The sequence below is a fragment of the Sapajus apella genome, unplaced genomic scaffold, assembly GCF_009761245.1.
Source record: "Sapajus apella isolate SASKATOON/1434 unplaced genomic scaffold, GSC_monkey_1.0 scaffold91, whole genome shotgun sequence".
NCBI lineage: Eukaryota > Metazoa > Chordata > Mammalia > Primates > Cebidae > Sapajus > Sapajus apella.
This window is the reverse complement of record NW_022437031.1, coordinates 3,164,985-3,309,163: the sequence shown is the minus strand read 5'-3', so window position 1 is coordinate 3,309,163 and position 144,179 is coordinate 3,164,985. Positions and strand designations below refer to the sequence as shown.

The following is a 144,179-nucleotide window of genomic DNA, read 5'->3' as shown; positions in this document are numbered from 1 at the left end:
TAATATTGTCTTGGCCTATGTAGGTATATACTAATATCTCCTTAGTCTATATTAATGGAAAAGAGTGTTGCTATCATCAGTGGTGATAGCTCCTCTCTACTCTGCACCTCGCTGTGTTTTGAGTTCAGTTCTGGACCACAGATAAACAAGAGATTAAGAGGAGAGTAAATATGGGTGCTCAGGGCAATCCAACTATGTTCTGGAGAATTTCAGCTTGGATGTGGTGGTGTGGGGAGAGAAGAAACATGGATTTTTTTTTAAATGTCAGATGAACTATTTATGAAAAGTGCTTCAAATAATTCCTACAGTCTTAAATGAGCAAATAGAAACAGGATTAAAAATAGAAGACTTATTGAGGGTCTAGTCTTTTAACAAATGTTCGTACATTTGTTAAATGTACTGTACATTTAACAAATGTACAGTACCTGAAGTAGTGAAGGCTTGAGAGAGATTTGTTTAGTATATAAGCAGATAATATATTCATGTCTATCACAATGGAAACCTTTCCAACAACTGAAAGAATGCCAACAATTGAGTGATGAATATATGAACTCATACATTCACCACTACCATAGGTATGTGAGGCAAGGCTCTTTGTATAATTGCCACAATGTTGCAGGGCAGATGCAAATGTTGGGGGGGAGTTGGACTAGAGAATATTTAAGGCTCCTTTAAATTGAGAAATTCAACAAGTGTGTGAATGTCTATGTAATGGTGAGCTGTAACAGGCACTTTCAAGGTTATTCGGTTCAGGAGGTTCTTACTCATGTCCCCTAAAATCTCTGGGTAGGTATCCAAAGTTTCTGCCTGTAAGTTGGATTTAGTTTATGATTTTTGCCTTTTTACTAAATGGACATCTTGGGTCCTTGAGACTGATCTACATTTTCCCTCCTCTAAGATTGTGTTTACCTGTCTCTCTCTTTGCCTTGAAAATAACCTCAGTACTTCCTCATAGACTTCTACAATATCTCAGCAACTAAAGATCCTTAGGGGGAATTTACTCCAACATTTTTTTTTTTTTTTTTGCTCAGATATACACTGGTGGTGCTCAGAAAGATCTCTTGACTACAAACACACTGCTATTGCAGTTCTGCTGTATTATATTATGGGGTTAAAAATCTTACCCAATGATTTATAAGAAAAGAAAGCCAAATAAGAATACAAAGAGATGCTCTACCTGATGCATTATAATTTGCACTTAAAACTGCATTACTTTTTACAAATCTTATTGGCAAGTGCTAAAATAAATGAGAACCCTCTACATGTACTGAAGTGGCGCAATCTCCAAGCTATACTAAATGGAAAAAAGGTTATAGAATAATATCTTGTATAGTGAGCATACTGTCATTTATATTAATAAAAACAGTCACGAGGCATAAAAATATAAATACGTATACATGTATAAATGTTTGCTTATACATCTGAGGTAGAAGATAAGCAAGACTTGTTTTCATGACCCTGCTGATCAAAACAGATTGTAGCAAATACATTGGCTAAAACCTGCTAGGATTAGGAATTATAATACATTTTCATAAGACACTCCCACTGGCACCATGATAGTTTCAAATGCCATGGCAACAACCCCAAATTTACCTTATATGGTTCCAGAAAATTTGTAAATAGCCTGCCCCTTATTTAGTGTATAATTAGGAGCAGGTATAAATGTAGCTAACTGGCACTCCACAAGTGCTACGCTGCCTATGGCATAGCCCTGCTCTGTGTATGGAGCAGCCATCTTGCTGTACACTGTTGCTCTAATAAACTTGCTTTCTTTCACTGTCAGCTCACTCTTGAATTATTTCCTGAGTGAAGCCAATAACCCTCTTTGTTTGAGCCCCAATTTTAAGGTTTGTTTGCATCATATTTATATTATAAACTTGGAAAGACTCTTAGAAAACTAGTAATATTGGTTGCCACTACAGAGGGGAACCACATGGTTGGGAAATAGAAGTAAAAGAAAGAATTTTCACTTTTTATTTTTAAAAATTTTAGAATGTAGTACAGGTAAAACCCAACTACTACATTACTATTGTAGGACAATTTTACGTTTCTGTCCACATATTTTCATGGTGGCTTTCAGTGGAGGCAAAAGTACCACTTGAATACGTAAAGGAATTGATTTTTGTCTACTTTGGATAAAGCAGCTGATTTCTTAAGTAAAAGCAATACTGTAAAATATCATTTTGTTTGGAATGTTAAGTGAGCAAATAGAAAATATGTTGTGAAACAAAAAGATTGATGCGGAGAGAAAGAGGAGGTAGGTGGAGTTGGTTGAAATTGGGAGCATTCTGCTCCCATCATCTAATCTTGAACTGAACTGCAAAGTCAAGATTACCATACCACTCAGAATTGTTGTTACTTGGTGTGGTAAGCTTCAAAGTTACACACATTGTTATAAAGCTGAAAGAAAGTGACCACGTATATCAATATAAAACAAACTTTCCTCTCTCTTAATCAGTTATTTTCCCTCTAAGGTAGAAAAAATCTCAATGGAATAGCCATGAGCTTGCTCTCTGGTTGTGAAGGTCAATGAAACTCTGAGCAGCAGATTTGCTAGACATGGCTGGTTGCTACAATGTTACCAGAAAGTATAAATGTATTTCTACTTCTACCTCCAGATCTTTTTTTTTTAATGTCATTTCCCCATTTCTACCAATGGAGAGCCTTCCCTTCTACTCCTATCTTATCTGAATTTTCATAATCCTTTAAGGCTGAACTGAAAGCTTCCTCATTCCTGGAAGCTTTTAATACCCACCTCATGATTTTGTCCAACTCTAACCACCTCCAGTTCTTACTGTCTGCATTAAGCACTTGATTCTTCTTTCCAGGGGACATTGTCAGCATCTTAGATTTGGAGAGATACTGTATTCCCAAGAAATAAGATAAAGCCACTTGTTAGGGACCATATGTTCCTCCTTGTGGTGAATAAGAGGAGTAGAGCCTGTCTGTGCCCTTTTCCTAGCCTGGGTATGGAGTGCAGAAGAATTAAATTAATTCTCAAATAATTATAACAGAAGTTCAAGAACAACAGGAACCATAACAGACACAGCACATTGAAGCTTCTGAGGATACTCTTGTCTCAGTAGGTCTAAACACTACAAAATGCCATTTTGCAAAATATTCAGAACCTTTTACTGGAGTTATGATCATTATAATGGAAGTCATGTAACAAATGGAGGTGGAGCTTGAGAACAGTTAATTAATTCAACAGATATTTATTAAGCCCATAACATGTGCCAGGCACAATTCTAAGCACTGGCGATATATCAATGACCAAAAAGAAAAGACATGGACCCTGTGCTAACAGAACTTACATTCTAGTGGAGGGAAACAAACAATAAACAAGTAAACAAATATAGTAGCAAGAGTATATTGGAAGTGATGCAAAATACTATAAATAATATGACTTAAGGTAAATGTGATAAGGAGTAGGCTGGTGGTCGAAGAGGTACTTTGGATGGTGCTATGGACTGAATGTTTTTGTCCCCAATAAAGTTAAGTGTTTCAGCTCTAACCCCTCAATTTGACGGTATGTGAAAATAGGACATTTGGGAGGTAAATGAGATTAGATGAAGAATCAGAGAGAAATCTTAGTACAATGGAGAAAATGTCCTTGTAAGAACAGACACAAGAGAATTTGCTCTTGTTCTTTCTTTGTGTGAACTCAGAGGAAAGATGATGTAAGCACATGACAAGAAAGCATCCATTTATAAGCCAGTATAGGACCTTCAGCAAAAACCAACCATCCTGGCACCTTGATCTTCTGCCTTCCAGCCTCCAGATCTGTGAGAAATAAACGTATGTTCTTTATATCACCCAGTCTGTGGTATTTTCTTATTTTCAGCACCAGCAGACTACTAAAGAGAGAACGGTCAAATAAGGTTTCTATGTGAAGGTAACTTTTGAGCTAATATCTGAAGTGTTCAGAAAAAGCCATGGGGATATTTAGTGAAGAGCATTCCAGAAAAAAAAGGAGCAAATATTGTAAGCCAAAGGATGTAATGATCTAGGTATGTTAGAGGAATAAAAAAGCCAATGAGAATGAAGAAGAGTGAGGGGAGGAGAGGTAGGAGATAAAGTTGGGGAGATTGACATATATCAGGTCATACAGGGCTACACAGGCCATGAGAATAAATTCAGTGGAAAGTCACTGGAGCATCATAAGCAGCAAGATAATATAACTTTATAAAAAGTTTAAGATGACTTTTTGCTGCTGTGAAATGATGACAAAAACAGAAACAAAAGGCAAGGTAGATGTACAGCAGCAGTTCAAATGAGAAATAATTGCAGCAGTGGCGGAGATTGAGAGAAGTGTCTGAATATAGGTATGCTTCAGAAATGGCCAACTTTAAGTAAGAATGGCAGATTGATTGCCCAAATGGCCTCTAGGTTTCTGGTCTAAGCAACTAAATGCATGATGGAGACTCCATTGAGATGGGTAATAGTGATAGAAGAACACATGTTCTGGTCCTGTTGAGTTTGATATATCTATTAGATCTTTAAATAAAGATATTGAGTAGAAAGTTGCGTATTGAAATCTTAGAGGTCATTAGAAAAAACATGTTCTATCCTCTACTATAGATTCTGCTGCTCACTGTGTAACCTACACCTCCTCTAGTTTCTCCACAGTAAAGCAAAAATAAAAACCTAGGGCAAGCATGGTGGCTCACACCTGTAATTCCAGCATTTTGGGGGACAAAGGTTGTTAGATCGCTTGAGTTCAGGAGTTCGAGAACAGCCTAGGAGACATGGACAAAAACCGTTGTTAGCCAGGCATGATGGTGCACAACTGTAGTCCCAGCTACTCGGGAGGCTAAAGTGATAGAATGACCCGAGTCCAAAAATTTGAGGCTGCAGTGAGCTGTGATTGTGCCACTGAACTCAAGTTTGGGTAACAGAGTGAGAACCTGTCTCAAAAATAAATACATAAATAAATAAATAAAAAGAAAAATAAATACTGTCTAGTCATCAGCTGGTTCCCAGAATTTGATACTGGCCTAAGTCTCAAGACTAGGACCGAAGCGCAGTGGCCTTCCAAAAAAAAAAAAAAATGGTAAAGCTGGCTTGCTAGTAATAACAGTAAGTGCGTGAAAGTATTTAGAACACTGCATACATAATACACTTAGCAGTAGGAAAGCCTTTGGCCTGTCATTAGTCGGGTGGGGGCAGGGAGGTGATAAAACTTGAGTACACTCTGAGAATTCCAGTCAATTAGATGTTACAATGTGCATGTAACAAGTAGATCCTTAGGTCAGTTATCAGTATGAATATGAATAATAAAGCATGGGTGAGGTATCTCCTCTGGAATCAGTTTCAGCTTAGGAAAGGTAACGTCAGCTTCTTTATGTACCTGTGAAAGATAGAGATATAGGGAAATATATGTAGAGAGTTGGAATGGGAAAAATTCAACTATGATTAACACAAAGGTGAATACATACTCATTCTTCACTTTTTCTCACTATATAGAGGCTAAAAGACAATATCTGCTTTCTAAGTCTCCCTTGCTGCTAGAAGCGCTACATGATATAGGTCTGGCAAAAGAGATGTAAGGGAAAGGGTGCTGGGAATTCTAGGAAAGCTCATATATTTGCTTATTTTAAAAAGACAAATGAGCAGCAAGATGGTGGAATACAAGGCTCCATCAATCGTCCCTCCCACAAAGACACCAATTTAACAGCTGTCTACACAGAAAAAAAAATTGTGTTTGTAAGAACCAAAAATCAGGTGAGCATGCATGATACTTGGTTTTAACTTTATATCGCTGAAAGGGGCGTTGAAAAGATAGAAAAAACAGATCTGAATCACTGACGCCATCCCTTCTCCATTCCTGGCAGTAGTAGCCTCGTGCAGAGAGATTCTCTGGGTACTGGGGGAGGGAGAACACAGAAATTGTGAGGCACTGAATTCAATGTGTTGTCCTGCTAGAGCAGAAAGGAAAACCAGACCAAACTCAGCTGATGCCTAACCACGGAGGGCATTCAAACAATCCCTAGCCAAAGGGGAATCTCCAATCTCAGTGGTCTAAACACAATTTCTTGTAAACCTCACCACTGAGGGCTACAATATTCTGTGTCTCCAAGTACATATACAAAGCAGCCTAGGCCATAAGGGCAGTAACTCTTAGGTGAGTCCTAGTACAGAACTAGTTCCAGAGAAAGTGGACTGAACAGGTATGCAACATACTGAGACACCAGTTGGGGCAGCCAAGGGAGCGCTGGCATTACCCCTCCCTTAACTCTAGGTTGCACAGCTCATGGCTCCAAAAGAAACCTCTTTCTTCTGCTTGAGTAAAGGAGAGGTAAAAATGCAGAGATCTTTGTCTTACATTTTGGATACCAGCTCAGCCACAGCAAGATAAGGCACTGGTCAGAGTCATGAGGCCTCTGTTCCAGCCCTTAGTTCCTGGACAACATTAATAGATATATCCTGGGCCAGAAAAAAAAATAATAAAATAATAAAAAAATAAAACGAAAACAAACACTGCCTTAAAGAGAAGGACTGGTTCTGGCAGTACATATAATCTGCTAATTGAAGAACATTTGCCCACTGAATAAACAGCAGTCATACTCAGGTACTACGTCAGGGGCTTTGGGTGAACCTTGGAGACTTGCTGGCTTCAAGTGAGACTCAGCACATTACCAGCTGTGGTGGCTGTAGGGCAAAATTTCTACTTGGGAAAAGCAGAGGGAAACGTAAAGGGGGCTTTGTCTTACACCTTAGGTACCGGAACAGACACAGATTGGTAGAAAAGCAAGTGGGCTCTTAGGATCCCTGATTCTAGGACTTGACTCCCGGATGGTATTTCTAGACCTGCCCTTGGCCAGACGGGAGCCCACTGCCCTAAATGGTGAGTATCAGGCAAAGCAGCATTCACCACAAACTGACTTAAGAGCCCTTGGGCTTTAGGGAACATCTGAGCTAATCTGGCAGTACTTCTCTTGGCCTGCGATGGCAGTGGCTACAAGGTGAGGCTCCTCTGTCTTTGGAAAGAGGAGGGAAAACTGGAAAGAACTGCATCTTGTGGTTTTAGTGCCAACTAAGTCACAGTAAATCACCAGGTATACTTCTAAGGTTTTTGATTCAAGTCCCTCACTCATGGATGGCACATATTGACCTACTCAGGGCCTGAGGAAACTTACCATCCTGAAGGGAAGAACACAGGCCAGGTTGGCTTTGCCATTGCTGATTGTGGAGACCCAGGGGCTAGAGTGAACATAGACAGTTGCCAGTGAATGATTACAGCGGGCCTTGGGCAAGACCCAGGGTTGTGCCGGCTTCAGGTCTCAGTTCTGAATTTACAAAGAGAATTCCAAACAGCTGTGATGTGGAAACTCTAAGAAATTCAAGAAAACACACAGAAGAAATTCAGAATTATATCAGATACATTTAACAAAGAGATTGCAATAATAAAAAAGAACCAAGCAGAAATTCTGGAGATAAAAAATGCAATTGACATACAGAAGAATGTGTCAGAGTTCTTTAATAGCAGAATTGATAAAAAGGAAGAAAGAATTAGCTTGACAAAAGGCTTTTTGACAGTACACATTCAGGAGAGACAAAAATAAAGAATAAAAAACAATGATGCACCCCTACAGGATCTAGCAAATAGCTTCTAAGGGGCAAATCTAAGAGTTATCAGACATAAAAATGATGTCGAGAAACATATAGAGACAGAAAGTTTATTCAAAAGGATAATAGGAGAGAAATTTCCTAACCTAAATAAAAATATCAGTATACAAGTACAAGAAGGTTACAGAACACCAAGCAGATTTAATACAATGAAGACTACTTCAAGGCATTTGGTAATCAAAATCTCAAAGGTTAAGAACAAAATTTTAAAAGCAGCAAGAGGAAAGAAACAACAAACAGTGGAGCTCTTACACATTGAACAGCAGTGGAAAACTTACAAGCTAGGAGATATTTAAAATGCTGAAGAAAAAACTTTTACCTTAGAATAGTAGATCTAGCAAAAAATATCCTTCAAATGTGCAGGACAAATAAAGCATTTCCCAGACAAACAAAAGCTCAGGGATTTCATCAATACCAGACCTGACTTATAAGAAACACTCAAAAGAGTACTTTAATCAGAAAGAAAGAGTCATTAATGAGCAATAAGTAAGCACCTAATAGTATAAAACTTGCTGCTAATAGTAAGTACACAGAAAAACACAAAACATTATAACACTGTAACTTTGGTGTGTAAACTACTCTTAAGTAGAAATATTAAATAATGAATGAATAAAAAACAACAACAAAAACTTTTCAGGACACAGTACAGCAAGATATAAGCAGAACCAACAAAAAATATTAAAATGTGGGGGGGGCAAAGTTAAGGCATAGAGTCTTTATTTGTTTCCTTTTTGCTTGTTTGTATATGCAAACATTGTTAAAATATCGACTTAAAATAATGGGTTATAAGGTAGGATTTTCAAGCCTCCTGGTAACCTCAAGCTAAAAAGCTTACAACTCATACACAAAAAAATAAAAAAGAAATAAACTAAATCATGTCATGACAGAAAAATCACCAATAAAGGAGTGCAGGAAGGAAAGAAAGAAGGAGAGAAAAGAAGACCGCAAACAACTAGAAAACAAATAATGAAATGAAATAACCAAGTCCTTACTTATCAATAACGTTGAATATAAATAGATTAAGCTTCCCAATCAAAAGACACATAATGATTGAATGGATAAAAAGACAACACCCACTGATCTGTTGATCTGTTGCCTACAAAAAATACAAATCAGCTAGAAAAACACACATAGATTGAAAGTAAGGGCATTGAAAAAATATGATATGCCAAGGGAAAGCAAAAAAAGAGCAGGAATAGCTATACTTAGAAAAAAATGGATTTCAAGATAAAGATTATAAGAAGAGAAAAAGAAGGTCACTATATAATGAAAAAGTGGCCAATTCAGCAAGAGGATATCACAATTTTAGATATCTATGCACCCAACACTAGAGCACCCAGATATATAAACCAAATATTAGAACTAAAGACAGACACAGAAACAGGCCCCAATACAATAATAGCTGGAGACTTGAACACCCTACATTCAGCGTTAGGCAGATGTTCCAAACAGAAAATCAACAAAGAAACATTGAATTTAATCTGCACTATAGACTAAATGGATCTAATAAACAATTACAAAACATTTCATCCAGTGGCTTCAGAATACACATTCTTTTTCTCAGCATAGAGATTATTCTCAAAAAGAGACCATATGTAAGGTCACAAAACAAGTCTTAAAACATACAAAAACAACTGAAATAACATCAAGCGGCTTCTCTGGCCACAATGGAATAAAACTAGAAAACAATAGGAGGACGAATTTTTTAAATAAAAGACCTGTTTGTCTGTATGTATGTGTTTAGTTGAGTGTTATTAATAGTAAAGCACTTGTTTATGCTGGCCCAAATCATTTGATAATAGTATAATTCATCCTACTTAAAATATCAGTGTTATGCTTAACTGAGTTCATACTAAGAAACATTTACGGATTGCTTTTTCTTTTTCCTTTTTGAGATAGTGTCTCACTCTGTTGCCCAGGCTGGAATACAGTGGTGCAGTCATAGTTCACTGCAGCCTCAAACTTCTAGGTTTACGTGATCCTCCTGCCTCAAACTCCCAAATACCTGGGACTCCAGGTATGCACTCCCACTCCTCAGTAATACTTTTTATTTTTTATAAAAAAGACTGGGTTTCTCACTATGTTTCCCAGATTGGTCTTGAACTCTTGGCGTCAAGCCATACTTCCGGCCTCCCAAACTGCTAGGACTACAGGTATGAGCCTTCTTGAGTGTCAAGAAACATTTGTATGTGGTCTTCACTTAAATTCATCCTTCACAAAGAAAGAAATTTTAAGCATTTAAATTTTGTTTTATTTTTTAAAATTATTATTATACTTTAAGTTCCGGGCTACATATGCAGAATGTGCAAGATTGTTGGGGAAAAAATTTTTGCAATCTACCCATCTGACAAAAGGCTAATGTCCAGAATCTGCAAAGAACTTAAACAAATGTACAAGAAAAAAAAAACCCATCAAGTGGGTGAAGGATACAAACACACACTTCTCAAAAGAAGACATTTATGCAGCTTTTTTTTTTTTATGAAAAAAAGCTCATCATCACTCATCATTAGAAAAATGCAGATCAAAACCACATTGAGTTACCATCTCATGCTGGTTAGAATGGCGATCATTTAAAAATCAAAAGACGACAGATGCTGGAGAGGATGTGGAGAAATAGGAATGTTTTTACACTGTTGGTGGGAGTGTAAATTAGTTCAACCATTGTGGAAGACAGTGTGGCAAATCCTCAAGGATCTAGAACTGGGAATACCATTTGGCCCAGCAATCCCATTACAGGTACTGGGTATATACCCAGAGGATTATAAATCATTCTATTATATAGACACATGCAGATGTATGTTCATAATGGCACTGTTTACAATAGCAAAGACCTGGAACCAACTCAAATGTCCATTGACGATAGACTGGACAAGGAAAATGTGGCACATATACACCATGGAATACTATGTAACCATAAAAAAGGATAAGTTCATGTCCTTTGCAGGGACATGGATGAAGCTGGAAACCACCATTCTCAGCAACCTGACACAAGAACAGAAAACCAAACACCACATGTTCTCACTCGTAAGTGGGTGTTGAATAATGAGAACACATGGACACAGGGAGGGGAACATTACATACCAGAGCCTGTCAGGGGATGGGGGGCTAGGCGAGGGATAGCAGGGGGTGAGGGGATAGGGAAGGGATAGCCTTAGAGAAATATACCTAATATAGATGACGGGGTGATGGATGTAAAATTTTGGAAACTATACAAATACATGGAAATTAAACCATGTGCTCTTGAACGACCAGAGGGTCAATGAAGAAATTAAAAATAAAAGAGAACAATTTATTGGCAGAAATGATAATGGAAACACGACATATCAAAACCCATGAGATACAGCAAAAGCAGTTCTCAGAGGGAAGTTTATAGCTATAAGCCTACATCAAAGAAGAAGAAAAACGTTAAGTAAACAATATAATGATGCATCGTAACAGAAAACCAATAAACCAAAACCCAAATTAGTTTTAAAAAAGGAAATAATAAACATCAGAGCAGTAATAGATAAGATTCAAATTTTAAAAATTCACAGGACCATTTAAAAAAAATGGTTTGTTTAAAAAGTTAAACAAAACTGGCAAACTTTTAGCCAGACTAAGAAAACACAGAAGATCCAAATAAATAAAATCAGAAATGAAAATGATACATTACAACTGATATGGCACAAATTCAAAGGAACATTCGTACCTACTATGAGTAACTAAATGCCAATAACTTGGTAAATCTAGAAGAAACTGACAAATTCCTAGATAGATACAACCTACCAAGATGGAACCAAAAAGAAATTTAAAACCTGAACAGACCAATAACAAGTAACGAGATCAAAGGCATAATAAAGGAGAGCCTGGGAGCCGAAGACTTCATTCCTGAATTCTCTCCAGCATATGAAAATAATTAATCCCAATTCTACTCAAACGTTTACAAAAAATGGAGGAGAGAGGACTTCCAAACTCATTCTAAGAGGCTAGTATTATTTTGATACCAAAATGAAACCAAGAAACATTAAAAAAAAAAAAAAGAAAAAAGAAAACTACATAACAATATCTGGTGAATATTGATGTAAACATTCTCAGCAAAATATTATCCAACCAAATTAAACAATATATAAAAAAGATCATTCATCATGTTAAATGGGATTTATCCCTGAGATGCAAGTATGGTTCAAAATACACCAATTAGTCAATGTGATGCATCATACAAACAGAATGAGTAATTAAATAACATGGTTATTTCAACTGATACTGAAAAAAGCATTTGATAATATTCAACATCTCTTCATGATAAAAACCCTCAAAAACCTGATTATAAAAGGAACATTCCTCAATATAATAAAATCTATATATGGCAGTTCCATAGTTGTATCATAATGAATAGGGAAAAACTGAAAGCCTTTCTATAAAGGAGAGCCTTGGAGACAAAGGCTTCACTCCTGAATCCTATCAAGCATATCAAAATAATTAATCACAGTTCTACTCAAACTTTTACAAAAAATAAAGGAGGAGAGAGGACTTCCAAGCTCATTCTAAGAGGCTAGTATTACTCTGATACAAAAACGAAACCAAGACACAAGAACAAAAAAGAAAACTATATACCAATATCTGGTGAATATTGAGGTAAACATTCTCAACAACATACTAGCCAACCAAATTCAACAGTACATAAAAAAGATCATTCATTGTGACCAAATGGGATTTATCCCTGAGATACAAGTATGGTTCAAAATATGCCAGTTAGTCAATATGATGCATCATATCAACAGAATGAGAGATTAAATAACATAGTTATTTCAATTGATACTGAAAAAAGCATTTGATAAAATTCAATATCCCTTCATGATAAAAATCCTCAAAAACCTGGTTATAGAAGGAAAATACGTCAACATAATAAAATCCATATACGGTAGTTCATATATGGATTTTATCATACTGAAAGAGGAAGAGCTGAAAGCCTTTCCCCAAATATTGGGCACACGACAAGGATGCCCACTTTCACTCCTGCTATTTAACATAGTACTTGAAATCCTAGCTAGAGAAATCAGACAAGAGAAAGAAATAAAAGGCATCCAAATTGAAAATAAAGTCGAATTATCCTAATTTGCAGATAATCAAATTTTATATTTGGAAAACCCTAAATATTCCACAAAAAAACTATTAGAACTGACCACCAAATTCAGTAAAGTTTCAGAATAAAAAAATCAACATACAAAAACATATCTATATGCCTATAGTGATTAATATGAAAAAGAAATTTTTCAGGTTACTTACCATAGCCACAAATAAAATTATATACCTAGGAATTAACCAAAGAAGTAAAAGATCTTTACAATAAAAACTATAAAATGCTGATGAAAGAAATTCAAGAGGATATCAAAAATGGAAAACTATTCCATGTTCATAAATTGAAAAAAAAAATTGTTAAAATTTTCATACTACTCAAAGCAATCTACAGATTCAATGTAATCTCTATTAAAATACCAGTGACATTCTAGACAGATACAGGAAAAAAAAATTCTAAAGTTATGTGAAACTGCAGAAGACCTAGAACAACCAAAGCTCTCCTAAACAAAAAGAACAAAACTGAAGGAATCACATTAATTGACTTCAAATTATACTACGGAACTATGGTAAACAAAACAAAACAAAACAAAAAAGGTACTTGGAAAAAGAAAAAGACACAGAAATGGAACAGAATAGAGAACCCATAAACAAATCCACATACCTACAGTGAACTCATTTTTGACAAATATCCCGAGAACCTACACTGGGGAAAAGACAGTCTCTTCAATCAGTGGTGCTGGGAATACTAAATATTTCTTATGCAGAAGAATAAAACAAATTCCCTATCTCTCGCTGTATATAAAAATCAAATTAAAATGGATTAAAAACTTAAATCCAAGACCTCAAACTACAAAAGCACTACAAGAGAACACTGGAGAGAATCTCCACCGCAAAATTTTTCGAGCAATACCCCAAAAGCACAGGCAGTAAAAGCCAAAATTGACAAATGGGATCACATGAAGTTAACAAGCTTCTGTAAAACAAAGGAAACAATCAACAAAGTGAAATATATTCCACAAAGTTTAAGAAAATATTTGCAAACTACCCATTTGACAAGGGATTAATAATCAGAATACATAGGAGTTCAAACAACTTTACGGAAAGATATCTAATAATTTAATCAAAAAAGGAGAAAAAATCTAAATAGACATTTTACAAAAGAAGTAATACAGATAACAAACAGGCATATAAAAATATGCTGAACATCATCAATCATCAGAGAAACGTTAAGTCAAAAAGAAAATGGAATATCATCTCACTCCAGCTAAAATAGCTTATATCCAAAAGGCAGGCAATAACACATGCTGGAAAGGATGTAGAGAAAAAGGAGCACCTGTATATTGTTGGTAGGAATGTAAATTAGCATAACCACTATGGAAAACAGTTTGGAGGTTCCTCAAAAAACCAAAATAAAAACCTACCACACAAGCCAGCAATCCCACTTCTAGGTATACACCCAAAAGAAAGGAAATCAATATATTGAAGAGGTATCTGCCCTTCTTTGTTTGTTGCAACACTGTTTACAGTAGCTAGTATTTTGAAGCAATCTAAGTGTCCATTAACAGATTAATGGGTGGAAGAAAACGTAGTACATATACACAATGGAGTACTATTCAGCCATTTAAAAGAGTGAGATTCCCTTATTTTCAACAACATGGGTGAAACCAAAGATCATTATGTTAAGTGAAATAAGCCAGGCACAAGACAAACATAGCATGTTCTCACTTATTTCTGTGATCTGAAATCAAAATAATTTTATTTATTTTATTTTTTTATTTTTTATTTTTTTATTGCATTTTAGGTTTGGGGGTACATGTGAAGAACATGCAAGATTATTGCATAGGTACACACGTGGCAGTGTGATTTGCTGCCTTCCTCCCCATCACCTATATCTGGCATTTCTCCCCATGCTATTTCTCCTCAACTCCTCACCCCCTGCTGTCCCTCCCCTATTTCCCCCCAACAGACTCCAGTGTGTAGTGCTCCCCACCCTGTGTCCATGTGTTCTCATTGTTCAACATCCACCTATGAGTGAGAATATGCGGTGCTTGATTTTCTGCTCTTGTGTCAGTTTGCTGAGAATGATGGTTTCCAGGTTCATCCATTTCCCTACAAAGGACACGAATTCATCATTTTTGATGGCTGCATAATATTCCATGGTGTATATATGCCACATAAAATCAAAATAATTTAACTCATGGACATAGAAAGGAGAAGGTTGGTTACTAGAGGCAAGAAATGGTAGTGGGAAGCTGAGTAGGGTGATGGGAATGGTTAATGGATACAAAAAATAGTGAGAAAGAATAAGCAAGACCTACTGTTTGATAGCACAACAGCGTAAATATAGTCAATAATAACTTAATTGTACATTTTAAAACAACGTAAAGGGTGTAATTGCGTTGTTTGTAATTCAATGGATAAATGCTCCAGGGGATGGATATGCCGTTTTTTACAATGTGTTTATTTCATATTGCATGCCAGTATTATAACATCTCATGTATTCCATAAAAATATACACCTACTATGTAGTCACACAAAAAATTAAAATAAATAAAACAATATGTGAGCACTACCTCTTCCTCCTTCTTCCTGCCTTAAATACAGTTATGATGGCTGCAGCAGTAATTATTTTGTGTTTTTAAGAAAAATTCCAAAGGTATCTCAGTTACCTGAGCCCTGAAATGACTGAGTTACTGAACCAAAGCAACCACTTTATGTTTCTTGATATGTGAGAAAAACTTCTATTTGTTTAATCCACTATAATTGGGTTATGCATACTTACAGCCAAATGCAACCCCAACTTAAACTACTAGTTAGTGTGGGGTAGAAATTTATTAGGTCTGCCTGAGTATAAGTCTCATATTCTTGACTGATATCCTATGCCATCTGCCCCACTGGGCACAATTTGTAAACAGCTCACCATACTATAGACAAAGCGATATGTAATATGGTACAGGTTCTTTGTGGTACGGAAGTGTGGAAGCTCAGATAATATATCAGTGAAGGCTGGTGTAATTAGGAAGGGTTTCTTCCAGGGATGGAGAGCAGCTGGAGAGATGGAAGGATGAAAAGAGGGCATTCTCAGATTAATAAAAAAGAAAAGAGAGAATAACCAAATTGATGCAATAAAAAATGATAAAGGGGATATCACCACAGATTCCACAGAAATTCAAACCATCATCAGAGATTATTACAAACAATTCTATGCACATAAACTAGTAAACCTGGAAGAAATGGATAAATTCCTGGACACTTGCCTCCTTCCAAGCCTAAACCAGGAAGAAGCCGAAACCCTGAACAGACCCATAACAAGGTCTGAAGTTGAGGCAGCAATTAAGAACTTCTTAATTGCTGCCTCAACTTCAGACCTTACCACCCAAAAAAGCCCAGGTCCAGACGGGTTCACAGCTGAATTCTACCAGACATACAAAGAGGAGTTGGTACCATTCCTTCTGAAACTATTCCAAACAATACACAAAGAGGGAATTCTTCCCAAATTATTTTATGATACCAATATCATCTTGATACCAAAACCTGGCAGAGACTCAACAAGAAAAGAAAACTTCAGGCCAATATCCATGATGAACATAGACGCAAAAATATTCAATAAAATACTGGCAAGCCGATTGCAACAGCACATCAGAAAGCTTATCCACCATGATCAAGTAGGCTTCATCCTGGGGATGCAAGGCTGATTCAACATACACAAGTCTATAAACGTAATTCACCACATAAACAGAACCAAAGACAAAAAACCACATGATTATCTCAATTGATGCAGAGAAGGGCTTTGACAAAATTCAACAGCCCTTTATGCTAAAAACCCTCAATAAGCTAGATATTGACGGAACGCATCTCAAAATAATAAAAGCTATTTATGACAAACCAACAGCCAATATCATACTGAATGGGCAAAAACTGGAAGCATTCCCTTTGAAATCTGGCACTAGACAAGGATGCCCTCTCTCACCACTCCTATTCAATATAGTACTGGAAGTTCTAGCCAGAGTAATCAGGCAAGAAAAAGAAATAAAGGGTATTCAAACAGGAAAGGAGGAAGTCAAATTGTCTCTATTAGCAGACAACATGATCGTATATCTAGAAGACCCCGTCGTCTCAGCCCCAAATCTGATACTGATAAGCAACTTCAGCAAAGTCTCAGGACACAAAATCAATGTACAAAAATCACACGCATTCCTACACACCAATAACAGACTTAAATCGCCAAATCAAGAACAAACTTCCATTCACAATTGCCACAAAGAGAATAAAATACCTAGGAATACAACTAACAAGGGACGTAAAGGACCTCTTCAAGGAGAACTACAAGCCACTGCTCAACGAAATAAGAAAGGACACAAACAGATGGAGAAACATTCCATGTTCATGGTTAGGAAGAATCAATATCGTGAAAATGGCCATACTGCCCAAATTAATTTACAGATTCAATGCTATCCCCATCAAGCTACCAGTGTCCTTCTTCACAGAACTGGAAAAAAAACGCCTTAAAGTACATATGGAACCAAAAGAGAGCCGACATAGCCAAATCAATTCTAAGCAAAAAGAACAAAGTGGGAGGCATCACACTAGTGGACTTCAAACTATACTACAAGGCTACAGTAATCAAAACAGCATGGTACTGGTACCAAAACAGAGATATAGACCAATGAAACACAACAGAGGTCTCAGAGGCAACACAACATATCTACAACCATCTGATCTTTGACAAACCAGACAAAAACATGCAATGGGGAAAGGATTTCCTGTTTAATAAATGGTGTTGGGAAAACTGGCTAGCCATGTGCAGAAAGCAGAAACTGCACCCCTTCCTGACACCTTACACTAAAATTAACTCCAGATGGATTAAAGACTTAAACATAAGACCTAATACCATAAAAACCCTAGAGGAAAATCTAGGCAAAACCGTTCAGGACATAGGCGTAGGCAAGGACTTCATGACCAAAACACCAAAAGCAATGACAACAAAAGCCAAAATAGAGAAATGGGACCTAATCAATCTCCACAGCTTCTGCACAGCAAAAGAAACAATCATTAGAGTGAATCGGCAACCAACAGAATGGGAAAAACTTTTTGCAGTTTACCCATCTGACAAAGGGCTGATATCCAGAATTTACAAAGAACTAAAACAGATTTACAAGAAAAAAACTAACAAGCCCATTCAAAAGTGGGCAAAGGGTATGAACAGATACTTTACAAAAGAAGACATACATGAGGCCAACAAACATATGAAAAATGCTCATCATCACTGGTCATCAGAGAAATGCAAATCAAAACTACATTGAGATACCATCTCATGGCAGTTAGAATGGCGATCATTAAAAAATTTAGAGACAGCAGATTCTGTAGAGGATGTGGAGAAATGGAACACTTTTACACTGTTGGTGGGAGTGTAAATTAGTTCAACCATTGTGGAAGACAATGTGGCAATTGCTCAAGGACCTAGAAATAGAAATTCCATTTGACCCAGCAATCACATTACTGGGTATATATCCAAAGGATTACAAATCGTTCTACTATAAGGACAAGTGCACACAAATGTTCATTGCAGCACTGTTTACAATAGCAAAGACCTGGAACCAACCCAAATGCCCATCGATGATAAACTGGACAGGGAAAATGTGGCACATATACACCATGGAATATTATGCAGCCATCAAAAACGATGAGTTTGTGTCCTTTGTAGGGACATGGATGAACCTGGAAACCATCATTCTGAGCAAACTGACAGACGAGCAGAAGATCAAAAACCGCATGTTCTCACTCATAGGTGGGTGTTGAACAATGAGAACACATGGACACAGGGAGGGAGCACTACACACTGGGGTCAGTTGGGGGAAATAGGGGAGGGATGGTGGGGGGTAGGGAGTTGGGGAGAGATAGCAAGGGGAGAGATGTCAGATGTAGGTGATGGGGAGGAAGGCAGCAAATCACACTGCCACATGTGTACCTATGCAACAATCTTGAATGTTCTTCACCTGTGCCCCAAAACCTAAAATGCAATAAAATAAATAAATGGAAAAAAAAAAGAGAAAATAGGGCATTCTATCTGGGAAAACATGTATTTAAAAAAACGGGCATTGCTTTTCCTCCTGTTCCCTGGTAACCATCCTTCTGTTCTCTATGTCCATGAGTTAAATTATTTTGATTTTTAGATCACAGAAATAAGTGAGAACATATTATGTTTGCCTTTCTGTTCCTGGCTTACTTAAGACAAGAGCAATGTCTGACTTCTGTCCTCAGACCAAGATTTCTTCCTAGGTTCCATTGGTTTCCCAAAAGAGTCATCATCCCTTAACTCCATAAAACCAGGAATCTGACTTTTACCTCAGAACTGTTTATAAATAACACCCCATTCAATGTTAAAGTAACATGAGGGGTAGGCCTGTTATATTCCCTGGGGCAGAGGGCTCTGGACATGTGGTAGCCCCATTAGCGCTGTTAAGATTCCTCAATGCTTCACTACGGGGCTTGTGTTTGATCCCTTACCTTAGATTTGAATCCTTCTGAGGTCTTTATTCCTGATCTCAGCCTTCCTCCCCCTGCTTGTTTTTTGTCCAGGGGAAGGGTTTGTTATGCAGCATTTAATGTATAGTTGGGCCTCATTCTATAAGCATTCCTGCTTCCTATGAATTAGGAATTCTAGCATTCCTGCAACTCCCTGTATAATTGATTTAACCCAGAACTGCCCTAAAAGGTCCCTAGCCACTCTCTCAGGCATATTGTGGCTACTCCTTAGCTGGGGCTGATTGACTCTTGGGTGAGCTGTGTTTTGCCAGAATAAAGTTACTTATTCTTTGCCAGTAAAAGACCTCTCATACTCTCTCACTGGCCAAGGTGAAGTTTAAGGTGTGTTGTTCTGAGGGTTAAAGTCTTGAATGATCTCCAGTTTATACATTCAATTTGGTTGGTACTAACTTGTCCTAAATGGAAGCTGGGCCCTGAGTCCTTAGAGTTTGCAGTCCCCTGGAGTGACTGTGATCTCTGTCTGTCTTTGCTTTGGTTACACCATGGGGTTCATATTGAAAGATGTGGCATAAAGGGGGAGTGGGCCACCAAGACTGATGATCAATTGGCATGTACAGACACAAACTTACCAATTAAATATGAAAATACATCCAATCAGATTGGTAAACTAGCACTGCCATTGGTTTACCCAAGTGTCCTCTCCAGGCTTCCTCATTATCAGGAGCTATAGGATATATCCCTGGCTTGGCAGCCATTCTCCAGGATGGTGCAGAGCCTCTAGCCAGGGCCTTGTTAAGTATTTTCAACACTGTGTTCAACATACTATTGCCTTTGTTCCTTTGTCAAACATCAGTTGACTATACTTATATGGACCTGTTTATGTCCTCTCTAGTCAACTGAATTGATTTATTTGTCTATTCTTTCACCAAGATCACACTGTCTTGATTACTACAATTTTATAATGTCTTGAAGTCAAATAGTGTCAGTCTTCTAACTTTGTTCTTTTCTTTTAATATTCTGTTAGCTATTTTGTCCTTTGTCTTTCCATATAAACTTTAAAATAAATGTGTTGATATCCACAAAATAACTTGATGGGATTTTGACTGGAATTGCATTGAGTCTATATATCAGGTTGGAAAAAGTAACATCTTGACAATATTGAGTCTTCCTATCCAACTCTTCATTATTTAGTACTTAGATTTCTTTCATCAGTTCTGTAGTTTTCCTAATATAGATCTTGTACTTATTTTTTAGATTTATACCTAAGCATTTTCTTCTAGGGGATGTGCCTGCTCCATTATGATTGTACTTTTCCTAAGGTCTCCCCAGCCATGTGGAACTGTAAGTGATATGATTTGGCTCTTTTTCCTCACCCAAATCTCATTTTGAATCGTACTCCCATAATTCACACATGTGGGAGGCACCTGATGAAAGATAATTGAATCATGGTGGCAGTTTCCCCCATACTGTTCTAGTGGTTGTGAATAAGTCTCACAATATCTGATGGTTTTATTATGGGTTTCTGCTTTTGCATCGTCCTCATTCTTTCTTTCCTGCCACCATCCACATAAGATGTGGCTTGCTCCCCCTTGCCTTCCACCATGATTCTGAGGCCTCCCCAGCCACATGGAACTGGAATCCATTAAACCTCTTTCATTTGTAAATTGCCCAGTCTTGGGCATGTCTTCATTAGCAGTGTGGAAATGGACTAACACAGTGAGTCAACTAAAGCTTTTTTCTTTATTAATTACCCAGTCTTGCAGAGTTCTTTATAGCAGTGTGAAAACAGGCTAACACATTATTTGTTTCAGGAGCATTTATAATTACTCATGGAAACATTTTTGCTTTAAAATACTTCTTGAGTAATTCCCACACCTGATTTATATAAGCATTTGTGTCTATTGATTGACTTTTCTCAGTCAAGTCACAATTTTCCTGTTCTTCACATGATAAAATTCTGAGCTATATACAAATTCTCTATTGCAGCAGCCAGTCACTCTGTTTAGGTTTAGCAAACAGGTCATCGCATAATTTTGTGTACTAATAACAACATAAGTTTTAGAGATTTCAATGTGCCGTTTTATTTTGCTTGGTTCCTTTGGTGTCACGAGGGCTTTTACTGATCTTTGGCAGAGCCAAAGTCTCTGGATAGTGAGAGGCATTCTCCAGCTTGGAGGAACAAAGAGTGCTTCCTGGATTGGGCACCTTGCTAGGTTATGATAACCCCTTGCAAGTGCCACCTTGTGTCTAGTTGAGGGAGGGAAGTCTCTGGCTAGTGGAGAGGAAGAGTAGTTCCCTGACCACGTAGCAAACTTCTTGGTCTCTCTTGCCACTGCTGCTAGGCCCACCTGAAGTTGTCAGTAAGACTCTCCTCCCATCTCAGGCTGCCTTTTGTTACACTGGGAGATGCTGGGCCTGTGTCAACTTCTATTTATGGGTTGAGGCTTATAAGATGTCTAGTTTCTGTATTGCTCTTCCAAGTCTTCTTACATAGCCACTCTGCCTTTCTCCTTTTACTTTTTGAATACTTTTATTGTTGTCTCTCTCATGATTTCCAGTGTCTGTTCATCTTAAAGGAGAGACAAGTCTATGACATTTTATTCAAAATAGAAGCCTAATTTATATGCAAAATATTACTTTTCTATGTGAAGAATAAATTGGACAAAGCTAGTGAGAATGTTAGAAAATTAAGCAGGAGGCTACTATGATAGTTCAGGTAACATGTGGGAATTTTTATTTTTAATTTTTAACTTTCATGGGTACATAGTAAGTGTATGTATTTATGGGGTACATGAGTGGTTTTGATACATGCATTTCCTGTGTAATAATCACATCATAGAGAATGGGGTGTCCATCTATTCGAGAATGTATCCTTTGTGTTGCAAACAATCCACTTATGCTCTTTCAGTTATTTTTAAATATAAAATTATATTATTAATGATGTAGTCACCCTGTTTTGCTATTAAATCATAGGTTTATGCATTTTTAAATTATTTTTTGTGCCCATTAACTATATCTACCTCCCTGTTCACTACCCTTCTTAGCCTCTTGTAACCATCCCTCTACTCTCTATGTTCAAGAGTTGAATTGTTTTGCTTTGTAGATCCTAAAAATAATGAGAACATGTGATTTTTGTCTTTCTGTGTCTGGCTGGCTTATTTTGCTTAACATAATGACCTCCAGTTCCAACCACATTATTGCAAATGACAGGATCTCATTCTTTTGTGGCTGAAAATGCGTATATGTACCACATTTCTTTTTTCATTCATCTGCTGATGAACACTTAGAGTGCTTCCAAATCTTGGCTATTGTTAACAGTACTGCAACAAACATAGAAGTGCAGATAGTTCTTCAATATATTAATTTCTGTTTTTCTTCGGTATATACCCAGAAGTTTGATTACTGGATGCTACAGTACGCCAAGTTTTAGGTTTTTTTCTTTTTCTTTTAGGCTTGGGGGGATACATTGAAGGTTTGTTACATAGGCAAACACATGTCACCAGAATTTTTTGTATATATTGTTTTATCACCCAAGTATTAAGCCCAGTACCCAATATTTACCTTTTCTGCTCCTCTTCTCTTGCTCTCCCCCATTAAATAGACCTATGTCTGTTGTTTCCTTCTTTGTTTTCTTAAGTTCTTATCATTTAGCTCCCACTTATAAGTGAGAACACATGGTATTCGGTTTTCTGTTCCTGCCTTGGTTTGCTAAATATAATAGCCTATAGCTCCATCCATGTTCCCACAAAAGACATGATCTTGTTCTTATTTATGGCTGCATAGCATTCGGTGGTATATGCGTACCACATTTTCTTTATCCAATCTGTCATTGATGGGCATTTATGTTGACTCTAGGTCTTTGCTAATGTGAACAGTGCTGCAATAAACCTTCACAAGCATGTGTCTTTATGGTAGAATGATTGATATTCCACTGGGTATATACCAGTAATGGGATTTCTGGGTTGAATCGTAGTTCTGTTTTAAGCTTTTTGAGGAATCACCATATGGTGATTCACTGTACACTGTTGGTGGGAGTGTAACTATACTGCTTTCTACTATGGTTGAACTAATTTGCACTCTCATCAACAGTGTATAAGTGTTCCCTTTTCTCTGTCACCACACCACCATCTGTTCTTTTCTGACTTTTTAGTAATAGCCATCCTAACTGTTGTGAGATGGTATCTCATTGTGGTTTTGATTTAAATTTCTCTAATGATCAGCGATACTAAAAATTTTTATATGCTTCTTGGTCACATGTATGTCTTCTTTGGGAAAGTGTCTGTTCAAGACACTTTTACCTTCTTTTTAATGATGTTTTCTTTCTCTTGTGAATTTGTTTAAGTTCTTATAGAGGCTGAATATTAGACCTTTGTCAGATGCAGAATTTGCAAATAATTTCTCCCATTCTGTAGGCTGTCTGTTTACTCTGTTGATGGTTTCTTTTGCTATGAAGAAGCTTCTTAGTTTAAATATCCCATTTGCCAATGTTTGCTCTTGTTATGATTGCTTTTAGTTTCTTTGTTGTAAAATCTTTGCCCATTCCTATGTTCAGAATAGTATTGCTGAGGTTGTCTTTCAAGGTTTTTATAGTTTTGGGTATACATTTAAGTCTTCAATATATCTTTATTTGGTTTTGTGCATGGTATATGGAACAGGATCAGCTTCAGTCTTCTGCATATGGCTAGCCAGTTATCACATCACCATTTATTGAATAGAGAATCGTTTCCCCATTGCTTGTTTTTGTAAGCTTTGTTAAAGACTAGATGTTTATAGGTGTGTGGCCTTATTTCTGGCCTCATTATTCTGTTATATTGCTCACTGTTCCTGTTTGTGTACCAGTACCATGCTGTTTTGGTTACTGTAGCCTTGTAATATACTTTGAAGTAGGGTAACCTGAGGCCTCCAGCTTTGTTCTTTTTGCTTAGAATTGCCATGGCTATTTGGGCTCTTTTTTGGTTCCATATGAATATTAGAACGGTTTTTTTCTAGTTCTGTAAAGAATGTTCTTGGTAGTTTAATAGAAACAGCATTGAATCTATAAATTGCTTTGGGCACTATGACCATTTTAATAATATTTATTCTTCCTATGTATTATCATGGGATATTTTTCCATTTATTTCTGTCTTCTCTTATTTCCTTGAGCAATGCTTTGTAATTCTCATCGAAGAGGTCTTTCACCTCCATGGTTAGTTGTATTTCTAGGTATTTTATTCTTTCGTGGCAACTGTGAATGGGATTGCTTTTATGATTTGGCTCTTGGTTTGGCTGTTGTTGGTGTATAAAAATGCTAGCAGTTTTTGTACATTAATTTTGTATTCTGAAACTTTGCTAAAGTTGTTTATCATCTGGAGGAGCTTTTGGGCTGAGACTATGAGATTTTTCTAGATATAGAATCATGTAATCTGCAAACAGATATACTTTGACTTTCTCTCTTCTTATATGGATGCACTTTATTTTATTCCCTTGCCTGAATTCTCTGGCTTGGACTTCCAATAATAGAAGTGGTGAGAGAGGGCATCCTTATTTTATGCAGGTTTTCAGGGGAAATATTTCCAGCTTTTGCCTATTCAGTATAATGTTGGCTGTGCATTTTGTCATAGATGGCTTTTATTTTGATATATATTCCTTCAATACCTAATTTATTGAGAGTTTTAGTATAAAAGTGTGTTGAAATTTATCAAAAGCCTTTGCAGCCTCTATTGAGATAATCACTTGGTTTTTGTCTTCAATTCTGTTTATGCGATGACTCACATTTATTGATTTGTGTATATTGAACCAACATTGCATCCTGGGGATGAAGTCTACTTGATCATGTGAATTGGCTTTGCGATGTGCTGCTGGATTTAGTTTGCAAGTATTTTGTTTGACAATATTTGTATTGATGTTCATCAAGAACATTGGCATGAAATTTCATTTCTTTGTTTTTTCTCTGCCAGGTTTTGTTATTAAAATGATACTGGCCTCATAGAATCAGTTCAGGAAGGGCCCCTCCTTCTCAATATTTTGAAATAGATTTTGTAGAAATACCACCTCTTCTTTGTACATTTGGTAGAACTTGGCTGTGAATCCATCAGGTTTCAGGCTTTTTTTTGGTTGGTAGACTATTCATTGCTGATTAAATTTTGGAGCTCATTATTAGTCTGTTCAAGTAATCAATTTCTTCCTGGCTCAGCCTTCGAAGGATGTAAGTATCCAAGAATTTATCCATCTCTTCTAGGTTTTCTAGTTTTGTGTGCATAGATGTGTTTGTAGTAGTTTTTGAGAGTCCTTTTTATTTCTGTGCAGTTAATAGAAACATTTCCTTTACCATTTCTAATTGTGTTTACTTAGATCTTCTATGTTTTATTCTCTATTATTCTAGCTAGTGTCCTGTTTTATTTTTTTCAAAAAACTAACTCCTGAATTCATTGATCTTTTGGATGGCTTTTCATTCAGTTCAGCTTTAATTCTGTTGTTGTTGTTGTCATTTCTCATCTTCTGCTAGCCTTGTGGTTGATTTGTTCTTGCTTCTTCAGTTTTTAAGTTAGATTGTTGAGATCTAACTTTTTGGTGTGGTTATTTAATGCTATGAATTTCCCTTTTAACACTGCCTTAGCTGTGTCTCAGCGATTACGGTATGTTTTATCTTTGTTCTCATTATTTTAAAAGATCTTCCTCATTTCTGCCTTACTTTCATTATGTACCCCAAAATTGTTCGGGAGCATGTTGTTTAATTTCCATGCAATTTCATGGTTTTGAGATATTTTCGTAGTGTTGACTTCTATTGTTATTGTGTTGTGGCTTGAGAGCATGATTGGTATGATTTTAGTTTTACGTTTGCTGAAGATTTTTTTATGTCTAATTATGTGGTTGATTTTAGAGTATGTGCCATGTGGTGATGAGAGGAATGTATATTCTCCTACTTGGTGTGGAGGGATCTGTAAAGGTCTATCAGAACTATTTGGTCCAATGTTAAGTTTAGATCCTGAATATATTTGTTTATTTTTTGCCTCAGTGATCTGTCTAACGCTGTTAGTGGAGTGCTGGAGTCTCCCAGTATTATTGTATGGAAATCTGTGTCTCTTTGAAGGTCTCTAAGAACTTTATAAGTTTGGATGCTCATGTGTTGAATGCATATATATTTAGAATAGGTAGGTCTTCTTGTTGAATTGAAACCTTTACTATTATGTAATACACTTCTTTGCCTTTTTTGATTTTTGTTGGTTTGAAATCTCCTTTGTCTGAATTAAGGATTGCAATGCTTGCATTTTTGTTTTCCATTTGCTTGGTATATTTTCTTCCATCTGTTTATTTTGAGCCTATGAGTGTCCTCACGTGTGAGATGGATCTCTTGAGTACAGCATACCATTGAGTCTTGCTTCTTTATCCAGCTGCCACTCTGCGCCTTTTAAGTGGGGCATTTTGCCCATTTACATGAAAGATTAGCATTGATATGTGTGGATTTGATCCTGCCGTTGTATTTCTGGCTTTCATTATGTTGGCTTGTTTGTGCAGTTGCTATACACTAACACTGCTCTGTGTGTTTGAGTGTGTTTTTTTATTAACTGGTAGCAGTCTTTCATTTCTGTTTTTAGTGCTCATTTCAAGATCTCTTGTAAGGCAGGTCAGGTAGTTATAAATTCCCTCAACATTTGCTTGCCTGAAAAGGATCTTATATCTCCTTCACTTAGGGAGTTTTGTTTGGCTGGATGTGAAAATTCTTGTTTGAAGATTTTTTTTTTTCTTTAAGAATGTAGAATATAGGCCCCAAATGACTTCAGGCTTGTAAGGTTTCAGCTAGCAGGTTCTCTGTTAGCCTGATGGGGTTTCCTTTGTAGGTGACCTGCCCTTTTCTGCTAACTGACTTTAACATTCTTTCTTTCATTTCAACCTTAGAATTTCTGACAATTATGTGTCCTGGAAATAATCTTCTTGTGTAGAATCTTGCAGGAATTCTCTGTATTTTCTGAATTTGACTTTTGGCTTCTCTAACAAGGTTAGAAATGTTTTCATGGATGATATTCTGAAATATGTTTTCCAACTTGTTTGCTAACTCCCCCTCCCTTTTAGAGATAACAATGATTTGTAGATTTGGTCTTTTCACATAATCCCATATTTCTTGGAAAGATGCAAGTCAGCAATCACTCAGTGCAATCATCCCAGGATGAGGGGCTTGTGCTGTGTGCCCAAACTAGGGGTTCTCTGGTAATGAGCAGTAGCAGTGTGGGAGTCATGGGGGACAGACTTGCCTCTTCTCCTTGGGTCCACAGCAGCTTGTTGGAGGTGTGGATAAAGCACTTAGGGTCTTTGCTCCTTCATTAGTCTGAAAGTGGCAAGAGCAATTCTACTGCAGAGGCAGTGGCAGAAAGGCTTTCAGTTGCTCCTGGAGGCTCTGTCCAGGGAGTTGCTGAGTTGTTACTGGATCAATAGCTCTGGCAGGGGATGGCTGGAAGCCCAGGTCTGAAGGACCTGCCTGGTGAGGAGAAATGGGAACAAGGCAGTTATGTGACAGTCTGGCCACTTTTTCTTAGGGCTCCTGCAGTATGCTTGGAATCTGCTCCAGCCCCTAGTCACCTCAGATTTTCCAGTTTCTGGAAGTTTCACCAGTGAAGGCTATGAAACAGTAAAGATGGCAGCCTGTTCTTCCCTCTGGGAGCTCTCCATCAGGGAGATATGGGCCTGTTGTTGGACCAAACACACCTGTAGGAGGTAGCTCAAGACCTCAGTTGGGAGGTCCCATCCAGTGAGTAGAAACAGGTTCGAGGATTCACTTTAAAAAGCAGTCTGGCCATATATTGGTAGAGCAGCTGTGCTGTGCTGGGAGTCTGCTTCAGCATCCCAGTTGCCTCAGACACTCTGAAGCATGAAGGCTGGAATGGACATGCCACTAAGACAGCAAAGATATTGGACCACCTTTCCCTCTGGGAGCTCACAAATGTCTGTCTGCTTCACAACACCAACAGCAATGGTTGGAGGCCCCAAATGGAAGTTCTCACCCAGTGAGGAGAAATGAGATCAGGCACTTGATTAAAGCAGCAGTCTGGCCATGTTTTGGTAGAGCAGCTGTACTTTGTTGAGGGATTCCTTCTGCCCATGGTCAGCTTGGACTCTACAAAGCCAGAAGGCTGGAATAGCTAAGGCACCCAAACAACAAAGATAGTGGTCCACCCCTCCCCACAGGACCTCATTCTTAGGAAGGTGCAATATGGTTACTGAAGGCTGGCTGAAATTCCAAGCCAGTAGGTCTTATCTTGTGAGGTGCCATGTGCCAAAGAAGTTGGGACTGCTGGCAGTCGCTGCTCAGCCCTCTGAATTTAGCCTTTTTTTTACGGGTATGTATGGGGGTCTAACCTTCCACTTGGCCAAAGTTGCAGCTATTTTTGCTAAAAACCTCCAGTAGCTAAAGCGCTAGGATCTCCATGCATGCCTGAGCAGATGCCTTGACAAGATTCCATGTAACTCTTCCTGTCAGACTGAAGGCTGCAGTGGAGTGGTTTCACCAGGTGATCTCCTGACCTGAGGGCTGTAAAGATCCTTGGGAAAACCATGGTGTCTCAGGGGCAAATATTCACTTACCACTTCCCTAGTTGGGGGAGGTTCCCCGGCTCTATGTTGCCCCCAGGTGAGCCATTGTTCTGTCTTGCTTTTCTTCATTCTCTGTAGGTCAAGTTGTTTCCTTGATTAGTACCAAGGTGAATACCTGGATATTTCAGTTTAAAGTGCTCTATTTACTCACCCCTTTCATTCCTCTCCATGAGAGATAGAATCATGCACACTAGCTGCTTCTGGTCAGCTATCTTGGCCACTCTGTATTGTTTAGGTTCCTTTCTTTTCTTTTTTTTTTCCAGAAACTTCCAAACTGTTCCCTATAGTGGTTATACTAATTTATGTTCCTACCAACAATTTGTGAGGGTTCCCTCTTCTCCACATCCTTATCAGCATGTTATTGCTTATCTTTTGGATAAAAGACATTTTAACTGGGATGAGATGATATTTCATTGTAGTTTTGATTTGCATTTCTCTGATGATTGATGATGTTGAGCACTTTTTTTGTATGACTCTTTGCCATTTGTATGTCTTCTTTTGAGGCACGTCTATTAAAATATTCTTCCCATTTTTTATTAGATTACTAGAATGTTTCCGATATATTTGTTTGAGCTCCTTAGATATTTTGGTTATTAATCCCTTGTCAGAAGGGTAGTTTGCAAATATTTCCTTCCATTCTGTTTGGTGTCTTTTCACTTTGTTGATTGTTTGCTTTGCAGAAGCTTTTTTGTGCTATAGCTGGCCCAGAGCCAGAACCTGAGCAACACTATTTTATAAGACAAAGCTGTGTTTCCAAAAAGTAAGTTGTAATGGCTGCCCCATTCTCCTAGCAATAACTGCTTCTGTAAATAAAACTGTTAGTTTGCTCTGAAAAATGCCCACTATGTAAAGCTGCTTACCTTTTCTTATCAGTAACTGCCAGAATTGCTGGCCTTTGCTTATCAGCAATTGCCAGAATAAGCAGCCCAAACAAATGCCATCTTGGCCCCTGCAACTTGTAATAAGTAACTAAGATCTGTGACTTCCACCACTACCCAGACAATGTGTAAACTAACATTTATCTTGACTTCTGTAAACCACTTAAGTAACAATCAGAATGACAAAAGTCCCCTAGATACTGCCGTGGGATGGGCCATCTTACCCAATCTCAAATTTATGACTTGTCTGTGCTCCCTGACCAATGTTTTACAGAGGCTCAAATTTAGATGTAACAAAGGAATATTGCTGTAAAATACCAGAAAGAATGACTCCGTCCTATAAGGAAGCCCCCAAAGTTGCAACTAGACCTCTCATACCACCACTGCCAAAAAGGCCCCACAAGATGTGGTCCCACTTCCCGTGGTCCAGGGGATAGGTTTGAGTCTGATCTTAGACTTCTATTTCCCTCTGGAAAATTTTATTGGCACTCAGAAAATTTTTGTCATTTATGTGATAGCTCCTTTTCTAGGGTAGTACCCAGCACTCTTTGATCTTCTTCTGTAACAGCTTCCTTGTCTCTACAACACAAACTTGTAGGCTCTACAAAGGCTAGACAAACCCATAATATACTCACTCACCTCTTAAGTTTTTCTGTTTCAATCATGGTCACAGAAACCACAGAGACTATCAAAAACCATCAAATTCAGTCTTTCAGTGTTCTAACAAGTACTTTAATGAATAGGGTTTGTTGTCTAAAACATGGAGAGATCACTCAACATTCCTTTCAGTGTCACTGTGTAGGAACTTGGAGGACTGGCTTTCTTGAGGAGCTTCTGGCTTCAGAGGTTGTAGGTGCTCATGGCAGCAACAACCCATTCACCACTTCTCCAAAGTAGTTCACTGCCAAGGTGAATCAAAATTCAATTTGGATTTCCAATTCCCAGCCTACCTTCAGTTTCCCATCAAACCTATGTTCTTAGTCCTTGGTTTAAATGTGGGTTATCTTAACAGCTCACTTGGCCTCAGTTCAAAGTGAACTTTCCTGAGTCCTTGAAAGCAGTAGAAACCCAATCAATGAGTTTTTCTCTTGGTATCTACTTTGTGAGAAGGATTCATTTCTAGAAATTTCAAGACCTCCAAGTGTCAGAAGGCAATATAATGTAGCCATTGAAATTTGTGATGTAGGGTACTAAGGTACTCCCTCAGTCCCAGGTGCCCATGTGGAGCAAAGAAACTAAAGAAAAAGTAAAATCATATCATTTCCATGTAAAATAAATAAAGGAAGAAATACCCAGATAAGCTTGATTCCCTCTTCTGCTTCTCCACCACCCATAACCTTTTGACAGTGGAGTTAGCTACTAGTCCATGGCCTGCTGGGAATGCATGAGAGATGTGCTTTCTGAGGATATACCCAGGCTCCAGATATTACTGCTTGAGAGACAGAAGCTTGAAGCTGTCATCCAGGATGGATCTCCTATTGCGTCGTAGCTTTCTCTGTCGATGTTGGTACCAAACCACACCACCAAGAGCCACAGCAGTGAGCAGGAAGGTGACACAAATGGCAACCAAAACAGAGGCCAGCATCTCAACATTCTTTATGGGGATCGGCATGCCCAGCATATTCACATTGCCTTCTTCAATGTTTCTAGGGGTCACTGCTGAAATGGAGAAAGAAGAAAACAAACATCCTGGGATGGGCAGTACTCTAAAAGGTAACTTTGTATAGTCATCTCCTGAAAAAACAAGTCAATCCAAATAGGGCAGGAGACGCATCCTTATCCTTCACAAAACCAGCTTATGAAGACAGATTTAGAGGTTAAAGCACATAATCAAGGAAACATGATGTTACAGCTAAAAGAGTCCCTGAGAATCATTGAGACCCCAGTCCAGTCATGGAAAGAGCTAAGACTCAGATTAGGAAGGCCCTTGATACATTTTTTAAATTTCTAAAGGCCTGTGATATAAAAAAGGATGAATCTGATTTGCTCCGTATGGTTTCAGAGGATAGAATTGGAAGCAATAAGGGAAACTTCAGAAAGAAGTTTAACTCAATCTTCCAGCTTATCAATAGCAATTTTGACTATTAAACCATGACAAGAACCTGCTTCTAGGCTGTCCAGTCTTACCTCTTTGGGTCATATTAACACTGATGTAACATAGATCTTTCCAAGTGAAATATCTGATTGTTAGTTCTTGGCATAAAAACTTTTGATGATTCCCAATTAACCTACAGAGAGAAGCTCAGACTCTTAAACCAGACATTCCAACTCTCACTATCAGGCTCTAATCTACCCTTCTAGTCCTATCTACTACTTTTCAACCATAGCCACTCATTCTTTCCCCCTTATAATAAGTGAGCCCCTTTCAGGCTTCTAGAGATTTTGCTCATGCTAATCCCCTCGTCTGAACACACTTTCCTTCTTCTCATCTTTCTGCTCCTATCTTAAATATTACATGTCTCTTCAAAGTTTTCTTTGATTTCGTTAGACAATTAATTGTTCTTTCCTCTATGTTTTCCAAGTGCCTGTAACTTGTACTCCCGTAATTTATGTATTGTGTGACCTTGGGCCAAGTGACCTAATCCCTCACTTCCCATCTAAACTTCAGTTTCCTTTTTTATAAAATTAGAATAATAACCATATCTAACCCAGGGGCATATTGTAAGATTAAAGCGAATTAATACTTATAAAATAGCATAGCACCTAGCAGATAGTAAGTGCCCAATAAATTTTAGCTGTTATTATTGTTTGCCCTTTTTATACAACACACAGCATCCAGCAATGCAATTATTGTTTCTGTGCCTCATTCCATTTTTAGACACTGGAAAATGGTGACCATGTCTTACTTGTTTTGATATCCCTGGTACTTGACACCTGTATGATGACTGTATAACTGGATGAATTAATGTACTAACACAACCGAGAGACTATATAATATAATGAGTTCAAACAGAAGCTGAAACACTTCCTGGTTCTGAGTTTACATTCTACCACATATTCGTTTTGTGACCTTGAACAAATCACTTTCCATTCCTCAGCTTCTCGTGTAGAAAATTATTGGGTTTTATGAGACCAACAGTTTTGAAGGCTTTTTTCCCCATTGTGGAAACATTTTAACAAATGAGAGCTCATGAGGAATGTATAAATGTACATAAAATATGTATGTACAAATGTGCATACAAAGTATGTGTGAAGACAAATATATAGATAGATAGATAATTTTTAAATATATATAAAATAATTGAGCTGCTCAGGTTAAAAGAGACACGTTCTGAAGCCCCATCCACAAAATCTCACCTTACCTCTTCCCACCCCCTCCAGGACATATCCTTGTCCCCTGGTTAGCAGTTCATGACATACTTAGGCAGATCGTTAAGACTTCTCCAAAACAGCTGTGAAACCTCTAACTAAACTGATTATCTCTAATGTTCCTTTAAGCTCTCATAACTTTCTGGAGCTTTCCTCGTCCAGAGACAAATGAGTTGGAGAATAACAACACTATTTGGACTTGGCCTGCACAGAAAAATAATCTCTATAGTATTCAAGGTCAGAAATGGCTGGTTCCAAAGGTTTAACTCTTTGGTATTTTATAGATGAAAGGGAAAGAGGCAAGAAAAAAAATAGCTGTTGAAGAACATGTGGTGTTTGTTCTAGTTGCACACTGTCCCTATGGGGGATTCATGTTTGTGCAACAACTTTTCCATGACCAACCTAGCAGGACCTAGATTTATATATATATATATATATATATATATATATATATATATATATGTGTGTGTGTGTGTGTGTGTGTGTGTGTGTGTGTGTGTGTGTATGTGTGTATCAACAAATATATATATGTGTGTGTGTGTGTGTGTGTGTATATATATATATTTCAACAGCTTTAGGAGTACAAGTGGTTTTTGGTTACATGGATAAATTGTATAGTGGTAAAATCTGGGATTTCAGTGTACCCATCATGCAAGTATTGTGCATTGTACCTAACAAGCAGTTTTTTATTCCTCATTCCCCTTCTACCCTCCTTGCTTCTGAGTCTCCAGTGTTCATTATGCCATTCTGTATACCTTTGCATACTCATAGCTTAACTCCCACTTATAAGTGAGAAAATGCAGTATTTGGTTTTTGACTAGCATCTAGAATTTTCTGTCCCCCTCTCACATTAGATGGGAGGCTAATATAGCAGCCTTTAAATGGGGAGGAGGCTGTTTTCCCCAACTCAGGGGGTTTGGGGTAGAAGCCAGAGAGAATAAACTTGCTGAGGGAAGCTAAACCTTGGTTCTCTGGCTTCTGAAGTCTTACAGAAGTCTCAGGATACTTTCTGCTGATGTATTCTAATTTTCAGTCACCTAAGTCCCATCCCCTGAAGGTACCTCCCCCCACCCCACACAAACACACTGCATATAACTACCCAGTCTGCGCGTCATTTTACGTACCTTTTTCAGTCTCTTTGGTGATGGTGGTGATAGTGCTTAAGTGTTCTGGTTGGGGGGAAGAAAGACAAGAGGTTAGCCCTGTTGTTCTTCCTACCAATCCATAGGACCCCTGTGAGAGGTCAACATTGGTTGCAGAAATTTCTCTGTGATAGAGTAAGCAAAATAAAGATAGAATTTACTACTTTGTAGTCAAAGTAAATATTGGTAATTGATTTGATTTTTAACAGTGACATGAAATATGGGCAAGAGAACAGGCTTGGAGCCCAAAATGTAAATCACCCCTCTGCTATTATTTACATGTTTCTTGGCACTTCCTCTATTCCCACTGTTGCTCTATTTTCCATCATCTGCCACACTTCCTTCAAGAAATCCCTGCTCCTTGTCAAACATACTTTCCTACACATTCAAGGTCTTCTCAGAACACTTCTTCCTCTCCTTCATTTAATAAAGCTGAGTTCTTCTCTGAGGACCATACTTCATTTATGTCCTCTCAATACTTCTTTGAAGTCATTGTTCCTCCTGTTTTTGTAAAGGCAGATCTCTTTTGAGGCTCCTATTATTTGGCTAAAAGAACTACAATCATTTCTTGTTGTTGTTAGTTAGCAGTTCTCTTCATTTATGAAAGTCTCTAATACCTGGCTCAGTCTTCCTCTTCCTCAATTCCAACCATTGGTGTCGACCCATCAAATACTCAAGCCTTACAGTTTCTGGAGTGACTTTGTAACTCCAGTGACTTTGATGTCTACTTTAATTCTACCAACCAATCCCATGGTCACATTAACCTTGTTATCCAGAATTGTTACATCTCAGAAATCTAAAATCTAATAACAACCTCCCATCCTTTCAGTGCTCTAATACACGTTATTTCAAAAACCTGTTATCCTCCCCTGCCATGAAACCTCTAGCTTTCGAACTCTTCCATTTTTTTTCTCAACCTAGGAGCTTCATGGTGTCTTTTCTTCCGTTCCTGACCAAGTGAGACTCCAAGGTCTATCACTTCAACTACTAATCTACAAAGAGGGTTGCAAAAATCTACCAAAACTCCAGTAAACGTAATTTCCCTGTGTTTGGTCTGATATGCTGAATCCTGCCATAGAAAAATCACACAATTGTAAAGATTAATATTCTTTGTGTCCAATTTCAACTAAGTCCTCAATGCTGCTTAGTGAAATAATTAATTTATTTTCCATCCCCCAAAGTGGCTATTTCAAACTTTTGTCCACTTCCCTCAAGCCCTGTACCCTACCACCTGTCCTTCATTCTCAGCAGATGACACTATTTGTTCCATCAGAGAGGAAAGAAAGACCGTAGGCTGAAATTCTGTCAGTCTGTCAAGCCCCCTGGTCAAACCTACACATTGATCCTTATATTTTCTGTCTTCTTTCTTCTTACAGTAGAAAGATAACTTTCTTCCACTCTTGCACTAATCTTGCATGTTAGCTCTGATTCTCATTCCCTGCTTCCTTAGCAGAAACCTTGTTCCAACAATTAGTCTTTCCTCCCTATCTTTTCAACTCTTCCTTCCTGTTGACCTATTAACACATATGGAGTTGAAACAACATGAAAAAAGACCGTAGTGGGGTATAAAAAACAAAAAGGCAAATAGAAAAGATTTATGGGTTGACTCATTGCCACAGAGAGATATGAGCTATCCTTCCTCATGGAAGTACCCTGAAAATATGTATTAAAATGTTCTCATATATTGGATGGCCCATATTTGGGATAACCCATTACTACATATAGAGAAAACCTGTTGTCTTGGATCTATATCATCCTGATGACATATCAATTGATCACTTGAGTTTCATTCTATGTACTGACAACACAACAAAGAAGCTTGTGTAACTCTGGGTTCTAGGGAATAGCATTTGAGTAGTTAAGTGGAAGCCGCATTCTAGCAGTATGGGTTGACAGAGAATAAACCTCTTAAATGATATAGGATGTCATAATGTACAATCAGTCATCTCCCTCCCTGAGGGTAAACAGAAGAGTTGTATTCTCTACCCTGGTTTGCTAAGTCTGTTTAAATATTCAAAGACATTTTCCCACTTACTATTGCTCTCAATAGAGTGCCAATGGCTGACAACCCTGGAATACCATTTTTGTTTAAATGGTGGCTATATATTCTTTAAAAGCACAGAAAAAAAAAACAACAACAACAACAACCTTGATTTCTGTGGGCCCCAGGAGGCTCTGTAGGGCTTCTTGGAAGGCAAATAATGTTGGGGGCTGGACTCGGGTCAAGAAGCTTAAAAAGTAAGACATTTGACTCTTTAATTATCCAAAGAGACAAAAGCCATCACAGCTGCCCATCTACATTTTTTGGTGAAGAACAAAGAGTGACTGGTAAAGAAATTGCCCCAGCTACTCCCTCTCCATATAGAATATAAAGAAAAAGTTTTTTTTTCCACTCTTGTTAGTAACTTTGAGATAAGCTATAATTGAAGGTCAATATCTATTTCTATCCTTAGAAGTTATTGAAAAACCAAAAATAACTGTCTTGCTAGATATGTTGGCTCATTCCTGTAATCCCAGTGACTTGGGAGGCTTAGGTGGAAGGATTCTTTGAGCACAGATATTTGAAACCAGCCTAGGCAAAACCCTGTGTCTAAAAAATAAAAACTAGGCTAGGTGCAGTGGCTTATGCCTGCAATCCCAGCACTTTGGGAGACCAAGGTGGGAGGATAGCTGCTGCAGGAGGTGGCCAAGAGTTTGGGACCATTCTGCCTAACATAGGAAGATCTTCTTCTCTACAAAAATTATAAGAGTGTAAAAATTAGCCTTGTGTGGTAGCACATTCCTGAAGTCCCAGCTACTTGGGAGACTGATGTGGGAAGATCGCTTGAGCCTAGGAGTTTGAGGCTCCAAGGAGCCATGACTGCACCACTGCATTTCAGCCTGGGTGACAGACCAAGACCCTGACTCTAAGGAAAATAAACAATAAGGAAAGAATTGCCTTTCACAATCCCACAAAACAATTCAATTTAATGAGTGACTGTTAGATATATTCTCTTTTTAAAAAGACTAATTAGCAATATTACTTGAAATAATCAGTTACCCTAATGCAGTCTAAGTAATACATTTGTATATAAATTAAATTTATTTCAAAAGAAGCAGACCTGCACTAGGCTTCACTGCATAGAGCCAAACCCATTTCAGGCTGGGTCAACCAATATGAGCTCAACAGGTTTTGAAGTAATTAGGAGAGGGACAGGTGTCAGGAGATTAGAAATATTGGTTGGAGCAATGGAGGGACAGGTGCAATGGAGGATTAGAAATATTTGTTGGAGCAATACCTAGAAGGAGGCTATACTCTGTCTTAAGACTTGCCTATTCTGGGATCAGAAGGAGACATGCAAGAGGCTTTTTGGTATGACCTCATTCCTATAAGTTAGATCAAGTGTTAGAAGATGATCCTTTTGGGGAAGTTAAAACTTACCTGTTTGAGACAAAACAGTGAAGAGGGTCTCCATGCCAGCATGGACATGGTCAGTCACATGGCAGTGCATCAGCCATGTCCCAGGGTTGCTGGCCACCATCTCCACAACCTCAAAAGTCCCTGGGAACAGATCCACCACATCTGCCCGGTAGTTCTCACCATTCTTCAAGAGAGATTGGGAATGGGGGAGAGGAAATGAAGGACATAAAGATCATCTTAGAGCTTTCAGGAACTAAAAATTTGTGATGTCCACATTGGGAAGATGAGACTGCAAGGTTCTTAGACCAGTGAATGGCTTTAAAAATTCACTTTATTTGTATCTCCAATGAACCCACCCACAGAAACTAAATCAACATAGGTGGTTTTCTCCTCTTAAAGTGTCCCAAAGAAAAAGAATTTCTAGGTTACTTTAGAGGGTTCAAAACAAGTATCTCCATACTTTTCAATAAGCTAAAATATGAGGAATTTGGCTTAAGCTTTAACCCCTATGAATTGAGGCATGTATTTCCTTTAGAAATTGATTCAAATAAAAGTGTTATCCTTGCCATTGTTTCTTTCAGCACTTCTAAATCTCAAAGTCTCTATCAATGCCCCCAACTCTTCCTCCTTTACCTAAGACTAAACTATCTTCAAAATCTACATATTGTTCCATGTAGCTCCTAAATTTAAGCTCTTCTTATGATGGATTAAGGGCTTTCAGCAATTCTGAGATGCTACTCTGAAATTCCTTGTTCTTAAAAATCACTGCTCATTGAGTCTCAAATCCTTGACTGAGACTTGATAATGATTCTTTTCAGTCTCCTTAACCATAAGTGAGTCATTTTGTCTCTTCCATATCGGAAGGGAAACCTAAGGCCTAGAGGGAAGTTATTGACCCTGGGATACACAGCTGGACTAGAATTTCCAGCTCAGTACTCCATGTACTAGACCTCAGCTCTTTTAACTAATTGTTAACCTTTTTCAATGCTATTACCCTTTTTCACAATTGCTGCAAAAACACTCCTCTAATCATCCTTGAGGAACTCAGCCCACTTTCCAGCTCACCCGATAGAGGAAGCTCTCTGCATGAAAATGGATAGTGTGTAGATCCACATCTTGGCCCATGGCCAGCATGTACCAGGCCACTCGTTCTCCTTGGTACATGGTAAGACCCCTAAGGTTGGCATAGAGTTTCCCATTGATTGCTGTAGAGAAAAACAAAAGAAAGAAAAAAGCTTCTTACGTCCCTCCTTTTGACTTCCCATTGCCACTGTCCTAGACCTAATCTCTTTTGCCTAAGATAGCAATGGACTCCTAATTTGTCTCATCTTTATTCCATCTATCCTTCTTCAGGGTATCTTCTTACATTGATATTACCAGAATTATCTCTCTAAATAATTGAATCTGATGATGTCATTCTGCTGCTTAAAATATTTTAATTACTTTCTCCTGCCCCAAAGAGCAAGTCCTTACATCAGCCAACAAGATCCTTCAAAATATAGCTCCAAACCACCTTCCCAGCCTCATCTCCCATTACCCAACACATTTATTACAATTGGGGTGATTTCTTCACCACTCCTCACATGGTCCATGCATGTTCTTTGTTCTTGTGTTTCTAAAATTCCTTACTAGAAATCCTGCCTTCTTTTATTCATTTTTTAAAAGTCCAGTCAAATCTTCACTTCCCCCAGAAAGACTTTCCTAATCTCCTAGTTCCTCTCCATACCTCTCATTCCCTGCATCCCCTTCCTCCTGTGAGCTCCTCCAGTACTATTTGCATGAGTCATTGGAACTCATAAGAAATTGCCTTCTACCTTTACCTGTCTTATCATGTGCAAAAGCTTACATCCCCAATTAGACTATAGGGTCCTAATATTCAGGAAAGAATGTATGTATATACTACATTACTATAGTTTCCTTGTATTTTTTCAGAACACCCGGTAAATAGCTGAGTTTACAATAAATGTTAAAAAAGACCTGTCACATTCATGGAATTAATAATATTAATGCATGAAATTAACAATGATATTAATGCATGGGTCTCTTCCCGGACCACATCCTATGCTCCAAGGACATCAAACTACTCATTGTTATATTAATTCACACTTCCAGGACGTTTTCCTAGACAATTTTCCTCCACTTCTCATGTTCTTACAGAGGGAAGGTAATTTCCACTTTATTCCCCAAGAGAGGAAGCAATCACTTATAATCCGTCTCTATGTCTACCTCTACCAAATTGTGGATTTCAGAGAGAAAACTAAACATGATCAACTCAGCCTCTTATTGATCTTTTTTCTCTCTCATCAATCTGGCCATAGAAATGGGCAATAGTTGATTCATTATTTCACTGTGGGTAAGATTCTCCCTCTGCAAAAGAGGAGAGTATTGCTGTTCATCTATGTCAGTGACAAGGTGGAAAAGTCTGTCTGTTGCCAGATAATTGTTAGTAAGCCCATTTAGTTGTAGAACTTAAATCAGTTTTTCAATTAGCCTTCTTAGTAATACGATTCACATTTGACCTTAAGCATCTATCTCTCTTTCTCAGTTGGTTCAGGAATGTGAAAGGGAAGAGAAGGATATTATTTTTTTACCCCTCAGGTGCAAATATGTCCAGTGCTAGCACTCAGAAAGTGCTCAACAAATACCTGCTAGATGGATAAGTAGGTGTATTTATACCTGAAGAGTGTGGATAAATAGACACATAAACAAACAGAAGAAAGTAAGCATTAGCCAAACCACTGCATTAACAGTACCTAACTGTGCCTTCATTCTCTTTTTGTCCTGGGCTATTTCTCTGATTGGACAGGTGCTAAAATGTATACCTTGTGAAGTTTGTAAATCATCTGTTCTAATGTAAATCATTCATCACTCCATCAAGGAGAAATAGCTAAAATCTGTGGGATAATAAGATGCTGTACTACTTTTTAGCTCCATTAGAATCAGTATCAAAGCTACGCCTCATCCTCATGTCAAAGAAATCTTGGGCTAGAAGGATTAGTGAGAGATCACTTCATACATTCGACTGCACTTATGCTCTCCTTTCCTTCTCTTGTTTTTTAAAAGCTACACAGATCTCTTGAGCAAAGGAAGGCTTTGATGCACAATTTCCCTCCCAAATCCCTTCAAGCATCAAAAAGTTATTCTCTGCATCTAACAGAAATCCAGCATGCTTCTCACTAAGGCTCTGTTCTTCAATTATTCTATCTGTAAATTGAAACTCTGTTTTAAAAACAGACTAAAATACAAGCTTTCATCTGGCTGTATTGGAATCCATTGAGATAACAGATCCCAAATTCAGAGTGGCAAATAAATAAGATTATATGGGGAGACTCAACTCAGGGTTTTAAAATAGAGGGGCATTAAGCCGTCAGTTTGACAAGTACATTGAGGGTCATGCATGTCCATTTTGCCTTCTTTAATATGTTAAAATTTGCTGGTATCACCGTGGCAACTTTACAGAATCAGCTTCCTGCTTTTTGGGCACTCAGTCTAATCTGGACCACATATCTGCTCTGCATATATAAATGTACAATAATAGGAAACATTTCTTTTAACTCATCCCCGTTTTATCTTCCCATGTTCCTATCCTTTCTGGAATTGTATTCCCTTAGGTAGTAATGGGCCTATCAGATATCCCCATATAACCAGTAGGGATTTCTCTTCAGGAAGAGTGGGTTTTTTTCTACTGACCATGCATTTTATTGCTCTCCAAGAAAGTTTCATCCTGTAGGTTAACATTGCCTGGATCCTGGGACCCATGGGTTGCCACATTTTCCTCCAAATACCAAGACTGGTTTTCATCAAAAATCAAAAATAACAAGGCAAATTCCCGGTCCATGTCACTCCGTCCTCCATGAGGCTCCAGGATGCCCTTCCGGCAGATAGCCAAGGGCCCTACCAGGCCACTATACATGTCCTGAGGAAGGGAGGAAGTGGGAGAGAAAGAAAGAGATGGAATTGTTTCTGGGTAGCAGGACACTGCAGGGAGCCAGGTTCTCATACAAGCCTATTGTGCCTCTCAGCATTTCCTCGTGATATCTTACATTTATAAATACCCCACTATATTATTTGAATTCATTCTCACAGTTAACTTGGGACTTAGTTAAGATACACTATCTAACTTATGCTTTAGCTAGGCTAAACTATTTATTGACCTCTTAGCCTACCAAGGATTTTTACAACCTAGTGTCCTTTTTGTGCTGTTTCCTCTGCCTACAATGTCCTCCTTCTCATCATAGCCCTTATCTGATAATATAATGTGATTCAGCTTTTGAGGCCAAGAGAACATGCACCTCCCATTGTGATGCTTTCTCCAGGTTCCATCTTGCTCAACTAGACCATACTCTTTGAAGAAAGGAAATCTATCTTAAATTTACATCATCCAAAGCACCAAGTAAAATGCCTAAAATGCAGTAGGCGCTAAATAAATGATTGCTGATGGCTGGCTGTAGATGGATGGGTAGATCGATAAATTCATTTTCCAGATAAGGAAACAGGCAGAATGACTTATTTAAGGTCACTCTAAAAGCATGCTATAACCAAATTTGGGACTATAGCCTCAATCTCTGTACAACCAACCTGAGGTGTTTTTCTTTGTTTGTTTTTTAATAATAAGAACATGTTGCTTTATAGGATCCAAAATGAAAAGGTAAGGAAGGCAATCTTCATGACAAATATCTGATGCTACCCATTCCCTTCCTCTCTCCTCCTGTCTATCAAAATAAGTCCAGCTTTTGGGAATGTTTCCCAAATTCTAGGCTCTAGTATCTCAGGAGTATGATTCTTACTACACCTGCTTAATAGCTTCTTTTTGCCAGAGAGTTTGACCCACCTCCAAGCAACCAATCTTGTTTTTACCTTGATGGGATCCACTGCAGAATAATAGATCCAGGAAACGCAAGCAGAGTCATTGGGCCCAGGGCCAGATCTCTCTGGGATGTTCCATTGATAAGTGAGCACCTCACCTAGGAAGTATAACAAGGAAACTCCAGTTGCACGGGACCAGAAATTTCTCTCAAATCCCAGGTCTCCCCAAGAGACAGTGGTGGGTGAGTCCCATCTTCTTTAAGATCTTTCTTTATCATTCCTCTATCATTTTATTCTTGTAAACTTGCTCTTCTCCCCCATGGGACACCCTCAACATTTCTGTTCTACTTTCCCTATCCTCAAAGGCCCAGGTCCAATCCTCTGGTAAGGCAGCCTTGCTACTTTTTTTTTGCTTGTAATGTCCTTTTTGGGAGTGGGGAGCTCTGCTTTGGTTTGTTTTTTCTAGCTGCTACCTCCTAAATGCAGTTGATTGCACAAAGTTCTGTCTCAGTTCTCTTCTCTCTTTCCATACTCTTTCCTCGGAAGCTTTAGTCACCTTTCTGAGGTCAACTATGATCTGCACATCAATGACTTTTAAATACTTAGTTCCAGCCAGACTCCCCTTGTTAGTAAGCTCCAACTCCAAATTTTCAATTAGATACTGAATATCTTTTAAAGATTCTCCTGACAGCACCTGGAAAATAAATTGCATGAACTCACCTCCCTCCTTTGAAAAACAACCTTGTTTCCTAATTTGTGCTCCCAGTGTCTAGAAATAACATTATCACTCTCCTGCTTACTCCAACTCAAAACTTTAATCTTCTTTACTTTTTCACTTTCATAATTCAACATCTAACCAAATGGCAGGTCTTATTGATTCTACCTCTACACTACATTTTAGAGCCATCTTCTTCTTTCAATTATCATTACTCTTGCCCCAGTTTAGACCCTTGCTTTCTTAACTATTACAAAGCTCTTAACATATTTCTCTGCCTCCAGCCTTGACCTCTCTGATTTATCTTCCAATTGATGCTATATTAATCTTTTTAAACAGCTTTATTGAGATATAATATGCATACCATACAATTCACCCTTTTAAAATGCTCAATTCACTGTTTTTAGTAAATTAACAGAACTTTGTAACCACCACCATGACTCATTTGACATTTCATTACCACCAAAAAATTTCCTGCACTGCCCTCGCTCCCAGTACACCCACCCACCCTCCCCCCACCCCACCCACCCAAGGTAATCACTAATCTACTTTCTGTCTCTATAGATTTGTCCATTCTGGGAATTCCATAGACATTGAATTATATTGTATAGTTTATTTTGTAACTGAATTTTATTTAATATGCTTTCATTGCCCACCCACATTGTAGCAAATATTGATAATTGTGTTTATTGCCAAACAATATTTCGTTGAATAGATATACCACATTTTATTCATTCATTCTTCAATTGATGAACACTTGGGTCATTTTCCCTTTTTAGTTATTAAGAATAGTGTTGCAAATAGTGTACACAAATCAGCATTTGTGTACAAGTTTTTATGTGGATATATTTATTCCTGAGTTATATGGTAACTCTATGTTTAACCACTTAAATAATTGCCAAACTGCTTTCCAAAGCACCTGCACCATTTTGCATTCTCATTGGCAACATATTAGGGTTCCAATTTCTCAACATCTACATGAAAACTAGTTATCGTCTGCTTTTTAAAATTTTTTATTTTAGTTATCCTGGCACGTGAAAAGTGTTATCTCACTACAGTTGTGATTTACATTTCTCCGACGAGTAACAATGTTGAGCATATTCTCCTGTGCCTAATAGCCATTTTAACATCTTCTTTAGAGCAACATTTGTTTGAAATCTTTGCCCATTTTAAATTAGGTTATGTGTTTTTTGATAACATTGTCAAGTAACAATGACATCAAGCGATAGTTTCTTGTAGATTCTGGATACAAGTCCCTTATCAGATATATAACTGTCAAATTGTTTCACATCTAGTGGGTTGTCGTTTCACTTTTTTATGGTGTCCTTAAAAGCACATTTTAAATTTTAAGGTATTTCAATTTATTTGTTCACTCATGCTTTTAGTGTTGTATATAAGAAACCATTGCCTAATCCAAGGTTATGAAGGTTTTCTCCTTTGCTTTCTTCTAAAAGTTTTATAGCTTTATCTTTTATATTAGTCATTTGATTCATTTTGAGTTGATTTTTCCATATGTTGTGAGTTAGAGGTCCAATTTCATAGTTTTGTATGTAGAAATCCAGTTGCCTCAGCACCATTTATTGAAAAGACTATTTTTTTTTTCCATTGAAAGGTCTTGGAACTTTTGTTGATAATGAATTGACCAAAAATGAGAGGGTTTATTTCTGGATCTTCAATTCTATTCTATTGATCTATGTGTCTATCCTTATGCCAATGCCACACAATCTTGAATTTTATGCTTTGTAGTAAGTTTAAAAACCATTAAGTATGAGTTCTCCAACTTTGTTCTTCTTTTAAACATTGTTTTGTCTATGCCATATTAAACTTTCCAAAACCTTTATTTGTTCGTGTCATGCCTTTTCTCAAAGACCTGTAATGGCTTCCTAATAATCAAATAATAAATTTCGAACATTTTCCAAGCATCTAAGTTCTCTCTAACTCAGTCCTGGCCTACCTTTTCAGCCATGTCTCTTATTCTTTCTAGTTATGCAAAATACATACTGGTCAAACTTTACTACTTGCTCATCTCTGGGCATACTTCATACTTCCACAGCTCTGTATCTTTGATTATGCTGTTCTGTTTAACTGAACTTCTCTCCAACCTCTCTGTTGAGTTCAAGACTTATTCAGCTGCCTTCTTGGCACCTCCATTTGTTTAATTGTTATCTCAGATAAAACATATTCAAAATAAATATTTGACTTCTCCCCCAAACCTATTCCTTTGCAGTCCTTTTTATCTCAATAAATAGTGCCACCAGTTATGTAAGCCAAAAACTCAAGTTATCTTTCATTCTTCTCACTCCCTCACATCTCATATCCATCAGCATGGATATGAGGGATCTATCCAAAAAATATATCTCATATCTATCTATTTCTACCCATTTTCACTACTACCACCGTAGTCTGTGCCATTATCTGCTGTCACCTGGACAACCACAATAGCCATCTATCTTGTTCCTTTCATAACATATGCTTCACATAACAACAAATACAATCTTTTAGAATACAAAGTAAACCATACCACAACTCTGCAACAGCTCCTCACTGTGAGTAAAACAAAATAAAAACTCCCTTCCATGGCTTGTGAGATGCTACATGATCTTACTGATCCTTCTTTATCTCTAAAAACTGATTTCTTATTATTCTTCATCCTTCTCAGTATGCTACATCCACACTGTCTTCTTCTTATTCCTCAAATACACTGAGATCATTCCTGTTTCAAGGTATTTACACTTGCAGTTGAAGTTATCCTGTAAGTTTCTTAGTATAGCTGATTTCTATGCTATGTTCAAGTATCAGCCTAAATATAATTCCCTCAAACAGCCCTAGACTGACCATAGTAGCCAAGGCTTCACCCTTATATCCAAGATATATAACCCTTAAATTTTTAACAAAATAAAAACAAACAACCCAATTAAAAATGGGCAAAACAAAGTTGATCTGACACTTTACTACACAATATATGAGTGACAAATAAACATATGATAGATGTTAAACATTATTAGCCATTTAGAAAATGCACATCAAAATTACAATGAGGTATCATTACATACCTGTCACAATGGCCTTTAAAAATCAGTGATAACACCAAATGCTGGCAAGAATAGGGAAAAACTATCACTCACACACTGCTGATGGGAATGTAAAATGGCTCAGACACTCTGGAAAAAGTTTGGCAGTTCCTTATAAAGTTAAATATCCCTTTACTGTATGATCCAGAAATCCCAGTTCTTTGTATCTACCATGGAGAAATGTGAGCAATGTTCACACAAAGGCTTCTACACAGCACCTGTAATCCTAACACACTGGAGGCCAAGGCAGGTAGATCACTTGGGATCAGGCATTTGAGATCAGCTTGGCCAATATGGCAAAACCTTATCTCTACTAAAAATACAAAAATTAATCAAGTGTGGTGGCGGGCACCCATAATCTCAGCTACTTGGGAGGCTGAGGCATGAGAATCACTTAAACCTGGGAGGCAGAGGTTGCAGTTAGCCAAGATCATGCCACTGCACTCCAGCCTGGGTGACAGAGTCAGGCTCTGCCTCAAAAAATGAATAAATAAACAAATAAATAAATGCTTCTACACAGATAGTCATAGCAATTTTATTAATAAGAGCCAACAACTGGATACAATATAAATTTCCTTTAACAGTGAAAGGTTGTACATTCATGCCATTGAATACTACTCAGCAATAAAAACTAGTAAACTATTAACACATATAACAATTTAGATGACTCTCCAGAGAATTGTGCCGAGTGAAAAAGGTTAATCCTGAAAGACTGCATACTGTATTATTCCATTATATACATAAATATATTCCATTTTTATGTAGGTATCACTTACGTAAATCAAAAAAATATATATACATATATATGTATTTCTTTTCTAGGAAAAATGTAACAATGGGAATTGAGAACAGATTAGTGCTTGAAAGAGGGTGGGGATGGCAAGTAAGCAACTGCTCTAATTCCTAATTGTGGTGGTGATTATACTAATCTATACATGTGTTAAAATTCATAAACTGTACATCAAAAAAGTCAACTATACTGTTACCTAAACAACTACAGGAGTTCAGAGGTATTGATCACTGGAGAAACTATTATAGGAGAGTTCAGGCTTGGTCTGAATCTCAAGGAATGAGGAGAGCTTAGAGAAGAAGAGTCAAAGGTGAAAGCATGCAATTTTTTCTCACTCATACAATCAACAAGACTGTATTGAACACATATTATATGTTGAGTGTTGGGAAGAATCGTAAACAAAACAACATACTCCCTGTCATCTCATAATCTAGTGGGGAGAGGAAACAATATACAAGTAAACTGGCAAAAAACATGTAGAATTACAAATTAGGATAAGTGCTATGTCCCTGTGAAGATCCCTACCCTCCTTTACCTTTTTTAAATCAGGTCCCTCCCGACTCCATTTTTTTCCCTGTCTGGTCTAAATTCCCTCACTGGCATGGTCAGCATTTGAACTACTCTTTTACAGATATCCTGCACTCTCATGTCTTCTTGCCTGTTACTCTATTCTACACAATGCATCTCTTTCACCATTACCACCCCGTAATAACTTCCTGTAAGTCAGTGGTCCTCAAAGTATATTCCTTGCACCAGCAGCATCAGAATCTACCTAGCAGTTTGTAGAAAGGCAAGTTATAGGGAATCTCTCCACACCAAAAGATTCAGAAACTCTGGGGGTGGCCTCAGCAACCTATGGGCAATATAACAATCCCTACAAGTAATTTTCATGTTCACTAAAGTTGGGTATCACTAACTCCCTAGGTGTATCTTACAATCTCCATCCTCTGACCTTAGACCATGATGTGCTGAACATAGCTGAAGGAAACTGTACAGCCTTCTGTAGTGCTGCTTCTTCAAATTTCTATTTTCCAGTCTCAATTGTGTCCTCATTGCTGTTTGGTTCTATAGCTTCCAATCCTGTTCCTCTTGGTGACAATTTCAAACTTTCACTACACTCCTCAAGCCTCATTTGTTCCTCACCTCCTCACTCCGAACAACTGACTTCAACTCATATTTCACAGAATAATATTGGCAAAAGCTTGCATCACACTTATATTAACTTAAAATCCCTATGAGACCGATATTACTATTAATTCCATTGTGTATATGAAATAACTAAGGCTTCATCTCATAGATATTATAGCACTTTCTAAACATCACACATCTTAGCTGAAATTTGAGCCCATGCCATCTAGCTTCAGAATTCTTGCCTTTACCACTACTCTACAAAGGCTCTCATCCCTTAAACCTCCATTTCTTGTCCACATCTTCCAAGCCCTTGAGCCTCAAAGGGGGAAGTGTCCCTACTCGAATTCAAGGTTCATGCTTTCTCCTATTTCTTGCTAGATTGAAATTTCTTCTTCCTCCTGGATCTTTTACCTCTCCTCTGCTTGTTCCTTTCCCCATGTAAACAATGCTAAAGTCTCTCCTTTCTCTCTCCTGTAACCCTCAAGCTACTGCTCCCCCTTGTTGTCTTCAACATCTAAGCATTTTTAAAGTCCTGCGAAAATCTACTTTCTTTACTTCCTCACTTCCTGTACACTCCTTAATGAGTCTTTCTTCATAGTCCTCAAAAGGAACAAACCCTGCTGACACCTTGATTTTGGACTTCTAGCCTCCAGAATTATGAGACAACACATTTCTGTTAAGTCACCCAGTTTATGCTACGTTATAATGGCAGTCCTAGCAAACTAATACAACCTCCAACAACTTTCATATTATCTGATGTAGTTTGAATTTTTGTCCCCTCCAAATATCATGTTGAAACTTGATCCCCAGTATTGGAGGTGTTGCCTAGTGGGAGGTGTTTGGGTCATAGGTGCAGATCCTTCATGAATGGCTTGGTGCTGTCCTCTGAGCAATGTGTGAGTCCTTGGTCTATTACTTCACATGAGAGCTGATTGTTTAAAAGATCATTGCACCCCTCCTCCTTTCTCTCTTGCACCCTCTCTCATAATGTAATACACTTGCTCCCCCTTCATCTTCCATCATGATGGGAAGCTTTCTTGAGCCCTCAGTAGAAGCAGATGCTGATGCCATGCTTCTTGTATAGCATGAAGAACCATGAGCGAAATAAACCTCCTTTGTTTATAAATGACCCAGCTTCAGGTATTCCTTTATAGCAAGGTGAAATGGACTAAGACACTATCAAAAGAAATAGATAATTTAAAGCCTTTATTCCTTTCTTGACCTTGTGCCTCATTCCTGAAAAAGCTTAGCTAAAACAATATGCTAACACACAATCACCTGAAAATATACAGTTGTTTGACATCATGAAGGTGTCCCCAGCAACTACTCAGAAACTTCCTCTCTTAGCTCCTGATGCCCTATTATTCTGATTCAAGTCTCTTTCTCCACTTCACTTCTGCATCTTAGGTCAATCTTCCATTGCAGCTTGGTTTCTGTACTTTAGAGTTCAGCTTTTATAATTGAATAAATGGAACTAGCAATGTCTGGCCCCTTCCATTTTCACTGAAGGTCCCAAACCTGACCTCATATCTTCATTTGCTTTGGGCTACTTCTTTATTTAATGTCCTCCAACCTAAGAAATTAGCCATATGAAGTTTATGAGTCATCTGCTGTAATGTGAAACATCCATTTCCTCATTAAAGAAAAGTAGCTAAAACCTGTGAGCCAATAAGATACTGTGCATCAGGCTGCATTAAATGTTACAGCTACATTTTACTTACAGATCAAAAAAAAAAAAAAAAAAACCAACAACAACAACAAAATTTTTATTCGTTCTTTCAGGAATCAGAAGTTAATTAAAGAAACCAGTGGATACCCGCAAGCACAGATAGAACTGAAGCCGATTACTGTCAATTGAAATATATTTCTGTTCATATCTTCCACCCACAAATGTAATGTCTTTTTCATCTTAACTAAGCACTTATCATACATTGTGGCTATAATTTTTGTAGTTTGAGGTGCTAGAGAAAAACTTGCATGAATTTCTTTTTCCTTCTTCACAATTGCATAGATAGAATATTCATTCTTACCATCAATCTTAGCAACCTCAGCACACATTTCTTTTCCTTGTTAATTCAAGAACTTTCACCTTTTCACTAAAAGAAGCACTTTATGGCTTCTCTTTGGCACATACAAATTGCCAGCATCACTACTCTAGCACCTTGGGGCCATTATTAAGTAAAGTAAAAGTTACTTGAACACAAGCATTGCAAAACTGTGACAGTTGATTTGATAACTGAGACAGCTAAGTGCCGAATGCATAGGTAGCATACCTAGTGTGGATACACTGGACAAAAAAGAGTCATATCCCAGGTGGGACAACATGAAATATGAATATGAGTATCTCATGTACACATATGAGATAAATACACAATTTTAAACTTATAAATAGTTTATTTCTGGGTTTTTAAATTTACTATTACCAGATTGTAACTGACCATGAATAATTGAAAGCATAGAAAGTGAAACCAGGGATAAGGGGTTACTGTACTAGAGCACGTTGATCTAGCAGAGAGGGAGAGAGTCATGATTAGGTGGGAGAGAGAGAGAGAAATAATAACCATAAGACTATGGTAACTAAGAAAGTGAAAAGGGAATGGGATCCAGAGCATGAATTATAGGAATTAATATTTAATGAGAGGAAAGATGCCTTATTATTTGTAACAGGAAAAAAAGGAAGATGGTGCAGATCACAGGAGTTTTTGGTGCTGTACAATACTATAGTCACATGTAGCTAGTATAACTGAAGAACTTAATTTATAATTTAGTTTAATTATAATAAATCTAAGTTTATATAGCCATATGTGACTAGTGGCTAAGGTATTGGACAGTTCAGCCCGAAAGATACCATTTAAAAAAGCTTCCTTGATCACACATTTCTATTGAACTACAATATCCCATTTTTTAATACCCTTTAAGACAAGCCTTGACAAAAGTTGCTGATACTACCTATTTTCATTCCCCTACCTCCTTTTCACCCTTTGGTTCATGTAACTTGACTTTTTTTCCAACTATTCCACTGAAGTAATTATTTGTAACAGCTGTTTAAATATGTTAAAGAATTGAAATAAAACATAAATAAAAACTAAAGACAACCTCTTAAAACTATGTCTGAACAAAATTCAAATATAAATAAATACATAGAAATAAAAAGGAACCAAACAAATTCTGGAATAGAAAAGTAGAATTAAAATTTAAAATTCACTAGGGGAGTTAAACAGCAGATGTGAGCAGGCAAAAGGCAGAATCAGATAACGATGATAGGAAAATTGAAAATATATAGTATGAGGAGCAGAAAGAGAAAATAATGAAGAAAAGTGAACAGAGCGTAAGGGACCTGTAGAACAACATCAAGAAGATTAATATATGCATTATGGAAGTCAGAGAAGGAAGAGAGAGAAAGGAGAAAAAGTATGATAAAAATAATGGCTAAACCTTTCTCACATTTGAGAAAACATATGACTCTACACATCCAAGAAGCTCAACTGACTAAAAGTAGGATTAGCAAAACTCTACCCACACCAAGGCACATTGTCATTAAATTGAAAAAAAAAAAAAAAAACAAAGCGAATCTTGAAAGATGCAAGACAAGATTTGTCACAGAAAAAAATTTTCAATAAGATTAATAGCCAATTTCTTCTCTGAGATCATGGAGGTTAAAAATAAGTCAACTGACATATTTAAATTGCTGAATGAAAAGAAATACCTGTCAATCAAGAATTCTATATTTGACAAAATGGTCCTTCAAAAATGAGAGGATAGGAGGGGCCAATATTGCAGAATATAAACAGCACATATTCTCCACTCTCACAGAGAGGAAACAAAAAAGTTAGTGAACACCGACCTTGCTGGCCAATGCAGCAGGGGGACAGAGATCAGAGAAGAGGGAAGCTGAGCATCAGCCTGTATGCACACAGCAAAGAGCCAGAAGAACCTGTCCAACAGGGGAAAGGGTAAATGAGAATCTTCTTGGAAATGCACCTACTCCACAGAAACTTATGGAAGACGAGGAACAGGAAAATCACACTGGCCCCCACGCACCACCCCACCATGCATCTAGACTGAGGCAGAGAGCCACCTGGATGTTTTATAGGGGAAACTTTTGACTCCAAGGGGAGCTCTGCAAGTCTTAGGCGACAGAACAGACCAGCCCTGACACCACAGCCCCAATAGAGACTAAAGTGATGGTGCCTAGAAGGAGAAAGATTGCTCTATTTCCCCTGATCAAACAGAGATCAGCACCAGCTTCTGGCACAGTGGTCTCACTTCTACCTAAACTCAGCCAACAGCTGTAGCCACCTGCTGTCTGAGAAAGCACCCAGATGGCGGGGAGCTTAAAGGATCCAAGATGGCCAAATAGGAACAGCTCTGGAGTGCATTTCCCAGTGAGAACAATGCAGAGGGTGAACAATCACTGCATTTCCAAGTGAGTTTTTACTGCCCACAGATGAGGAGATTCCCAGGCTGAAAACTGCCATGAGTTTCCAGCATGGCTGTTTCAGCCAGTGCCGTCGGTCTCCACACAAAAACTCACACAAATCTGGGTGGCCGTTTCAACTGCCACCTGGAATGCCTGGGATACAGAGCCACCCATTCAACTGAAAAAAAGGGGGCTGAAACAAGGAGCCAGGTGATCTGGCTCAGCAAGTCCTATCCCCACAAAGACCAGTAATCTGAAATGCTCTGAATTGAGAGTTTTGCAGCAAGCACAGCTGGACCCAGGACCATTCAGCTCGGTGGGGGGAAGGGCATCAACCATTACCAAGGCAGTCCACCAGTACTGAGGCAGTCCTCCATTACTGAGACAATCCACCTTTATTGAGGCAACATGCCATTGCTGAAGCAGTCCATCATTAGTAAGGCAGACCACCATTAACAAGGCAGTTCTAACTGTATCTCTATAATCAAAACCACAAGGAAGTTCAAACAGCAGCTGGGCAGAGCCCACAGCAGCTTAGCAACACGTCTGCTGGAAGACTATGACTAGACCACCTCCTTGCTGGGCAGGGCATCTCTGAAAAAAGGCAGCAGCAAATCAAGAACTTATAAATAAAGCCCCACCTTCTCAGGAGAGAGCACCTGGGAAAAAAGGCGGTTATGAGTTCTGCTGCAGCAGACTTAAATGTAACTGCCCAGCAGCTCTAAACAGAACAACAGAGCTCACAGCTCAGCACTTGAGCTCCTATAAGGGACAGACTGTCTCCTCAAGGAGCTCCTCAACCCCCGTGTATCCATAGAGACACCTCAAAAAGGAGAGCTCAGGTTGACATCTGGCGGGTACCCTTCTGGGACAAAAATAACAAAAGAAGAAACTAGTTGCAACCCTTACTGTTCCGCAGCTGCTGAAGGTGATCCCCAGGCAAGCAGGGTCTGGAGTGAACCTCCAACAGTCCTACAGCAGAGGGGCCTGACTGTTAGAAGGAAAACTAAAAAACAGAAAGTAATAGCCTCAACATCAACAAAAAGGATGTCCACTCAGAGACCCCATCCAAAAGTCACCAACTACAGAGACCACAGATAGATAAAGCCACAAAGATGGGAAGAAAGCAGCACAAAAAGGATGAAAACACCAAAAACCAGAACGGCTCTTCTCCTCCAAAGGATCACAACTCCTCAACAGCAAGGGAACAAAACTGGATGGAGAATGAGTCTGATGAATTGACAGAAACAGGCTTCAGAAGACGGGTAATAATAAATTTCTCTGAGCTAAAAGAACATGTGCTAATCCAATGCAAATAAACTAAGAACCTTGAAAAAAGGTTAGATGAAATGTTAACTAGAATAAACAGCTTAGAGAAGACTATAAATGACATGATGGAGCTGAAAAACACAACACGAGAACTTCACAAAGCATACATAAATTTCAATAGCCAAATTGACCAAGCAGAAGAAAGGATATCAGAGATTGAAGATCAACTCAATGAAATAAAATGAGAAGGCAAGATTAGAGAAAAAAGAGTGAAAAGAAATGAACAAAGCCTACAAGAATGATGAGATTATGTGAAAATACCTAGTTCACATTTGATAGGTGTATCTGAATGTGACAGAGAGAATGAATTCAAGCTGGAAAACACTCTTCAGGATATTATGCAGCAGAACTTCCCCAACCTAACAAGGCAGGCCAAAATTCAAGTCCAGGAAATATGGAGAACATCACAAAGATATTCCTCAAGAAGAGCAATCCCAAGGCACATAATCATCAGATTCGCCAGGGTGAAAGGAAGAAAAAAGTGCTAAGCGCAGCCAGAGAGAAAGGTTGGGTTACCCACAAAGGGAAGCTCATCAGACTTAGAGTCTTAGAGTGGATCTCTCTGCAGAAACCCTGCAAGTCAGAAAAGAGTGGGGCAAATATTCAACATCCTTAAAGAAAAGGACTTTCAACCTAGAATTTCATATCCAGCCAAACTAAGCTTCATAAGCAAAGGAGAAATAAAATCCTTTATGAGAAAGCAATTGCTGAGAGATTTTGTCATCACCAGGCCTGCCTTACAAGAGCTCCTGAAAGAAGCACTAAACATAGAAAGGAACAACCAGTAACAGCCATTAAAAAAAAAGTATGAAATGGTAAAGACCATCAACACAATGAGGAAACTGTGTCAACTAATGGGCAAAACAACAAGTTAGCATCAAAATGGCAGGATCAAATTCACACATAAACATATTAACCTTAAATATAAATGGGCTAAATGCCCCAATCAAAAGAGGGCAAATTGGATAAAAAGTCAAATCCCATTGATGTGTTGTATTCAGGAAACACATCTCATGTGCAAGAACACACACATAGGTTCAAAATAAAGGGATGGAGGAAGACTTACAAAGCAAATGGAGAGCAAAGAAAAGCAGGAGTTGCAATCTTAGTCTCTGATAAAATAGACTTTAAACCAACAAAGATCAAAAGACACAAAGAAGGACATTACATATGGTACAAGGATCAATGCAACAAGAAAAGCTAACTATCCTAAATACATACACAACCCATACAGGAGCACCCAGATACATAAAGCAAGTTCTTAACGACCTACAAAGAGATGCAGACTCCCACACAATAATAGTGGGAAACTAACACTCCACTGTCAATATTAGATCAACTAGACAGAAAATTAACAAGGATATTCAAGACTTGAACTCAGATCTGGACCTAGCAAACTTAATAGGCATCTACAGAATTCTCCACCCCAAATCCACAGAATATACATACTTCTCAGCACACATCTCACCTACTCTAAGATTGACCACAAAATTGGAAATCAATCAAATAAAAATAGTCTCTCAGACCACAATGCAATCAAATTAGAAGTCAGGATTAAGAAAATAACTTAGAACAGCACAACTTCATGGAAACTGAACAAGTGGCTCTTGAATGTCAACTGGATAAACAATGAAATGAAGGCAGAAATAAAGATGTTCTTTGAAATCAATGATAACTAATACACAATGTACCAGAATCTCTGGGACACCGGTGTCTAGAGGGATATTTATAGCAATAAATATTCATATGAGAATCAAGGAAAAACCTAAAATCCACACTCTGTCATCAAAATTGAAATAGCTAGAGGAACAAGATAAAAAATACTTAAAAGCTAGCAGAAGACAAGAAATAATTAAGATCAAAGCAGAACTGAAGGAGATAGAGACCAAAAAACCCTCCAAAAAATCAATAAATCCAGGAGGTAGTTTTTTGAAAAGGTCAACAAAATAGAAAGACTGCTAGCAAGACTAATAAAAAAGAAAAGAGAGAAGAATCAAATAGATGCAGTAAAAAACAATAAAGGGGATATCACCTCCGATTCCACAGAAATACAAACTACCATCAGAGGTTACTACAAACAACTCTACGCACATAAATCAGCAAACCTAGAAGAAACTGATAAATTCCTGGACACTTGTGCCCTCCCAAGCCTAACCCAGGAAGAAGTTCAAACCCTGAATTGACCAATAACAAGGGCTGAAGATGAGGCAGCAATTAATAGCCTACAAACAAACAAAAAGCCCAGGTCCAGATGGGTTCACAGCCGAATTCTACCAGACATTCAAAGAGGAGATGGTACCACTCCTTCTGAAAATATTCCAAATAATACAAAAAGAAGGAATTCTTCCCAAATCATTTTATGAGACCAACATCATCCAGATACCTAAACAAGGCAGAGGCTCAACAAAAAAAGAAAACTTCAGGCCAATCTCCATGATGAACATAGATGTAAAACTCTTCAATAAAATACTGGCAAACCAACTGCAGCAACACATCAAAAAGCTTATCCATCACGATCAAGTAGGCTTCATCCCAAGGATGCAAGGCTGGTTCAACATACGCAAGTCTATAAATGTAATCCACCACATAAAAAGAACCAAAGACAAAAATCACATGATTATCTCAACAGATGCAGAGAAGGCCTTTGACAAAAGTCAACAGCTCTTTATGCTAAAAACTCTCAATAAACTAGGAATTGATGGAAGGTATCTCAAAATAATAAGTTATTTATTACAAACCCACAGCCAATATAATACTGAATGGGCAAAAACTGGAAGCATTCCCTTTGAAATCTGGCACTAGACAAACATTCCCTCTCTCACCACTTCTATTCAATATAGGATTGGAAGTTTTAGCCAGAGCAATCAGGCAAGAAAAATAAATAATGGATATTCAATTAGGAAAGAAGGAAGTCAAATTGTCTCTATTTGCAGATGACATGTTTGTATATTTAGAAGACCCCATCTAATTTTTTTTCTAATTCTGTGAAGAATATCATTAGTAGTTTGAATGAAACAGCATTGAATCTACAAATTGCTTTGGGTGGTATGGCCATTTTAACAATAGTGATTTTTTTTCTAACAATGAACATGGAATCTTCTATTTGTTTACATCATCTCTGATTTCTTTGAGCAGTGTTTTGTAATTCTGTTGCAGACATCTTCCACCTCCCTGAATTGCTCTATTTCTAAGTATTTATTCTTTTTGTGGCTATTGTGAATGGAATCCCATTCTTGATTTGGCTCTCAGCTTGGATGCTACTGGTGTATAAAAATACTACTAATTTTTGTACATTGATTTTGTATCATGAAACTTTACTAAAGTTGTTTATCAGTTCTAGGAGTGTTGGGCAGAGACTACAGGATATTTTAGGTGTAGAATAATATCATCTATATGATAGCTTGACTTCTCTTCCAAAGTGAATGCCTTTTATTTTTTTCTCTTTCCTAGTTTCTCTAGCTAGGATTTCCAGTACTATGTTTAATAGGAGTAGTGAGAGTGGACATCCTTGTCTTGTTCTAATTCTCAAGGGGAATGCTTCCAGCTTTTGCTCATTCAGTATGCTGTTGAATATGGGTTTATTATACATGACTCTTGTTATTTTTAGGTATAGTCCTTCAAAGCCTAGTTGTTGAGGATTTTTAACATGAAGGGATAATAAATTTTATCAAAAAGCCTTTTCTGTATCTACTGAAATGATCATGTGGTTTTGGTTTTTAGTTCTCTTTATGTGGTGAATCACATTTATCAATTTGCAAATGTTGAATCAGCCTAACATACCAGAATTAAAGCCTACTTGATCATGGTGGATTAGCTTTTTGATGTGCTGCTGGATTCTATTTGCTAGGATTTTGTTGATTGCTTTTGTGTCTAAGTTCATCAGGCATATTGGTCTGAAGTTTTCTTTGTTGTGTTTCTGCCAGGTTTCAGTATAAAGAAGATTCTGGATGCACAGAATGAGTTAGAGAAGATTCCCTCCTTTCTGATGTTTTGGACTAGTTTGAGTAGAATTGGTACTAGCTCTTCTTTATATATCTCATAGACTTGGGCTGTAAACCTATCTGTTCCAGGGCTTTTGCTGTTTGGTAGTTTGTTTGTTTGTTGTTTTTAATTTCTAATTCAATTTCAGAACTCATTATTGGTCTGTTCTCACTTTTGATTTATATCTAATTCAATTTGGGAGATTGTATCTTTCTAGGAATTCACCCACTTCTTGTAGGTTTTCGAGTTTGTGTACACAGAGGTAATTGTAATATTCTCTGAGGGTTTTAACATTTTTTGTGAAGCCAGTGGTAATGTCCCCTTGGTCTTTTCTGTTTGCATTTATTTGAATCTTCTCTCATTTTTATCATTCTAGGTAGTAATCTATTCATTTTGTTCAACAGAATCACTTTTGCATTTTATTGATCTTTTCATGGCCTTACTAATCTCCATTTCATTCTTTTCAGCTCTGATTTTGGTTACTGCCTTCCTTCTGCTAGCTTTGTGGTTAGTTTGCTCTTGTTAATCTAGTTTTTCTTGGTGTGATATTTGGTTGTTACCTTGAGATCTTTCTTTTTGATGTGGGTATTTAGTGCTATAAACTGTCCTCTTAACATTGCCTTAGCTGTGTCTCAGAGATTATAGTATGTTGTACCTTTGCTTTCATTAGTTTCAAAGTATTTCTTGATTTCTGCCTTAATATCTTTGCTTACCCAAATGTCCTTCTGGAGCAAGTTGTTTAATTTTCATGTAATTGTATGGTTTGGAGAGATCTTCTTCGTATTGATTTCTGGTTTTATTGTGCTATGGCCCAAAAGTGTGGTTGGTAAAATTTTGGTTTTAATTTGTTGAGAATTGCTTTAAGACTGAGTGGGTGGTCGATCTTAGAATATGTGCCACGTGCAGATGAGAAGCATGAATATTCTATTGTTGTTGAGTAGAATGTTCTGTAGATTTCTGTTAGGTACATTTGGTTGAATGTCACGTTTATGTCACAAATATCTTTGTCAATATTATCTCTTGATAATCTGTCCAACACTGTCATTGTGGTGTTGAAGTCTCCCACTATTATTATTTGGTTATCTAAATCTCTTCATAGATCTCTAAGAAATTGTTTTCTGAATCTGGGTGCTCCAATGTTGAATGCATATATGTTTATGATAGTTATGTCTTTCTGTTGAATTGAACCCTTTATCATTATGTAGTACCCTTGTTTAGCCTTTTTGATTGTTGTTGGTTTAAAGCCTATTTTATCTTGAATAACAATAGCTACCTCTGCTCTTTGTTTTCTGTTTTCTTTATAGGTCTTCCTCCATCACTTTACTTTGATCCTATGGGTGTCACTGCATGTGAGTTGGGTCTCTTGAAGACAGCATAGAGTTGGATGTTTCTTCTTTATCCAACTTGGCACTGCATGCCTTTTAATTAGGGTGTTTAGCCCATTTTCATTCAAGGCCAATAATGATATGTGGAGATATGATCCTATTATCATGCTGTTAGCTGGTTGTTATTTAGACATGATCCTATAGTTGCTTAATAGTGTCCACAGACTATTAAGCTAAGTTTGCTTTTATTGTGGCTGGTAGTGGTTTTTCATTTCCATATTTAGCACTGCCTTAAGGACCTCCTGCAAGACAGGTGTGGTGGCAATAAATTCCCTTAACAAATGTTAAGTGTTCATCTAAAAAGATTTAGTTCTTTGCCTATGAAACTTAGTGTGGCTGGATATGAAATTCTTGTTTAGCATTTATTTTCTTTGAATACTTAATATAGGCCCACAATCTCTTCTGCCCAGTAGGGCTTCTGCTTAAAGGTCCATTGTTAGCCTGATGAGCTTCTCTTTGTAGGTGACCTGCTTCTTCTCTTTAGCTGCCTTTAATTTTTTTTTTTTTTTATAGTCTCACTCTGTCATCCAGGCTGGAGTGCAGTGGCATGATCTCAGCTCACTGCAACCTCCTTCTCCCAGGCTCAAGTAATTCTCATGTTTTAGCCTTTCAAGAAGCTGGGATTATAGGCATGTGCCACCACACCTGGCTCATTTTTGTATTTTTAGTAGAGATGGGGTTTCTCCACATTGGCCAGGTTTATCTCAAACTCCTGTCCTCAAGCAATCTGCCTGCCTTGGCCTCCCAAAATGCTAGGATTAAAGGTGTGATCCATTGTGCCTGGCCTAATAGTTTTTCTTTTATGTTGACCTTGCAGAATCTGATGACTGTATGTATTGGGGATGGTCATCCTGAAGTAGTTTACTTAACATGATTTGTAGTATAGTTCTGCAGGTAATGAGTCCTCATAATTTTTTTTTTTCCTGAAAATGTGTTGTGTTTTCTTTTTATTTTCAGTGTATAGAATTCTGAATAAACTATTTTCTTTAATCACTTAAAAGACTTTTGTAACATTATCTTCTGGCTTCTATGGTTTCTGATGAGAAATTTGTTATAATTTTTGTTTATTTCTGTATTTAGTTTGTTTTTCCTGTTTTTTTTTTTTTTTTTTTTTTTTTTTTAGATTTTCTGTATGTCTTTAGTTTTCAGTAGATTTTACATTGTATACCTAGGGGTGGGTGCATTTTTTAAAATAATTAGCCAGTTGTGGTTGAGTTTTCTGGAACTGTGGTTTAATATTGGTCAACAATTTTGGAGAATTATCATTTTATTTGAAATATTTCTTCTGTTACATATTGCTTTCCTTATCAAATTACAATTTCATTTATGTTAGGGAGTTTGATATTATCCCACAGATCCTGGATAATATATTTTATTTTCTTCCTTTCTTTGTCCTAGTGTTTCAGTTTGGATGAGATTTACTGACATATCTTTAAGGTCACTTGATTTTCTCAGCTGTGTCAAGTCTCCTGATAAAGCCAATATAGAGACTATACCTATTATTGTGTTTTTAATTTCTAGCACTTCCATTTTATTCTTTTAGTTTTCATCTCTCTAATGAAATTACCCATCCTATTTTGCATGTGGTGCACCTTTTCCATTACAGCCTTTAACATTTAAATCATAGTTATTTTTATTCCCTTTTATGTCGACAATTCCAACATCTACATCAATATCAGAATCTGGTTTCTTTGATTTATTTCTTTCTTGGGAGTATGGACTGTATTATTCTATTTATATGCCATTGTGAAGAAGATAAAGCTTAGGAACATAGAAAATAGTGGCAGTGTTTACCAAGGATGATGAAGGTGAGGGAAGGGCTTGACAACAAAGGAACAGCCTAAGGGATAATTTTGAGGTGACTGAATTTTTCTTTATCTTGATTGTTGTGGTAGATATATGACTCATTTCGTAAAATCATAAAAACACTACATTATGAAAAAATTTACCCAATATAAAGTTTTTAATTTTAATTTTAAAATTTTATAACAGATGAGTGTGTCCTTTCTGCTATGGAACCATGGGATTTGGTCAGACCATGCTCTATGTGGTCAGGGTCTAGATCCTGCTTGTTTTCGTATTTTTCTTTGGCTAGAAATCATGCAAAAGTTCAGGTGATGAAGCAGAAAAACAATTAAAATGTCTGAAAGCCCAAAATGATTTATGTGGAAGCAATTATCACATAAAGGATGGTCTGTTCTATTTATGAACGAGAATCTTAACCATTTAACAACATGTGTTAGGGAAAGTGACCAACCAGATACAGCCAGGGGAAGAAGATGCCACCGAGGTACTGAGACAAATGGCATGCTCCTAACAAGTATTCAGAGGGAAGATACGAAAAACGGATAGAGGGAAGACACAAACGCTGGGTTCAAGGGAGAGGAAGCTGGGGACACTGCAAGAAGCTATCATGCACTGGGACTTATTCCTGGCCCCCAACAACTTAGGGTGAATGCGTGAGTTGAACTGACAAGGAGCAACCTCCTCTCACCATGAGCCTCTAGAATTCCAGCAGAAAGAGACCCTTCAACCACCATGGATACTTGACTTGGCAGGGAGAAATGCTTAGTGAAATGGTGGGGGCAGCAAGCCAGCTGATGTGGAGCCCAGAGGGTTTGGTGCAGGAATATCTGTAATGGAGCATGGCCAGGATGGCCATGCCCCTAGGCTCAATATTCTACCTAAGAGACTTTAGCCTTAGGGGAACTGTCAGACATAAATTCTGCAGCGTGGTCTTGCCCATCAGACAAAACTGTCCCAACCTGAAAACTCGTTAGTCTTCTGGCCTCTCCCAAGGGCCCAGCCTGGCTGTGCCTGCATCCAGGGCAGCCTGAAGTTCCCTGGGGACAAACATAGCTCCTCCACTGGAGAACTTTGTTTAACAGATAAAAAGCTACAGCAGAGTGGCCCTCATGGTCATACACCAGCCCACCTGCTCCCTCCTCACACTGAAGCTATGCCCCTGTGCCCGGCAACTCTCACATCACTTTGCTGACACATGTGTGCACAAGTGCGTTTTGCCTTTCTTGCCTGGATGGAGTACATGCGTGTATACCCTGCCATGCCACTGCTGCAGCCAGAAAACAGTCCAATCTCTGTACCCTCGCTGGGCCACCATTGCAGTGAAAGTTTTGGTGAACACAGAGTCAGCTAGCCCTACCCCTACCAGTGTATTGCCCCTGTGCCAACAAGGCCACCAGAATAAAACTGGCAGAGAGGGCAGTGGACTCTTCTCCAGCCTAAGTGACTACCCCTGTCAGTGGTGTTCATAAAGAGTACACAGACATGCACTTGCAATTGTACCAACCATGTGCTAATACCACAACCAGCACAATCACACACAGTCACCAGCAAGGGCCCTCACCCCACCCGAGCCACACTACCTCTACCACTGCAGTGAATGCCCACATGGAGGCAGGCACCCTGGCATTTGCTAGCATTCTGCCACAGCCAAGGAGTGTGCTCCCTGCTACATAGTTGCTGGCACAGCTGCCACACTAAGAAACACTTTGGCTGACATCACCCATCAGTATAGTGACCAGTGGTCTGGGAGCAACTTGGCCTCATCAGCACAGTGGAGTCCTAACCTTGAGGAGTAATAGAACAAATTAAAGGCCCAATACAAGTCCTCCAGAATTAGAACACACAATCCAGGAGTTGAGAGCTGAGCTGGCCTCCTAAAGTCTTCCACAAATGAAGCTAGTCAGTTGAATTCACCTAATACTACAATCAAACCCTCAAAGTCATCAAACAAGACAAAAGAAAAAAGAACATCCAAACGTCAGCAACTTCAAAGATTGAAAAAAAAGAATCTGCCCACAAAGATGAGGAGAAAAGATCGCAAGAACTCTAACACTTAAAAAAAAAAAGAGTGCTTTCTATTCTCTATACTGTCATAATACCTCTCCAGTTAGAGTTCTGAACTGGGCTAAGGTGGCTGAAATTACAGATATAGAATTCAACATATAAATAGGAATGAAGATAATTAAGATACAGGAGCACATTGAAACACAATCCAAGGAAGCTAAGAATTACAATAAAACAATACAGGAGTTGGCAGACAAAATAGCCAGTATAGTAAAGAACGTAATTGACACGATGGGCCTGAAAAATATACTACAAGAATCTCATAATGCAATCACAAGTAGTCATAGCAAAATAGACCAAGAAGACGAAAGAATACAGAGCTCAACTGGTTTTCTGAAATAAGACAGGCTACAGCCATACCACCCAGAACAGGCCTGATCTGATCTGAAATAAGACAGTTACACTGAATAGAAATAAAAAGAATAACAATAAATAAATAATAAATAAATAAATAAAGGCCTTGAGAAATATGGAATTATGTAAAGAGACCAAAACTATAACTAATTAGTGTCTCTGAAAGAAATGGAAAGAATTAAGCAACGTAGAAAACATATTTCAGGATATCATTCATCAGAACTTCCTTTTTCTAGTTAGAGAGGCTAACATTGAAATTCAGGAAATGCAGAAAACTCCAGCAATAACTTTCACAAGAATAACATCCCCAAGACACACAGTCATCAGACTGTCTAAGGTCAAAATAAAAGAAAAAATGTTAAAGGCAGCTAAACTGAAAGGGCAGGCCATCTACAAAAGGAAGCTCATCAGATTAGCAGGGGACCTCTCAGCAGAAACCCTACAAGCCAGCCAATGTTCAACACTTTTTTTTTTTTTTTTTTTTTTTGACAGGGTCTCCCTTTGTCACACAGGCTGGAGTGCAGTAGCACGATCATAGCTACATGCAACCTTGAATTCCTGGGCTCAAGGGATCCTCACACTTCAGCCATCCAAGCGCAACATTCTTAAAGAAAATAAGTTGCATCTCAAAATTGCATATCTGGCCAAGCTAAGCTTCATAAGCAAAGGAACAATAAGATCCTTTTTAGACGAGCAAATGTCAAGGGAATTTGTTCCCACCAGAACTGCCTTACAAGAGCTCCTGAAAGAAGCACTAAATATGGAAAGGAAAGACCATTACCAGCCACTCCAAAAACATACTGAAATACACAGATCAGTGACACTATAAAGCAACCGCACTAACAAGTCTGCATAATACCTAGCTAATAGCATGATGATGGATTCAAATCCACACATACCTATACTGACCTTGAATGTAAATGGGCTAAATCTCCCCATTTAAAAGGCACAGAGTGGCAAGCTGCATAAGGAACCAAGACCCTGCTGGCATGCTGTCCTCAAGAGACCTATCTCACATGACACCTACAGGCTTAAAATAAAGAGATAAAAAAAATCTACCAAGCAAATGGAAAACAGAAAGAAGCAGGGGTTGCTATCCAGGTGTCTGAGAAAACAGACTTTAAACCAACAAAGATTAGAAAATGTGGCACATATACACCATGGAATACTATGCAGCCATCAAAAACGGTGAGTTCATGTCCTTTGTAGGAACATGGATGAACCTGGAAATCATCATTCTCAGCAAATTGATACAAGAACAGAAAATCAAACACCACATGTTCTCACTCATAGGCGGGTGTTGAACAATGAGAACACATGGACACAGGGAGGGGAGCATCACACACTGAGGTCTGTTGGTGGGGACTAGGGGAGGGAAAGTGGTGGGTAGGGAGTTGAGGAGGGATAACATGGGGAGAAATGCCAGATATAGGTGAAGGGGATAGAGGCAGCAAACCACATTGCTATGTATGCACCTATGCAACAATGCTGTATGTTCTTCACATGTACCCCAGAACCTAAAATGCAATAAAATATATATTAAAAAACAAAGCTATTACATAATAGCAAAGGTTTCACTTCAACAGGAACACCTAAATATCCCAAATATATATGCAGCCAACACAAGAGCACCCATATTCATAAAGTCAATTCTTAGAAACCTTCAAAGATACTTAGACTCCCACACAATAATAGTGGAAGACTTCAACACCCCACTTACAGTATTAGACTGATCATTGAGGCAGAAAATGAACAAAGATATTCAACATGTGAACTCATCACTGGATAAAATGGACCTGATAGAAATCTACATAACTATCCACCCAAAAAAAAAACAGAATATACATTCTTCTAATCTCCACATGGTACATCAAAATCAACCACATAATCAAACAAAAAACACTGGTAAGCAAATGCAAAATAAATAAATAAAACTAAAATCAAGCTCTCAGAACACAGTGCAATCAAATTAGAAGTCAAGACTAAGAAGTTTACTCAAAAACATACAATTACATGGAAACTGAATAATCTGCTTCTGAATGACTTTTTGGTAAATAATGAAATTAAGGCATAAATCAAGGTGCTCTCTGAAACAAAGATGCAGCATTCCAGAATCTCTAGGACATAACTAAGGCAGTGTAAAGAGGGATAAGAAAAAATGTATAGCACAAAATACCCACATCATAAAGTTAGAAAGATGATTTAACAACCTAACATCACTACTAAAGGAACTAAAGAAGCACAAGAAAAAACAATCCCAAAGCTAGCAGAAAATAAGAAAGAAAAAAAAATGAGAGCTGAACTGAAGGAGACTGAAACACACCCCCCACACACACACACAAATCAAAAGATTAATGAATCTAGAAGTTTGTTTTTTGAAATAACTAATAAAATAAATAGACTTCTAGCTAGATTAATAAAGAGAAAAGAAAAATGATCCAAATAAACACAATTAGAAATGACAAAGGGGATATTACCATTGACCCCACAGAAATACAAATAACCATCAAAGAATATTATGAACAGTGCTATGCACCATAAACTAGAATATCTAGAAGAAATGGATAAATTTCTGGACATATACACCCTGCCAAGACAGAGCCAGGAAAAATTTGAATTTCTGAACAGGCCAATAAAATGTCCTGAAGTTGAATCAGGAATAGCCTGCCAGCACCATGACCCCCACCACCACCAAAAAAAAAAAAAAGAAAAAAAAGCACAGGACCAGACAGATTCACAGCCAAATTCTACCAGATGTACAACAAAGATCTGCTACCATTCCTACTAAATCTATTGCAAAACATTGAGAAGAATGACTCCTCCCTAACTCGTTCTATGAGGCCAGCATTATCCGGACACCAAAACCTGGCAGAGATGCAACAAAAGTAGAAAACTTTAGGCCAATATCCTTGATGAACATTCATGCAAAAATCATCAACAAAACACTTGCAAACCAAATTCCACAGCACATCAAATGGCTTATCCACCATGATCAAGGTCAGTTCATGATCAAGGGATGCCAGGTCAGTTCAACATATGCACATCAATAAATGGGATTCATCTCATAAACAGGACTAAAGACAAACACCACATAATTATCACAATAGATGCAGAAGGCTTTCAATAAAATTCAACACTCCTTTATGTTTAAAATTCTCAATAAACTAGATAATAAGGTAACATACCTCAAAATAATAGGAACCATCTATGACAAACACACAGCCAACATCAAACTGAATGGACAAAAGCTGGAAACCAGTTCTTCACAGAACTAGAAAATACTATTTTAAAATCACGTGGAACCAAAGAAAGCCCAAACAGTCCACCAAAGCAATCCTAAGCAAAAAGAACAAAGCTGGAGGCATCACACTACCTGATTTCAAACTATACTACCAAGCTACAGTAACCAAAACAGCATAATACTGGTACAAAAACAGACACATAGACCAATATAACAGGAAACCAACTTTTGTCCCTTGAAAACCAGTACAAGAAAAGGATGCACTCTCTCACAACTTCCATTCAATATATTATTGGAAGTCCCGGCCAGAGTATTCAGGCAAGAGAAATAAGGAAAGGGAATACGAATAGGAAGAGGGGAAGTCAAACTATCCCTGTTTGCAAGCAACATGATCCTATATCTAGAAAACCCCAGTGTCAGCGCAAAAACTCCTTAAGCTGACAAGCAACTTCAGCAAAGTCTCAGGATACAAAATCAATGTACAAAAATCACTAGCATTCCTATATGCCAAAAACAGTAAGCCGTGAATCACATCAGGAATGTTGTTCTATTCCATTCAAGTCCAAAAACACTTCCTAAAGAAATCAGAGATGACAGAAATGCAAATGTATTCCATGATCATGGATAGGAAGAATTAATAACATTAAAATGGCCATACAGTCCAAAGCAATGTGTAGATTCAATGCTATTCCTATCAAACTACAAATGGCATTCTTCATATAACTGGAAAATACTATTTTAAAATTCATTTGAAACCAAAAAGAGCCCAAATAGTCCACCAAAGCAATCCTAAGCAAAAGCTGGAGGCATCACACTACCTGATTTCAAACCATACTACCAAGCTACAGTAATCAAAACAGCATGGTACTGGTACAAAAACAGACACATAGGCCAATATAACAGGAAAATGAGCACAAAAATAGGCCACATACCTACAACTATCTGATCTTTAACAAAGCTAAAAAACAAAGCAATGGGGAAACAATTCCCTATTCAGTAAATTGTGCTAGGATAACTGACTAGAGATATGCAGAAGACTGAAACTGGACCGCTTCCTTATGCCTTATACGGAAATCAACTCAAGATGGATTAAAGAGTTAAATATGAAATCCAAAACTATAAAAATACTGGAAGAAAACCTAGGCAATACCATCCTGGATTTAGAAAAAGGCAATGATTTCATGACTAAGATGCCAGAAGCAATTACAGCAAAAGCAAAAATTGACAAATGAGATCTAGTTAAGCTAAAGAGCTTCTGTGCAGTAAAAGAAACTATCAATTGAGTGAACAGAAAACCTACAGAATGGGAGAAAACTTTTGCAAACTATGCATCCAACAAAGGTTTAATATTCAACATCTATAAGGAACTTAAACAAATTTACCAGGTAAAAACAACCCCATTAAAAAGTGGGCAAAGGACATGAACAGACACTTCTCAAAAGAGGACATGCATGCAGCCAACAAGCCTATAAAAAAAATATGCTCATTGGTTGAATGTAGTGGCTCATGCCTGTAATCCCAGCACTTTGGGAGGCTTAGGCAGGGAAATCATTTGAGGTCTTGAGTTCGATACCAGCCTGACCAAGGTGGTTAAACCCCGTCTCTAAGGAAAATACAAAAAATAAAAATAAATAAATAAATAATAACCAGGCATGGTGGCATGTGCCTGTAATCCCAGCTACTCGGGAGGCTGAGGCATGAGAATTGCTTGAATCCAGGTGGAGGTTGCAGTGAGCTGAGATCACACAACTACAGCCCAGCCTGTGTGACAGAGCAAGACTCAGAGACTCCATCTCAAAAAGAAAAAAAAAAACAAAAACAGGCCGGGCGCGGTGGCTCAAGCCTGTAATCCCAGCACTTTGGGAGGCCGAGGCGGGTGGATCACGAGGTCAAGAGATCGAGACCATCTTGGTCAACATGGTGAAACCCCGTCTCTACTAAAAATACAAAAAATTAGCTGGGCATGGTGGCGCGTGCCTGTAATCCCAGCTACTCAGGAGGCTGAGGCAGGAGAATTGCCTGAACCCGGGAGGCGGAGGTTGCGGTGAGCCGAGATCGCGCCATTGCACTCCAGCCTGGGTAACAAGAGCGAAACTCCGTCTCAGAAAAAAAAAAAAAAAAAAAAAAAAACCAACGCCCCCACAAACACAAACTCAACATTACTGATCATTAAAGAAATACAAATCAAGTCTACGGCCATACCACCCTGAACGCGCCCGATCTCGTCTGATCTCAGAAGCTAAGCAGGGTCGGGCCTGGTTAGTACTTGGATGGGAGAAATACAAATCAAAACCACATGAGATAACATCTCATACCAGTCAGTATAACTATTATTAAAAAGTCAAAAAATAACAGATAGTGGCAAGATTGCAGAGAAAAGGGAATGCTTATACACTGTTGGTGGGAGTGTAAATTAGTTCAACCATGGTGAAAAGCAGTATGGTGATCCCTCACAGATATAAAAACAGAACTACCATTTAACTCAGCAATCCCATTACTGGGTATATAGTCAAAGAATATAAATTATTCTATCATAAAGACACATGCATACATATATTCACTGCAGCACTATGCACAATAGCAAAGACATACAGTCAACTGAAATGCCCATCAATAGTAGACTGGATTAAAAAAAAAAAAAGAGTTTTCTTCGATCCAAGATGGCCGTTTAGGAACACCTCAGGATTGCAGCTCCCAGTGAAAGCGCAGAGGGTGAGTGGACGCCGCGTTTTTATTGCCCACAGACTAGGAAATTCCCGGGCTGAGGAGCTCCACAGTCGCCAGCGTGGCTGTTTCACCCATTGCGGCTGTGCCGGCCGGCGCCGCTGCTCTGCCCCGCGCGGCTGCTTTGTCGGCGCCCCGGAGCCGCGGTTCTCCGTACAAAATACACCGGTCCGGGTGCCCTTTTGGCTGGTGATTGGAGCCACGGGAAGTCGCCCATACGCTGGTTCAAAAACAGGACTGAGCAGAGAACCAGGACAGTAGATTCCAGGGCAAAAAAAAAAAAAAAAAAAAAGCGCCACAAACCTCAGTGCCGCTGTTTAAGCCAGCCCAGTGAGTGGCCGCAGGGGAAAACAAACAGACCCCGGCGCCTCTTCAACTGGTGACTGGAACACCAACTTAAAAAAAAGCTGAGGCAGGGAGCCAGGCGATCAGGCTTGGCTGGTCCCACCCCCACGAAAGAACAGCAACCAGAAACTCTGGATTGAGACTTTCACAGCAAGCGCAGCTGAACCCGGGACAGTCCAGCTCTGTGGGGGAGGGGGGTCCGCCATTACCGAGGCAGCCTGCCACGAGGTAGTCGGCCAATACTGAGGCAGCCTGCCATTGCCAAGGCAACCCGCCATTGCTGAGGCAGCCCGCCGTTGCCAAGGCAACCTGCCACAGCAGAGAGACTCCGCCTCAACAGAGGCGGGCCACCATCACCAAAGCAGTGCTAACTACACCCATATAAACAGGACTGTAGGGAAGTTCACTCGGCAGCTGGGTGGAGCCCACAGCAGCTCAGCAAAGCCTCTATAGGCCAATAGTGACTAGGCTGCCTCCTTGCTGGGCTGGGCAGGTCTGAAGGAAAAAAAAAAAAAAAGGCGGCAGCATAACAGAAACTCATAAATAAAGCCCTAAATCCCTGGGACAGAGCACCTGGGAACAAAAAGCAGTTTATGAGTTCTGCTGCAGCAGACGTAAATGTACCTGCCCAGCAGCTCTGAATGATCAACAACAGAGCTCACAGCTCACCATTTGAGCTCCTATAGAGACCATCTCCTCAAGCAGCGCCCTGACCCCTGTATATCCAAAGAGGCACCTCATAAAATAGAGATCAGATTGACACTAGGCGGGTATCCGTCTGGGACAAAGATAGCAGAAGAAGAAAACTGGTAACAACGCTTACTGTTCAGCAGCTGCTGCAGGTGAACCCCAGGCAAGCAGAGCCTGGAGTGAACCTCAGCAGACCTACACCAGAGGGGCCAGGCAGTCAGAAGGAAAACCAAGAAACAGAAATAGCCTCATCATCAACAAACAGAACGTCAATCTGAAAGATTTGAGACCCAATCTGAAAGCCAGCAACTACAAAGTTGATGGGTGGATAAATTCTTAAAGATGGGAAGAAACCAGCGCAAAAAGGATAAAAACACCCGAAACCAGAGCATCTCTCCTCCTACAAGGGATCACAACTCCTCACCAGCAAGGGAACAAGGTTGAAGGGAGAACGAGTGCGATGAAATGACAGAATCAGACTTCAGAAGGTGGGTAGTAAGAAACTTCTGTGAACTTAAAGAACATGTTCTAGCCAAATGCAAAGAAACTAAGAACCTTGAAAAAAGATTTGACGAAATGCTAACGAGAATGGACAAAATAGAAAGGAGTATAAGTGAATTGATGGAGCTGAAAAACACAACACGAGAACTTCGTGAAGCATGCACAAGTATCAACAGCCGAATTGACCAAGCAGAAGAAAGGATATCAGAGGTCGAAGATCAACTCAATGAAATAAAACGCGAAGGCAAGACTGGAGAAAAAAGGGTAAAAAGGAATGAACAAAGTCTCCAAGAAATGTGGGACTATGTGAAAAGACCTAATGTACGTTTGATAGGCGTACCCAAATGCGACGAAGAGAATGAATCCAAGCTGGAAAATACTCTTCAGGATATTATCCAGGAAAACTTCCCCAACCTAGCAAGGCAGGCAAACATTCAAGTCCAGGAAATACAGAGAACACCACAAAGATATTCCTCAAGAAGAGCAACCCCAAGGCACATAATTGTCAGCTTCACCAGGTTGAAATGAAGGAGAAAACACTAAGGGCAGCCAGAGAGAAAGGTCGGGTTACCCACAAAGGGAAGCCCATCAGACTCACAGCAGATCTCTCAGCAGAAACCCTACAAGCCAGAAGAGAGTGGGGGCCAATATTCAACATCCTTAAAGAAAAGAACTTTCAACCCAGAATCTCCTATCCAGCCAAACTAGCTTCATAAGTGAAGAAAAAAATAAAATCCTTTGGGAACATGCAAGTACTCAGAGATTTTGTCACCACCAGACCAGCTCTACAAGAGCTCCTGAAAGAGGTTCTACACATATAAAGGAACAACAGGTGCCAGCTCAACTAACTGGCAAAACACGCAGCTAGCATCAAAATTGCAGTATCAAATTCACACATAACAATATTAACCCTAAATGTAAATGGACTAAATGCCCCAATCAAAAGACACAGACTGGCAAATTGGATAAAAAGACAAAACCCATCAGTGTGCTGTATCCAGGAAACCCATCTCACATGCAAGGATACACAAAGGCTCAAAATAAAGGGATGGAGGAAAATTTACCAAGCAAATGGAGAGCAAAAAAAAGCAGGAGTTGCAATTCTCATCTCTGATAAATTAGACTTTAAAGCAACAAAGATCAAAAGAGACAAAGAGGGACATTACATAATGGTAAAAGGATCAATCCAACAAGAAGAGCTAACAATCCTAAATATATACGCACCCAATACAGGAGCACCCAGATACATAAGGCAAGTTCTTAATGATTTACAAAGAGACTTAGACTCCCACACAATAATAGTGGGAGACTTTAATACCCCATTGTCAACATTAGACAGATAGGCCAGACAGAAAATTAACAAGGATATCCAGGACTTGAACTCAGACCTGGACCAAGCAAACCTAATAGACATTTACAGAACTCTCCACCCCAAATCCACAGAATATACATTCTTCTCAGTACCACATCACACCTACTCTAAAATTGACCACATAATTATGAGTAAATCACTCCTCAGCAAATGCAAAAGAACGGAAATCGTAACAAACAGTCTCTCAGACCACAGTGCAATCAAGTTAGAACTCAGAATTCAAAAACTAACCCAGAACCGGACAGCTTCATGGAAACTGAACAACTTGCTCTTGAATGTTGACTGGATAAACAATGATATGAAGACAGAAATAAAGATGTTCTTCGAAACCAACGAGAATGAAGACAAAACATACCAGAATTTCTGGGACACATTTAAAGCAGTCTCTAAAGGAAAATATATAGCAATAAGTGCCCACATGAGAAGCAAGGAGAGATCAAAAATTGACACCCTATCGTCAAAACTGAAAGAGCTAAAGGAGCAAGATCAAAAAAACTCAAAGTCTAGCAGAAGACAAGAAATAGCTAAGATCACAGCAGAACTGAAGGAGATAGAGACACAAAAAACCCTTCAAAAAATCAATAAATCCAGGAGCTGGTTTTTTGAAAAGATCAACAAAATAGGCAGACCACTAGCCAGATTAATAAAAAAGAAAAGAGAGAATAACCAAATTGATGCAATAAAAAACGATAAAGGGGATATCACCACAGATTCCACAGAAATTCAAACCATTATCAGAGATTATTACTAACAACACTATGCACACAAACTAATAAACCTGGAAGAAATGGATAAATTCCTGGACACTTGCCTCCTCCCAAGCCTAAACCAGGAAGAAGCTGAAACCCTGAACAGACCCATAACAAGGTCTAAAGTTGAGGCAGAAGTTAAGAGTTTACCACCCAAAAAAAGCCCAGGTACAGATGGGTTCACAGCTGAATTCTACCAGACATACAAAGAGGAGCTGGTACCATTTCTTCTGAAACTATTCCAAACGATACAAAAAGAGGGAATTCTTCCGAAATCATTTTATGAGACCAACATCATCCTGATTCCAAAACCCGGCAGAGACTCAACAAGAAAAGTAAACTTCAGGCCAATATCCATGATAAACATAGATGCAAAAATCTTCAATAAAATACTGACAAGCCGATTGCAACAGCACATCAAAAAGCTTATCCACCATGATCAAGTAGGCTTCATCCCGGGGATGCAAGGCTAGTTCAACATACGCAAGTCTATAAACGTAATTCACCACATAAACAGAACCAAAGACAAAAACCACATGATTATCTCAATTGATGCAGAGAAGGCCTTTGACAAAATTCAACAGCCCTTTATGCTAAAAACCCTCAATAAGCTAGGTATCAATGGAACATACCTCAAAATAATAAAAGCTATTTATGAGAAACCAACAGCCAATATCATACTGAATGGGCAAAAAGTGGAAGCATTCCCCCTGAAATGTGGCACCAGACAAGGATGCCCTCGCTCACCACTGCTATTCAATGTAGTATTAGAAGTTCTAGCCAGAGCAATCAGGCAAGAAAAGAAATAAAGGGCATTCAAATAGGAAACGAGGAAGTCAAATTGTCTCTATTTGCAGAAGACATGATTGTATATCTAGAGGACCCCATTGTCTCAGCCCCAAACCTCCTGAAACTGATAAGCAAATTCAGCAAAGTCTCAGGATACAAAATGAATGTGCAAAAATCACATGCATTCCTATACACCAATAACAGACTTAAAGAGAGCCAAATAAAGAATGCACTTCCATTCACAATTGCCACAAAGAGAATAAAGTACCTAGGAATACAACTAACAAGGAACGTAAAAGACCTTTTCAGGGAGAACTACAAGCCACTGCTCAACGAAATAACAGAGGACACAAACAGATGGAGAAACAGTCCATGTTCATGGTTAGGAAGAATCAATATCGTGAAAATGGCCATACTGCCCAAAGTAATTTACAGATTCAATGCTATCCCCATCAAGCTACCAATGACCTTCTTCGCAGAACTGGAAAAAAACCACCTTAAACTTCATATGGAACCAAAAGAGAGCCCGCATATCCAAGTCAATTCTAAGCAAAAAGAACAAAGTGGGGGGCATCACACTACCAGACTTCATACTATACTACAAGGCTACAGTAATCAAAACAGCATGGTACTGGTACCAAAACAGAGATATAGACCAATGGAACAGAACAGAGGTCTCGGAGGCAACACAACATATCTACAACCATCTGATCTTTGACAAACCAGACAAAAACAAGCAATGGGGAAAGGATTCCCTGTTCAATAAATGGTGTTGGGAAAGCTGGCTAGCCATGTGCAGAAAGCAGAAACTGGACCCCTTCCTGACACCTTACACTAAAATTAACTCCAGATGGATTAAAGACTTAAACATAAGACCTAACACCATAAAAACCCTAGAAGAAAATCTAGGCAAAACCATTCAGGACATAGGTGTAGGCAAGGACTTCATGACCAAAACGCCAAAAGCATTGACAACAAAAGCCAAAATAGACAAATGGGACCTAATCAAACTCCACAGCTTCTGCACAGCAAAAGAAACAATCATTAGAGTGAATCGGCAACCAACAGAATGGGAAAAACTTTTTGCAGTTTACCCATCTGACAAAGGGCTGATATCCAGAATTTACAAAGAACTAAAACAGATTTACAAGAAAAAAACTAACAAGCCCATTCAAAAGTGGGCAAAGGATATGAACAGACACTTTACAAAAGAAGACATACATAAGGCTAACAAACATACGAAAAAATGCTCATCATCACTGGTCATCAGAGAAATGCAAATCAAAACAACATTGAGATACCATCTCACGCCAGTTAGAATGGCGATCATTAAAAAATCTGGAGACAACAGACGCTGGAGAGGATGTGGAGAAATAGGAACACTTTTACACTGTTGGTGGGAGTGTAAATTAGTTCAACCATCGTGGAAGACAGTGTGGCGATTCCTCAAGGACCTAGAAATAGAAATTCCATTTGACCCAGCAATCCCATTACTGGGTATATATCCAAAGGATTACAAATCATTCTACTATAAGGACACGTGCACACGAATGTTCATTGCAGCAATGTTTACAATAGCAAAGACCTGGAACCAACCCAAATGCCCATCGACGATAGACTGGACAGGGAAAATGTGGCACATATACACCATGGAATATTATGCAGCCATCAAAAACGATGAGTTTGTGTCCTTTGTAGGGACATGGATGAACCTGGAAACCATCATTCTCAGCAAACTGACAGAAGAGCAGAAGATCAAACACCGCATGTTCTCACTCATAGGCGGATGTTGAACAATGAGAACACATGGACACAGGGAGGGGAGCACTACACACTGGGGTCAGTTGGGGGGAAATAGTGGAGGGACCGTGGGGGATGGGGAGCTGGGGAGAGATAGCAAGGGGAGAAATGCCAGATGTAGGTGATGGGGAGGAAGGCAGCAAATCACACTTCCACATGTGTACCTATGCAACAATTTTGCATGTTCTTCACATGTACCCCAAAACCTAAAATGCAATAAAATAAATAAATGGGGAAAAAAAAGGAAAAGAAGCATTACAAGTACACTATGGGATATTATGCAGCCATAAAAAAGAATGAGATCATGTACATGGCAGGAACATGGATGGAGCTGGAGGCCATTATCCTTAGCAAACTAATGCAGAAACAGAAAACCAAATACGGCATGTTGTCATTTATAAGTGGGAGTTAAGTGATGAGAACACTTGGACACAGAGGGAAACAGCAGACACTGTTGTTGAGGAGGGAAAGGACCAGAAAAAATAACTATTGGGTACTAGGCTTAGTACCTCAATGAGATAATAGTCTCTACAACAAACCCCCATGACACAAGTTTATCCATATAGCAAACTTGAACATGTATCCCTGAATTTAAAATAAAAGTTAAAATTTAAATAAATAAAATACATACATGAATACATACATGTTTTGACAGCCTTGGCCTACAATCATGACTGGCCAGGGAATTCTGAAAGTCAAGACTTTGGTTCAGTACATAAATTTGACAGATGCCTTGAATTCCATGTTATGCTTTTTAGAAATGTATATATTCAATTTAATTTTAATATATAATATAGTCACTAATATGTTTCCTTGAGAAAGACAATAATCTAATACTAGAAGCATAGATTAGCCATTGTTGAAGAAGCTTTTCTTCACTGAATTACTTAAATTTTTTTCATTTTGATGGTTTTAATGTTTAATATTTGCAGTGAAGGGCAATGAAGTAGTCTAAAAGTTTGACATTGAACAAAATAATATGTTCTGTCTAAACAGGCTGCTCAAAAAGCCCAGTGCTCATAAATCCACTGTAGGAAAGCTCCTCACAAATAGCTGGAAATTAAGGCAGACACAAAGAGCAGCCATCTCAACAAAAGTGCTGCAAAGCCTCCTCACAGACCCAGAATTGTTGTCATTACCAGACATGAACAAAGCAACTAATTTGACACCTACTATCTGGGGTTTGAAAACAGGCTTGAGGCTCTGTAATGTAGTGATGGATGCCTTTCAGGTGACTGTTGAAGCATACCTGGTGGGATTTTTACATGTACACCTGTGTGCTGTCCTTTCCAATAATTAGTTCTTCATCATACACATATATATCCAGTTGGCCAATTGGTTACAAAGAGAGGCAGTTTGTATTGTGTTTTGTAACTAATTGTGTAAATTATATTTATTTATTAATGTATTTATTTATTTTTGAGATGGAGTCTTGCTCTTGTCACCCAGGCTGGAGTGGTGCAATCTCAGTTTACTGCAACCTCCATCTCCCGGGTTCAAGTAATTCTCCTGCCTCAGCCTCCTGAGTAGCTGGGATCACAGGCACCCACCACCACTCCCAGATAATTTTTGCACTTTTGGTGGAGACGGGGTTTTGCCATGTTGGCCAGGCTGGTCTCGAACTCCTGACCTCAGTTGATCTACCTACCTCAGTCTCTCAAAGTTCTGGAATTACAGGCATGAGCCACCATGCCCACCCACTATGTTAATTTTAACATGTGAAATATTTGTAAAAAATTGTTAATATGCCACATTTTTACATAAGTGAGCCCCCCCCTTTTTTTTTTTTGCTTAGAATGGTTACTTACAGACTTAGTTATGTGACCACTGTTAATCTAGAGTGACCATCTGTTAATATGTAGAAGAGACGGGTGACAGTTCTTGCTTTTAATGATGCATGATTCTGCAGGTTAATGATTTGTTGGTTAGTTCTCAAGGTACTATAGTTGATGTACACAGGGTCCTTATAAAATACAACTTATAACTAAATCCAGATATTTAATAATTGGGCCCATTAAGTCTGACCACACATCACTATGACAGAGCAAAAGCTTTTCCAAGGGTATAATTTTTCTGTGTAATAATTTACAGTATTCTAAAGAAAAAGTGAATCTGGCATCAGATTTTCTGATAGGATATACCATATGCATTTATCATAACTATTTTATGTATTTTGGTGGTATTTATATATTTTTATGTATTTTAAAATTAAATATTGTACATTAATATGTAGGAGAACTTATCATTAATGTGGGTATAGAGGTAGTTTTCTCCTGACTAGACTGCAATTGCTTTAATAAAAATGAGATGTTATGCCACATTATAACTTGCATACATTCCCATTGCACCACATATTAACCAACCTTATAACTGACATATCAATCAACCTTATAACTGATAATAGTAATACTACACTAGGATTTAATAAGGACATTATATTAAAATATAAAAATTGCTCATGTCAGCATTCTGAAGCAGATACTGCAGATTTTCAATAGTGGTATGATTGATGTCATTAAATGGGTTGGATATTTATTCTCTATTAAGAGAAAACTAAATACAGGAAAATCTGTATGTCTTGTACGTGCAGTATTATCACAACAACCCTTAGAGTAAATTTTCTTTGGAGAGTGGGACAAAAGGGACAAATTCCAAGCTTATCAAAGCTTATTAGAATCTATGCCATCTAATATGATTTCAAGATTAAGATATGTCTGGTATCACATACACACGTATGTTCGTTGTGGTGCTGTTTGTGATAGCAAAGACCTGGAACCAACCCAAATGCCCATCAATGATAGGCCAGACGAAGAAAATGTGGCACATATACACCATGGAATACTATGCAGCCATAAAAAAACGACGAGTTCATGTCCTTTATAGAGACATGAGTGAATCTAGAAACCATCATTCTCAGCAAACTGACACAAGAACAGAAAATCAAACACCACGTGTTTTCACTCATAGGTGGGTGATGAACAATGAGAACACTTCGGCACAGGAAAAGGAACAACACTCACAGGCTAGGTCAGCACGGGAGATGAAGGAGAGGGGAGGGAAGGGACAGCAGAGGGGAGGGGAGGGACAGTGGGGGTGTGGGGAGGATGGAGAGGGATAACACCAGGAGAAATTCCTGATGTAGGTGACGGGCGGCGGTGGGGGGAAGGAGATAGCCAACCACCATGGCATGTATGTACCTATGAAACACTCCTGCAGGATGCAGGATGCACACATGTACCCCAGAGCCCAAAGTACAATAGAAAAAAACAAAAGCATGTCTGGTATAACCATCTTGGAATCTTCATTTCAATAGTTTTTTGGTGAACAGGTAGTGTTTGCTTACATGAATGAGTTCTTTATTGTTGATTTCTGATACTTTTGTACACCCATCACCTGAGCAGTGTACACTGTACTCAATGTCTTTTATCCCTCACTTCCCTCCAATCCTTTCCCCTGAGTCCCCAAAGTCCATCGTATCATTCTTATGACTTTGCATTCTCATAGCTCAGCTCTCTCTTCTGAATGAGAACATATGATGTTTGCTTTTCCATTCCTAGTTACATTTAGAATAACAGTCTCCAATTCCATCCAGGTTGCTGCCAATGCCACAACTTCATTTTTCTTTTTACAGCTGAGTAGTATTCCATAGTGTGTGTAGTGTGTGTATGTATCTGCATATATATATATATATATACACACACACATGCATATATACATATATGTCACATTTACTTTTCCACTTTTTGACTGATGGGCATTTAGGCTGATTTCATATTTTTGCAATTGCAAATTGTGCTGCTATAAACATGCAAGTTCAAGTATCTTTTTCATATAATGACTTCTTTTCACTGGATAGATACCCAGGAGTGGTTCGTAGTTCTCCTTGAAGCGGTCTTTCATGTCTTTTCTTACTTGTATTCTTAGGTATTTTATTATCTTTGTAGCAATTGTGAATGGGAGTTCACTCATGATTTGGCTCTCTGTTTGTCTATTATTGGTGTATAAGAATGCTTGTGGTTTTTGCATATTGATTTTGTATCCTGAGACGTTGCTGAAGTTGCTTATCTTAAGGAGATTTTGGGCTGAGACAATGGGGTCTTCTAAATATACAATCATGTTGTCTGCAAATATAGACAGTTTGACTTCCTCCTTTCCTAATTGAATACTCTGTTTCTTTTTCTTGACGGATCGCTCTGGCTAGAACTTCCAATACTATGTTGAATAGGAATAGTGAGAGAGGGCACCCTTGTCTAGTGACATTTTCAAAGGGGATGCTTACAGTTTTTGCCCACTCAGTATGATATTGGCTGTGGTTTTGTTGTAGATACCTTTTATTATTTTGAGATATGCTCCATTGATACCTAGTTTATTGAGAGTTTTTAGCATAAAGTGCTGTTGAATTTTGTCAAAGGACTTCTCTGCATTTATTGAGATAATCATGTGGTTTCTGTCTTTGGTTCTGTTTATGTGATGGATTATGTTTATAGACTTGTGTATGTTGAACCAGCCTTGCATCCCAGGAATGAAGCCTACTTGATCGTGATGGATAGGCTTTTTGATGTGCTACTGCATTTGGTTTGCCAGTATTTTATTGAAAATTTTTGCATCTATGTTCATCATGGATATTGGCCTGAAGTTTTCTTTATAGTTATGTCTCTGCCAAGTTTTGGTATCAGCATGATATTGGTCTCATAAAATTATTTGGGAGTATTCCCTCTTTTTATATTGTTGGAATAGTTTCAGAAGAAATGGTACCAGCTCTTTTTCATATGTCTGGTAGAATTTGGCTGTGAGCCCATCTGGTCTGGACATTTTTGGGTTGATAGGCCATTAATTGTTGCCTCAACTTCAGACCTTATTATTAGTCTATTCAGGGATTCCACTTCTTCCTGATTTAGCCTTGGGTGAATGTAAGTGTCCAGGAATTTATCCATTTCTTCTAGATTTACTGGTTTATTTGCATAGAGTTGTTTGTAGTAATATCTGATGGTAGTTTGTATTTCCATGGAATTGATGGTGATATCCCCTTTATCGTTTTTTATTGCATATATTTGATTCTTCTCTCTTTCCATTTTTACTAGTCTGGCTAGTGATCTATTTTGTCGATCTTTTAAAAAAAAAAGTCCTTGATTTGTGAATTTTTGAAGGTTTTTTTTTTTGTGTCTCAATCTCCTTCAGTTCTACTCTGATCTTAGTTATTTCTTGTCTTCTAGTTTTTGAATTTGTTTGATCTTGCTCCTCTAGTTACTTTAATTTTGATGATAGGGTGTTGATTTTAGAGCTTTCCTCGCTTTTCACGTGGGCATTCAGTGGTATAAATTTCCCTCTAGACACTGCTTTAAATGTGTCCCGGAGATTCTGGTATGCTGTGTCTTCATTCTCATTGGTTTTGAAGAACATCTTTCTCTGCTTTCATTTCATTATTTATACAGCAGTCATTCAGGAGCAGGTTGTTCAGTTTCCACGTACTTGTGTGGTTTTGAGTGAGTTGTGATCCCTTGGAGGAGGAGAGCTGTTCTGGTTTTTGGTGTTTTCATCCTTTTTGTGCTGTTTTGTTCCCATCTTTATGGATTTATCTACCTTTGTAGCTGGTGACTTTCGGATGGCATCTCTGAGTGGACATCCTTTTTGCTGATGTTGAGGCTATTTCTTTCTGTTTTTTAGTTTTCCTTCTAACAGTCAGGCCCCTCTGCTTTACGACTGCTGGAGGTCTACTTGAGACCCTGCTTGCCTGGGAATCACCCGTGGGGGTTGCAGAACAGCAAGGATTGCTGTCTGTTCCTTCCCTTCATCCCAGAAGGGTACCTTCCAGATGTCAGCCAGATCTCTCCTGTATGAGGTGACTCTTTAGATACACAGGGGTCAGGGAGCTGCTTGAGGAGGCAGTCTGTCTGTTGTCAGAGCTCAAGTGCTGTGCTGGGAGCTCCATTGCTCCCTTCAGAGCTGCTGGGCAGGATGTTTAAGTCTGCTGCATTGCAACTCACAACCACTCCTTTCCCCAGGTGCTCTTTCCTGGGAAGGTGTGGCTTTATTTATAATTCCCTGACAGGCTACTGCCTTTTTTTAAAGATGCCCTGCCCAGCAAGGAAGGAGTCTAGTCACAGTCTGCCAACAGAGTTGTTATTGAGCTGCCGCAGGCTCCTCGCAGCTGCTGTGTAAACTTCTTTGTGCTTTTGTTTACACAGGTAAGGTTAGAGATGTGGTGGTAATGGCAGATGCCCCTCCCCCCATGGAGCTTGACCATCTAGGGTTGAGCTCAGACTACTGTGCTGGCTGTGAAAATCCCAAGCCAGTGGAATTTGGTTTGCTGGTCTCTGTGGGGATGGGACCCGTGGAACCAGATCACCTGGCTCCCCACCTTCAGTCCTCTTTCTCTCAGGGGTATGGGTGACTCTGTCTCACAGGTGCTCCAGGCCCCAGTCAAAATGGCTGCTCAGATTTGTGCTGGGACTCTTGGTGCTGGCTGAATCGGCCACCCAGATTTGCCTTGGAAACCTGTGATGCATCAGCAAGCAATTCTGTGGGCTGCAAAGACTGTGGGAGAAGTGCAGCATCCAAACTGGAGCTCTGGAGTGGCCAGAAACAACCTCGATGGCCTCCATTGGGTAGGAGAGAGGGCACTCCAGCCCACTGTACTTCCCAGGTGAGGCAGCTCCCCACCCTGCCTCGGTTTGCTGTCCTTGGGCTACATCTACTGTCCAACCTGTCCCATTGAGATGAACCTGGTACCTCGGTTGGAAATGTGAAGATCACTCATCTTCTGCATCACTCTCACTGGGAACTGTGCTCCAGCTGTTCCTATTCAGCCATCTTGGTGGAAGTTCCCTAATATCCATTTTTTTGATTATGGCCATTCTTGCACAAGTAATATGGTATCACACTGTGGTTTTGATTTGCATTTCCCTGATCATTAGTGGTAATGAGCATTTTTCATATGTTTTGGCCATCTGTATATCTTCTTTTGAGAATTGTCTATTCATGTCATTAGCCCACCTTTTGATGGGATTTTTTTTCTTGCTGATTTGAGTAGATTCCAGATATTAGTAGTACTTTGTCAGACGTATAGATTATGAAAATTTTCTCTCACACTCTGGGATGTCTATTTACTGATTATTTCCTTTGCTGTGTAGAAGCTTTTTAATTTAATTAAGTTCCATCTATTATCCTTGTTTTGTTGCATTTGCTTTTGGGTTCTTGGTCCTAAATCCTTGGCATAAGCTAATGTCTAGAAGGATTTCTCCAATGTTATCTTCTAGAATTTTTATCATTTCAGGTCTTAGATTTAACACTTTGATCCATCTTGAATTGATTTTTTTTATAAGGTGAGTGATATTGTTAGGCTGTGTTCCACCCAAATCTCATCCTGACTTATAGCTCCCATAATTCATGTTGTGGGAGAAACCCAGTGGGAGATCATTGAATCACAGGGGTGGTTTCCCCTATACTGTCTCATGGTAGTAAATAAGTCTCAAAAGATCTGGTTTTATAAGGGGAAATCCCTTTTGCTTGATTCTCATTCTCTTCTCATTTCTGCTGCCATGTGGGACCTGACTTTTGCCTTCCACCATTATTGTGAGGTTTCCCCGGCCATGTAGAACTGTGAGTCCATTAAAACTCTTTCTTTTGTAAATATCCAGTCTCAGGTATGTATTTATCAGCAGCAGTAAAATGGACCAGCACAGTGAAAGGTGAGGATCCAGTATCATTCTTCCACATTCAATGCAATTTCCATCAAAATACCAACATCATTCTTTACAGAAATAGAAAAAACAATCCTAAAATTCATATGGAACCAAAAAAGATCCCACATTGTCAAAGCAAGGTGAAGCAAAGAGAAGAAATCTGGAGGCATCACATCACCCAACTTTAAACTATACTATAAGGCCATAGTCACCAAAACAGCATGGTACTAGTACAAAAATAGGCACATAGACTAATAGAGCAGAATAGAGAACCCAGAAGTAAAGTCAAATACTTATAGCCAAGATAGCTTTGACAAAGCAAACAAAAACAAAAAGTGTAGAAAGGACACCCTATTCAACAGAAGATGTTGGGTACCAGTATGACAAATGGTACTGATTTGTATACATTAATTTTGTATTGTGAAACTTGGCTGAATTCATTTACCAGTTCTAGGAGCTTTCTGGATGTGTCTTTAGGGTTTTGTAGATATACAATCATGTCATCAGCAGACAGTGACAGTTTGACTTCCTCTTTACTGATTTGGATGTCCTTGATTTCTTTCTCTTGTCTGATTGCTCTGGCTAGGATTTTCAGTAGTATGTTGAACAGAAGTGGTGAATGTAGGCATCCTTGTCATGTTTCAGTTCCCATGGGGAATGCTCTCAACTTTTCTGGTTCAAAAGAATATTGGCTGTGGGTTTGTCATAGATGGCTTGACGTGTCTTAAGGTCAAGTATGGCTTGCCATTCCTTAAGATATGTTCCTTCTATGCTGATTTTACTGAGGGGTGCTAGATTTTGTCAAATGCTTTTTCTGCACCTATTGGGGTGACCATATAATTTTTGTTTTTAATTCTGTTTATGGGTGTATTGCATTTGTTGACTCTCAGATGTTAAACCATCCCTGCATCCTTTGTATGAAACCCACTTGATCACGGTAGATATCTTTTTGATATGCTGTTGGATTTGGTTCACCAGTATTTCATTGAGGATTTTTGTATCTATGTTCATCAGGGATATTGGTCTGTAGTTCCCTTTTTTTGTTATGTCCTTTTTGGATTTTGGTATTAGGGTGATACTAGCTTCATAGAATTATGTGCGGAGGATTCTCTCTTTATCTTTTGGAATAAAGTCAATAAGATGGGTTTCAAATCTTCTTTGAATGTCTGATAGAATTCAGATGTGTACCCTGGGCTTTTGTTGGTGGTGGTGGTAATTCTTTTATTTACCTTTTCAATCTTGTTGCTTGTTGTTGGTCTGTACAGGTTTCTATTTCTTTCTGCTCTAAACTAGGAAAGTTGCATATTTCCAGGAATTTATCCATCTCATCTAGGTTTTCTAGTTTATGCACAAAAAGATATTCATAGTAGCCTTGAATGATCTTTTGTATTTCTGTGGTATCGGTTGTAATATCTCCTGTCTCTCCTAATAGAGTTAATTTGGATTCACTCTCTTATTTTCTTGGTTAATCTCACTAATGGTCTGTCAACTCTATCTGTCTTTTCAAATAATCAACTTTTTATTTGATGTATCTTTTGTATTGTTTTTGTTTCAGTTTTATTTAATTCTGCTCTGATCTTGGTTATTTCTTTTCTTCAGCTGGGTTTGGGTTTGATTTGTTCTTGTTTCTCCATTTCTTTGAAGTGTGACCATAAATTGTCTGTTTGTGCTCTTTCAGAATTTTTGATGTAGGCATTTAAAAGTATAAACTTTCCTCTTAGCACCACTATTTCTGTGTCCCAGAGGTTTTGATAGGTTGTGTCACTATTATCACTCACCTCAAAAGGATTTTTTAACTTCTATTTTGATGTCATAGTTGGCCCAACAATCATTCAGGAGCAGGTTACTTAATTTCCAGGTATTTGAATGGTTTTGAGGGTTCCTTTTGGAGTTGATTGCCAATTTTATTCCACTGTGGTTTGAGAGAAAACTTGATATAATTTCAGTTTTCTTAAATTTGTTGAGACTTGTTTTGTGGCCTATCATATACTCTATCTTGGAAAATGTTCCATGTGCTAATGAATAAAATGTATATTCTGCAGTTGTTGAGTAGAATGTTCTGTAAATATCTGTTAAGTCCAATTGTTCTAGGTATAGTTTAACTCTGTTGTTTCTTTGTTGACTTTCTGTCTTGATGACCTGTCTATTGATGTCAGTGGAATATTAAAGTTCCCCACTATTTTTGTACTGCTGTCTCTCATTTCATAGGTCTAGTAGTAATCGTTTTATGAATTCAGGAGCTCTCCAGTGTTACGTGCATATATAGTTAATATTGTAATATTTTCCTGTTGGACTAGTCCTTTTATTATTACATAATATCAGTTCCCCTTTGTCTTTTTAACTGCTGCTGCTTTAAAGTTTGTTTTGTCTGATGTAAGAATAGCTACTCCTGGTCACTTTTGGTGTCCAGCTGCATGGAATATCTTTTTTCACCCCTTTACCTTAAGTTTATGTGAGTCCTTAAGTATAAGGTGAGTCTCTTGAAGACAGTAGATACTTGATTGGTGAATTCTTATCTATTTTGCTATTCAGTATCATTTAAGTGAAATATTTACATTAAACGTTAGTATTGAGATGTGAAGTATTGTTCTATCCATCATGCTATTTGTTCCCTGAATACCTTGGCTTTTTTTTTTTATTGTTGTTGTTTTATAGGTCTTGTGAGATTTATCCTTTAAGGAGGTTCTATTTTGGTGTATTTTGAGGATTGATTTTGAGTTTTAGATCTCCTTTTAGCAGTTCTTGTAGTGCTGGCTTGGTAGTGACAAATTCTGTCAGCATTTGTCTGTCTGAAAAAGACTATTTTTCCTTCATTTATGAAGCTTAGTTTTGCTGGATAAAGAATTCTTATGATTATTTAGTTTGAAGAGGCTGATGATAGGATCCTAAACCCTTCTAAAGGGTTTCTGCTGAAAAATCTGCTGTTAATCAGGTAGGTTTTCCTTTATAGGTTACCTAGTGCTTTTGCCTCACAGCTCTTATGATTCTTTCCTTAGTCTTGACTTCAGATAACCTGATGACTATGTACATAGGCAATGATCTGTTTGAGGTGAATTTCCCAAGCGTTCTTTGAACTTCCTGTTTGGGGATGTCTAGCTCTCTAGCAAGGCTTAGTTTTGGTCATAGCATAATCGCAAACTTCTTGGCAGATATTTTAATTATTTTTTGTCTTTGTTGAATTGAGTTAATTTGAAAGCCTTGTCTTTGAAGTCTGAAGATTTTTCTTCTAATTCTTCAATTCAACTGCTGAGGCTTTTCAGTGCATTTTGTCATTTTGTCATGTCCTTATGCTGTCTATTTCACTGGAGATTTTTCCATTTATATCCTGTATCATATTTTTAATTTATTTAAGTTGGTATTCACCTTTCTCTGATGCCACCCTGATTAGCTTTATAGTCTACCTTCTGAATTTTTTCTGGCAATTCAGAGATTTTTATCTTGGTTTGGATCTATTGCTAGTAAGGTAGTGTGATCTTTGGGGATTGTTAAAGAACTTGTTTGGGCATATTACCAGACTTGTTGTTCAGGTTCCTTCTTATTTGGGTACACTAAGTCAGAGGGAAGTTCTGGGACTCAGTGACTGCTGTTTAAATTATTTTGTCCCACAGGGTGCTCCCTTGATGTGGAGCTCTCCCCTTCCCCCAGGGGTTGGGGCTTCCTGAGAGGTGAACTGCAGTGATTTTTATTCTCTTCTGGATCCAGCCACCCAGCAGAGATACTGGGCTTCAGATTGGTAAAGGAGCATGTCTTCAAAGAGTCTTGTGATACAATCCATCTTCAGGTCTCTCATCCATGGACACAAGTACCTGCTCCAGTGAAGACAGCAGAGGAGTGAAGTGAACAATGTCAGTGTCCTTAGTTGTATTTTTAAGTGCATTGGTTTTGTGTTGGCTGGCCTCCAATCTGGAGGTGGTACTTTCAAGAACATATCAGTTACAGTTGTATAGGAAGGATACATGCTTCTTCTAGGGTCACCTTTGGATAAGTATTCAGGCTTATCAGGTGGTACACAGGGCCATGGAACTCGCAAGGGATTATGTTCATGATCTTTGGCTACCAGGAGGGCAGACTCAGGTGTATCTGAACTCAGACTCTCCTGGGGTAGGGCTTGCTGTGGCAGCTTTGGGGAATGCCAGTGTGGTTCCCAGACCAATGGAGTATGTTCCGGGGGGATTATGGCTGCCTCTGCTGCATCACACGAGTTGCCAGATAAATAAAAGAAAGACAGCAGCCCACAGCCTAAAAGGCCAGTCTCACTCACATCATGCTTCCCCAACAGCACTGAGTTTATTTCCAGTCAGCTGGTGAGCAGGGCTGAGAACCTTCCCCAGGCTACTATCCTCCCAACTGAGAAAGCAAGATGACTCACAGTCCCTCAGCTGTCCCACAAAGTCTGCAGTGGCAATGCACCTCCTTCAAAGGGTCTGTGAATTCTCTTGGTGGTATGTTTCTGTGGTAGTTCTTGGAGTAAAAGTTCATGATATGCATCGTCACATGCTACTCTGTCCATGCCAGTGAGAGCTGCAAGTTAGTCTACTTCCTATCCACCATTTTCTCCTCCACTCCCAAAATGGTTTCAAAATTATTCTTCTATCAAAGGTTATAGGTCAGTTATCTTGATTAAAAATTTAAATAGATTTTTGTTCATTTAGAAATTTAAATTAATTCCTCCAAAAAGAATCATAGCAGAGAGAAACTTTACATGTATTCCTTTGAGTTTGGGAGAAAGTTGAAGATGACCACTACCATCACTAGCATTGGTGATCCTGGCAAACATATATGGAAATTGAAGGAAATATGAGGTAGAAGGATAAAACTCTCAATATTTCCAGAATCAACAAACTAATAAAACTAATAAGGGAGTTCAGGAAAACTACCAGATATAGGTTCAACTTACACAAAGGAATAGCATTTCTCTAGGTTATAAATAATCTATTAACAATATAATTTAAAAGTAGTAACAAAAACTAAGAAGCAATTATGGATTAACTTAACCAAGCATATGCACGATCTTTACGAAGGCATATTTACAACATTATAAAGTCATAGAAGCCCATCTGAATACACAGAAATTCATTCCAACAAGTAAATAATATAAAGATGTAAATTCTCTCCCAATTAGTCTATAAATTTAATACAATGTCAACCAAAATTTCAGCTGTATTTAGTTGAGAAACTTGATAAACTTATTCTAAAACTAACATATACCTAAGTAAATCTTGAATAAAAGAAGTTTGTTCTTCAAATATTAGGAAAAATTTCAAACCCACAATAATAAAAACAGTATTTTTATAATAACTGAATACACAAATATAACAGAATATATTGGAGACTGATGAATGTATTTACAGAAGCTAAACATGAAATAAAGGTGGCAAGGCAACTCAAAAGGGAGACAGTTGAATGGTTTTGAAGATGGTATTAAGAAAATTTGCTTTTTATACAAAGAAAAAATAAGAATGGATCTCTAACTAATAGCATATAGAAATGCAAACTCTGGTCTGATTACAGATTTGAATGTGAAAAAAGAAACTTATAAAGTTAACAGAAGATAATGCAGCAAAATGTCTTTGTGGCCAAGGAGTGGGAAGGACTTGATAAACAAAAGTTTAAAAGGGCAAACTATGAGGCCAAAATTTCATCAATTCGATCACATCACATCAAAGATTTCTGTTCAACAAATGATGTCACAAATAAAGTTCATAGCTAGAAGACAAATTGGGAAAGATATCTGCCATGTTTAAAACATAGAAGGGATTGACTAAAATATAGCAACTACCAAAAATAAAAAAGACAATATCTACAAACCCCAATTCACCAGCTAATTGTCTTAACCATCAAAATACATCCATAATTAGAAAGCTTCTCATCCTTTCTACTTTATCAGGCTGGTCCAAGCCATCATCTCTTACCTGAATTAATCTAGCCACCTTGGTCACTACTTACTGTATAACTCACTCTTGGAGTGATCTCATCCATATTATGATGTCAAATGTCATCTACATGATGATGACTCTCAAATCTCATTAAATTAAGATAGCTAGATCTGCAGCACAGACCATGTTCTAGTTCACATATCCAGCTTACCCAGTTGCAGGCATAGGTCAGCTTACCACATGGAAGGGGGCAGTGCAATAGGAAGTGCTGATATAAAAGAAACAGTAATCCTGCCCAGTGGTAAGACATTGTCCAGCAAACATTTTAGGTTCTGAGTAATCAAATTAACATCTTTCTTGTCTGAAGCTGATGGAGGTGGAAGGCAGAAGTGTGGGGTTAGGAATAGAGTAGTAGTATCTGTATTCCCATTGCTATTGACAAAGGCAGAAGCTTGGGTCTGTTTCAGGAATGTTTGTTTTGTTTTATTAATTTTTTACAGTATCATGCCACTTTAATTATTGTATCTTCATCTTTATAGTATGCTATACTATTGGGTTATGCTAGTGTGCTTTCATTAGTATTTTCTTAATGTTTTGGCTCTTCTTGCCCAGGTATTCTTTATTTTTCCAAATGAACCTTGCATACAATGATTTTATTGCAATACAAAAATATCCAGTTGTAATTATACAAAATAATAAAATGCATACGAATAATAATAACACCTAGCAAAATTTTTAACCAAGGAGGTGAAAGATCTCTGTGATAAAAACTACAAACACTGACGAAAGAAACTGAAGAAGACACAACAAATGAAAAAAATCAAAATAATTAATATCATTAGAATGACCATATTGCCCAAAGCAATCTGTAGATTCAATGCAATTCCTCTCAAAATATCAATGTCATTATTCACAAAACTTAAAAAAATTTTGAAAATTTATATGAAATTTAAAAAGAGCCCAAATAGCCAAAGCAGTCCTGAGCCATAAACAAATAAATAAATAAACCTCTGGGGGCATTACATTACCTGAGTTCAAAATATATTAGAAGTTTATGGTAACCAAAACAGCATGGTATGAAAATAGACGCATACACCAATGAAACAGAATAGAAAATCCAAAAATAATGTCACATATTTATAGTCAACGGATCTTTGACAAAGCTGACAAAAACTTACATTGGAGAAAGAACATCCTCTTTAATAAATAGTGCTGAGAAAACTGGAAAGCCACATCCAGAAAAATAAAACTGGACCTCTATCTGTCACCATATACAAAACTATCTCACGATGGAATGAAGACTAAAATGTAAGACCTGAAACTATAAAAATACTAGGAGAAAACCGAAGGGAAACTCTCCTGAACATTGGTTGAGGCAAAGAATTTATTACCTCAAAAGTACAGTTAATAAAACCAAAAATTGGCAAATAGGACTGTATTTAACTAAAAAGCTATAGCAAAGGAAATAATCAATAGAGCAAAAAGACAACCTGTTGAATGGGAGAAAATAATTACAGAGTATTCATCTGACACAGAACTAATATCCACAATACGAAGAAACTCAAACAAGTGAAGAGAAAATGAAACACATTAAAAAATGGATAAATGATATGAATAGACATTTCTCAAAATAAGACATACAAATTGCAAACAGGTATATGAAAAAATGCTCAGCATTACTAATTCTGACAGAAATGCACATTAAAACCCCAATAACAGATCATCTTACCCTAGTCAGAATGGCTATTACTAAAAAGACCAGAAAAAAAAATAACAGATGCTGGCAAGGATGCAGAGAAAAGGGAACTCTTACACACTATCGGTGAAAATGTAAACTAGTAGAGTCACTATGGAAAATAGTATGAAAATTTCTTAAAAAGCTAAAAATAGAATTATTACTCAATCCAGCAATCTCAAAAAAATCAATATATCAAAGAAATACATGTGCTTACAGATTTTTTGTAGCACTATTCACAATAGCAAAAATATGTAATTAATCTATGTTCATCAAGGGATAAATAAAGAAAATGTGGTATATATACACGTAATGGAATACTATTCAGTCATAAAAAATGAAATCATATCATGTGCAGCAAGGTGGATGGAAATGGAGGTCATTATTTTAAGTAAAATAAACCAGACACAAAAAGACAAATATTGCATTTTTTCACTTCTATGAAGGAACTAAAAAAAATTGATCATGTGGAAGTAAAGTGGAAAGGTAGGTAACAGAGACTGGGAAGGGTGGTGAGTGTGAAAAAAAGGGAAAGAGGAAAAATACTGATTTAAAGGGCACAAATATATAGTAAAATGGAATGAATTCAATGTTTGATAGCAGAATAGAATCACTATACTTAACAAAAATAGATTATACTCAGATGATGGACAGTGCACATATTTTTATGTGATCACCATACATAATATACATGTAACAAAATTTCTCATATACTACTTACATTTGTACAAATAAAATATCCAATTGTGATTTCAATTGGAACTACCTTAAATCTGTAAATTATCTAAGATAGATTACTCCCTCTTAAATAATAGTAGGTTCCAAAGTTTCATTCTCAGCTAATGTCATTGTCACTACTTCACACATTATCTCACTGGGTGATTACATACATATCATGATTTCAACTATATATTGTAATTCTTATGACTGTTAAAACTCTATATCTATCCCAGGTGTCTCTTTCAAGTTACAGATTCAAATCTCAAACTGACTATAATCATTTCCTATCAGTATGGCTCCCTCATTTCCACCTGGATGTTTTATGGTACCTCACAATAAGATTTTCAACAATAAACTTAATATCTCCCCACTCTCAACAAACAAACGAACAAAAAACGTCCCCCTGCTTCCTGAATTTCTATTTTCTTTGTGAGTGGTACCAACATCCAGGTGCTTAATCCAAAAACTTGCTTATGAACCTTAAATCCACCATCTCCCTAATCTCAACACCTATTCAATCATAATGTCAGGTTTATTCACCCTTAACATCTCTCAAATTTATCTAGTTGTCTCCATTCTCATTTTTTATCACCTTTGTTAAAGCCATTATCATCACTTATAGATCACTACAACCTTCTAAGTGGTTTCCTGACTTCCGATGTATCCCTTCTCTCTTAATTGTCATTTATTGATTATTTTAATACCTGGATAACCATCCTTTCCACCCCAATCCCCACCATTTTTCTGAGTGACTTCAAGGTGCATGTGGATGATTCATCCACAATTCTGGCTATTAGTCCCTGGATCTCCTCAAATGTAGTGTCCTTTGCTTCCACTTTACTTTAGCCTTTGGACACACCCCTGACCTTCTCATGACCTAAAATGGTTCTGCCTAAGTCTTAAAATTAAACCATACTCATTGTTTTCACTCTCATATCTCCCAATTACTCTTTAATACATTCTAATATAGCTTCTTTCCTCAATTTATCAAAACCATGAGCCACTCCCCTATTGCTATAACCAATGGAAAATTTTCTGCTCTTATTTGAACTCTTTAAAGCAGCTGAAGCTGTTATCTACTTCATCCTTGAAATTACCTTTCTTAACATTTGTAACCTTCTCTTGGTTTTCCTCCTATTTTGCAAACTTTTCTCAGGCTTATATTTCAATTGGTACCTCCCTCAAAAATTGGCCTTCCTCAGGGTCTCATCTTAGGATTTTTACTTTCTCATTCAATATACTCTTCTGGGGTAACTGTTCATTCCTATGCTTTTAATCACTTCCTAGATGTTGATGCCTCCCACATCTATTCCTTCAGAGCATACTTTTCTCCTGAGCCCCAGATTTTTATGTTTATCTTTAAGTCTAGATACCTGTATTTGGTCACCTTACAAATATACCAAATTCAACAAATTCAAAAGGGAACTCATCATCATCCAATCCTTCCACTTCATCTCAAGTTACCTTTTTCTTATGTTCCCTATCTTGATGAATGGCATCACTATTTACCTGGTTGTTCAAACCAAAAATTGAGTATCATTTAAGAATCTTCCTCCAAAAACATGCATGTCATTCAAGAATACTTATCTTTCCCACCTTCAAAATCCAATTACTCATCATAACCTGCTTATTTTACCTCATTAATTTTTTTAGAATCTATTCCTTTACCTCTACACCAATGTTCATCTCTTGGCCTTTGCACACTGCATTCTTTACATCTGGAACTTCTTTTTTCCTGCTTGTCTTACACACTACACTTCACCTTTACCCATATATGCCTTTTTTCATCTTTAGGTCAGCTGTTTCCAAAGTGTAGTTCCCGAGCTAGCAGCATGAGAACTTGTTTGAAGGAACAAATTCCTGAGCTACATCACAGACCTACTGAATCAAAGACTTTCAGGGTTGATTTCAGCTATCTGTGTTTTAACAAGCCTCCAGGTGATCCTGATGCATGCTAAGGTTCGAAAATTACTGATGTAGGTCTCAGCTGAGATATCACCTAATCTAGAAAGCCATTCCTGACTATCCAAACATTAAATACCATCTTCTTCACGTGCCTATCACACTGTAAAAACTCCTATTAACACTTAACACAGTGGTTTATAGTTACCAGTTTACCTGTTTCTATCATAATAGCTCAGGTTTGTTCAGGACAGGAGCAAGTGTTTGTCACCGCATCCATAGATTCTAGAGTTGTCCCTGTCACCCAGTAGGCCTCTAGTGTTTATTCAATGAATGAATTAATAAAAGAGAATGTGGCCAAGTTTGTGCTCATTCTACATTTAGTATTAGGAGTTTAGTATGTGACTGGCGAATTAATAATTCAGTCTGCAAGAATGGTATAAGACCTTTATCTACTGGACTAAGGAGTGAATGATCAGTCTGTGGTCTGGGCCAGGTCACTCTCTAGCCAAGATTAGTCGCTCATACTGTATCCAAGGGTATTTTCTTAGAGATCAGAAACAGGAATATTAGCCAAGACTAAGCCATAGCCTATTCTGGGATTGAGAGAATATTTCATGGAGAAAAACTCAGCCTGTGGCTTAGTTTTGCCCATATTCCTATTTCATGTCTCTAAGCTCATAATTTTTATTTTGAAATTGAGTCTTGCTTGTTCCCCAGGCTGGAGTGCAGTGACATGACCTTGGCTCACTGCAGTTTCTACCTCCTGGGTTTGAGATTCTCCTGCCTAAACCTCCTGAGTAGCTGGGACTGCAGGTGCATGCCACTGCAACCAGCTAATCTTTGTACTTTTAGTAGAGATGAGGCTTCACGATGTTGGTCAGGCTAGTATTGAACTCCTAACCTCAAGTAATCTGCCCACCTCAGACTCTCAAAGTGCTGAGATTACAGAAATAAGCCACCACTCCAGACTGAAGCACATAATTTTTTAAGGAACCATCCAGAAGCCTGAAGCAGAGATGATGTATATCCTTTGTTCTTTTACTAAGTGTCCCCACTCACCAGGCTCAGCAGCCAGTGGCCAACCGGTACTAGATTCTAGCACTCCATGGGCATGCACAGAGTAGGGGCGGCTGGCATTATTCTTGAATACCACAGTCAGGATATCACCAACTTCTGCTTTGATAAGTGGACCTAACGTAAGTAATAAAAAATTAATTAATTAATTAAATTTTATTAGTGAAGGAGTAGAACAGGAGGCATTAAAGAAAACGACATACACGAGCACTTCATAGAATTAGGGGTTTACCCTGAGAAAAGATCCTTCTAAGACCTAGAAGGCATGGCTGGCTCTATTTTTAAATTCAGAAACCCTTAAAGTGATATTACTACCCACAGGATGAAGTTACTTCAACAACAAGATTATACATCCAATTACCTCTACTTTTGCCACCCTTACACTCTGTCTATAACATTCCAAGTGACTAGAGAATCACGGTGTTGTGGAATCATTGATTATAAAGAGTGGTAAGTTTGGCAAAGAATATAGAATTGAGAGGATCTCTTCAGAATTCAGTGGGTCCCTTTTGTACCAAAACTAGAATAAGGGGGAAAAACCTAAAGCAATAATTAAACAGTGGTATGATGTAAAAATGGATTCCCTGTATATATACATTTTTCACTTTTTGATGTTCCTAAGTTCTCCTGCCCCTAGCATTTATTATAACCTACTATCCTCAGAGACTCATACTTGAGGATATAGAAAATCCAGTAAAGCCTCGTTCATGTTGCAGCAGAATTCGATTTCTTCCCTCCCACTTCCGTGTTTATTCTCATGGTTGTTTCATAAAATATGACCATAATTACAGTATATCATAGGAAAAGACTGAGAACGGGGACTAACGAGGCCATTCTGGTATAACATAGTTGCCATAGGTGCAGTTCAGGCTGCTAAACACTAGGAGAGAAGTGGAACTTCCTTACCCAAGATTCCCAAGTGTTCTTCTGGTCCAGTCCTTGGCCGGGGGATCCTGAATGTACCATCAGTGTATTCCCTGAATACAGCTTTCTTGTATCTGGAACCCAGGAGCCCATCCTTGTTACTCAGGAAAATGTGACCATAACTAGAGGAATCCAAAGAGTAGTATCAGCACCTGGCCATTGACCCCTCCCTTTCATTTGAATATTTATGGGGAAGCTAAGTCAGAACCATCTTCATTTCACAGATAGAAAAAAAGAGGACCTATTTCTTTTTTTTTCCAGAGATAATACATTTTAATTATAAAATTGTTAAACACACAGATAAATAATGATGTAACAGACACCCTTACTGGCCATGAAGAAATAACCCATGAAATCCCTTTGCTTTGGAGCTCTTTCTCTATCTACTAGAAATAAATCACTGTAGAGAGAGCTGATGCTCATCCCTCCTACCCCTTCTCCTCCCCACAGCGGCGCAGCTGTTGATATGTAGTATTGGTTACTCTGTTAAGCAGTCAGCTGTAAGGTCTAATTGACTTTTCTACACTTTGATATATGTGTATATTTCCATTAATGATATATATTACAGCATCAGTGTCTTTCACTCTACATAAATTATGATAATACTGTGCATATCATGTTGCAGTTTGCATTTTCCTTGCATCAGGGACCTGTTTCTTCTAATGCCAGACTTCTCACCACATTGGTTGCATAACCAAAATTAAAGATGGCAGATATGCCATGCACAGTGGCTCACGCCTGTAATCCCAACACTTTGGGAGGCTAAGGCAGGTAGATTACTTAAGCTCAGAAGTTCAAGACCAGCCTGGGAAACACAACAAAGCCCCATCTCTACTAAAAATTAAAAAAAAAAAAAAAGTCAGCTGTATGTGATGGCTTGTGCCTGTAATCCCAGCTACTTGGGTGGCTGAGGCACAAGAATCGCTTGAATCTGGGAGGCAGAGGTTGAAGTGAGCCAAGATCATGCCACTGCACGCCAACTTGGGCAACAGAGCGAGGCTTTGTCAAAAAAAAAAAAAAGGCAGGTTTCAGTATCTATGTTCCTTGTTTGCCATAATCCAGATAGAAATTTGTCATACAATTCAAACCACAAGAGCACTGGGCTAAGAATCAGAAGTCATAGGCTTTAGCTCTAACCTTACTGATGTCTTAATGAAATTAGTTTTACAAAAGGGCAAGGTACAAGGTGGCAAGAAAGTACTAACTGCTGCTGCAACCAGAGGGTAAAGGATGGTGAGACATAGGGAGGAAATGAAATCTTACAGATTTTCTCCTTATAGGATTCTTTCTAGTTTACGCACAGATTTATCATTTGATATTTCTAATAGGACTATGGAGTAGGTAGGTGTCAGAGGTGCGATCCATTGCCCAGAGATGGCAGGACTTATCCGCGGTGACATTGTTAGCCAGAAAGTGAGCCAGGATTTAGATTCAAGCCTGCTGCTTCTTCCCTCCCTTCTTTTCTAGCCCTGTTATTTCACCCATACTGCATCATTTTCAAGATGAGTATACCCAGGCTCAGAGAGGGGAAGTCACATTTTAAAATTTCCAAAAACTTAATTCAACAAGCAAAAAGCCAATCACCATGCACGTGTAGTAGGGAGGCTGAGGCAGGAGAACTGCTTGAACCTGGGAGGTGGAGGTTGCAGTGAGCCAAGATCGTGCCACTGCACTCCAGCCTAGGTGGCGGAGCAAGACTCTGTCTCAAAAAAATAAAAAAGAAAAGAAAAAAGAAAAAAAAGAAATGGGCCAGAAAAATAAATCATTCTACCAAAGAGGTACATGTTCACAATAGCACAGACATAGAATCAACCTAGGTGCCCACCAATGGTGGACTGGATAAAGGAAATGTGGTACACATAAACCATGGAATTCTATGCAGACTTTAAAAATAATGAAATTATGTCCTTTTCAGCAACAAAGATGTAGCTGGAGGCCACAAATTTCTAAGCAAATTAATGCTGGAACAGAAAAACAAAAAGTTCTCACTTATAAGTGGGAGCTACACATTGGGTACTTATAGACATAAAAATGGCAACAATAGAAATTGGGGTTGGGGGGCAAGGGTTGAAAAATGAAACATTGGGTACTATGCTTACTACCTGTGTGATGGGATCTGTATCCCAAACCTCAGCATCACACAATATACCCATGTAACAAACATGCACATGTGATTCATAAATCTAAAATAAAAGTTCCAATTATTTTAAAAAAATTTTCACTTGGGCCCTACCTGAATGCTACCAACTAATAATATATTTTTAACAAACTGATGTAAATATATCTTTTTCTTGTTTTTTTAAATTATAAGATCTTGTTAGGCGTATCTCACTGGGTTCTGATTAGAAACAAGTGAGGGGAACTAAATAAACAACGTATTTCTAAATGAAGTCAAATTTTATCCTCAGTAGTTGTAGATAGTTCAATTGTGACTTAAACTAGTGTTTTCAAAGTAAATATCAACTAGTAATACATTTTCCTTTTAGCACGTACATAGACAGAGCTAATAGAAGGAATCTTCAAACAAATGTCCAACCTAGCTATCTGCTTCTGTTTATAGAAAACTTATTGTAGGTTCAATGGACGTTAGTTTTGATAATTATATGTCTATCTGAACATCAAAAATAAAGAATTAAAAAGGAAATAAAACATTTTCAGACCATTAGCAGGAAGACTTCAACTTTCAACGAACAACATAAAGAGTAAGAATTGCCAATGCGTAGTGAGAGCACTGAAAACAAACTAATGGAGACTGCTAATTTGTATCTACGTTTCCATTCTCTCCTCCTTCATTGTCAGTAATAGAATCACCTAACTTTTAGCTGAGCACATGACAGATTAATCAGAGATTACAGTTTTCAGACTTTTGTTGCAGCCAAAGATGGCCATAAGAATTAGTTCAGAACAATAGAGTATAAGAAAAGGTGATATATACAACTTCAGGCCGTGTCCTTATAGACAATGCTGCGTGACCTTGACTTCTTTCTTTCTTCTTGATGGCTAGGGATAGCTACAACTGGAACAGGCATCTTGGCCACAGAGATGAAAGGAAGTGCTGAGAATGATGGGGTTCACCTGCCCGCCCTGAATTGCTCATATTTGTACTATTATGTGAATAAGAAATAAAATTCTATCATGTTTCAATCACTCTGTTTTAAACATTTCCCGCTACATAGCTTAGTCTGTACTTTAATAAATGCAATGCCATTTTGTCAAGGGGCAGCTGAGCTTGAGACATTCAGTCTCTTGAGTAAATTCTATGAAATTTAAGTCCCAGGGTAAATACTTTCAGCTAACTGAAAGAAGAGAGACAAAGACTGAGGGTGAAGACGCGAGCAAGCCTTATTCCCTCACTATATCAATATAGAAGTGGCACTGAGCTAGAATTCATCAGAGCTGCATTGTAGCCCCATCTCTCAATTCCGTTGGTATCACATTAGGTGACCTGAGGTAAGAGTCTCCTCATCTCACAGTTGCAGTATTTTCATTTGCAAAGTGATTTTTGGAAAGTGTAATCTCTCCATTTCTGAAGCCTTACCTGTCCTTCTCAGACTGGTTATGCCATTCCAGTTCCCAGCTCCTGTCAGGGCAATAGTCCCACTCTACTTCTTCTGCCATGATATAGTAGATCCTTGCAGCTTGGTAGCGTTGGCGAGGGGTGGCTTGGCGGCCAGGACACTGGGAGACATTATAAATTGCCTTCATCCCTGCTTCTCGATGGCTGCCTGCCTGGCAGTAAATCTCAAATGTCCCTGAGGGAGGATCAGAGAGAAAAATCTGACTCAGAACACCCCTGGGTGGTGCCTGGGGAATTTCCTGCCTCTCCCTAGGCAGACTGCAGAAAATAGGTAGTTTCAGATAGTCTCAGATAAGGCTCTTGTCTTAACTACACATTAAATAAAACAGTATTAAAAGTTTATTGAGAGTAATGAGCTCAAAGGTTAAGAGCTCCAGCTCCAAAGCCACATACACTGTCTGGGTTTATTAAAACTAAACTCTGCCACTAGAATAACCAACTTCTATCAGGGTATTACTGGTTTTAGCACAGTAAGTCCTATATTCCTAGCAACCCCTCAGTACTAGGCAAACTGCCATGGTTGGTAACCCTATCTGTTATTTATTATATATAACCTTGTGGCAATTTCTAAACCTGTGTGTTTTTCAGTTCCCTCATCAGAAAAACAAGGATTATTTTATATGTTTTACAATTAAACACAATAATATGTGAACAGTGTGTAGTATAGAACATATTCAATGTTCAGTTAAATGAAGCTATAAATAAGTAAATAAAGCTGTAATAATTATTATTTCAAGAAAAACATTGATGGGTTTTCTCCTACCAAGTACCAAAGAAATAAAATAGACTTCAATAGTTAGCTAAAAAGAAAGAGAACTTCTTGATTGCAGAGGGATGCTTACCTAAGACAGCTTTAGAAGGCCCTTCACTCGTTTTTTACAATTGAAGGCTCAGGTAACAGTCTTAAATGTCTGTTCTGTGGAGTTGCCTGGACAAGATCTTAAGCTCCAAATTTCTACGTCAAGGATACTTAAACTCACTGTTGATCAAGAGAAGCTAACTTTCTTAGAACATTACTCTCATTGTTTCCTTACTTGCTGTTCAGTGCTTATCCCAACACTACAAATTCTGCTTCCTGGCTTTCAAAGCCTTCTGTGAGTTGGCCCCAAACTATCAATCCAGTTCTACTTCCCACACATTGTCTTAAACTCTACTAGCTCTCCGACTACATCAAACCGTGATTGCATCTCACATTTTCCATTCATTCCTAGCTCGGAATCTTCATTTTATTACCCTATTTCTGGAACATACCTGCAACCCCCACCTCCAAGTATCTATGAGAGTTCACTCATTTTCCAAGACGCAATTCATTTTTCTTTTCCAGAAAGCCCTCCCTGACTATTTTGGCACAAACTAAGTTCTACATTCTTGGCCTCTCCACTCCTAATGCACTTTATATCTAAACCACATGTTAAAGGGCTGAGTGCCCCCCTCTTTTAAAATGATCCCTTCTACTAGTTTATAAACACCTTGAAATAAAGAATCTACTCTTTTCTTTCCACATCTACTTTTTCTATTTCTCTTACCACCCATATCTATTCCATCAATATATTCTATCAGAAATTCCTTTGAAATTATTTTTTCATTTCCACTGCCACTTCCCTAGTCCAAGCCCCAAGCTTCTCTCACAGAAAAAATTGCAATAATAGCCTTCACACTGTTCTATTTCTCAGGAGACCAGCTTTATATCAAGTGTTTGTCAAACTCAGGACTAGGTTAAAATTATTAAAATGTTGAAGACACTTGTTCAAGGATGTTTTCCCCAAAATATGAATGGAATTTATAGAAGTAAAGTAAAAGTTTAATACAAACTGTGTGAAACTGACAAGTTTTTCTTACAAACACTATTTCCATCTAATGGCTGGGAAAAAAAATACACCATAGGGACTGAAGAAAAGATAACTGCTGCATTACGAAATGCTAGAAATACATAGAATCTGAAGAAATATTATAGTCAAATATCTTCATAAAAGGAAGAAAAAGGATAGGGAGGTAAGGAGAGATGGAGGAAGGACAAAAGGACTGAAGGAAGGAAGGCAGGAAGGAATGAATCAATGAAGGAAGAAATCTAGCTAGGGAGAAGGGAAGTGATTAGACCAAATTTCAAATTTACACACCAAGTTAATGGACGAGGCTGAACTAGGGCTCTTGTGTTCTGATTTCCAGGCTGAAATAGTTACATCACCACACGCGCACACCCACCCCCCACCCCCCCCACACACACATGGGGTGGCAGGGGTGGGGGTGCTTCACAGGGAGAAAGAAAAAGGGAGAGACCAGAAGTGAGAGTCTGCAGAAATCCTCACAGAATATCAATTTGATAGCACTTATAAGTGACTCTCATTGACCTTCCTCCCAATAAAAGTACTGTATCTGTAAAATCTCTATGTGGTCAAGTCCACTCCCTGCCATATAAGAACTTCACTAAAGCTAAACAGCATCCCAACTTCTCTTCTGTTGTTCCAGAAAAGGATTTTCTCCACCTTCTGCTAACTCTATTCTGCTTGCAGCTGAATAGGGAATCTAAGTAACTAGAACATGGAGAGCACATTGAAGAAGAAAAAGACAAAAGTATTTTTCAAACTTCTTAGAACCCTCAACATGCCTCTTCTTTCCTCTTCACCATCCTCCCTCTTCCCGATCCCATCCCAGGCCCTATACCCAACAAAGCCTCTAGGGCCGCTGCTAAGGCACTTACCAAGGTTGTCAGGCTGCATGATGGCCATGACGAAGGTATGAGGAAAGAGCATGGCTGCACCCTTCCTCATGCCCTGAAGCTGCACAGTGTTGCCCTCGAACATGACCCCATGCACATCAGTCTCTGTGCCCAGGCCGAGCAAGTGCCAGGCCACTGTGTCACCCTTGCACATGTCCAGCCTGGGCAGGTTAGAGAACAGAAACCCATTAATGGCTGGAAAACAAAAACACAAAACAAGATAAGGAGATGAGACCAGACTACTCCAGCACCGGCCAGCAGCATGGCATCAGCTATGTACTATGGTTTCACACAACTTGAAACTGCTGAGTCATCCTCAACTCCTCTGCCTTCTTCTCTAAGCCACTTTAACTCTAGTTGTGAATATCTGTGTCTTTGGGATGAGCAGTCAACTGTCCTTTCTGGACTCCTGTCCATCATGATCCACATCCTGACAACATTAAACTACTCTCCACTACCACAACCATACACACACACACACACACACACACACACACACCTCTCCTATTCCCCATTTCTTGAAATCCCTTTTCCTTGGTTTCTGTGGCAACATACTCTCTGGTTATTTTACAACCACTTTGTTCCTTCTTTACACCGATCTTATTTTCCACCCCTCCATAACGTGTTTGGGTTCTGAAAATTCCATCTTCAGCTCTCAAACCTGTTTCCTCCTCTTCATCTTCACTGCCATTCCCCTGGTTCTGGGCCTCATCCTCTCTGGCCTGAACTTCTAAAATAGCCACCTCTCTGGTACTCCTACCTGCAGTCTGTCCTCCCATCCTCTTCCCCCACCCACACACACACACGTACATGTACACACACACACACACATCATTGTCCTCTGAGCTCTATTTCTCTCTGCATTACCAAAGCTTTAAACATTGTAGATGCCCTGATAATACCTGTTGACTTTTCACATACTGTTTCCTCTTGATGGAATGAACTTCTCTTATGGTATCTTTCTATGGCATCCTACAATTCACTCATCATATCTTTATTCAGATATCCTCTGTAAAGCAGTTACTACTCCCTCTTTGATCCATGAAACTTTTATCCCACACAATTTTATAAAAGATTATCTGCAATATCAGTTACCATGGAATGCAACTGATATACTTTCTGGTGATTTACTTAGAAATCTATTTGCTGCAATGGATTGACCTAACAGGAAGTATATCAATTTTTTTTCTATATCTATGTGACTGCTTGAGCACCTCATACTAATTAGGTGCTCAGTAAATTCTAACTGGAATGAACTTTGCTCATGAGACTGTTTTATTTTTTCCAAATGATGGAACTAACTAGTAATGGAAACCAAGAGATAGAACCAAAAACAATTCACTCATTCTTGTTTCCCTCCTATACCACCCTCCCAATGCAAAACACAGGAGGGAGACTTGTTTGAAGCCTACACCTTTTCAATGCCTCCATATCTACTGCAATTTAATGTGTCACACTGTGTGATAATCCCTTAGAATGCTAATAAGAACACTACTAACTCCATGATTATGCTTCCCTTGCCTGGTTGAAAATCTATTCAGTCTTCAATCCCAAGCTTAAGCAGTTCTTTCTTCCAGAAATATTTTAATGTGATACTTCCTCATTAATGATCTCCTTCTCTTATGAAACAGTTGTTCTACACAGCTTTTAATTCAGCACTTAGTTTTTAATTAAGCACTTAATTATAGCCTTTCTTGGATTATTCTATAAATGTTTCATAAATTTTATTAATCTCATCTCACTGCAAATTGCCGGAAGCTCCTTGCAAACTGAAACCATGTCTTCCCATTCATTTACTCATCCATCCACCCATTCATTTAGTAGTTTACTAATTCAATAAACTATGTATTAGACAGTGTAGAGGATACAGAGATAAGCAATATTTAATGCTCATGTTTAAAAAGACTACACTCTTGCAGAAATCAAAATCAATTTAACAAACAGATACAATATTGAAGAGTATATGGAACTTGCTATTGAAATGGTCTGATTGAAATGCAATGGTAGTTCAGGAGAGGTTGCCATTACCCTGAGCTTGGCTGATAAGAAATGGTTACATGGAAGAGGTAGCTTTTGAGATGGGTCATACAGAATGCACAGAATTCCTGCAAGCTGAGGACAAAGATGTAAGCAGTGACATTTCAAGTGAAGGGAATGGGAACAACACTGCAAAAGCACGAAATCAGCATGTTCACAAAGAAAAATAGTCCTATTTGGCAGGAGTATGGGGTAGGGGGAGCAAAGGTAGTAAAAGATAAGGAAGTGGGGAGATAAGATTGGAAAGGTATCATTTGGCTTATTCTTCACAATCCCTTGTAGATTTCTGGTGCACAATCCTCATCTCACAGTACTTTCTTCCAGTGTCCCCCATATTGTGTAACACAGGACACAGCACCCAAAGGTGCTAAGTATAAGATCTGTTGTGTTAGGTTGAATCTCTCAATCTAGCTCGTCTCTTGGACAGAGATGACCAATAAAATCAGTATTTTCAGGATTGGTCATGATTACAGTTCAAGTTAGATTTGACTTGGGGTCCCTCAATTTAGCCCAGGGCAAAAGTACTCCCCATACCATGCATCCGATTGGAATCTTGAAAGCCCTCGATATCCTCTGAAAGCAGTCGGAAATCCAACATAGCAGTTGCTTGATTGGCATTGCTGTACCAGCTCTTGTTCTCATCCAACACAGTGAAAAGAAGAAAGAATTCTTTATCCACCCCTTTCTGTAGGCCCAATAGAAGAAAGTAGAGGGAAAAATGACAATGGTTTCAGCAGTTGTGGACTGTGTTGCTACAGATCCAGGGATTCCAGACTCTTCCCATTTTCTTTTCCCATTTTGAGCCCATACCTTCTACCCAGAGATGCAGCTATTGATAAGCAGTTTTTCCTTATCCTCAAATTGCAGATGAGAGAAGAAGATCAGAATAAAAGGACAAGCCTGACGGGGAAGAAATGTACGAAAGGGGTCAGGGAAGGAGCATAGGATAAGAAATAAGAGGTACGGAGTGTGAAAAAAGAGAACTTGGAATCACCTGGGGAGAGGACTGAGGGGAGATGGCTAGAAAAGCAGAGGAGGGTCTTGGGGGAAATAAGAAAATAAAAGATAAGTTATATGAATAGTAATTATTGTTACCACTAGCATTTACCAAGTGCTTACACTGTACTAAGCCCTGTATATGGATTATTTTAATTAATCCCCACAGAAACCCAAGATGTCTTCTTCCATTGTTATCCCTTTTTTACAAATGAGAAAAGTGAGTCAAAGAGAAGTTCAGTAGCTCACCCAATGTTACACAAATAGAAATCGTGGGCTGAATACAAAAGAAGACAGGCAAATATTGAAGCAGATTTAGGGATCAGGAGCAAGGTTTAGGGGCCAATGACATAAGGGAGAGGGAGAAGGAGACGGGAGGAAGGAAGGAAGGAAGGAAGGAAGGAAGGAAGGAAGGAAGGAAGGAAGGAAGGAAGGATGGAAGGAAGGAGGGAGGGAGGGAGAAAAGAAGGAGATGATGGAAGGATATCATGAATTACCTGTGAGGCTAAGGAAGATATGTTTGCCAGTACAAAAAATAACATGCACGATAGCATGAGGTCACAAAATATTAATTTCAGATGGGCCAGCTTGATTATTTTTCTTTTATTCCCTAAACTTCAGAACCCAGTTCCATGCTTAACTGCTATCCAGCAAGCTAGCTTCATCCTTCTCCCTGCAGGCTTCCCAGCCAGATAACCCTGACAATACCTGCTTGCCATCTGTACCCAAGGCACCAGCCCTGCAAACCAGCAGGGGGCCCACCAGGCCAGAATTTGTGTCTCTTATGGGATCTGCAGCAGAGAAGTACATCCAGGTGAGACAAGCAGGATCCTGAGCAGTGGGACCAGCATGAGGGGGGACTGTCCAGCGGTATGTTACTTTCTCAAAGGGCTTAGCAACCAAGCCAGGGTGAGATGAACCTGTAGGGAAAAATATGGTACTCATTACTTACATTGACTAGAATGAGAATCATCAGCTCAAAATGGTGAAATAAAGATTATGAACTACAAAGGCATTTTGGAGCAACAGTAGCAGCAACATGGAATATTGAATATTGAAGAGGACTCTGGTCTAGGAGTCAAGAGATGAGTTTGTTTTCTCGTTCTGCCATCACTTGAAAACATACATTAATCTGCTCTTACATCACTACTTCTGCTTAAAACTGTGCAGCGATGGGAGACTTACTATCTGCCATTATAGCTCATTTCATTTTTAAACAGCTGTGATTATTTAACATTTTTTTCTTTCAATATGTACTATGTATATGTGGATGTGTATATGTTATGTATGTATGTATGTGTATATATGTGCATATGTATATGTATATACATATAACACTACGGCTGTAATTTCTAAAATGGAAACAAAACATGGCCAAGCAATGCACACACTTTTTTCAAATTTTCATGCCATCAGTAATCAAAGAAGTACAATTGAAAATAGCTAGATAACTTTTTTTACAAGTTAAGTTAGCAAAGATTTTGCAAATTATAAAAATGCATGATGGTAAGAAATGGTTTAAATGGCACCTACTCTACTCACTCACCTATAAAGAGGGTAAGTGTAAAAGGGAATAATAAAAAAAAATGTAGACAAAATTTGAAAAAAAATGTTTGCAATCTACCCATCTGACAAAGGACTTATATCCAAAATCTACAAAGAACTAAAACAGATTTACAAGAAATAAAAAATAATCAAACCTATTCAAAAGTGGGCAAAGGATATGAACAGACACTTTTCAAAAGAAGACATATATGAGGCCAACAAACATATGATAAAATGCTCATCATCACTGGTCATTAGAGAAATGCAAATCAAATGTACATTGAGATACCATCTCACGCCAGTTAGAATGGCGATCACTAAAAAATCTGGGGACAACAGATGCTGGAGAGGATGTGGAGAAATAGGAACACTTTTACACTGTTGGTGGGAGTGTAAATTAGTTCAACCATTGTGGAAGACAGTGTGGCGATTCCTCAAGGACCTAGAAATAGAAATTCCATTTGACCCAGCAATCCCATTACTGGGTATATATCCAAAGGATTATAAATCATTCTATTATAAGGACACATGCACATGTATGTTCACTGCAGCACTGCTTACAATAGCAAAGACCTGAAACCAACCCAAATGCCCATTGATGATAGACTGGACAGGGTAAATGTGGCACATATACACCATGGAATACTATGCAGCCATCAAAAACAATGGTTTTGTGTCCCTTGTAGGGACATGGATGAACCTGGAAATCATCATTCTCAGCAAACAGACACAAGAACAGAAAATCAAACACCACATGTTCTCACTCATAGGCAGGTGCTGAACAATGAGAACACATGGACACAGGGAGGGGAGCATCACACACTGAGGTCTGTGGGGGGGGTCTGGGGGGACAGTGGGGGGTAGGGAGTTGGGGAAGGCTAACATGCGGAGAAATGCCAGATATAGGTGATGGGGACGGGGGCAGCAAACCACATTGCCATGTATGTACCTATGCAACGGTCCTGCATGTTCTTTACATGTATCCCAGAACCTAAATTGCAATTATATATACATATATATATATGTATATATGTGTGTATATATATATATATATTTATATAACAAAAAAAAGAAAGTAGACAAAAATGTAGACACAGTTTTTTATTTAAAAGGTTCATATCCACAAGTAGAATAATATATGCAATAAATACTGAAAAGAATGTTCAATCTAAAATAATCAAACATATGTAAATCAAAACAACAGTGAGTTTTGTTGATGCTGTTGTTTCCCTGCAAGACAGTCATTTTGACAAGATTAAAAAAGATTTTCCCAGTGCTGATGAGGTTGTAAGGAAAGGAGCCCTCCTCAGATACTGCTAATAGAACTCTAAACTGATAATACAGCAAATCTCTCCAGACAGCATTTTGGGTGTAGGTATCAAAAATTTTAAGGTATGTATCCTCTGATGTAGCAATTCCTCACCTTAAAAATATATTCTGAAGAAATGTTTATAAAAGTGTGCAAAGAAGCATATGGAAGAACATTTGCAGTATAGCTTACAACAAGGGGTTGTAATTTAGTTTATAATTTACAACCTCATCAGCACTGGGGAATTCTTTTTAATCTTGTCAAAATAACTGTCTTGTAGGCAAACAAAAACATCAACAAAACTTGCTGTTGTTTTGATTTACACTTGTGTGATTATTTCAGGTTGAACATTCCTTTCAGTATTTACTGCATATATTATTCTACTTGTGGATATGAACCTTTTAAATAAATAGCCTTGTCTACATTTTTGTCTATTTTTTTAAAATCTTTTCTTATTCATTCATTATTTCTTACTCTTCAAATTTTCAAATATACAGAAAACTTTAAAAAATAGTGCAATGATCACCCTATCACTTAGAGTCTATTGCTAACATTTCACCGTCTTTAATTCATCTAATCTATGTGTATGTACACGTACACACACTACACGCAGTTTTTGTTTGTTTGCTTTGGTTGAATCATTTGGAAGTAGAATGCAAACATCATGACATTTTATAGCTAAAATATTAGCAAGCATCTCGTATTTCACTATAATGCCATTATTACACCTAAGAAAATTCCCTAATAACATCTAATATCCAATATATATCAAGAATTTTGCAATTATCTCCAAAATGCCTCCTAAAGCTGTTTTTCACAAACAGATTCACTCAAAGTTTGCACACTGCATTTGATTGTTATGTCTCTAATCCTCCTATTGATGGTATTGACTTCTTCAAGAGACTAGACCAGTTGCCTTGTAGAATTTTCATTCTAGATTTGTCTGCAACTTTTCCATTTATGATTTCCATTTTTCTTTTATATTTTGGCTAGAATTAGCATGCATCAATATTCTTAGAGAAAGTAAAAAATTAATTACACAATACTGTCACTTCTAGGATTCTCTTCTGATATAGTAATCCAAAATGCAAGCTAGGATGTATGCATTCGTTCACTGCAACCTGCCTTACAATATTCAAAAATACTGAAAAAACCTATGTATCTAGGCAACAAAGGATAAAGTAAGTAAATTATGACAAATCCTTGACATAAAGTATTATATAGTCATTAAAATGTAACATTATAATGGCATGGGAAAACGAACACAGTTCAACGGTAAGTGAGAATAGTAGGATGCAAAACTGTACAAACCATATGATCATATATCTCTATACAGACTTGTATAAACACACAAAAATATTTAAAGTTATATCAAAAGTTATATGACAATTTATCTATAAATGATGTTTGTTTACTTTGTAATTTTCTGCTTTCCAAAGTTCTATAATACACTTGATTTAGAATTAGGTTATATTTAAATACATTTTTTAAAATTTTCTCTGATTAGTGAAGCCTAGCTCTGCTTTGCTATTATATTATTCATTCATTCAACAACATTCACATATGGAAACTAATTCTGCCTACTTCTCCCTCTCCATCCACCATTTATTTGTTTTCTAGAGACACCTGATACCTCCTGGAGCCCACATTTGCCAGAAACCCTGCTGGCTCACCATCATTGTACACAGCGCCTTCATAGTCTTTCTCATAAAAGACCCCATGAGGCTGCATGCTGAATGGCTTGGAGGCACGGTTGTAGAAGACCACCTGAATGATGTCACCAACCTCAGCCCGGATAACTGGCCCTGGAAAATGGGAAGGAGAGACAATGAGAATGACTAAAGGGATGAACAGGGAGGAAGAATATGGAAGAAGAAGGAGGGAAAGAAAAGGAAAGTCAAAGTGAAGAAGATAAAGAACTCTTTTCTTTGTAATAATAAGAACAATCCTTTTCAAGTGTATTGAAATTTACAGTTATAAAAAACACTGGAAAATCCATTATGTTATTCAATTGTCAAACATCATTTTATGGCATGTAGGGCAGGAATTAACTCCAATTTACAGATGAGAAAATTTCAGCTGAGAGAGGTGGAATTTATCTGCCCAAATTTAAATGGTTGATTAGCCATTCAACCAGGACCAGAGGCCAGGACTTTCTTTCATCCCACTGTCAGGCCCAACCTCATTTTCACTTACTTTATTGTCCCAGATCCCATAGCTGCATCTCTTGGTGGAACTATCTAAGAGTATTATTATATCTTCTATCCAGGCACTGGAGTAGGTAAATAGAGCCACAACTTCTAAACTCTTCTGAACTTCACTACCCACCACATCTAATCTAGCTTAGGTCACCTTTGAGGCAGACCAAAAGTACCAAAACTGAGCACTTATGCTGGCTCTAACCCTTGGTCAGAGTTTCTAGCTTGGTTTCCTACTCAATTTCCACATCTAATGTTACACCTCTTCTCAAAGACTGGGCACCCATACTGAAATCCAGCCAATAATAATTCCTTCATACTCACCACTCCTAGGGTGGATTTCTCATCATTATATCTCCCTATCCAGCTGACGTAAGACTTATTGTCCATTATTAGAGCTAGAATCAACTGGCACATACCTATCCCGAGTATGGTCTATTATATTAATTTCCAAAGTTTTTTCCATCTTGCTTATTTTATTTTCTGGTTCCATCATGTTACTAAACCTCGTCTAACTTTGGTTTAGCCCTTCTAGATACCTTCTTCAAGTTCAGACTCTAAGCCTATTCTGCATGCTTCCTGTTTCAAGCATGTCTGCATGTCATGCCAATCCGCCACTGGTCCCAGATGGCCGAAAACCTAGATAGTCTTACTTCCTTGTATAACCCTTCTAGAGAAGGAATTCTAAAAGTGTGTACTGTACATCAGTGGTATTGGAAGACATTCACTGAAAAAAAGTGGAGATTCATGATAAACAAAAATAAATCTAAGGCTCTTAGAAATCCTGTAGCAAAAAAGCACTATTTAACTGCTTAACTTAGTGTTTTTTCAAACACATTCAAACTCGTAACCCTTTTTCACAAAACAATCTTCACATAAGACTCACTTTAGAAGACACTGGTCTACAATGTGCTCCTAAGTCATGTCCAGGCCCAAGTTTCAAAGTTCTCCTCACGTTTCTGGCTCTAGTCAATGAATTTCATAAGCTAAAAATTCCTCACCCAGGATTCCAAGATGCCTATCTTCTTCCAACTGCATCTTCTCCTGGAATGTTTCATCTTGAAAGGCTTCATATCGCACTTTCCAGTAAGTGCCCCCAATTCGGCTGGAGCTCTTCTGGAAAAACTTATCTGAGTTACTGATATATAAAAAGGAAAATATGATATGATTTTATTAGGTATCAAAATAGACTCCCATCTCACCCTTCGTCTCATCAAGTTACAAATGTTTATGTTTCGAAAGGACCTCAGAGCTCATCTGAGTTAACTCCCACCAGTGAAGATATCTCCTTTGGTGACACCACTAGTAAGTTATATACAGCTTCTGCTTGAGCCTTTCCAAAGACAAGAAACTCATATCCCAAAGAAACAATCTCCCTTACTGTTTATTTTAAATTATTGGAATTCTTTTTTAGTGTAATATTCTTGCTTATAAGTTCCAGGCTCTGGAACCAGTTCTGCCCTCCAGAGACTCATAGTTTGCCTCGTTCTTAATCATCCTTAGGTATTAGTAATCCTTTGTCTCACTCTAAAATGAAAGCCCACTAAATTAATAAGCCCAATTGGAGATCCTGGAATCTATGCTGAGACTCAAACACCAACTTTCCTGTTTGCTGCAGATTTACACTATTATTTTCTGCTAGAAGTATAACCATAAAGGATCTTCCCCAGCCCCTCCCTTAGTCATCTATCAAGTGCCTCCTCTGTGGAAGACCTGTCACAACTGATTGCCAAGTGAGTGGTATGACATGAGACCCAGCAACTGAGTAGGGCACTAACCTCCTGCTCTATCTCGCCCACATCTGGGTCATGCATGAGGCAGGAGAACTTGGAGAAATTCCTTCAAAAGAATGAGCATGGAATAGCCAAAAGGCAGATTGCTTCCCTTCCTATATTTCTCAGAGTGCTTTTCATATGCCTACTTAAATGCCTCTTTTGGACTATAGAAAAGAAATGAAGAAGCAAGGAGGTAAATAATGGGTAAAGTGAATAAAAACTAGAAAAAAAGCTATTTCAACTGATACAGGAGCTGGTCCCAACTGGGCTTTCCTTTATGATAATGGACAGGAATTATAGTAGAATCAACTTGAAATTCTGCTTGGACCCTTTGCTGGAGATATGGAATAACCTCACAAAAAGCTTTGCTACCTGTATCACCCCAAGAGCAAGCTCTCTAGAGGGCCACAAGAACTTGGCTAACAGTTGTGTCATGTAACCCCAGCCAGACAATGATGTGCATCCCCAAGTAAAGGGAGAGATTTCTGGGAAAAAGATAATAGGTGTTTGGAGCTGGACACAGAAGTAAGGAGAGGGAGCCCACTGCCTCTTACCTGCCTGGCTCTCTCAAACTCTTCCCAGTACTCCCATCATGTCCCATCGGGCCATAGTCCCACTGAATCTCATGGGCCTCAATGAAGTACTGTCGAACTTTGCCTGTGAGCAGGTCCACAGGAGGGGTGGCGGAGCAAGACTTGACCTTGTAGAGTGCCTGCATGCCATCTGAGGGAAGAACATTATAACTGGCCCCATTCTATCCAACAGGATTTTTACCCAGAAGACTCACTTTCCTCCTTCTGCTAGTGTTTCCTCCGCCAACTCTCCACTACTCTCTTTACTCCAAAATGGACCACTTTCTCTCACTCTTAAAGCACCTGGCTGAGAGAGAGCCCAGGTAAAATTCAGGTACCTCCACTTGCTTATGCCACCACTGAGGCATTTACTAGATCCTCATTCCTGCTTCTGCATAAAGGCTCACATTGTAGCAACATCACAGAGACAGAAGTAAGGAAACCTGAGTTCAACCTCGACCTTTAACCACTATCTGCAGGACCTTAGACAAGTCACTTCCTCAGTCCGAGCTTTCCTCTTTTGCCAAAGGAGAGAATAGGAAAATCCACCTCATAGGGCTGGTAGGAGCATCATATTTAATATAGAGGTTAATTATTTATAAACTGGGAAGCTCCCAAAATAAAAGAACATCTTGTATTCATGGAGATGAAGTTTCAGACTTGGGACTGTCAGGAAAATGTAGATTCTAAGTAGTGCTTTCAAATGTGGAATATGCTATATTAAGTCAGCATGGCAATGGATAGTACTGTCTTATATTGGCTTAGCAACTTATAGAGCTCACTCAGCTACATTATTTTATTAGAGTCCCACAACTTCCCAGGGAGATTTGAAATTTGTAAATTAGAAATCTGAGATATGATGAAGGAAGAGGAAAGAATATTCATTCTCTTCAATACGTATTATGTTAGGTTCTGTGTCAGGTGCTTTACATATTTTCTAAAGTTTCAGTCCCAGGGAGTATATATGTTACCTCTATCAATCTTCACAACCATTGTACAAAATAGACTTTTGATGTCCCCTTTTGCAGATGAAGAAAACAAAAGATCAGAGAGGTTAAATAACTTGCCCAAGGTTGCACAGCTAGTTAGAGGTGGAGTTGAGACTTAAGCTCCCATCTTAAGTGCTCATTTTCTTCTCTTAAATCTACTCTCTTGGTCACATAATCCCCCTATTCTCTAAGATTCAAAAATCGCATTTTCTGTCTAAAATCTCATTATTGTTTTACAAGGTATGCATCACTACTGCCATTAATAGGCTCAGAGAAGTGACATAACTTATCAAAGGTGGCTAAACAAGTGATGGAACCAGGATTTGAATCCAAGCATGTCTGTCTCTAAGGTCCATACTTATTCCACAATCATGCTGCATCTCTAACCCCAATCCATATTTATATTCTCATACCTAGAAAGCTTTGGTGGTAAGACATACCCCGGATAATGGAGCACATGTAACTGGCCCCTATTGTGTCAAACCTAACTCCCAAGATTTATTTTCCTCTTAGTCTAATCCACTTCACTTACTCACATATCATTTTTTCTGACACCCTTCTAATCTACCATACATCAAATAATTCTTAAAAAGGAAAGCCGAAGATGATTTTGGAGACTAGTTAGACCAACTTTCCCATTTTACTGATGTGGCAAATGTGGCCTAGAAATGGAAAGGCACTTGCCTGAAGTCTCATAATATTTTTCACAAACCTAAGACTACAATTCAAACCTAATCAATTATCTACTGCTCTTTCCACGGCCTCATATGCTCTTCCTTCCTTCTGATGCCTCTGACTTTTCTCAATACATTGCTCTGCAATGCCATTACTTTAATGTTTCTCCCTTTAAAAACAAAACCTTCCACTCTTACTCTTATTTTGTTCCAACCAGAGTGCAACTAGGTACCCACAATACACGATGATCTCCTATGGAAATGTTACTGTCTTTTAACTAATCTCTCCTTTACTCCCTGTTCAATAAGTTGAAAATGTCTCCAGGTCTTAACTGTTTAGAATTCTAAGCAAACAATAAAAAGCTTATTAAAAGAATTCCTATTCATCCCCAAAGCATCTTATGTTCAAGATGGAGAAGATTAAACACAGAGAGTTGTGTCCAAGTTTACCCAGCAAGTTTCCCAGTAGATTCAGGAAAAAACTTGGGTCCGCTGACTTCTAATCTATTGTGCCATCCTTTGTCCCAAGATGCCTCAACTGGAAGACTTAACTTATGGCTGCAGACCAGAAGTCCAGCCTCCTTTGACTATTATCATACCTACCTCTTACACCCCAAGTGTTAGAAATGTTGGATCTCACCTCGAAAGTGACTGTTCACTTGACAGCTAACTAACCAGGTACCAGGTTCCCAGGGCACCATCTCAGCAGTCACAAAGGTAGCTGGAAAGATGTGAGCCACATCAGTGCGGTGTCCACGAGTGGTCAGCATCTGTCCATGGAAAAAAGCTGTATGGACATCAACTTCATTGCCCATGCCAAACAAGTGCCAGGCCACACGTTTCTGTGCACACATGTTCAGCTCTGGTAAATTCCCGAAAACAAAGCCATTGATTGCTGCAAAAGAAAACCCAAAGAAAATATCAGAATTAGGAAAGGACTGCCCAATGGAAGAAGCCTTATCATTTAATAATAATAGTAAATAACATTTGAATGAGGTTATAAAGAGTACACTGTGTTAACCATGTGTATTATCTTCTTTAAATCTCAAAAATATCCCTGAGAAATAGGCAGATATTATTAGTCTTATTAAAAAAAAAAGAGAGAGAGAGAAGAGCAAGGCTCAGAGAGGTTAAGTTACTTCTTTCCTAAGGCCATAGAGCTATTAAGTGCTTAAAGCCAATATTCCAAACCAAAAATGTGAAGAAACCATCTAAGGAATTGAGTTATTTTGCAGGCTATTCTTTCAGCGTAGTTTTATTCTAAAAATTTCCACAGGACACTTGTCAAATTGGCTGACTAATTAGCATGGCTATTATAATAAATTGGTGGAAAACTCAAGAGAAAGTTGAGCTGTCTAAGCCATGCTTTACATCTTCTTTCTGAATTTTCACTTCCTTTTGTGACTGTCTGGTTTTTAGTCCACCGCAGTCACCAACGGCCAGTAAATGACTTCCTTAATGAAACAAAAACAAAATCGACTTGTTTATATTCCTAAAATCAGTTCTCCATTCATGCCTCAGGGATTCTGTGCCTTAGTTTCTTTTTAATTTAATTAATATGGTCAATGCGCTTATAGACATAAGCACAGCGTTGGATAGGGGATATAAGCAAGGTAGCTTGAAAGAAACCATTTTTCTCCACAAAATGGATAATTTTGCTAGGTTCTTCCTTTTTAAAACAAATCAATATTAATTAATTGTATCAGTGGGCAACCCCCAGCAAAGTAATTAAACATATAGTATATAACTTTTGCCTGTGTGCTATTCCACAGGCTGTCACCAGCCTATGTGCTATTCTACATTATGAGGCAGGTAGCCTAATGGAAAGAGCACAATCTATGCAGTCAGAAAGATGAGGGTTGGAGCTTTAGCTGTGCCATTTATCTACTGCATAATCTTAGGTGCTTTTGTGTCCTCACACATAAAATAAGAAAGATCCATCTACTACTCTTGATTCTTATGATGATTAAAAAGGACTATGTATGTGAAAGCATCCACCAAACATTATAACCAGTGGATACCCTTCAACAATGTTCCCTGTCACAATCTGACCACCTTTTCCCCGCTCACCATGCATCCTATTGCTTTCTTGAAAAGTCTCATCTTCCTTGTCCACTGATGCAGGTTCTGAGCAGTAAGTGGCAATGTTCTCATCAAGATGCCAGCTAAGATTCTCATCTATCACACTGAAGAGCAGGAAGAATTCATGGTCCACATCCTGCCGTTGAGGAGCAGAGTTTCCATCCAGGGCTCCTAGGACAAGTAATAAAGTTTCTCTTGAGAAAATTATTTCCTTAGCCATAGTAAGCTGAAAAGGGTACTCATAAGAAAAGAATAGGGGTCTTAAGAATCTGTAAGCAACAGAAGAGCAGATATAATCTTCTTATGTTAATTTCCATTTCCAAACTCCCCATAAAACCACCAATTCAGGTGAAGCTAGGACTTGACGTTAGAACACAAAGGATCTACAATAATTCCCTCCCACCACCCCTGCCTATGTCTTCAACTCAGGGCCTGAATCTGACCACATTCCTGTAACCCTCTGATCTTCAAGTCTGACTACTCCTGGAGCATAGCCTACTACCAGCAAAATCCTACCCAAACCCTGATGACCACACTTTCAATCTTATCCATATCTAAATTCTTACCACACATCTGATTTCAATGTGAACTGACTTTATAATCACTAATTTGAGCTTTAAAAGTAAAAGAAGAAAAATATAAAGAGTAGAAAAGTTGGGTGTTTTGTTGTTTTTAATATTTTAAAAAAAAAAGATTCCTAGGATCATGATGACAGGCAGGAGGCAGGACTAGATTGCAGCTAAGATTCAGATGGACAGAGCAGCGTGCAGAGGCTGGCATCACAAATTTTAGCTCCAGCATCCTGCAAGAACAAACCAGGAATCCCAAGAGGACCCACCGACCCTCTGAAGGAAGTGGACTGCTCCTGCAGGACTCTGGAGACGCCTCAAATACTGTGCTGGTATCCACAGCTGAGAGACCCATACACAGTTCATATCACAGGACTCCGTGCAGACAACCTTCAGTATCAGCCTGGCGCCAGGTAAACTTGCTGGGTGGCTAGACCCAAAAGAGAGATAACAATTGCTGCAGATCAACTCACAGGAAGCCACATCCAAAAAAAAAAAAAAAAAAAAAAAGAGGGAGAGCACTACATCAAGGGAACAACCTATGAGACAAAAGAATCTGAACAGCCTTCAGCCCTAGACCTTCACTCTGACAGAGCCTACCCAAATGAGAAGGAACCAGAAACCCAACTCAGGTAATATGACAAAACAAGGTTATTTAACACCCCCCAAAAATCACACTTGCTCACCAATAATGGATCTAACCTGAAAAAAAAAAAAAAAAAAATCCCTGGTTTACCTGAAAAAGAATTCAGGAGGTTAGTTATTAAGCTAATCAGGGAGGCACCAGAGAAAGGTGAAGCCCAGTGAAAGAAAATAATAAATATATAAATAAATACAACAGAATTGAAGGGAGAAATATTCAAGGAAATAGATAACATAAAGAAAAAAATGATCAAAACGTCAGGAAACATTGAACACACCTACAGAAATGCAAAATGCTCTGCAAAGTCTCAGCAATAGAATTGAACAAGTAGAAGAAAAACATTTGGAGCCTGCAGATAAGGTCTTTAAATTAATCCAATCCAACAAAGAAAAAGAAAAAAGATTAAGAAAATATGAACAAAGCTTCCAAGAAGTCTGGGATTATGTTAAATAACCAAATCTAACAATAATCAGTGTTCCCAAGGAAGAAGAGAATTGTAAAAGTTTGGAAAACATATTTGGGGGAATAATAGGGGAAAACTTCCCTGGCCTTGCTAGAGACCTAGACATCCAAATATAAGAAGCACAAAGAACACCTGGGAAATTCATTACAAAAAGATTATCACCTAGGCACATTGTCATCAGGTTATCTAAAATTAAACAAACAATAAAAGAATCTTAAGAGCTGTGAGACAAAAGCACCAGGTCACCTATAAAGGAAAACTTATCAGATAAACAGTATATTTCTCAGCAGAAACCCCACAGGCTAGAAGGGATTAGGGTCCTATCTTCAGGTTCCTCAAACAAATCAATTATCAGCCAAGAATTTTGTATCCAGCAAAACTAAGCATCATATATGAAGGAACATACAGTCTTTTTCAGACAAAAAAAAAAAAAAATGAGAGAATGTGCCACTACCAAGCCACCACTACAAGAACTGCTAAAAGGAGCTCTAAATCTTGAAACAAACTCAGGAGACACATAAAAACAGAAACTCTTTAAAACATAAATCAGTCACACAGGACCTATGAAACAAAAATACAATTTAAAAAGCAAAAACAAAACAAAACAACAACAACAACAAAAAGGCACATAGGCAACAAATAGAACTATGAATGAAATGGCACCTCACATCTCAATACTAACATTCAATGTAAATGGCCTAAATGCCTCACTTAAAAAATACAAAAATGCAGAATGGATATGAAGTCACCAACCATCTGCTGCCTTTAGGAAACTGTCACCTAACACATAAGGACTCACAGAAATTTAAAGTCAAGGGGTGGAAAAAGGCATTTCATGCAAATGGAAACCAAAAATGAGTAGAAGCTATTCTTATATCAGACGAAACAAACTTGAAAGCAACAACAGTTAAAAGAGACATGGGGAGAAATGCCAGATATAGGTGAAGGGGAGGAAGGCAGCAAATCACACTGCCATATGTGTACCTATGAAACAATCTTGCATGTTCTTCACATGTACCCCAAACCTAAAATGCAATAAAAAAATAAATAAATAAAAATAAAATAAAAAATTTAAAAAATAAAAAAGACAAAGAGGAGCATTATATAATGGTAAAAAGGCCTTGTCCAACAGGAAAATTATATAATTTATAATTTTCTACATATAGAAATTTTTATAATTTTCTTTATATATATATAAAACTATATACAATCCTAAACACATATGCACCTAACACTGGAGCTCCCAAATTTATAAAACAACGAGTAATAGACATAAGAAATGTGACAGACAGCAACACAATAATAGTGGGTGACTTCAATACTCCACTGACAGCATTAGACAGGTCATCAAGACAGAAAGTTAACAAAGAAACAATGGATTTAAACTACATCTTGGAACAAATAGACTTAACAGATATATACAGAATATTTCATCCAACAACCACAGATTACACATTCTATTCAATAGTGCACGAAACTTTCTCTAAGATAGATGATACAATAGTTCATAAAACAAACCTCAACAAATATAAGAAAATTGAAATTATAACAAGTACTCTTTCAGATCACAGTGGAATAAAACTGGAAATCAACTCCAAAGGAACCTTCAAAACCATGGAAATTAAATAATCTGCTCTTGAATGAGCATTGGGGGAAAAACGAAATCAAGAGGGAAATTTAAAAATTATTCAAATTGATTGACAGTAATAACACAACCTATAAAAAAATTCTGGGGTACAGCAAAGATGGTGCTAAGAGGAAAGTTCATAGCCCTAATACCAAAATCAGGAAAGGACATAACCAGAAAAAAAGCTACAGACTGTTATCGCTGGATGAACAGAAGTCCTAAAATCTTTAACAAAATACTAGCTAATTGAATCCAACAACATATAAAAAAGATAATCCACTGTGATAAAGTGGGTTTCGTACCTGTACTTGATGGATATGAAAGGGGTGCAAGGATGGTTTAACACATGCAAGTCATTAAATGTGATGCACCACATAAACAGAATTTTTAAAAATCACATGATCATCTCAATAGATGCAGAAAATGCATTCAACAAAATCCAACATTCCTTTATGATTAAAACTCTCAGCCAAATTGGTATACAAGGGACATACTTCAAAGTAATAAAAGCCATATATGACAAACCCACAGCCAACATAATACTGAATGTGGAAAAGTTGAAAGCATTCCCTCTGAGAAATGAAACAAGACAAGGATGCCCATTCTCACCACTCCTCTTCAACATAGTACTGGAAGTCCTAGCCAGAGCAATCAGACAAGAGCGAGAAATAAAAGGCATCCAAATCTATAAAGAGGAAGTCAAACTGTCACTGTTTGCTGATGATAAGATTATTTACTTTGAAAACTGTAAAGACTCCTCCAGAAAGCTTTTAAAACTGATAAAAGAATTCAGCAAAGTTTCCGGATACAAGATTAATGTACACGAATCAGTACTCTTCAATACACCAACAGTGACCAAGCAGATATTCAAATCAAGAACTCAATCCCTTTTACAATAGCTGCAAAAAAAAAAAAATTAAATACTTAGGAATATACCTAACTGAGGCGCAAAAGACCTCTACAAAGAAAGTTATAAAACACCTCCAAAATTATTTTGAGATACGTTCCATTGATACCTAGCTTATTGAGTGTTTTTAGCATAAAGGGCTGTTGAATTTTGTCAAAGGCCTTCTCTGCATCAATTGAGATAATCATGTGGTTTTTGTCTTTGGTTAAAAGCTATTTATGACAAACCAACAGCCAATATCATACTGAATGGGCAAAAACTGGAAGCATTCCCCTTGAAATGTGGCACCAGACAAGGATGCCCTCTCTCACCACTGCTATTCAATATAGTATTAGAAGTTCTAGCCAGAGCAATCAGGCAAGAAAAAGAAATAAAGGGCATTCAAATAGGAAAGGAGGAAGTCAAATTGTCTCTATTTGCAGACGACATGATTGTATATCTAGAAGACCCCATCGTCTCAGCCCCAAACCTCCTGAAACTCATAAGCAAGTTCAGCAAAGTCTCGGGATACAAAATCAATGTGCAAAAATCACATGCATTCCTATACACCAGTAACAGACTTAAAGAGAGCCAAATCAAGAACAAACTTCCATTCACAATAGCCACAAAGAGAATAAAATACCTAGGAATACAACTAACAAGGAATGTAAAGGACCTCTTCAAGGAGAACTACAAGCCACTGCTCAACGAAATAAGAGAGGACACAAACAGATGGAGAAACATCCCATGTTCATGGTTAGGAAGAATCAATATCGTGAAAATGGCCATACTGCCCAAAGTAATTTACAGATTCAATGCTATCCCCATCAAGCTACCAATGACCTTCTTTGCAGAACTGGAAAAAACCACCTTAAACTTCATATGGAACCAAAAGAGAGCCCGCATAGCCAAGTCAATTCTAAGCAAAAAGAACAAAGCAGGAGGCATCACACTACCGGACTTAAAACTATACTACAAGGCTACAGTAATCAAAACAGCATGGTACTGGTACCAAAACAGAGATATAGACCAATGGAACAGAACAGAGGTCTCGGAGGCAACACAACCTTTCTACAACCATCTGATCTTTGACAAACCAGACAAAAACAAGCAATGGGGAAAGGATTCCCTGTTCAATAAATGGTGTTGGGAAAGCTGGCTAGCCATGTGCAGAAAGCAGAAACTGGACCCCTTCCTGACACCTTACACTAAAATTAACTCCAGATGGATTAAAGACTTAAACATAAGACCTAACACCATAAAAACCCTAGAAGAAAATCTAGGCAAAACCATTCAGGACGTAGGTGTAGGCAAGGACTTCATGACCAAAATGCCAAAAGCATTGACAACAAAAGCCAAAATAGACAAATGGGACCTAATGAAACGCCACAGCTTCTGCACAGCAAAAGAAACAATCATTAGAGTGAATCGGCAACCAACAGATTGGGAAAAAATTTTTGCAGTTTACCCATCTGACAAAGGGCTGATATCCAAAATTTACAAAGAACTAAAGCAGTTTTACAAGAAAAAAACTAACAAGCCCATTCAAAAGTGGGCAAAGGATATGAACAGACACTTCTCAAAAGAAGACATACGTGAGGCCAACAAACATATGAAAAAATGCTCATCATCACTGGTCATCAGAGAAATGCAAATCAAAACTACACTGAGATACCATCTCATGCCGGTTAGAATGGCGATCATTAAAAAATCTGGAGACAACAGATGCTGGAGAGGATGTGGAGAAATAGGAACACTTTTGCACTGTTGGTGGGAGTGTAAATTAGTTCAACCATTGTGGAAGACAGTGTGGCGATTCCTCAAGGACCTAGAAATAGAAATTCCATTTGACCCAGCAATCCCATTACTGGTTATATATCCAAAGGATTACAAATCGTTCTACTATAAGGACACGTGTACACGAATGTTCATTGCAGCACTGTTTACAATAGCAAAGACCTGGAACCAACCCAAATGCCCATCGACGATAGACTGGATAGGGAAAATGTGGCACATATATACCATGGAATATTATGCAGCCATAAAAAACGATGAGTTTGGGTCCTTTGTAGGGACATGGATGAACCTGGAAACCATCATTCTCAGCAAACTGACAGAAGAGCAGAAGATCAAACACCGCATGTTCTCACTCATAGGCGGGTGTTGAACAATGAGAACACATGGACACAGGGAGGGGAGCACTACACACTGGGGTCAGTTGGGGAGAAATAGGGGAGGGACGGTGGGGGGTGGGAAGCTGGGGAGAGATAGCAAGGGGAGAAATGCCAGATGTAGGTGATGGGGAGGAAGGCAGCAAATCACACTGCCACGTGTGTTCCTATGCAACAATTTTGCATGTTCTTCACATGTACCCCAAAACCTAAAATGCAATAAAATAAATAAATGGGAAAAAAATTCATTAGTTAATTTGAAATTGAGCATAAACAAAGAAAGACTTACTAAAATTTATGTTGTAAGCACAATGATGAAAAGTCTTCATATCAATTCTGTTGTCCATCAAAGTATGGGATATGTCTTACAACAAATTAAATGTTGATCAAAAAATTACAAATAAATATGCATACTTTTAATATAAAAAAAAAAAACACCTCCAAAAAAAAAAAACAAAACTCATAGATGACACAAACAAATGGAAACCTCCCATTCTCATAGATGGGTAGAATCAATATTGTGAAAATAACCACACTACCAAAAGCAATCTAAAAATTCAATGCAATTCCCATCAAAATACCATTTTCATTCTTCACAGAATTAGAAAAAACAATTCTAAAATTCATATGGAACCAAAAAAGAGCCAGTGCAGCCAAAGCAAGACTAAGCAAAAAGAACAAATCTGGAGGCATCACACTACCTGATTTCAAACTGTACTAGAAGGCCGTAGTCACCAAAACAGCATGATACTGGTATAAAAATAGGCACTTGGACCAATGGAACAGAATAGAGAACCCAGAAATAAACCGAAATACTGTGCTTACAACCAACTCATATTTGGCAAAGCAAACAAAAACACAAAATGGAGAAAGGACACCCTTTTCAACAAATGGTGCAGAAATAATTGGCTAGCCACATGTAAGACAATGAAACTGGATTCTTGTCTCTTACCTTACACAAAAATCAACTCAAAACACATTAAGGACTTAAATCTAAGACCTGAAACTATAAAAATTCTAGAAGATAACATTGGATCCACCCTTCTAGACACTGGCTTAGGCAAGGATTTCATTAGCAAGAATCCAAAAGCAAATGCAATAAAAAGAAAGATAAATGGCTGGAACTTAATTAAACTAAAAAGCTTTTTCACAACAAAAGGAATAGTCAGCAGAGTAAACAGACAACCCACAGAGTGGGAAAAAATCTTTACAATCCATATGTCTGACAAAGGACTAATGTCCCAAATGTAGAATGAACTTAAAAAAATCAACAAGAAAACAAACAAACAATCCCATCAAAAAGTGGGCTGAGAAAATGTCTAGACAATTCTCAAAAGAAGATATAGAAATGCCCAACAAACATGAAAAAATGCTCAACATCACTAATGATTTGGGAAATGCAAATCAAAATCATAATGTGCTGTCACCTTACTCCTGCAAGAATGACCATAATCCAAAAATCAAAAAACAGTAGATGTTGGCTTGGATGTGGTGAACAGGGAAAACTTCTACACTGCTGGTGGGAATGTAAACTAGTATAGCCACATGGAAAACAGTGTGGAGCTTCCTTAATGAACTGAAAGTAGAACTACCATTTGTTCCAGCAATCCAGTTACTAGGCATCTACCCAGAGGAAAATAAGTCATTATACAAAAAAGATACCTGCACATGAATGTTTATGGCAGCACAATTCACAATTGCAAAATCGTGGAACCAACTCAAATACCCATCAATCAAGGAGTAAATGAAGAAACTGTGGTACATATATATAAAGGACTACAACTCAGCCATAAAAAGGAATGAATTAACAGCATTTGCAGCGACCTGGATGAGATTGGAGACTACTATCCTAAGTGAAGTAACTCAGGAATGGAAAACTAAACATTGTATATTCTCACTGATATATTGAAGCTAAGCTATGAGGATGCAAAAGCATAAGAATGATACAATGAACTTCCGAGATTTGGAGGAAAGGGTTGGGGGAGGCGAGGGATAAAAGTCCACAAATGGGGTGCAGTGTATAGTACTCAGGAGATGGATGCACCAAAATCTCACAAATCGCCACTAAAGAGCTTACTCATGTAATCAAATACCACCTGTACCACAACAACCCTGAAAAAAAAGTTGTTCCTAACCCATGAGAAAAAGAGTAATGAAATTGAAAAAAATAGTGGAAATTGAGTTTAACAGAAATTTTTCTTACTAATAAACAAGAGTGCTGAATTAACAATACTCAGGCTGCTGCCCAATATGTGGGTGGTTCAACCATACCACTGCTACCCCTAGATGTCTCAAACTGCACCTCATAGCTTATCTCTGGGACCTATACCTCTTTTACAGGTGATGAGAGGCCCAATCAGGCCAGTTGCAATGTCTCGTGGAGCATCTACATGAGAATGGTAGATCCAGGTGAGGCACGCTGGGTCAGCATCAGTGGGTGCATGGCCTTCTGGAATGGTCCAGTTGTAGATATGGCTGCCACCCGGAGGAACAGAGTCATCAGCTTTCAGTGGCCCAGAGGAACCATCTGGGTACAGGGAACCTAGAAATGAAATTGCACATGCCCAGGCCCAGAGTAAGCGAAGGACTATGGTAAATATACAAATTAAGAGACAGCTGACATGTAGAACCCTAGGTTCAGTCTTGTAAAATGTAGAATTCTAACATCCTGCACAGTGTTCCTCACAACCTAAGGAGAGCACAGATTTAGGTAACATTTAACCTAAAAATCTAGTCCTCATATTAACAATGGGTGGAAAGGTTGTAGCCACTGGAAAAGTTCTGTGGCTGGGAAAAGCACAGCTTGGCCTGATCTGGTAATGCCCTAGCATAAAGCTGGTGGCATAGAAGCATGGAAGAAGACAGAATTCCCTCCCTTCAAACACTCACTTAAAAAAAAAGCAGGCAATCACAGAATTTCCGTCTACAATCAACTTAATGATTAGTTGGTTCACTTCTCCATTGTATGGAAGAGAGAACTGAGCTAAAGTAAGTTGTCCAGGATCATACAGGAATTTAGTGGCCCATCCAGAGAGTCTTCTGACTTCCCTTTCTATTCCTCTCACTCACTGTTATCAGTACTATACATTACTGGGCCAGGAATAAGGGAGGTACAGATAAATAAGCTGAATTCCCCCTTAAGGAAATATAAAATGGAGCTTTCCGAGGACTGTGACACTAGAATAACCATCCATCACGTTTATAGCATTCTCTTTTCTTTTCATAGAATATTCAAATATTCTATGGAGATGCCATTCAAATAGTTCCTTGTGTTAAATGGTAGACTATCTTCACATTTCTGAGAAGGAAGCTGAGACCCAGAGAGAGACAATGACTTGTCTAAGTCACATAGTATATGAATGGCAGAACTGATACCAGTGCCCAGACTTGTTTATTCTAAGAAGAGTCTTTGCCACCTCCGGTAAATAAGGAAGAAAAAAAACAACCTTCACTCCCAACTCTTCTCCTTCAACTGACAGTAAAGGAAAAGTAATATTTGTTGGGCATAAGAGAAAAAAATGGTGGAATGGTTTACCTTCAGAGTCCTTCTCATAGAAAACACCATGGGGGTGGATGGTATAGGGACGAGTGGCAAAATTCTTCAGGTGGATAAGAATGACATCCCCTACTTCAGCCTTCAACACTGGCCCCAGGAAGCCCAACCAGGCAGGCTGGGCCACTTCATCTGTGTATGAGTCGTCCTTATATTCTTTATAAATAGTCTTTTTGTAGTTTCCCCCTATCCGGTTCTTGTCAGACTTTAAGAAGCTGGAAGCCACTCTGGGAAAGAAGAAAGAGAGTTATAATTTTGCCACAATCTTCAAGTCTTGAGAGGTTCCTTTTCCAGAGGAGACTGACCAAAAAGTGCCTATCTTTGTTTAGGACAAAACAAGAGGAAATTGAATTGTACTGATCAAAACACGAAAGTTTTAGATTTAACTGTTAAAAATTTCAAATATCAGCATATGAAATTGTTATGGCAAACTCAGCATATGAAATTGCTGATATTTGACCACTTTAAACTCACATAAAAGGCAGTTTCACATAGTTTGACACAATACATAGTAACAAAGAGACAACCAACTGTGGACTAACTCTTTAAGTGATCGACTCCTCATCCATCTGCCTGACTTCACATCATCCTGATATATATGGGAGCTCTTAGCGCGTAGTGGTTATAACCACAAGCTTTGGAGCCAATCCACTTAGAATGATTGCTTACTCTGCCACTTCCAAATTAGTGGGATGTTGAACAAGTTACTTAGTTTCTCTGTATACAGTTTGCCCATCAGTAAAATGAAAATAATCATAGTTCCTAACTCAGTTTTCATTGGTGACTAAACAAAATTCAAATACACAAAGAGCTTAGGACAGTGCCTGGCAAATAGTAAAAACTCAATAAATGTGGACTATCACTTCAAAGTATTAGAGATGGAAGATAATGAATTTATTCCCTCAAAAAAAAAATACAAGGGTTCCATGACTCTGAAACTAGATGAATACTTTGTGTCAAAAAAGACAGAGTTGTTATTCGTACTATACTATAATTCTTCTCAGAGAGCTCAGAGATGTTACAGTCAACTTTGGAAAACTCCAAAGTTTAGGAGAGAAAAAACGAGTTGTGGTCACAAAAGTTTTTCTCATACATTCATTTATTTTTAACAGATACTTGTGGAGCACTTGCAAGTTTCTAAGATCAGGAAAGGTTAACCCTGTGGGATCTATGAGAGACAGGGTGGTGAGAAGAGTATTAGTTTACATTCACATTATCCACGTTCAAATCCTACCTTTTTCGTTTACTAGCTATAGGACTTGGATAAGTCACTTATCCAAGATCTCCCTGAGCCTCAGTTTTCTCATCTGTGAAATGACTACACACATACTTACCTTCTAGAGTTTCTATGAGAGTTGAGACAAAGTACGTAAATTGCTAGTGTGGTGTGTGTCATAGAGTATTACATAAGTGAGAGCTATTACCATTACTTCCTTGGTTCTAAGGCTTACTTTCTTTTTTCATATTTTCACATATCTGAAATAAATATACAGTAGTTTCACCAAACTATAGAAGCATAGTTCCCACATATACATCTTATAAACACGGTATATATTTCATTATTCTTTTATACAGTCTAACAGCTGTTATTAAGTAAGCATTGTGAGTATCAAAATTAGAATACAGCAAATACGGAATTCTCTTTAGGACTCTAAAAATGTTACGGCAAACTCCAGATTAAATGCTGGCTTCTGAGTCAACTAGCCTTCTCAGGAAATCTGCCACTGAGTATGTACAGCTCAGAGAGATCAGGAGCTGATTGCTACCACACCCTGAAGAAGGGCCCTCAAGCGGCTACCTTGTGACCTCAAGGGCACTCCCGTAACTTCCCCTCAAATACCATGAGAGATTAAACCTACATGTCACTGTCCAGAGGTTGGTTCGTGATGACATTTTTTCCCTTGGGAGCATAGTTCCACTGCACATCCCGGATGCCCAGGTAGTAGACTCGAGTGGCTCCATCAGTCAGTTGAGGCCACAAGGATTGCATGAACAGCAGTGCCCAGAGGAGGTGGCCTGACTCCATGGCCCACATTACTCTGGGAAACAGGCAAATGAAAACTGTTGGTGTAGAAGAAAGAGAACAAAGGGGCTTTCTACATGTCCAGAAAACTGAAGAAGAGCCAGATTGAGTGACTGAGAAAGCAAAACCCAATTAGCCCAGTTTATTTAACTTACCTGATTCCTTTAAGTACAATAAGTGTTCAATGATTGGATTTTGAAGGGCATAGTTAAAAAGTCACCCTTGCTGCTTGCTAATCATGTATTACTACATCCTTCAGAAGAGAGATCTGGATAGTTTTGTCAACGGTGTAGCAGGAAGAATGTGCTCTGTCCCAAGAATCAGAAAACGGGCACCAGAAGCCCTATCGAGCCACTGACTCACTAATTCTCCCTTTGCCTCTGTTTTCCCATAGGCAAAAGGGAACATTCACTGTTGTTGCCACTTCCTGTCCTCTATAAATTGTGTTTAACAACAAGTGAGAATTTACCAAAAATATTTACTAGAATATTGATAAAACCAAAATAGAAACAGTCATGAACATTAGAATGTTCATGAACATTAGAATGAATACATTGCATTTTATTCATAAAATGAAATTCACTATAGCAATAGTAATGAACAAACTACAACTACACACAACAATATGAATAACTATGACAAATGTAATGTTTCAGAAAAAATAGACACAAAATAGTACATATTGTATGAGTTCACTTAAATAAAGTAAAAAATCAGGCTAAAGTAATATATGCTGGTAGAAGTAAGGATAATGTTTGCTTTGAAGTAGGATTCCATGACTGGAAAGGGAAGAGAAGGGGTTCTAAGTAATGCTCTGTTTCTTGATCTACATGTTGGTTGTAAAAGTGTGTTCAGTTTGTGAAAATACATTGAGCTCTAAACAGAATTTGTACACTTTATGTGTATTATACTTCAAAAGTTAACAATGGACCAAAAATAAATGACAGTATGCGAAGGAAGTATTTTGAACTTCTCAGAAGAAATACTGTCTGCTGATTCCCAAGGTTATTCATAAACTCATTTCATAGGTCTAATCCTGAGTCAGAATCAGACCCAAGATTCTAACCTCTCATTTCAGTACATAAGTCAGGACGTTAGACGTCCTGGGACTGGAATGAAGCACTCATTGATACCATACAGTTACAGTCAAACACAGAAACACAGATAACATTATATAAATACACAAATTTGCACACACAGGTACATGTAGTCTTACCTAAAAGCAGAGATGCACACACTTGCATTTACACATAAAACATAAAACCACTCTGTTACATAAAACCTTAGTCACCTTAGAACAATGATAATAGTAATAAAGCTATATTTATTGTATGTGCACGCTGCACCTGTAACAAGTGTTTTACACAGATTAAATCATTTAATCCTCACAACCATTCTATGAAGTAGACACCAGCATTATCCCCATATTACAATGGAGAAACTGCAGAACAGAGGTGTAAAGTAGTTTGCCCAAGGCCATCTAGATAAAAATTGGTACAGTTGGGATTTGAGCCCAGGAAGTGAGGCTCCAGCATAACCACCATGCTATACTACTTTCCACAAAAATATACTTGCACACCACATGTATATACACAGAGAACATACTTATACCCATAGCAACAACCATATCTGTGAAAAAACACATACATCCTGAAACAAGTAATTACATGCAGTTGTAATCCCTTTACAAACAGACATAAATATTCATGTAGACAGAGATACACCTAATAGATTGCATTAATGATAATGATGATAATGGCTACTACTCACTGAAAGATTACTACATAGTAGCACCATGTCCAGTGCCTTATATAAATTATTTCACTAAATCTTCAACCCAAGCACATGAAATAGGCATTGTTAATAAAAAACAGAGAATCAAAAATATGCACAGACTCACATATGGATAGAAAATCCCCAGATTTTTACCCTATTTAAGAAACAAACTTATAGATTTCCTCACGAACTCTCAGTCCTCTCCATATGCAGCAGTGACCCAAGTGTTAATCCATAGCTTTTACATCATATTTGGCAGAAAGCCCTTGATGTAAGAGAGGATCTGTTTTGGGGTCCTCTTTTCTAAAATCTAACTCTTCCACTGGCCAGCTGTGTAGCCTTGGGGATTACTTAACCATTCAGAATCTGTTTGCTCATCTGTAAAAAGGGTATAATAATATCAGCCCTGGAGAAATAAATCAGAAGGCTTACATGAAAGGGCCCAGGAATAATCAATGTTTGGAACATACTAGGCAGTAGTAACTACTGATTTCTTTCCTCTTCCTTCTCCCGCCTGGCTACAGTTTGTTAATTCATCTCTACAGTCTCTCATGCATCATACTTTCTATATTTCTACTCCAAGGGTTAATTTGAATACTAACTACTCCAAAGGCCACCTCTAGGCTCTTCATATCACTGTCCTCTGAAGGGCTACTTACTCTCTATAGCACCCAATTAGATTAAGTCAGACTCTACTATTGTAGCCTTTCCGTCTTATGACCTGCCTCATGAACTCTCTTCATTTCCCAGATGGGACTACAGATTCCTTGAGAGTGGATGTCATTTCTTAGAGGTCTCTGTGTATCTATTACAAGACATGGTGATGGAGGCCAAGTAGTTGGGTCATCACAGCTTTGTTAAAGTGACATAAAGAAGCACACACATACATTTTGCCATCTGCTGGGTCTAGTTCAAGTTCTAATACTTGTTCAGGGTGAATTTAGGTAAGTTTCTTCATCTGTTTCCCCATCTATAAAATAATTTACTATATAAATACTATATACTTCTTACCTTTTGAGAGAGTCATAGAAGTTTGATAATCGAATGAAATAGACAAGTGCAGAACCACAAAAATGTGGTATATAATGTGAGCTCTCGAAGAGTCCTTACAGCTTTCACATATTGCCAATAGTCACACTCACTGATGAAACACAGGCATACTCACATATGCCTACAAATAGCTCTATATATGGTCATGCAAATAGTCATGCCTTGGAATTCTCAACAGGGAGAGAGTGTCCTTGGTTCGTTCCAAGTCTGAATGCAACAATGGACCTCTTCCAATCTTCTTTCTCAGAGATGTGTCAACAAAGCAGTTGTGCTTTAAACTCATTTACCTAGACAGAAAACTGTCCCAAGGAAGAACTCCACAACTGGTGAAACACATGATAAACTTCAAAATATTCCTGGGAAAGACTAGCACAGGCCTTCAGTGTACAGTGAGCAAGCATTCAATAGTAGTGACTTATGATCCAAAAGGCTTAGACAATAGAATTTGGTGAGTACGGGGAAATGCTACCTAACATATCCCTAGCCGTTTCCATTTCACAATGTGTTTTTAATATCTGCCATCTTACAAAATTCTCAAGATCTTGAGAGATAAGGAATACTTATTCAATTTTGCATCCAGGGTAAAGGCTTTGGAATCATGTTACCTAAGTGAATCTTGGCTCCACTTTTCCTAGCTGTATGACTTAGGAAACTTCTTCATTTATCTCGCCACAGTGTCTTTATTTTTAAAGTGGTATTAATACTATTAACTACTTCATAGAGTTTTGTGGTGATTAATTAATATATACTGAAGTACTTTAAGGGCACACATAAGTGATCCAAAGTTATTAGTGGCAAGGAAATAGTTTGGAAATGAAACTTGTCAGTGTCATACAGATTTTCCAATTTATGAATAGCAACAAATAGGTGCACACTCATAAATTCCCATATACAGTAACACATATTAAACACAAAGGAATATGTACATGGGTATGAAAATGCACACAGCCCAGGCTGAACTCTCTTCTTGGAAACAACATGGTATAACGTAAAGAACTAGAACTTTTGAGTCAGACTAACTTAGGTTTAAGTACTGTTTTACTCTGTATTTAAATAAGATAACCTTTAACAGCATCTGGGACTTAGTAGGCACCTGATGAGTAATTTTCTTCCTTCTAATTACTGATATCCTTTCTTTCCTCCTGAAATCTTAATTTGTCATTGTTATTTCTGCTGTTTAACTTGCTTTTATCATATACTACAAGAGCAGAAAAAATGAAAAACCCATAAAATCTTTTTATAACCACTTGAGTATTTCATGGTAAACTGAAAAGAGTTCAGGCACCAGAAAAAAAGTAAGTTCTAGCTCTGGATTCATCATTTATTGGTTATATGACCTTGAACAAGCCCCTAACTTGCTGAGCCTCAGTTTCCTCATGTCTTAAATGGGAATTGTCTCTACTTTGGGCCATTCATTAGTTTATTATAAAGATCAAATAAGATGAAAGATATGTAAGCTTTTCACTTGAGCAAGGCTGTTTTTTTTCTCAGCTAAGCCCACAGAGAAGAATCAGACTGATGAGGAAAAAGAATAGGAATGAATAAAAGGGGAAATCAAATAAGTAAGTTGAAAAAGAATCCCGGGAAAAAGTTAAAAAAATTAAATTAAAAAGGAAGGCATAAGGAAGAGCACTCAAAGGAAGGAAAAGAGAAGAAAATGTCTAGGGTATTTGGATAGCTTAGTTAAGATATACCGAAACCTTGTGCCAACCTGGAAAGAAGATCGGCCAATATAAAGTCAAGCCTCCCTTATCTTTACCTTACCTTCCTGTCACGCCAGTGTCACCTGGGTCTGATCCCTATCATCCATAACAATTTGCATTGCTGTGTTCCCTAGAATTTGCAAACTGCTCTTTTAATGTAGCAGTGTTCTTTTCTCTTTCTCCATCTCCTTTTGTCAGTTATACTACTTTGGGCTAGGCAGGCTCAACCTCAACTAAGGATTACTCAACCGAATAAAGGAATGCCGAGCTATCTTTGGGGTCCTGTCTCCAATCTCTCAGCAGCCTTCCTAATAAACCCTCCATCAAAATTGACTTTTTGGTCCTCCGTTTTCTTAACTCTATGATAGAAAACATACCAATTTGAAGTTTAAGACCTTGATTCAAATCCCATCTCTTGTCTGTGATAGCTAGGTGACCTTTAAATAAATTATTTTTTTACCTAAGCCTTAGTTATCTCATCCAAAAAATGGGATATTGTTTCACAGGATTGTCTTGAGTCAACAACAACAACAACAACAAAAAACATGGATATTTGAGTCCCTCCAAAAGGATTGCTTGTCATATAATAGATGCTGAGTAATGAAAAATGGAATGTGTTGTAGATTCACACATTCATGAAACCTTTAGAAACCATCTTTTTCAACCACCCTTATGTGATATATAAAAAACTGAGACCAGAGAGGTCCAGGGATTTGGTCAAAGTCAGGCAGCCGGTTGTTTAAAAAGCCAGAATCTGAACACATGATTTCTAAAAGATTTCTTCTATTTAGACACTAAGACTACTCAAATTCAGACGGTTAGCTTAGTTCAGCTATCATTTATTGGCTTACTCTGTGTCAATCTGGTTTTGAAACATGATTCCAAACATGGTTGTTTTTAAGTATTTGACTTACCACTTATATAATCCTCAGATCCATCACCTCAATAAATTCCTCAACCTGTGAGACAGAAGATGAGCAAGCTGTTTCGACAGGAAAATGAACTATTCTCTATGGCTCTAGGATTGGCCCTGAAACAGTCAAGTCAGTGTGGACCTGGGTATTTTGGCGAGAGGAACAAAAGGAGCCTATTGTCTCCCTTAACTTTCCTGCAGACCAGCCAAACATCCTCCAACTTTCTGGCCACTGACTTTTTTCCAGTGGCCAGGACTCCTCTTAACTCAGTTAAATAAAGATTTTTGCACGGGAAGGCAGGTGAGGTAGAGTTTGAAAAGAGAAAAAAAAAAAAAAAGCTTACCTTTGATAGAGAAAACTACTCCATATTCATGTCAGCGGCCCATTAATGCTGCACCGCAGACCTCAGCCTGAGCCCGCCAGCTCTGTTCAGTCAGTATCTTGGTTACAGGGCCTTTTTCATAAATTAAGTCCAGGATTCCAATTTGGCAGGGATTACTGGGATGGGAGGATAAGGGAGGGGGAAGGGCTGGGTGCCCTCTTTTCCAAAAACAAAACTACTGGAATGTCCTTCTCCTCTGGGGCCTGGTTTGATATAAAACCCGGGATGGTTCTTTACCCGTATCCGGGTGTTTTACAAATCCTGGTTAGGATCTCAGGAGGAATTACAAGGGGGTGGGTTGTACTTCTGTTATCAGGACTTGCTAATTGGTTTTTGCTGAGACGAGGACACTGTCAGTGTGGCCAGGCAAAACTCATGGGTAGATTTCAACAGCTCCATTTAAAAAATGGGGTCGAAATGGAAAGAGCCTCCATCTCACCAGCTCCTTCCCTTCTTGGTCTGAAGCACAATTGTCAGCCCTGACTATTATTCTTATGTCATGGCTTCTTGGTAATAAGTAAAAATAAAACTGGCAATAAAACAAAGAGGTTTTTTTTCTACATGCTAAACCCTATGTTAAAGATTTTACGTGTATTCTCTTATTTAAGTCTTACAATTATCCTGTGAGATGGATACTCTAATTCTATTTTAAAACTGAGGAAAATTCAGCTCTGAGAGGGGAGATAGCTTGTCCAAGGTCACACATTTAGGAAGTAAAAGAAAATATGTTTTACTGGGCCTGTTTCAACTTTTAACCATGAAACCACCACACACACTGTGCTGCTTAAGGGAGAAACACAGTCCTTTCCAGGGGGTAGAAGGAACTTTACAATTATTGAAAGCCTACTGCCTACTAGTCACTCACTGGTAGATTTTTTTATATATACATTACCTTTGCCTCTGTCATTTCTAGCAGATCCTGGAGCGAAACCCTGATGCTACATTAACATTTTCCATCGGAGGAAACTGGATATAGCTAGACGATACCCTGGATTAACACAGATCAAGAGCCTAAAAACTAAGACACAGAAGAATTGAAAATACTAAAAAGAAAAAAAAAGCGAAATGTTCCCCCAAAATTCAGGGTCAAACTGGAGTCTGGATTTGTTTAAAGCCAAAAGTCATTCCCATTCCTGGTGGAAAAGAGAGCAGTGAAAAGTCACTGTCCTGAGTCAAGTGACCAAGGTTCTCGCCCCACTTGCTCTAGCAGTAATCAGCTATGTGGATTTGGCCCAACCCCTTCTCTTCTCTGGGCCTTTTTCTATTTCTACAGTGAGTGTCTTAAACTAGATATGGACCCTCCTAGCCCTGTAAATTTACATATCTAGAATTCCATGAAGAAAGTACAGACTAGATATTAAACATGGAAAATAAAGCGGTTTCAAAGACACAAAGTATAGGGAAAGAATGAGTGAGGAGCAATTTGTGGCAATAGATTGGAGAATACTATGCTTCTCTAAAAAGGACTGCGTCTACCCACCAGATCCAGGTATAGGAAGAGGACAAGTATGACGGAGGTTCCACCGCCTGATATTCTTACTTTGTTATGTGGAGATCTTGGCTAGGAGCAGATGCTGTTCTCCAGGCAGGCTGGGCACATTTTCCTCTTCTTAAAGTGTCTGGGACAGGTTCCAGGGAAGAGAACATTCAGAAGGCTGAGCTGGTAGGGCAAAGTCTGGGTCATAAACCACTAGAGGTCCTTAAATGTGCTCAGACACTTAGGCGCTGCCCCATGGAACGCAACACAGACCAAGGCTGGTGGAAGCACCAATAGGAAGGAGGGAGGAGCCACCAACCTCAGCTCCCTTAGAAATGCTCAGTGGTCAAGGGAAGCTTAGCCAAGCCATGGTAGCCCCTAGAATTATCTGCGTGGCACACATGTGAACCTTGAAGCAAGAAAGGGAAGGTGGAGACAAAACTCATTAAGCAGAGATCCAAGTCCAAGCTCTAAGGCATTTATGACAGGGAGGGGAAGGGATAAGGCCTCTGCTATGACTCATGAAAGACAACAAGAACAGGTCATAATAGACTTGAATCAACACAGTGAAGACCGCAGGAGGCCAGGTAGGCCAGGTTTCCATGCTTGTATTATTCATTCACCAATTTCACTGAGAGTATAAACAGTGCCTACCTCTCCTGCAAATCCAGGGTACATTTCTGGTTCCTTCCCCTGGAGGTCACTTGAAAAACATTTTAAAGTTAATATCTATAGACCAGATGTTGGCAAACCTTTTCTGTAACAGGCTAGTTACTAAATATTTTATCTCCAGAGAATATAGTTTCTGTTTGCCATAACTACACAAATTTGCCTTGATAGTTCATAAGGTATATCATTGTTCCAATAAAAATTTATTTACCAGAAAACAAGCAGCAGGCTAAATAACAGACTTTTTTGCAGTATAGGCATTTGCAATATGGCATCGTTGTTCAGAGGATGAAAATTGAAATCAGATATTCTGGACTGAAATCCCAATTCTGCCATTTCCTGATTCTATGATTAAAGCAATTTAATCCTCCTAAATCTCAGTTTTCACATCTTTAAAATGGGGATAATAATATTGCCTATTTTATAGGTCTGTTATGAGAAGATAAATAAGGCTATACATGTTAACTAGCACAATGACTGGAACATGGCAAAGGCAAAAATTAGAGTTATAATTTTTAATTTTTCAATTCTAAATATTTATTGAAATTGAAATAATTTTTTCTTATTGTTAGGACACAAACTGTATTAACCTGTGTCAAAAAAGAAGAATGTTTCAAGAATCCTGGGTTCACATTCTAGTTATGCTACTAAAGAGCACACAGTGACCCTGGACAAGTCTTTTTGCCTTTCTAGCACTCAGTTTCTTCACCTATAACATGAATAAGGTAGTCTAGATTTGTGGTTTTTAAAACTAATTTTGGCAGCAGAACCCTTTCCCTAAACAGAATCTTAGTAAACACCCACTACTTACGGAAGATGAAAGTGGATTTGTTCTAGATAAGGCAGGGAAGGAGACAGGAATGGGCAAAGATGAAGGGACACAGGAACCTGTCCACTGTGTGTGACTGCTCTCCCAGACAATGTGATTATGTCCAGAGCACCCCAGTAAGAAATGTCTAAAAACAGATTTGAAAACTATAAAACCAGAGTACCTTTAAGGACCCCTCACGTGTTAAAATCTGTCACTAGAACATTCTTTTATTTATTCATTTCAATATTTCCAGGCTACTCATCTATGGGCCATCACAAACACACAGCTCTGGGGTAGCTACAAAGAGGAGAGGACCCCAGGGACCTTCAAATTAGAGACAAAATGGTCTAGTGTGAGAAGCACGGAGTTTAGAGTCAGAAAGACTAAGAACTGTATCTTGGCTGCCTTTTTCTGAGCTGTGTGATTTTGGGCAAATCACTTAACTTTTCTGAGCCTCTGGTTCCTCATCTGCAAAACAGAAATAATAACACTTCCATTACTGAAATACTGTGATGATTAAATTAGCTGGCATTTGTGTGAACCCTTAGCACAGTGCTCAGCATGTTGGGACCCTCAATAAATGTTGTCTTCCTTCCTTCCCATATTTTCCACAGTAAAAATTTGTGACACTATCATGTACTAGGAGAAAATAAAAAGCCATGGGCAGTGCCTTGGCATGGACAGTCTAACTTCTTCACCTCAGGATCCTCTGATGAGCTTTCTCTTAGCAGTTTCTTAAAAAGAAGACCTCTAGGGAAAGTTGGAGGGGTCCAGGGAAGAGGGGTTGTCCCCCAGAGACCATATATCTGAAACATCTCCCCATCACCGCTTCTGACCAGCAGACTCTGTTGTGCTTTGGAAGTGTTGCTCTGCATTGCTGTGATATGTGACAGTCCTAGACTTGCTCTGGGGATACTGGTTCTTATACTCTGGTTCTTGGACTCCACTTGCTTCTTTCCCTGATCCTCCAAGGCTATAGGTCTCAAACTTGAACATGTACCAGAATCTCCTGTAGGGTTTGTTAAGACATTGAGTTTCTGCTTCGGTAAATCTTGGGTGAGGCCCAGGAACTTGCATTTCTTACAGGCTCCCAGGTGATGCTAATGCTGCTGGTCTGAGGACCACACTTTGAGGACCATTGCTGTAAGGGATGCTTGCTCTGAAGCTCACCCGCCTGCCGTTCCCACTGGCTTACTTGCATCTGCTGACTGACTTTTTAGCTCCCAAGTCCCCTGGTCTTTGAGTATTCACTCTTTGGCCCTAGGTCAAAGTATATTTTCTTCAGCTTCCTGGTACCTCATTCATATGGAGTCTCCCTGAGAGTCCTCCCAACACCTAGTTCCCCACTCACTTTGCCACAGAATCTTTATGCTTGCCTGAGTAAAGCTTTCTCTCCTCTCTCTGTGCAAGTAACATGTTTTCCTCTTCACTGACTGCCTGGAGCAGCTCTATATATGGCATCAGCTCCTCCTCCCAATTCTTCTACACTTTCTTATTTGGCTTCCTGATGGTGGGCTCTGGGCATGGACAAAGCTGGTTTGAATCTTAGCTCTGTCTCTTCCTAAAATATGTGATCTTGGGGAAGTCACTTGAGTACTCTAAGCCTTCATTTTTTTATCTGTAAAATCAGGCTGTGAAAATAAAATGCAATGTCTGAAAAAGGGCCCTGTGCAGCACCTGTCACAGAGTAAGTTATCAGCAAATGTTAGTCTCTTTTTTGTGCTCTATTTTCCTCATACCTGCCTACTTCCAACCACACTACTAAGGAGTACATAGCATGTAAGAAGGCTAAAACAACATACAAATAAAGTATTTTATTACTATAAATGGACATAGTAAGAGAATAAAGGTCTGAGCAATGTGATATAACATTTTAGAGTAGGGAGAGGATATTTTCAATGGGTGAGTGTCATTCAGAATAAGTCTCCTGAATGACTGAATGCCATAATTAGCATTCTCATTCATATATATCAAACCAGAGACTTGAATGTCATCTGAAATTACTCTCCTCTCTCACTCTCTACAACCATTTCATTGATAAGTCTTGTCATATTTATATTTTACATCTTTTCAATTCACCCACTTCTCTCAGTGCATTGTGCACTGCCATAGACTTGGTCTAACCCACAACGATCTTTTAATTGGATCAGTGGAATAGCCTCCTTATAATTCTTTATGACTCCACTCTTGACCCCCATAATCTAGTCTTCAAATAATAGCCAAAGCTACTTTTTTCCAAACACAAAAGTGATTGTAAATCCTTATTGCTCAAAATCCTCCAGTAATGCTTCCCTTATTGACTGAAGCTGGAATAATAATGTGATTAGTAGGACTCCCGTGTAAGGATGACATTCAAACTGATGAAATATTCCGTGTGTGTGTGTATGAATGCACACATGGAAATATTTTCAATATATGTCATTAAATAGAAAGCAAGATGCAAAACAGTAAGCATCTTGTGATTGGTTATAGATATATATGGAGATATCTATATAGATATCTATATAGATAGATATCTCCATATATATATGTATATATACACACACAGAGAGCAAGAGATCTATCTATCTATCTATCTATATATATATGGATATATATATATATATGGAGATATTATAGATATAGATATAGATATCTGTATATCTATATCTATAACCAATAGATATAGATATATAGGTATCAATAACCAATATAGATATATATATCTATAACTATATATATGTGTATATACTTAGATACACACACACACACACACACACACACATATATATATATATACACTTACATGGGGGAACAAGGAATTTTTCTTCTGTAAATAATACAAAAAATTCTGAATAGTGGTTTTCCTTGAGGAGAGTAACTTGGCTGGGGGAAGTTTGACTTTCATTTTTCATTTTGAACTGTTTGGATTTTCAAGTGTTATACATTAGTTACTTTTGTTTAGAAAAACAGGTCACCTGGAAAGTGAATATGAAGACACTTGTTTTCTTCTTTGTATTTCTATTCTCTCAAGAAAGAAACTCATATCTGTTACATTAAGAAAATTAATTCCTTATTATTTCATGAGAATAAAGATCAAACTTCTTAGCATGACCTATATGGCATTTTATGGCCCAGCCCTTCCTAATCTTTCTAGGTCACTGCTTGCCTTTCCACACCTCACACTCAATGAGTCCCACTCATGTCAGAGCTCTGTCAATTTGTCAGTTTCCAATGTGCGTTGTGCTCTCTCTTCTTATATCTTGTTTCATCTGCCTCAGTCACTTTTTCACCTATTCAGCTACCCACTAACCTTTTGGGTCTCAGTTTAGAAGTCCCTTTCTCCAAGAGGTTTTTCCCTGACATTCTGCGCTGCTGGTGACATCCTCCTGCCATGTGCTCCCAAGTCACCCTGTACATCTATAACCACAATTTGTTGAAATTGTTTATTTAACTACTTCTCTCCTCACCTTATAATGGAAGCTCTGTAGGATCAGGGATTACATTTTCTTGCTCCTTACTGTAACCTCAATACCTAGCACAACACTTGATACAGAGTTGGTGCTCAATAAATATTTGCAGGATGAATACATGAATGATTAGTGAAATAATAAGACAGCCTTAGAGCTGAATTTCAAGGTCAGCAAGATCCTACTAGAAAAAAAAAAGTGCGTTTGTGAACTTCACATTTGAGAAGATGACTTCAGGCCTGTGTGTATGTCATTACCAACCCCTATGCTATCCCAATCAATCCATCCACTGGCCCAGCCCTAATCCTCTAAGCACCTAATCCTCAAATTATCTTTAGTCACCTTGGGTGATAGTGAACAAAAAGAAGCCTCAGAAGGCGTAGTTGGCATTTGCTTTCAAATTATGTTGCCTCACAGGGCTCTTCAGAAGGCTGCATTTATCCATTTAATAGTCTGGATAAGTATTAAGTAAGCAAATGGATAAATATTAAATGGGTAAATGCAGCCACATAGACTTTCCTTTGAAGGAATAAATTTTGGTAAAATTAACTTGAACTCCCAAATATACCCACAACATTATTTCCAAATGGCTATATAAAATCTGCTTTGATACATGTAGTAACTGAGAACTCACTCAGTTATGTTTCAAGGCAACCCTAGATGATGTTTTCCCATATTAGATAGCCAAACATATGCCACCTTCTACCTTGTGTTCATTGGTTCCTTTTTCTAGTGAATTTAGAACTCCTTGGCAAAAATGCCAGTTAGTGCCATCTCGCCCTCTTCTAACAGCAAAAGAACTAGCTCTCTTTTGGAGAGTGTTTCTTTTCTTGAGCATCTACAATGCAGTTCTGACTTTCAAGCCCCATTTTTCTTTGTAGTCGTGCCCAATACTTTCTTCATCCCCATAGAGCCGTGTTAGAAAATGCCTCTATCATGGTTGGCCTAACCACTGGTTGAAGGTAGTGATCATGATCATGATATAATTTAAGAGACTAAAAGAACCTCATTCTTCCTCTCCAAAATGGCAACTTTTGGAGTTTGGTAAAATTGGGCCCAATAGTGAAGGCTTCTTTCCAGTCTTCTCTGCCACAAACCTATGTATTACCTGGGGTAGGTTAATTTCCTTCTTTGGACCTCAGTCCTCTCACTTGTAAAATAAGAGCCTTGTGTTAGCTGGCCTTTGAGGTCCCTTCTAGCTTTTGTATCCCAAGGTTTTGTGACTTGGGCTTTTAGATTAGAACACACAAACATGCAGAAGACATACACAAGTGTCTGAACACCACTTACACACTCTGTGTTTGTGTGAGAGACTCTGGCAAATTGACCATTATGAAAAAGTGAATTGTGTGCAATTTCAAACTCTGACTCTGTTCATATGCAGAACACTCAGACGTTCTTAAAATGCAACTGCTCTTTCAAGAAATGTGAACACAATCAAAGGTATATCCTAGGTAGTGACAGTTGTGTCACTCCTCAGACCTACTTTCCAAACCTATTGATCTTAGGCCTACTGCTCCTCTGGCTACTTGTTAGTCTGTTAAGTGGGAAAGACAGTAGATTGAGGGTTGAGGTAGACAGAATAATGGCTCTCCCAAAAATGTTCATGTTCTAATCCCTGGAACCTGTGAATATGTAACATTACATAGAAAAGGGAAATTAACATTGATAATCAGCTGTTCTTAAAATGGAAAGAATATCCTGGATTATCTGGGTGGGTCCAGTGTCATTACAAAGGTTCTTTAAAGTGGAAGAGAGAGATAGGAGAGAAAGTTTGAGTAATGAAGTATGGTAAGTACTCAATTCACTGTTACTAGCTTTGAACATGGAGGAAGAGGGCCATGAAGTAGGGAATTCAGGCGTCTAGAATCTAGAAAAGTTAAGTAAATAGATTGTCCCCTAGAGACTCTGGAAGTAATACAGCCCTGTTGACACCTTGATGCTAGCACAGCGAGAACAATTTTAGACTTCTAACCTATTAAAACTATAAGATAATAAATATATGTTCTTACATGGACACATGAGAGGGAAACAACACACACTGGGGCCTGTTGGAGGAAGTAGGGTAGGGTGAGGGGAGGGAGAGTATCAGGAAGGGTAGTTAATGGATTCTGGGATTAATACCTAAGTGATCGGATGATTTGTGCAGCAGATCACCATGTGCCAATATAACAAACCTGCACATCCTGCATATGTACTCCTGAAGTTAAAAGTTGAAGAAAAAGTCCAAATAAATAAATAAATATTGTTTTCAGAAACAGGTTTTTACTAATTTATTATAGCAGTGATGGAAAACTAATACAGGAGTCAACAGACCTAACTCTGAGTCCTGCTATTGCCACATACTAGCTGCTTGTTATTAGACAGGCTTTTTTTTTTTTTAATCTCTCTACAATTTAGAGTCCTCATCTACAAAATGAGGATAAAACCATCTTGCTTGTTAACTTCACAGGTAGCCCTGAAGATCAACTAAAGTAAAAGTGCCATATAAATGTAAGATGGAATAGTTCTGTACACAACATAAGTGGAAAGATGAGCAATAGACAAGGGAAATTATTTGCCAAATATATAACAGATAAATAATTACTATCCAGAATATATGTGAAAAAGATTATCCAATAAAATTATAGTCAAAGGATAAGAATGAAAACAAAAGCCAAAATGGACAATAAAACATGGAAAGAAGGTCAAATCACTGGTAATCAGAGAAATGCAAATTGCAAATAAAAGCAGAAAAAGAAATCATTTACCACCGTTTCACTATATTGACTAACATTTTAAAAACATTTTAGAAATTGATGAAGGCATGTGAAAATATGTGAGGAAACAAGCATCTCATACTCCAATGAGAACTACAAATTGGTATAACTACTATGAAAAGTAATTTGTTAATATCTACTAAATATTTAAAATATATTTGCTATGTATATTACAGAAATTTCTGCTCCTAATCATTTACTAAAATGGGCCCAAATAGAAAAGGATACTAACTTCAACCATAATAGAAATAAACGTCAGACAAACTATGTTATCACAATTCTATGAAATGCTATGCAACAGTTTAAAACAAGGCAAAAAATTTAAGATGGATTTATGGCAAAACGCATATTGATAGATGTGATAAAGGAAACATAGTAAATTGTTAATGTTAGAATCTAGATTGTATGTATATGAATATTCCCTGTAAGATTCTTTCAAGTTTAGTGTTTGTTGAAATTTTTCATAATAGAATAATGAGAAAAAAATAATATGTCAATTAGATTAATAATCAGCATCGACAACAAAAACTAAGTCAAATTTGTATTACAAAAGTATGCATTTAAGACAGACTGGAGCAGGCACAAAATCATATGCTACTTAGGTTAAAATATGCTAATTAATATTGTGTATTTTCCTTTTTTTTAAGTTTGCATTTTTTTTTTAGAATTTGACTTGCATCACATAGTATGTATTATTTTTTGTATGGCTTATTTCACACAACATGATTATCTTGAGATTCCGTTACATTGCTATGTGTAAAATAGTTTTTTCTTTTATTATTTTTATTTTCCACATTATTGATTCTTCCTAACCATGAGCATGGAAAGTTTTTCCATCTGTATGCGTCCTCTCTTATTTCCTTGAGCAGTGGTTTGTAGTTCTCCTTGAAGAGATCTTACATCCTTTGTTGGTTGTATTCCTACGTATTTTATTCTCTTTGTAGCAATTATAAATGGGAGTTTGCTCATGATTTGGCTTTCTGTTTGTCTGCTGTTGGTGTATAGGAATGCTTGCAATTTCTGCACATTGATTTTGTGTCCTGAGACTTTGCCAAAGTTGCCTATCAGCTTAAGGAGGTTTCGGGCTGAGATGATGGGGTCTTCTAAATATATAATCATATTATCTGCAAATAGGGACAATTTGGCTTCATTTCCTAATTGAATGCCCTCAATTTCTTTTTCTTGCCTAATTACCCTGGCTAGAACTATCCAACACAATATTGAATAGGAGTGGTGAGAGAGGGCATCCTTGTCTAGTGCCAGTTTTTAAAGGGAATGCTTCTAGTTTTTACCTATTCAGTATGGTATTGGCTATGGGTTTGTCATAAATAACTTTTAT

The 144,179-nt window shown here is 38.2% G+C and overlaps 1 protein-coding gene and 1 long non-coding RNA gene across 2 annotated transcripts; one reads left to right on the top strand and one right to left on the bottom strand.

Annotated features, from left to right (window-relative positions):
* Positions 1 to 30,325: 30,325 nt before the first annotated feature.
* Positions 30,326 to 135,490, bottom strand: HEPH (hephaestin). The gene is given in 22 exon segments (XM_032255817.1): positions 30,326 to 31,274; positions 34,049 to 34,093; positions 37,488 to 37,650; positions 38,532 to 38,671; positions 41,157 to 41,382; positions 42,324 to 42,430; positions 94,507 to 94,638; positions 95,428 to 95,567; positions 98,984 to 99,197; positions 101,721 to 101,933; positions 104,310 to 104,460; positions 105,480 to 105,691; positions 109,299 to 109,430; positions 110,825 to 110,961; positions 112,153 to 112,321; positions 114,474 to 114,728; positions 115,904 to 116,086; positions 124,604 to 124,816; positions 125,810 to 126,054; positions 127,687 to 127,866; positions 135,216 to 135,287; positions 135,289 to 135,490. Coding segments are annotated over 22 exon segments (3,633 nt in total). The 5' UTR covers positions 135,360 to 135,490; the 3' UTR covers positions 30,326 to 31,041.
* Positions 55,757 to 66,427, top strand: LOC116535039. The gene is made up of 2 exons (XR_004262018.1): positions 55,757 to 55,983; positions 66,051 to 66,427. It is a non-coding gene; the product is annotated as an uncharacterized LOC116535039 (long non-coding RNA).
* Positions 135,491 to 144,179: the final 8,689 nt, after the last annotated feature.